Source organism: Haliotis cracherodii, unplaced genomic scaffold (genome assembly GCF_022045235.1).
Source record: "Haliotis cracherodii isolate W230 unplaced genomic scaffold, xgHalCrac1.p SCAF_8, whole genome shotgun sequence".
Taxonomy (NCBI): Eukaryota; Metazoa; Mollusca; class Gastropoda; order Lepetellida; family Haliotidae; genus Haliotis; species Haliotis cracherodii.
In genome coordinates, this window is record NW_027266341.1 from 4,697,170 (window position 1) to 4,841,348 (window position 144,179).

At 40.0% G+C, this 144,179-nt stretch overlaps 2 protein-coding genes across 5 annotated transcripts; both read right to left on the reverse strand.

Moving 5' to 3' along the window:
* Positions 1–4,575: 4,575 nt before the first annotated feature.
* On the reverse strand, positions 4,576–90,818 carry LOC139450159 (glycine receptor subunit alpha-2-like). Of its 4 annotated transcripts, XM_071231831.1 has the most exons (11): positions 90,691–90,818; positions 41,288–41,356; positions 25,763–25,903; positions 23,176–23,246; positions 19,090–19,157; positions 17,715–17,941; positions 10,910–10,992; positions 9,320–9,454; positions 7,118–7,503; positions 6,419–6,615; positions 4,576–6,179 (listed from the first exon to the last, which is right to left on the reverse strand). In XM_071231831.1, the coding sequence occupies exons 3-10, from the start codon at positions 25,861–25,863 to the stop codon at positions 6,460–6,462; spliced, it is 1,227 nt and encodes a 408-aa protein (XP_071087932.1). In that variant the 5' UTR covers positions 25,864–25,903; positions 41,288–41,356; positions 90,691–90,818; the 3' UTR covers positions 4,576–6,179; positions 6,419–6,459. The 4 variants fall into 4 exon arrangements, with proteins under 4 accessions (XP_071087932.1, XP_071087929.1, XP_071087930.1 ...); XM_071231828.1 differs by having other exon boundaries at positions 4,576–6,615; XM_071231829.1 differs by lacking the exon at positions 90,691–90,818 and adding an exon at positions 81,590–81,683 and having other exon boundaries at positions 4,576–6,615.
* Positions 68,890–69,468, reverse strand: LOC139450311 (sericin-2-like). Its single transcript, XM_071231989.1, has one exon. It carries the CDS (start codon positions 69,466–69,468, stop codon positions 68,890–68,892), a length of 579 nt encoding a protein of 192 aa, XP_071088090.1.
* Positions 90,819–144,179: the final 53,361 nt, after the last annotated feature.

Genomic DNA, 144,179 nt, shown 5'->3' on the forward strand with positions numbered 1-144,179 from the left:
ACACATTCTTCTAACTTAAAGGTTCACGACGTTACGTGGTTGTTCTTCTTTATGATCACTTCACTGTGTAGACTTATACCTAGAATGTATTTTCGTTGCTGTGGATCATAACTCAACACATAGCAATGCCTAGTTATCTGTTTCATATGCAAGGTGTGATGTGTATTATCTAAGAAGTTGGTTATACTATTAGAAGCCGTTATGAAACTTCCAAATGTGTTTTTGCGAGCATACTGACAAATTATATTTTATGAATCTCTACAATTGCATGTTTTGGACTAATACGTAAACAACACATACACGGAATCGTAACATGTGGCGGTTTTCAGGAAACGTGTTGTTTGCTCCATCCCATGATTGCCTGGTTTGTTCACCTGCCGTTGTCGCGTGGCAGGAGTACTGCTGTGCAGTGTCAGGCAAAAAACACAAAATGTCATACTTTCTTAAGTAAATTGTGTGAATGGCGAGTACTACCGGTAGATCAGGACATGGATATCCTTTTCGATAACACCTGGTTTCAAAAACACCTGGTTGGATTCATTCATGGCATTCTCACCGCCACGTGCCTTTTGCGTCCAGTGAAATGTGTGTCAGAGGACGATCGAGATTGGTTGTTCTCGGAAAGGGTATGTATGACCTGCACTACCGGTAGCACCTGACACTCACACAATCTGCACAGAAAAGTCCATGTTTGTTTATTGCCTCACGCAGTGCTCCTGCCATACGACGGTGACCCTGTAAAACAATCGAGTCCCGACCAAACAATCAAGTGTTGGACAAAGCAATCCAGTGAGACGATGGCGCATCCACTGAAGGCACGTTATATTCTGTCCGAGAGAGATGGCAACCCATGATCAACTATATAGTAGTAAACACCCATCTTCCCGAGGCAAGAGAGTTAACTGACTTTAAAGTTATGTCCTTTCTATGCCTCTCCTATGGACCATTCAGAATCCACCTCTCGTATCACATGCATTTGTTTCAAACAAAATGACGGCCCCCAGACAAGATGATCTGATCGACAATCAAGATCTATTTTGTGATAAAACGGGTCTTACATCGCGAAGTGCATCAAATCATGTGAGCACATTGATTAAAAACTTGAAAAGATTTGGAAAATATATGTTGACAACGAGTTGGCGGTGCACATGCATTGCAAATCCTGTAATCGACCGATCTCTGCATGACAGTTTACGAACCGGATTTCGATTTCGGCGATTTTGATTGGACTATGCAAAGACTCGTTCATCCAGCCAAAATCTGACTCCAAATACCAGCCTTTTTCGGCAAGGGTGGAAACTGGACTTTTATAGTCAGTTAACTCTCTTGCCTCGGGAAGATGGTAAACACCATGCATTGTTTCCTTTTAATCGAAACTGAACCTTGTTATCGTGTACCTTGACAGCAGGTAAAGGTGAACACATAGACTGACGTTTAGTTGTAGGTGGAATGGAGGCTCCAGATTAAACGTTTTCCCCGACATGTCGGGCTGCTGATGAGGTTATAACCTTTGCGTTGTGAATCATTGTAGATTTATCTGTGATATATATGGATATTATTATTTTAGAAACGATTATATTATACTGTCAGTATGTCTAAATGGTGTCTAAATTGTTGCACTCTTGTGATTCAGCCTTCCCTGTTGGGTCGGGGCAAGCTGTAACGTGACTGGAGACTTGTCTCATGAATGAGATGGTGGTTTTCTGGGTCCTCCTCCAGGAACACACAGACAGGCAATGCCATTGATTTTCCCTTACGGTTGATGGGGTTGCAGTCATTTTCTGGCGTTTTCTATGCATATATTTAGGAATAGCCTACAGATCACCATACATGAGTATTCGCTATACAAATTGTTTGTAGAATTGATAGTGCGTATATACAAAGACACTCGCCACAGCCTTTGGGACTCAGTCTCAAAGCGTATAAGCAAAGGAATATCATAGGTCCTCAGCTACCTATGCTTGGCGTAAGAGGCGACTTAATAGATCGGCCGATCAGGCTCGGTGGCCTGGTTGATTTCCTGTTATCGTAACCCGAAGGCGTGGATCATTGGCCATAATAGCAATTGCTGGTTTGTCTGGTGTAAATTTTATTATTTACAGGCCGCCGTCATGTAGGTGGAATGTGAAGTGTGGCGTGAAACAACAAACTAATAAATAAATACTTCATAAAACCCCATCTTATCCAACCCAATTTAAACACTTCCCTACGTAATCCCACTACGAAAAGAGTGATTGCTCTGTCAGCCTCTGTAAAATCAGATCGCTTCCTTGGTCTAGTGGATAGAGCGTAAGCAGGGGGAGCGGAAGGTCGGGGGTTGATCCCCGGCCGGGTCGTATGAAAAGACTCCACAAGATGGTATTTTTAGTTACCCTGCTTAGCGCCTGGCATAAAACAAGGACCATTCGGAACGGAATCTTTATAATGTGTCAGACACACACACACACACACACACACACGCACGCACGCACGCACGCACGCACGCACGCACGCACGCACGCACGCGCACACACACACACACACACACGCACACACACACACACACACACACACACACACACACACACACACACACACACACGTCCCATTTCACGTCCCCTCACCTGTACTATCACATATGGATGTGAATGACAGGCCGCAATCAGCAACGTAAACTCCTTTCTGGGCAGCAGCAACGTCCACTACACTGAGGAGTCGACTCCGCTGAGGGAAGACGGGAAATTTACGGTCACCTTTAGGCGTTCTCGTTTAACACCCACGCATTTTACCGCTAGTTTGTCTTTTAAGTCCAATGGAATTTGTTCCGATGGTTCATCTAGAATTAAATACATGGCTATTAAATACACTATACTTATTTACTCTGTAGCATAATTTATTTGTGTCGCCCCCAATGTGACCATAGCCTGTTCGAGGATTTCTTCAATGTCTTCGCCCATGACTCCATCACACATGTGACTCACTAATTTGTCTGTAAAATTTAGTGAAAAAAATGAACATAATTTAACAATAATAACCTCTAACGTACCGTGGGAACCATGCTGCGTCGGAGTGTTACATTTGTAGAGGCTGAAATAAAAGAGCCTCTTTCTGAAGTTCGCTGCTTGAAGAGCTTGGCGCCAGAGTAGTAATTGAAGTCGATTCAGTGATTTGACCATTACGCGTTGAAAAGATCAGACCAAAGAATGCGTTTGTGTTACATTGGTGATTAGGGATATTTATGTTCAAATTACTAAGTAATACATGAGGAAAATATAAAGTACTTCGTCACACCCAACGCGCAATCAATTTGGCGTGACTAAGGGGAAATGAGGCAAAAACGTACTACACATATGCAATTAACACGTGAAAGAAAGTACACCTACTCATGTCAGTTAATCTAAAAATGGTGATATTTACATGAAGCTTAACACATGTATCAAATGTCAACAGTATTTGGTCGTCTCTCCAACAATTAATCCCTTGTTTCTCGACAAAACACATCCCGAAGAATGTTTTATTTAAAACATATCTTATGTGGACAATAGTCTTTGTCTTATTTCGCTGTACTTTATTCCCAGTATATTCACAATATTGACAAAAACTATTGCACTTCTTAATGCATCAACAGTCGCCACGCTTGGTTTGTCCTTACCCTTGGTTATAACAATGAGTGTACATGTATTATAGGTCTTGCCTTGCTTGGCGTCTTACTACTTGTTTTTCCACAAGCAATACAACTATCAAGAACTTCACAGATATGAAAAGTACGCTTGCCTATTTAACACCTCATCACATTTGGTAAGCACGTAGCTCCTTGTTGTTGAACGTTCACCAGTTGGATGAGCTCCTTGTTTCAACACAGTATTACTTACTCTTATTTGGCGAACACCCCAACCAAGCAATGTAAGTGACCATGAGGTCACAGTTTCTCCGACCATCAATTCCTGTTGTCGTTTCTCACTGCCTATAGCCATTGTAGTTTCTGAACTGTGTTACTAGCTGATATTTTGAAACTCCAACATATTTGGATCCTGACATTAACTATTAAATTCACAAAAAAACTGGTCTGTTACAACTGTTACCATGTATATGTACATACCCCGTGAATTGGTCTTCAGTAACCCATGTTTGTTGTCAGAGGCGACAGTGGCGGTCGGGTAGCCTAGTGGTTAAAGCGTTCGTTCGTCACGCCGAAGACCCGGGTTCGATTCCCGACATGGGTACATTGTGTGAAGCCCATGTCTGGTGTCCCCCGCCGTGATATTGCTGGAATATTGCTAAAATCGGCTTTAAACCATACTCATTCAATGTAAGAGACGACTAACGGGATAGGGTGGTCAGACTTGGTTGGTGCATGTCATCATGTCCCCATTGCGTAAATCGATGCTCATGATGTCAATTACTGGATTGTCCAGACTCGATTATTTACATACCGCTGTCACATAGCTGGAATATTGCTGAGTGCAGCGTTAAACACCAAACAAACAAGTAAACAAAACAATATAAACAGATGAAGCCAGAGACGAAGAGTTAGAAGGAATACATATGATTGTAGCAACAAAACCTTTATTACACAAATCAACATGGTATGAGTAATTTATGGATGCGCACGTACGTGTATTTGAAGCATTCTAAAAATATAAATTTGCCATAAATTATACTCTCTCTAGAACGTCAGTGCATATCAGATATCACATTGGTTCAATGATACAATGAGGACATGGGGAACAGAGAAGCGGGATACAAAATGTGACACTGGTGCAAAACGATGACTTTGTCTTCAAAACAACGTTAACACAGTTTATTTTATATGAAAAGACACATTTATGTACATTTTACCGTTCATCTAAAATTACGGTTAATTGACACTCATAGCAATACTTTGTGGTATGTTTCAACTATATAGAATTATTTAAGAACTCGGAGGAACGTCCGTATTATTTCTGATGTCAGTGATTGATATGTGTACGACGACTTTACCCCGAACAATGTCCACTCATGAACGTCTAAAAGTCTTTTTGTCTTATATCACGTTTACGGCCCTGAATATTTATGAATAAATGATAGTGTAGATATATTCATATTATAATATTTATCTTAAACCAAATTATTTAAATTTCGAATACAAATACGACTACAATGTTTTTATTATTCATGGCATATGTTCCTCAGGAAAGGACTGATCTAAGACACATTCGTTTACTATACCTAATACTATACCAGAGAAAGAAGATGACATCAAACAAATTAAACAATATATCACATACATGTATACCAAACAATGTAGGTGAACCCATCGTATCCCGTCGGACAATATAAAAAAACTTATAAAATATTTCGAATTAAAGACTGCCACCAAAAACGGTGTCACCATATGAGAACTATGTACATGATACTAAACAAAGATTAAATTGAGACAATATACCATAATGGTTTAACATTAAGAATTTCAAACAAAGCATGCCACAATGTGTGTCAACGAATTGTGCAGCTACCCTTATTGGCTTTCTGTTCCACGTTAAACGGAATTGTTAATGGGTTGTTTTTTTGGCAATTGAGGTTTCGAGTTGGTAATATAAATGATCATTACTGATCTTAATAAATAAGCTGAAGGGTTTATAAACACGTTGTTCATTTTATAAACATTATTTGTGAAATCATTTTTAGAAAGATAGCTTGAGTTTTTTAAAATAATGATGTCCATTAATAACTGTTTCTATTAAATCTTTCAATTCCCTTTACAAACCTTCACGCCGTGATGTATAAACTGCGAAAAATGTACAATGTACACGGAATGAAATACACAAAGACTAGTACCTTAAATGAAACTCCAACAATTATTGCACTCCATTTGTAGCCTGCTCCAGTGTCTGTGAGACCATTTTGGCAAAGTCATCGTCTTCGATGTTTTGATCCCTCTTGCATGCCAACCTGTCCACGCCGTGCGCTTGTCTTTTGAGTTTCCATCTTCCCAACAGTGCTGGAACCTGTCACCAGCTGCCTCTTCCTTACTTTCATCCATATGCACACATCTCTACAACCGCTTGTCAGCGCAAACACACACCCAACCTCAACGGCACAGAAAGAGTGAAGTTGTGATTCTTCTTGAGCAACAGATGTCTGTCCGTTCTTCTATCAATACTTATATAGGTCTTGTAACACATGCATACGTGTTTCTCGGGTGTTTCTCAGGTGCTACTCTGCGAGAGAAATAACCATTGGCTACAAGATTATATATACTCTCCAAAAGTATCATATCATATCTAGAATGTGTTGGTCATTTGCCTTATTCCTCATTCCGTGAAGAATTCCAAATGCTTTCTTCGTCACCGATACGTCATTCAACCCAGTAGATACATGTGTGAATGTATACTTCCGAATGTTGTTTTTTTTCAGTCCGTATCTTGTTTGACATTGAAACCCTGTCACACAAACTAACCTGCATCTCGACAAAACTTTCCTCTTTAGTGCAATGCCGGTCTACATTTCGACAAAGATGTAGATTAACCAGTACCCCATGTTGAACAGGATGAAGGCTGCTGGGAATGCATAACGAGCCAACCGATCCACATACCGCGCTCCCATCTTGCCGTACATCCGAGTCACATCAGTCTTCTCCGTTGCATCAATTCCGGTCTGTCGGGAAAATACATTCAATGTGTGATTCTAGTTGACACAAAACGTATTTGTTGGATTGAGAGAGAGGGAGAGAGAGAGAGAGAGAGAGAGACAGACAGACAGACAGACAGACAGAGGTTATGGGATGATGTTTCAGAAAAGTAAAAAGATATAAAATATGCCTATGAGCAAGTTCGTGACCTTAGATGAATATTTCATCATATTTTGAACTGCCTGTACAAAGACAGAAAATCAGCCTGGCTCTATTGCTAACGTTGTATTGTTACATCTAATATCAACCATTTGGACATCTGTCTGCCGGATATCTAAACTTCATGTTGTAAGTCGTCCATAATACCCAAGTGTTTATGAGAACAAAGTCTATTTTTCACACTTATAAATATGTCTACAAGATTTTACTATTTCTTAAATTATGTTGCTGTGTGCCATTTAAGGTTCCTCATAAATTTGAATATGGCAAATGAAATATAGCCATTCCCGGCAATATTATGGCACTCACCCCATTTAACGCGATACTCTCATCTGTCTTCGCTGTAGAGAATCCAAAGCACTTCCAAGGTATTCGTCTTCTTGCTAACACGTTGATGTAGGCGAATTCTAATAGGGAAGCGAACACAAAGAAGAGGCAAGTCGACATCCAAACGTCAATGGCCTTCACATACGATACACGGGGCAAGGACGCACGTGCACCGGAACTCTGCGTTGTCATGGTGAGCACAGTCAGGACGCCCAATGAAATTCGCGCAGGGATAGCCTCGATATCGAGCCAGAAGGACACCCAGGAGAGGATGACAATGAGGACACTCGGGACGTACACTTGGATGATGTAAAAGCCGACGTCTCGTTGAAGGATGAAATCTGCTCGAACGCAGGAAAAGCTGCCGGCTGAAAATATATCACCGTTATATTGCCGTGTAGTTTACACAAACTGCGACAGCTGGTAACGCATTAACTGTGATATTATCCTCTGGTCGATTTGGAGGATTAAAGCAAAACTATTAAAATAGTAAACCTGTTTTTAATTCATGTTACATAAACAAAATCATTTTTAAACTGCATGTATGTCAGCTGGTGCATTTGAAACACAAAAGGAAATGTGAAAACACATCAAACAAAGCGCGATGGAAATTCCCGTCAAGGTACTGGTCACGTACTTAAATAATGCTTTTGTGTATGTGATTAAAACATGTATTAGGTACTAGTTTTTATTGATGCCTGAGTGCAGGTTTGTGATAACATCGCATTTACATTGTATTGTATCATGGTACGTAACACACAAAGCATTGGTTTCGCTGATTCAAATCTTCGGGTTGCGATGACAATTCTGTTATGAATTTCATTTGGCTTCGTCCCTGGGGATTAGTCCATTTGCCGCTAAATCCCCTCGGGGAAGAAGCATGGGGAACCTGTTATCTAGCCATTCGGCCGAAGGATCCCCCAGAGGGACAATTATCGGATACCGGGGTTTTGGCAGCATCCTAAACGGGAGACAAATATTGGGTACTGGGGGCCTGTAACAGGGTACTTGGGACCTGTAATGGGGTACTGGGGACCTGTAATGGGGTACTGGGGACCTGTAATGGGGTACTGGGGACCTGTAATGGAGTACTCGGGACCTGTAATGGGGTACTGGGGACCTGCAATGGGTACTCAGGACCTGTAATGGGGACTGGAGACCTGTAATGGGGTACTGGGGACCTGTAATGGGTTCTCGGGGCCTGTAATTGGGTACTAGGGACCTGCAATGGGTACTCAGGACCTGTAATGGGGACTGGAGACCTGTAATGGGGTACTGGGGACCTGTAATGGGTACTGGGGACCTGTACTGGGTACTCGGGACCTGTAATGGGCACCGAGGACCAGTAATGGGTACTGAGGACCTGTAATGGGTCCTGGGGACCTGTAATGGGTACTGGGGACCTGTAATGGGTACTGGGGACGGGTCCTGGGGACCTGTAATGGGTACTGGGGACCTGTAATGGGTTCTCGGGACCTGTAATTGGGTACTAGGGACCTGCAATGGGTACTGGAGACCTGTAATGGGGTACTGGGGACCTGTAATGGGGACTGGGGACCTGTACTGGGTACTCGGGACCTGTAACGGGCTACTGGGGACCTGTAATGGGCACCGAGGACCTGTAATGGGTAGTGGGGACCTGTAATGGGTCATGGGGACCTGTAATGGGTACTGGGGACCTGTAATGGGTACTGGGGACCTGTAATGGGTACTCGGGACCTGTAACGGGCTACTGGGGACCTGTAATGGGTACTGGAGACCTGTAATGGGGTACTGGGGACCTGTAATGGGTACTGGGGACCTGTAATGGGGGATGGAGACCTGTAATGGGGTACTGTGGATCTGTAATGGACTACTGGGGATCTGTAATGGGTACTCGGGACCTGTAATAGGTACTGGGGATCTGTAATGGGGGAACTGGGGACCTGTAATGGGTACTCAAGACCTGAAATAGGTACTGGGGATCTGTAATGGGGTCCCCGGGACCTGTAATGGGGTACTGGGGACCTGTAATGGGGTACTGGGGACCTGTAATGGGTACTTAGGGCCTGTAATGATGTAATAGAGGTCCTGCAATGGGTACTCGGGTCCTGTAATTGGGTACTGGAGACCTGTATTATGTCGGACACATCATGGACCATCATGGACCTGAACATCACGGGTGGTGTCGGTGTGAGTACTTACTTTCTTTATACGTCTTGGTGCAGTTTCCCAGGATATGTTCTTGTAGAGTGTATTGTGGCAATTCCAGATTGTCATTGAAGTCAACTGGTTTGTGCTGAACCCAGTCGTACACTATATTCTCCATGGTATAGCCATCTGCAAAGAACAATGCTTCCATATCACCGCATCCAAGCTACCCAAACAGGGATGATTATGGGGCTGACCATGCATTGACTCTACAGAACCCAGTTGTAAACGTGTCAAACCAACAGGACAGATTACCCATTGCCATTACGACGGGTAGCATTTCAAGACCCTCAGTCAAAGATAAAATTTTATTGGAAACAATGATTAACTTTAACCCATACTGCATTATATTTACAGTGCAATACAGTGACAATATTATATTTCCGATCCGACTTTACTGATATATATCAGACTGAGTGCTAACTTTACCATGATAGACAGTAAGGAACTCAATATAAAGTGTCATCCTTATCGTGCACTTTTCAACCCCTTTTTGAAACTTCATAGTCCGACAACTGTACTCCATCAACATCCAAATCAGGGTTTCTAATTAAAATGTGCCCCAAAGTTAATGAAATGATATGTTATATGTATTCATGAGAAATAAGTAATCTGGCTGCACATCAGCAGCTACTGAAAGTGGCTATTTGCCTGACTCCTCATCACTAAATAACTATCACGTCAAGTGACAGTGTTGGCAAGGCGTCCAGGATAGCGTGTCAATAGGACTTTCAATAGTTGATTTGGAATAGGTACATTTCCTTCCCCGGAACCACGGGCGTGTCATCATGGATGGGACTAATCTAAATCCTATCCACGGCTAAAAATTTCCATCACTCGCACTTTCATGGCACTTGTCAAGCTTCAGAAGAGAACAGAGACGCGGAACATTGATTCAGGCTGAGATTACATAGTGTATAATGTGGGGAGTGAAATCTAATAATTACAAATATCCATAATTGTATGAATAAATAAATTGATTAGTTCAGAAGGGCTTTCAGAAGGGATCCTTAAAAATACCTAATGGATAACAAATCATAGTCTGTTATTTGATGCCAATGGACGTGTCGAAAGGAACCAATAAATGACACTATATGTTAATGGTGGGCAAAGTTTCAAGCTTAACGTGGATTTCAGTAGGGATGAGGTTTTGGAAGAAACCCTTTTGAATAGTTTTGAATAGCGAATGTGACAACTTTATTTGTTTTCTTTAAATCACTTGTATGAAAAAGGGTGAATTTGCTCATATGTTTTAGTCCGTAATCAGTGCTTGTTAGGTTTTCAGATACATCTCGTTTCCTCGAAGCCTCTGAAACTAACCAGGGCTAGGATTATCCTGTGTAGTTATTGGAAAGAAAAATGCTCAAGTTCTCTGTCATTTGAACCCGAAAATTCAAAGTTGGTAATTAATGTGGGCCAAAACGTATCTTTATCAGACCTTTTCATAACCAAGACTAACAAAGTACCCAAAGACTAACAAAGAAAACCCTCTCCGAGCCCTCTACCCTGCGTTATTAGGACAATAGACTAATGACGAATTCAGTTTGAGATCACGAGAACACATGTATACATATCTGTACGTACAGCTGGCAATGAGGATAGGACACTTCTGTACATCCAAGGGGTATTTTTCCAGTCGCATATGACAGCTCAGTGTTATTGACAATCTGCAAGGGAAGTGAAAGGGTTATGGGAGAGTAAATGTTAAACACAACAAAATAATAAATAAAAAGCGACAAACACCTTTCCACAATCTTAAGAAGTCTCACGATTCTGAATATGTCCTAGGCACGTGTTTATGAATCACTGTCAAATAGCGATGATACCAGGTGTTCGTAAAAGGGATAATGTACTTGGAAACACTAAAGTGTTTGTCGCACTGATTGTTTGGTTTTAGATATTTAACACAACACTCACCAATATTTCAGCTATCTGGCTGTGGCATGTAAAAAATATAGTCTGAGCCAGACAAACCAGTGATTTATCAGTACAACGCCGATGGCCTACGATGAAATGTCACGTGACAATTCGCTTCATATAATCGCCTTCTATGTCAAGCTTAGGTTGAGAGAGTCTCACTTTAAGTCGGACTTTCCAATTTGTAAATAATATACTGAAACTAATAAACTGTTGTATGAACGTGTATGATAATATACAATGTTATGGCGCCATATTTGTGAGTCATCCGCAATTCATATTCTTTTAATAAGCGGAAGTATAACTCATATGTGACTTATCTTCATATCATTTGTGTTGAAATATTACCTCATTACTGTCAATGTACATACTGGGATTCGTGCAATGCATATCTTCAAATCTTGTTTGTGACGGTTATATGGAATTGGAAACTGTATATATCTTTCCTGGGTTTTACGTTTCAAAGTACGGATATATATTTATACAAGTACGTCGTCAGATTTTCGCGAATGTGTATGTGGTATCTTCATTATTTGATAGTGATTCATAAACACATGCTTATGTTATAGTCGGAACTGTAAATTGAACATGTTTCTTATGATTATGGAATTAATGGTTTTGTCGCTTTTATTTATATGAAACGTTTCTCCTCTAACGAGTTCTGTGTCTTAGGTCATTGAGTGAGTGAGTGAGTGATTGAGTGAGTATGGTTTTACGCCGCTTTTAGCAATATTCCAGCAATATCACGGCGGGGGACACCAGAAATGGGCTTCACACATTGTACCCATGTCGGGATTCGAACCCGGGTCTTCGGCGTGACGAGCGAACGCTTTAACCACTAGGCAACCCGACCACCCCCTGAGGTCATTGAAGGAAAATATTACGCTGCTGTATAAATAGCTATAATTCCTCATCTCAATGACATTAATTGGTTTTACTTTCAACTAACAATAAATATTTGTTGAGAATATACGGTAATGACATAGTTTGAGGTGCTTCTGTCTATAATTTACAGTGACGCTTTAGTAATACTATGCTACCCACTCCACTCTCTTTAAAGCACGGAAATAACCATTATTACATAATTTTCATATCGGCATCTTTGGGTCAGGTTTTCTGGCAGATTTTTAAAAATCATATTACATCGATTTTACTTCTACGTTAAGATAAATATCATGAGAATATAATCTGCTCATTGTCAGTGACGATCAGTTTCGATATAAATTGATTGAAACTTAATCCTTTGCAAAATAGAGCAATTATATTTTAAATTGTAAATGTTACTTTATAGCTATTTGCGCTTTGCGGTAATAACGGAATAAAGAAACGGAAAATTGCCATCTAAAGTGTATCATTACAGCTTGTTATTCTCTTTCAGAATATAAAGCGACACTTTGGGAATTAGTCTGAGCTTAAGTTGAGCTGGTAAAGGTATAATCACCTATATATTTGTGATATGGTATCAGCTTGTGATACAATGAAATATGAGTGTGTACTATTCTATTCCTATTAACGTCAAATAACAAATCCGTTCCGATACTTATACAATGGTAGAATTTTAGGAATGTATCCAATTTGTATTCAGATAGTTATCGTGTTGGTAGCACAGTGGCCTACATTGTTGAACCTTGACACATTACCAGTCAATGAAATGGACTTACGTAAAACACGGTCAGCGGTGGTTCAGTGGGAGCCGTTCCGTCAAGCAGGTTCTCGGACTGGACAGATAGTTAATGAAAAGTGATACTTTGTGTCCTAGTCTTACCCGTCCGGTGGAGGAAGTTGGAGGGGGTGAATTGGGATGTACCCATCAGTTGCTGCACCGGTAGTTCAGCAACGTGAAGACAGTGCTCAACAAACTGAACCAGGCGTGGAATCGAAACTGGATCTTTGACATGACACGACAACTCTTTAAACAGTCATTATATTCACCTTAAGGAAGTTTTATGTTTGTGCCGAACTTCATTCTAATCATGTTGACCCATCTTATTTTAAATTAAGGTGAGGTGAAACATTGTGTTCAAGATTTTATATATATTTATTTATTTATTTTGTGTGTGTGTGTGCGTGCGTGCGTGCGTGCGTGCGTGCGTGCGTGCGTGCGTGCGTGTGTGCGCGCGTGTGCGAGTCCAGATAATGCCGGCTCTACAGTGCTCGCCCACTGAGATACCATGCCGCAGTTTAACATGAACACCCTACTTAGACACTGTATACTGACTTCGGGAAAGCCAGTCCTTGTTTTAGCCCCTTAATGCCGATAACGAAGGATAACAACACCATCTTTTGAAGTCTTTTGGTATGACGCGGTCGGGGATCGAACTCCCGACCTTCGGCTCCCCGGTAAGACGCTCTATCCTCTAGACCACTGAGAGTCTTAAAGTGAACAGCTATATTAATTGTTCTAGTGCTTTGCTTAAAACATTTGACTGATGCGAATGTTAAATATGTCTTATATAATATCATCATGAGCAAACATCCCACCAGTCCCTGTGTTTCTGCGACCCATTGAAGCCTGAAGTCCACATATGATGGACGACTGAATCATTCGACACGTTGCCGAACAGCCACAAGCTAATTGAGGACATAAAGCATTTTAATGTCCCTTACAGTGAACTGGTTGAAACGATGGAACAAAGCGACAATTAGCGCAAAAGACAGAGGCACTCTACCATCGCCACACAAGGACATACGCTATTACCGTCATTAAATGTTTTTATTTATTTGATTGTGAATCGTTTTCATTTCAAGTTATGTTTCACTGAAATACAACCTCATAAAAGTGCTCTAAATCCATCTAACTTTTCTCATAAAATGTATGATCGGCTATTACATCGAAAAATATGAAAACAACAGTTCACCCTACGGAAGAAAAGCTGCACCTCGTGTTAGAGTTGATATGGTGTGTAGACAATATGATGATTGTTCCGTATTCTAATCTGATTCAGTGATTGCTCTCAGGGTTTGACGCATGATAGATAAGCAGGAAAGGAATCAGCGCCAGAATTTACAGAGCTGTGGATTTGTGCTCACGCCATGAAAGAAACAGCCATATGAATATAAGTTTAAAACTCGCGAGTAGTTTTAAGGTTATTATATCCTCGACACTGTACGTTACACCAATACCACACGTGTGGGAACAGGGGGTTGGGAGCAGTAAATTCATTTTGCTGAGTTGCCTCCCTTATGTGTGCTAGAAGTTTGTGATCGTGGGTTCGAATTCCAGATTCACCCTGATTATGTTTTAGGTTTGTCAGCACAATTCCCGTACTCCCGGGTTTCAACAAAGTGGTAAACGTCTGAGATTGGTATCACTTCGGACTTTCCTCCCAAGTCAAACTGACACGCCGCGATGTAACTGAAATACAGTTCAAAGCTGCGTTAAGCAGCGCGAGGAGAGCGTATGGGTTACTCCGTCAGCAATATTTACACTATATCAGAGGGTATCATGACACCCAATCAGACACGCCAGACACTGTCACCAGCCGAATTGCCTGAGCAACTGCTCTAACGATATGCATGGAGTATTGTGGACCTTTGTCTCAAACTTGGATATATAGAGCGGCTTAGCCCCCATAACATCAAATATTACAGAAGAGGGTTATGCGGTATATTTTGTATCTCTTAGTTGAGTTTTAATGTGATATAATATCCGTATTTATTTGGCGATGTCCTCTTTATGAGACACAGGGAACAAAGTCTTGTATATTTGTAAATAATTAGGGTGCAAGTTATGATGCCAGGGGAATCTGTTAAAATTTCACTGATCTCGACCACTGTCTAAACAGGACTAAACTTTCGGCCCATCACCCTTCCAGTTTAGACCGACACACACACACACACACACACACACACACACACACACACACACACACACACACACACACACACACACACACGCACACACACACACACACACGCACACACGCGTAAACACACACACGCGTAAACACACACACACACACACACACGCGTAAACACACATACAAAAACATATACAGTAGAACATAGATATGGCGAACAATAATGTACAAACACACACACACACACACACACACACACACACACACACACACACACACACACACACACACACACACACACACACACACAAAACTACAATACAACTTGTCAAGGTCTTGGTAATGCCTACATGTACGTCCGCTGGTGGCAGCGCGATTATCGGGAATGTTACGGTGATGTCTTGCGGCTGGGATGGGTCTTTAACTCTGCCGCCATAGTGAGACAAAAAGATCTAGAGAAAGTAATGGGATTGACCTTCGGGAATATCGTTTTTCGTGGTCTGACATCCACCTTTCACGTGAGATTTGATACACACGAACTCCAAAATGAAGAAATTAGAGCTCTTTTACCAAAAACGTGAAACAATCCTTTTGGCAAAGCATGCAAAAGAATTATTAGTCACGAGTTCCTGTAATTTAGACACAATTGCTCCCCTGACGTTCCCCGGGGACCAATGCAGCGATTTTTTCTACTCAGCTGGTTTGACAGCACAATGAGATATCGTATATTGCAATCTGCTAACCACCTCCTAGGGGTATTTATGAAAATAAAAAGAAGCGTATTTGCGATCGCAGTCTTCCAGATTTTTGCACATATGTCAAATTCTAACAACATCCCAGTGCATTCACACAATAACAGGTTGCATAAGACCCTGTCTGTGTTGTACATCTAAAATAGGTCTGATGAATGGCACGACACGTACAGATTGTATGTGCGTTGTACAAATTCTGTAGGGCCGGTAAGTTGTACTGTTTTTCTCACTCTTGTGAATAGAGACAACTCTAAGCCGCCATCATTGTGTATGTAGATAGTAATTGTTTCTTTGGATCGTCATTGTGTTCCATGAGCAGCTAAGTAATAATTTTAGCAGTCGGCCAGACAATGCTGTTCCTTAACCCAAACTGATTGCGGTAACGGTTGGTCACCTTTCAGCATATAGCCACCATGTGTCTAACGTCCCAACTACGTACTTCAGAGTGAGTGAGTTTGGTTTAACGCCGCTTTTAACAGTATTCCAGTTATATCACGGCGTGTCAGCTTAATGTGGGAGGAAAGCCCGAAGTGATGCAGGTCTCAGACGTTTATCACCTCGGTGAAACCCACGAGCACGGGTATGGTGCTGACAAACCTAGAAACATAATTGGGGCGAACCGAGATTCATAGGTTTCATAGGTTTCTGGCGTGTCCAAGGGACGCAACTCTGCACAGCGGGTCGCGGCGCCTTAGACGACTGGGCCACCCGTGCCCCCACTTCAGAATGAAATGACTGGACATGCACGTGTATAATCCAGCACAAACCAGATGTACAGTGCATAATGTGGGTTACGTGTAAAGCAGGAGGGTATGTTGTTCTATCTACCCTGGTGAACAAAGAGCTGTTCATCCTTATCGACACAGTTCCCTCGTGCACAGTACGAGTCCAAACCTCACCTTGGCATAAGTGGTTACAGGATAGGTATGAGTGAGGTTTTTTTAAACAATACAGGGGCTACACGTTTTAAGCTTCCTCGTCATTTAGCCCATGGGCTTAAAAACACAAATATTGATTCATCTCCCTCACCGAATGTTCTTCAACGTTTGTTGAAGTACGCGTCTAGATGGCCAGATTGCACAAAGGTTACAACCTAAACACTCTTAAAGGTTTCCACTGTTACACGCTACATGGGACCCCCGACCTTTTGATAGTCCCCGTGGTCGAGTGGTACAGCGTCCGCCCAGAGAGCGGAGGGCGTGGGGTTCGATCCCCTGCCGCGTCATTCCATAAGTCTTTAAAAAATGGTACTTGTTGTTACCCTGCCTGGCTCTCGACATTAAAGGGCTTAGCAAGCACTGGTCAGCTGGGAGTCAGTATACTGTGGGGTATCCATGTTAAACTGCGACATGGTATCTCAGAGGCTTAGCACAATAATATCGGCATTAGTACAAGTAGCCACACACACACACACACACACACACATACACACACACACACTTCAATTTCAATTTCAATTTTAAACGTGTCCTTGACTCATGCTTTTCAAGTTGATAAAGAAAATAATGTCGTTTGTCAGAGAGTTGCTCTCTCCTTCCATGTGTAAGTATTGTTTCATTACACTTATGACATTCGTCTTCCTTTTAGGACTTTGTCTTCTTTCATTCTTAAGCCCTGCGCATAAATTTAGCTAAATTGTTACTCAATTTAAATAAGTCCGTAATTAAGACAAAGCCTAAACACGTGCAGTGCCGCTATGTCAGTTATATCATGGCGTTTCAGCTTTATTTGGGAAGAAAGAGCACGGGTTTGATACTGCCAAACATGGAGAAATAGTCAGGCGGATCTCGGATTGGAACAAAGGTCAAAGGTTCCTGAAACATGACAAATTGCGACTGCATACATGATACAGTCCTGCATGTATTGGGCCTGACAAATAAGGACGGTCGCCTAAAACATAACTGTGCTGTGTTCACCTACCGCATACTGTAATAGATCGTGCCATTCCGGTAAAGGTGCATCAGCCTGTTTGGCACAGTGACGTCATGGAAGGCTCCTTTCTTCTCGTTCCTGAAGAACGTATCCGGCACCCACACTCTCTGCATAATCTTTGTATCCAACTCTAACCAATCCGTCTTCGAGAAGTTATTATACTGCAATCTCGGGTCCACCCATCTCTGCCTCAGATATACGTTGAGAGAATAATCCTGGAAATTATTTGTGAAAAATGAATGCTTAAAATGATATGACCACTAAATATTCTCCCCAGACGTCCCCCCTTCCTGATCAAAGAGAGTGTTAATGTGATGGAGTGCATGGCACTGATGATGAACCAGTTGTAGTTGCTTTACAGTACATCTGTGCACCTGACAAAACGCTAAGCACCCCCCATTCTATAGATTCAAAAACAAACAAAATTCCATGTACGTTCGAAAATAACTTCATCATTATGGCATTGATCTTAATTTACAAGATATCGCAGGTACTTGTTGGAATGGGTATTATATAGAGAATCTCATCCGCGTGTCCTTTGATATAAAATATATCAACAGACGTCGATTAAATACTTCGAGTGTTTATATATTTGATATCAGAAGAGACAAGGGTGGGGTTTTATTTATCATCCAAAATCATTATTACATGTTTTTAGTTTGTAAACATTAACAACCAGTGTCTTGGGTGTAAAAGGTACATTTAACCAACTTCAGGAAGAGAGTATTAGTGATGTCATTTGACAGAGACGTTGTGTAACGATGACGTCACAATGGTATGGAAAGTATTGTGCTGCAACTTCATTACAGCGATATGTCCTGTCACCCAAACGATGTCTCCTGTGGAAGCCCATTTGGGCGCAGCATTTATCTCCAGGTGGTCGCAAGAACTTCGTCATAACATAAGATTGCAAGAATCCGAGGAAGTAATGGACCGTTAACTCGTTGTCACGGAGCAGTCTCAAAACATGTTACCAGATATGTCACTGTTTCGGTAGTTCAAAGGTCACTATGTACACGAAAACATTTGTGTCTGTCAGAGTTAATGTTTGGTACGGTTAGCGTAGACTAGCATATAGCTTATGAATTCTTATATTACACAATACCCTTCTTGACTCTCAAAATTCTTTTTTAAAAATTCCCTATGCTGATTTCATTCTGTGGAATAGTGCTAGTTAGAGCTGGGTAGACTTGCTTTTGAAAAAGATTGTTTTATTTTTCATGAAATCTATATTACACTGTCATGGTGCAGGACTACGGTTTGTGTTGTATGGTTTGTTGATGAGGAAATGTATAGCACATTTGTATTTGCATAACGTTTCCCGTATGTATATATGCCTTGGCTTTAAGCATAGCGATCCTACCATGGACTGCTCGTTGACGGAGTCGATACTCAGCACATACACCTGGACCCCCACTGTTGTCGGATGATCTGGAAAGATATGGAACAGGAGAAATGGTCAGCTTCAGGTGTTGCTCTATGTTGTTTAATCAATACTGCAATCAAATGTATGATAATAGAATCGGGACCAGACACACCAGTGAAAGACGGTATGAGCAACGATCCACGCCATCGTGAAACGACGACAGGTAATCAACCAAGCCACGGAGTCACCGAGCCCGATCACCCGATCACCCGATCAATTAAGTCACGTCTTTCTACCAGCAAAAGTTGAAGCATAGCATATATATATGCCTGTATATTCTAACCGATCACAGGGGGAGTTCAACGTAAACGGCTACCTTTCAATTAGTATGTGCAGTTATGCCTCAAGCGACATTGTCTAACAACTTTAACAATAACAAAGTAGAAGCAAATGTAAATAGAAAACACTGACAAGATAAAATCAAAGGTGAGAATTCTGTCTATCTTTGTCGAAGTCACCCATTGTCAGACAGTGTCGGCGATCCGACGGGATGGCAAGTGATGCCTGGATTCGCCTGAATGGATACTAGCGTATTGAAGGTACTTATACATAAACTGCCGGGTAGAAGAAAATGTAAACTTGAAAATAGGAATTGATCAATGTCAAGATCACAGATAATCTTGGATATTTTAATTATAGGTTAGTACTTCAGATAGATGTATTACGGTATGGTTACATTAGTATATTAAGCTTAGCGGGTTGTTTTTAGATATTGTCAGGTAATACTATGGGAACAGGTTAGGGTCAGGGAAGCGTGACTGGGTACGGCTGATAGCTGGGGAGTTAATTGGTGTAACAATAGGGAGATAGGGAGGTCAGGGGTAGCTTGGGCTTTGGGGTCAGTTTAAATAGCGGGGCAGGGTAATAATTTGTACAGTCAGCCAGAATCAGCATGGTCATGTAAGGCATGGACTAATATTGTGGGAGACTTCTACTCTGGTTGGCGTAAGTTTTTACATTTATTGTTTCATGTTGAATTGTATTTTAGAGGATAGAATTTTGAGTTATGTATTTTTTCCAAACGTAATTATATACACATATTGATGGTAATAGCGTAAAGCCACTGTAACAAATAACCACAACATGATCAAAGTATAAACAGTTCAACTCAGTAATATGTAAATCGGAGTATTGGTGCATGGCTGTATGTATTGTGAGGTAGTGACACATACCTCAGTGACTGTAATTGCGTATATTACATTGTAGTGTCCCGGAACTGGCCGGTTAACCTTAGAGTGCGTAGGAGGGAAGAACCTCCGATATTACGTAGGAGGAAGTAACAACCTCCAACATCACGTAAGGAGAGAAGTTCTCCGACCCAACGTAAGGAGAGAAGTATCTTCGTCTCCGTGGCACATCGTAGGATGAACACAGCCGTGGCATCCATGTAAACAGGCACCCCTAACTCCGTGGGGACAACATCGCCTGGGTGGAAAGATCACCATTCGTTATTACGAGGAAGAATTCTCGTATGAACTGCTCAATAACATCAGAGATTCTAAAGTTCTGTATAGAACTGTTGTGACAGTGACAGTGGAGTGGCCTTGTATCTTTTGGTTGTTTTTTTTTGTGGTTGTGTGTTGTTGTTGTATATATATATACACACACAAAGTTTTACTGTGTATTAGTTGTGTTATTCTTAGAACATTTGTATTAGTGTTAGTATTTGTTGAAGTAGACTATTAGTATTAGGATAGTGTATCGTGATAGTTGTATTGTTAGTAGTAGATATTTGTATTATTAGTAGTAGACATTTGTACTGTTAGTATTAAGATATTAGTATTAGTAGTAGGTGGTAGTATTGTTATTGGTAGGAGAAGCTAGTTTAGTTAGTTGTGTTAGTTAATTTGGTATTAGTTTGAATTTAGATATTGTTATTGGGATTTAAAATTACTTTAAGGGAGGGAATAAATCTGTATTACAACTTCATTTGTGTTTGTGGTTGATTCAATACGTGACATTTTGGTGGCAGCGGTGGGATATTTAATTATTGTCACTATTGAATTAACTCAGACCATCATTCTATGAGAGATTAGGAGTTACTTCCTTGATGGTTTATCCTTGTAGTATTTGTTTGGCCAGAGGTGTGATAGGACCTCCGGCACCACTTCTACATCCTTGAGTGTTCGAGTTAGAATCAAGGTTGGTAGGGTGTATTTCATTTATTGGTCAGATTAGGCTATTGTTTGGAATTTTATATTTTTGGGTTCCATTCTATGCAGGAATGTACTTTTGTATAGTCTAAGTTCCTATTGGTAGCATTCATTATTCACAGTTGTCCAAGACTAAGCCTGCTGGGTTTAACTGTACTTGTACTTCATACTATCACCATACAGCTAGATATGGATCTTGAAAAGATTATCAAATTGGGTCAGAGTTTAGGGTATGAGCAAAATGATTTGAGGACGTTTGTAAAAGAACAAACTGAGTTAGAGAGAGAGAAAGAGAAGGAAAAGTTGGAAAGAGAGGAAAGAGCAAGGGTAGGAGAAGCTAGTTTAGTTAGTTGTGTTAGTTAATTTGGTATTAGTTTGAATTTAGATATTGTTATTGGGATTTAAAATTACTTTAAGGGAGGGAATAAATCTGTATTACAACTTCATTTGTGTTTGTGGTTGATTCAATACGTGACAATCAAAACGTGTATCAAAACGTTACTAGCAGTTGTCGAAACACTGCAAACTTAAGGTACAAAAACACAACTATGATAACCGTATCAACAACATCACCATCGAATAACCGCATCTTCTTTGTTTCAGTTTCAGCCCCCACCTAACATAGGTGTACATGTTCATTTAACCGTCAGTTTAGTCTTGAATTATGTTATTCAAACATATGACGACCTAATGTTTAAGTTATTTTTTAAAAACCTATCCAGTTTATATACAGATGAAGTGTTATTCATCTAAAATGCACAATGTTATATCTCTCAGTAGTGCATTGATACAATATCGATGTATATAAATACCAAGTGTATACGGTCTAAGGGCTCGAGTTAAAAGCTCCAACTCAACTGTACAAGGTTCATATTACAGTGACTGTCGATGGTTCCAGTGTGCGTGACCGACCAGTGTAAATCAATTTTGCCTTTTTGTTTCAGTAAACGTCATAATTTCTACACATATTAGTAAGGTATTAAATTACTAACATAATCAAAGGGTGAAGCGTTCGTTCGTGACGTACGTAAAGCTGCACCATCTTCTGGCATTCCCCCTCGTCATAACGCTTGCCATATTGCTAAAGGTGGCTTAAAACCCCACTCATCCACAAAAAAATCAATAATTTCTGAATTATCTAAGATATTTCACTCATCTCTTGCTCATCACAATATGTCATTCCACCACAGTGAGTTGTACAATATCACATGGACTGCCATGTCCTCGTTTAGGTACTTCAATGACACGTAACAATTGACATTCTAAAATTTACAGCCACTGCAATCTTTGAAGCTTTCTCACATTGTGTGATATACAACGAGTATGTATACCTAGTGGTCAGAACTTTTATTAACGGTGGCCAATATGACACACCATTATGAGATACCGATAAAAAAAAACATAGAGTGAATTGGCCTGTTAATCATGAGGATACACTCGTCGTTCTTTCGTTCATAACCTTTTCATAATGTTACTCAGTACGGGAGAATGTCTCATCCTTTTAGCTTGTCACAGAACCAGCAGCAGATGCCACCAACAGCATCCGTGATGAAGAATGATTAGCACCCTAACCTACATGTAGCAGTGGGGTAGCCCATTGGTACATGCGTTTGTTCCCTTCCGAAGAGCCTGGTTCGATTCCATGCATGGTTACAATGTTTGATCGTGACTCCCATGTCGCTAGTGTGAATATTGCTGAAAGCGGCGTGAACCTAAACCCATTCACTCCCTCTACCACCGTCGTTCCAACCATCATATTGTATATTAGGGCAAAATTTAATCAATTAAATCCCTGCACAACAAGCTTGAAATGAATCCTTAAAGACTTGTGAAATAATTCGTATCGGTGATGAATGCTATCATAACCTACCTTCTTCATAATCAGGAGATATCCGAGCGTTGTAGGTTGAGTTTATCAGCAACATATCAAGGATATCTTGTCTGAAACAAAAACAACACAAAAGTTCACCTCCACCCGTTTCTTCCTACTGGTTTTAATTAGTTCTACTCCCTACGGTGCCACGAATGTTACAGAAATGGAATATTTGTTATTGGAGATCTTCCATGTGATTACTTTGTTGAGTGATTTGACAACCTGACACACATGTTACTAAAACATACAGATCGATAGTGTTAATATGATAGCGCCTTCGCTTCCTCGCGCCATAAACATCAGTTTCAAGGTCTGCGGTAGAAAATATAATATTTGATATTTTCACAAATAATATTTGGATGGAATGCTATATAGCAAAGGCATCTTTCTATGCTTGGGTGAAATTAACGTGCTTGGATTGCATTGTCGTTAGCTCTGGGATAACAACCAATACAAGATTGTTCAGATAATGGTCTCATTTGGGAATTACTTGTAAACATTGCTAATATGTGAGACTGCGGGCCGCTCTTAAGGTTTTGACATTTATTCGTTTACCATCAGCGTTAATTCACATTAACGTCACACGACACGTCATTTTAACTATGTTGTTCTAAGTTTTCTGCTCGTGCGGATGAACGTTTGCACGAAACAAATTAAAGTTAGAATACATTGATTTTTATGACATAAATATTTACAAGAAATCTCTTTCCAAAGTCAAAAGAAATCTATGCTAAAAACCATGGAGTCCATCGTACGAGACCGACTACAATCCGACATAATCATATGCAACCAACAATGTCGGATTAACGGGACTTGACTGTATATAAGTACGTGAGTGAGTGTGGTTTTACGCCGCTATTAGCAATATTCCAGTAATATCACGGTGGGGACACCGGAAAATGGGCTTCACACATTGTACCCATGTTGGGAATCAAACCCGGGTCTTCGACGCGGCGACATAACAGCCAAAGGGCATCTCGGAACACAGGGTAGTCTCAAAAATGATTCTGTAATTACTCTCAACTGAAATAATAATTTGACTAACAGTTGCGTGATCTAAATCATTTCTTTACCAATAGGAAGCTTTATTTCCGGTCTCAACTTTGTCAGTGCAGCCCTGCGACCTGCCATAATCATAAACCTGCACTACCAAGGTTATCAAATTGTATGTGAATTTCATCATGTACTGTATTGTATTGATAGATTGAGCGCGTTCTGTTTATTTTATTATGTGCATTTGAAATTAGCTGACTAGCAATACCAAGCACATCACTAACATTGCTTTGAGAATAGTTTACAGTTTACAATTGTATATTCCGTTTAATAACTACTGCAGAAAGATACGCTTCTGATTTCGACTTTACATTTGACATAATTTTATTACAGAAATGGCAGATTTCACGTGCGAATATAGGGGTGTTCAGTTTACAGTGCAGACCCTCTTTTAACAACAAGCATCAAAACAATTACATGATTTGTTAAACAACTTTATCTATATCCATCATGGCAAGGTCTGAAAATATGGTGACGAGTTGGTATTGACAAATAAATAATTTTCATGCCATTTAAGACGAATTGTTGCTTTGTGGTTTATATCTATTTTTATTTCATCGGTAAGATTTTTCAACAAATCTATTTAAATGTTCCATGATGTACATACAGGAATATGTCAGTTGACACACACACAGTTCATATTTTAAAGAATCCCTCCAGTCCCACATTAGCATCCCCAGAAACTCTAGTCTATAATTGCGACTAGAGAATAAAAAAAACTCTGGCAAAATTGGTATCTCTTTATGTAAATGAACACTTTCTAGACCTTCAATCTGAATTTACTTTTTGCAGGCATGCATTTTAACAAGGCATTACCGTTATAATTACTCGATGAGAAAGGCCATAAAAGCCTTTTCACACAGATATACTGAGATGACGATTATGTTGGCTGTGATATCAAATATATCTTTAAAGACTAACTTCAAAGAGCATTTCAATGATAAAATGTAAAATGGGTTCTGCCAAGAGTAAACACATTCAATCTAACCTAAAAGACGAGATGTTACAATACACATGAACTATATTTGAAAGTAAGCCGTCACTATTTTCAATCCTAAGCGCACGCTTGACATTCTCTAGTTGTGAGGGGTAAGTTAAAGCATGTGGATTATTTTAATACGATATTTGCACAAAGTTGTTTGATCAGGGTTACAACATTCAAGGCATCAGTAAAGCTTTCTAAACGTTTTATGGTGGAGGCATCAGTGACATAAATGATGTCTGAATCAATGCGAATATTTTGACCATATGATCCCGAGGTTTTTTTCAGGTGAGCAGGTGACTTGCCTTTGCATGTATTTGTGATGGGCGCAACCTTTTAGGCAGGATACGCTCATCTGGATTTATCCCTATTTGACAGTGATTCGTGAGCACATGCTTATGGTATCGTCGGAATCGTACCATGGACACAACGCACAGTACATAACATGATCTAATGCCTACAGGTCCGTTTATCTGGAATTTCGGATAAATCGATAGATAACGAGATTGCACTGCGCATCCTGTATCCACACAACATATTTACACTCACCTTGACATTCCATTCAAACTTTTCTTCGAAGAAACCCATCTAGGACAAAGAAGCAATGATATTGTGGCAAGCACCGCCACTGTCATGGATGGAGCTGACATCGTTGTTGGCGACGAAGCTTCAATCGAGGCTGCAGCGGACCTGAAATGTACTGTTGTTATTATACCGCAAGTATACACTTGTCAATAAAAATACTGCGCGCTGTCAGATTTCTATATACATGTATCACGAACATATGAAACACGTGTTGCAGCGGGAGAGTCCATTGCTTGACTAAAAGCATTGTTCCTAAAAGCCCGTGTTTTTTAAAGTGATAATTATATTGTAATATTTGATTTATGTATGTCCATATGTCGGTTCACAGGCAATAAGTGTTTTCTTTGGATTGGGTTTGTGAGTTTTAAAGGTTGTTTGTACTGACTATTGACCGGCGGGTAGGCACAAATACTGACAGGTGTACTGCCACGGGTACTGAAAAGTGTACTGACAGGTGTACTGACAAGTGTACTGACAGGTGTATAGACAAGTCTACTGATACGGGTACTGACAGGTGTATTGACAAGTGTACTGACAAGTCTACTGATACGTGTACTGACAGGTGTATAGACAAGTCTACTGATAAGGGTACTCACAGGTGTACTGACAAGTGTACTGACGAGTGTCCCGAAAAGTGTACTGACAAGTGTACTGACAGATGCATTGACATGTGTACTGACAGATGTACTGACAGGTGTACTGACGAGTTTACTGACAGGTGTACTGACATGTTGACTCAAACGTGTACTGACAAGCATACTGACTAACGTTCTAACAGGTGTACTGATAAGTGTATTTACGAGTGTACTCGCAGGTGTACTGACAGGTGTACTGACAAGTGTATGGACAAGTGTACTGCCACGTACGTGTTTAAACATTCAATAGTTTTCATTTCGTGAGAGAAATAAAATAATATTCATCTCAGATATTTGGAGCGACATCAAAACAAGTTACGAACAAGTTTCATTATAGCCGGGCATAAGTTCCCAAGAATCTGGTTTGCTCGCGACTTGGTGACATTTCAAATGCGAATTTGGTATGATTCGTATTTACAAAATTGTATTGTAAAACGGAACAGTTTCACTAAATTAAAGCCTTTACATAAACATAACAGCATTAAAAGCGTAAAGAAACATGTCGATAATTATAAGAAGTTTCTACTGATAGGAGAGTCGATTATATAGTCGATTCCGACTATATCAAAATCATGAGTTTATGAATCTCTATGAAACAGATGGCACCAAGTAACATGGAGGCACATGTAACAAACACATGCAAGGGCAAATCAATTGTTCTCTGAACAAAAACAGATTTTATAACCTGTCTACCACGACTATCGTAAACTTTATCCACCGGCAATCTATACTGTTCTCATATTCGGTTCACATCTTAAATTGTCCGAAAATCGACCACCATGGTTAGTGTGACCTTGAGTCCTCTCGTTCAACTTGTACCCGGGATTCATTAGTTCATGACGTACTTGTACAGTTGTGTACAGTTGTGGAAACATGCAATCCTTAATGGTTGAATAAACGTAATCATTAGAATCATGAGACCCAATCAACGTTACGCATCGCAGATTCATTTCAAATGGCACAGAAGAAATGATTGATTGATAAGTGCAGGTGTCATGGCCTGTGTAATCCATGCACGTGGTGAGGTGAGGTGAAATGGGGTTTAACGTCGCGTCCAAGATTATTGCACTTACATAGCGACGTGCATGTACGTGTGTGTGTTTGTGTGGCTGCTTGTACTAGTCCGGACTGATGCCGATTTATAGTGCTAGCTCACTGAGATACCATGCCGCAGTTTAACATGAATACCCCACTCAGACACAGTTTACTGACTCCGAGCCGACCAGTCCTTGTTTTAGCCCCTTAATGCCGAGCGCCAGCCAGGGTAACAACAAGTACCATCTTTTAACGTCTTTTGGTATGACGCGGCCGGGGATCGAACCCCGGACCTTCCGCTCTCCAGGCGGACGATCTACCACTAGACCACGGAGGCGGTCGTCCAAGCACGTGGATACTAAAAGAAACACTAACACAATATCGCCGCCATTCAAGTATAGCTTTGCCTGATACACCACTGTATCCTTGGTTGATACATGATTGGCTAATAGATCCTTGGTTGATACATCCAGAGTTGATAAAATCCTTGTTTGATACATCCGTAGTTGATAAAACATAGTTTCATACAGCATTGGCTGATGCATATAGGTTATCACGTTTGTGTGTTTGGAGATGGTAAATATCCTGCATTAGGAATAAACATTGTATTTAGCGAGCCTTGGCTAATTTACCATCCCCAAAGACACAAGCATGATGACTTCTTTATCATATAATGTCATTCTTTAATTCTGTGGTTGAAAATCGCTTTCCCTTTCTTACAAACATTACCGAAACAATGCGAGTATTCCTGGAATGCGCGCATTGATATTTATTACGTCACAGTGTGATGTGTCAGTCGGACAGTGACAGTAGTCAATATAGTTCCACTAAAATCTGTTTCTTATGCAGTGGCGAAGCAACATATACGCAAAACAACAATTGTTTTTACTTGCCTTTCGCGGCAATCCATCGGTCTGTCCGCCAGAGTAATTGCCCTTTGTCAAAGGGAAGCTACTCTAACCCTAGTCCATGAGACGTCACGGCCACGTTCAGACGTTGTTGACAGTTGGTCTGTCCTGTCATAACGTTACGTGCATTCGGAAGTACACACAGCGACAAAAGGAAACAAGGTAACAATTCAAACATATTTCGGCCAAATCCAACTATTTTAATTTGTGGAAAAGGTTTCAATCCGCAGAGGTCGACAAGCACAGATGTGGCTACTGATCCCGCTTGTCTAGGCCTAGTGCCCTCGCAAAATTGTTTCGAAATTGATATCTCCAAAGTTGCCAAAACTTATAAAATGCCTTAGCTACGTCACAGTTAGACACTGATTTTCAGTATATTAGACTGAGTGTTCTTTTGATAACGATATCAATTTTTCCTTTAGTTTATCTAGATTCCCGATGATTAATTCTGACTCGATCGCCAAATGACAAGGGCAACGCCATGTTTTTTTATAAACACCGAAAGTAGTCCCTTCTTGACCTTTGATATTTGCATCGGTTATTCTCTTTCCGCATATGACCCCAACGGATATCGTTTTTATCCGTTGGCTTTATCCTGCCGAGAAACCTACCCATTATATGAAAAATCTTTGTATGAAACAGCATTGGTTGATACATCATTGGCTGATACAGGATTGGCTGATAAAATCCTTGGCTGATAAAATCCTTGGTTGATATATCATTGGTTGATACACCACTGGCCAATAAATCCTCGGTTAATAAATCCTTACTTGATAAAATCCTTGGTTTGTAAAGCCTTTAAAGCGTTTATCTTTGCATGGTACATTCTTGGTTAATACAAATATTTGTATGGTTGATACAACATTGGCTGATAAAATCCTTGATCGTTGATACAGCATAGGTTAATAAATCATACATCATTGGTGGATACATCTTTATATCATACAGTATGGGTTGATACATCATTTGTTGATTTATCTTTGGTTGATACAGCATTAGTTGATACTGTACTGTTATCAGCTTAATACTTAAACGGTGGTTTGCATACTTTTAAGATTGTCAAATGATATATTGTTTTGGTATGTTGCATGCTTATTAAATCGAATGAATAATGCATTTTAACCGTAGCGAGACAATAAATCGATTTGTCACAAAATGAGACAAGATACTACATTCAGCAAATAAATGTCTCATGTAGAGTAACAAGGACATATATACAGCGCTTGACGCGTACAAACGCTATGACAATGTTTTGGTTTATGCATAACGCTTAGGCGTATTTTCAGACGGTGTTTGAACGTCGGGAGATTTTGTGAGTTCCAGCGCAAGAGAGACCCATGTTTATGCGGCTTGCAAATGACAATGAACCAAACATTTTCTGTTTCCATGTGGTTTCAACTAGCTGTTGTTAGCAAGCACGGAACGACTTAGCTGGACTGTAAAGTCCTCTATGAATCATTTTTTTCGAAGACATGCTTTTCCTGAAAACCTGGTGTCACAATGATTTTCAGATTTTTGTCGGATAATCTCTGGCGTTGAAGTTATTTGCAAAGTAAGTTATATGTAAACTAATCGTTGCTTGTTTAGACCATATCATTATTGCAAAACACGTCGCGTGTGTAGCATACGTTGATTTACATGCTTTGGGATTAGTGCACGATACATCAATACGTACATGTTGTACACCATCGTAAACACATTGACAGACGCTAGTGTATTGTACTTTCTGTACACCATCGTAGACACATTGACTGACGCTAGTGTATTGTACTTTCTGTACACCATCGTAGACACATTGACAGTCGCTAGTGTATTGTACTTTCTGTACACCATCGTAGACACATTGACAGACGCTAGTGTATTGTACATGCTGTACACCATCGTAGACACATTGACAGGCGCTAGTGTATTGTACTTTCTGTACACCAACGAAGACACATTGATAGTCGCTACTGTATTGTACATGGTATACACCATCGTAGACACATTGACAGGCGCTAGTGTATTGTACATGCTGTACACCATCGTAGACACATTGACAGACGCTAGTGTATTGTACATGCTATACACTATCGTAGACACATTGACCGACGCTAATGTATTGATGCCAAGGCTGTTTGTTGGTATGACGGTGAGGTATGCAATGGTAAACGTCAGGTGATACTGTTTTAATCTGATTCTGTTCATGTAGTTTATTTGTAGTCTTTTTTATGCATGTTGCAGACGAAACGATGAATTCGAGATGCTACCAACTTATTATTTATGAAACGAAATGCTAGTGACTATTGTTTTTGTCCAGTGTTACGCATATGTAGATGCAGTGTGGGGTATACCGATCGTGCAGTGAAGCACGATATGTGCATCTACCACGTTTATGTCCCGTGTACATCTATAAAGATATGCGGTGCATTTGTCCAATATCGATGCCTTTATATTTCAAACTCCACATGTTACAAAAAATAGAATGTAACATGAGTGTTTCATGAGAGAGGGCATCAAGTAAATCTACCCTTTTTGTCAAAAGTGAAAAATCAATACTTGTTTATATGCGTCACTTACAAGCGAATCGAAAACAATTCTTTTTATTAATGTTTATTTTTTAGATATTTATCTTAACCAAACTTTCAGGATTGAAGAATGTTTGTACAGAAGTATTGGTACAGATGTGCCGTAGCATCAAACATTGCTAAGTTACTGACGTTTACACCAACTAGGACGTGAAGTGGGACTAATTGTACGATCCGAATTGAACGTTTTCATCAGAAGGTATATCCTGAAAGATTACTTCCAAGAAAATCGAAAGTTAATTAAAAGTTGAACACGAGAAGCTATCACAAAATATCAAGATGCCTCCAGTCGAAGTGCACCTTTTCATAAATGTGTGTTCTCAATTTGCCCTATCTAAGAAAATATCGTGTTGCTCTCACCTCATTCACAAGCATGAATCTTGTCTCTACATGGACACGAGAGAGGCTGATTTTCAAACCTTTAATCTCACGGTCTTGTCTACCACGATTCCATCAACAGCAATGACTCGGAATATAGGATGTAAGCCAATCACGACTGCCCCTCAATGGAACAATCCCATCTCTGAAAATCCACGCATAGTAAAGTCTTTCTGATGGTCATGAACCGTCTTATTTGGGCAGAATAAACTTTTGTTTGGAAGCGTCTTTATATACACATTTTCTCCATCTGAACGTGATTGGGCGCGACTCAATAGCTGGGTACAGACTTGGTGCTTGCACGTGCCGTATTTTTTCAATCATGTTATTAATTCCAGTGGCCGCCTGGGTAACCAAGGACAGACCCTCAGACCGCCTTGGTAACATCCAGAACAAGATGGCACAATACACTCATCTCCATTCCCTGATATATACCTTTGAGTTTAATGAAATTGGTAGAAGTTAAAAAGTAGTGGGACTGACTGAAGAAGATTACGAAGGCCTGACCTTGAAATGTTCTATGGTGATGTTCTGTGGCTACCGTTGACTCCGTATCACGTGCTCTCGGAACAGCAAAATCAATGCTGAATATTAAATCATTTCAACTTTCTGTACAAGTAGACGTTCATATTGCTGAGTTTTATAATTAAAACCATGGCAATAAGAAAGAAAAGCATTCAATATCAGAAAAACTTATAGAAACCTACAGATATGAATCGTGTCTGTAAGAAGAGGGGTGGGGCATCACGTGTCGTTAAAAGCTTCTACATACAAGTAGAAATATCACGAACATGGACGTAAAAAAACATTAAACCCACATGGTCGTATTGTGGAGAACATGGAGGCAACGAGTCCTATTAATAGTCTCGAAGACCTAAAGTAACACGTGTCTGACACTGGAATTTCCTTTCTGCACACGTCACCAGTCCGAGTGTCTGACAAAAGAAAAGTGTATTGTACATGCTATACACCATCGTAGACACATTGACCGCTAGTGTATTGTACATGCTATACACCATCGTAGACACATTGACCGCTAGTGTATGTTATATGCTGTACACCATCGTAGACACATTGACCGCTAATGTATTGTACATGCTATACACCAACGTAGACACATTGACAGGCGCTAGTGTATTGTACATGCTATACACCATCGTAGACACATTGACCGCTAGTGTATTGTACATGGTATACACCATCGTAGACACATTGACCGCTAGTGTATTGTGCCCTTTGTTTTTGTTACCCAAAGTCGACTACTCATAAAACGACTGCTCGACGACTACCTGAAAGTTGAGGGAACTTTGGCTCGACAGTCAACATACATTTCTCGACAGTCAACGTACATGGCTCGGCGGTAAAGTCATGGAATTGAATTTGGTCATCTCAGCCACATAGTACCTGTGCTCTAGATAAACTTTTTTTTTTGATGATGTTTGGCATTTTTATGTTTTTGTATATAATTGGAAGTTCTGTCACTTTTTCATCTCCATCTCCAGCAGTACTGACCTCTATAGATCAATCACTGTGCCTTAAACTGGTTCTACCCAAATGGACGCAACGAAAAATAATCAGTTATAAAAAAATTCTCAGTCGCTTTTCCAAAGCAACAGATGTTGGTATCGTTTAACGGGGTTTGGTTTCCCATAACGAGAGATATCTCCCTTGGTAATTGTATGAGAGTCGATCAAAGTATTGAAATGACCAAACAAAACTACGAAAGAAATATCGATCGTTAATCATTGGCAGCTAAATCTTGATCTTGAAACGAACGAATTTAACATCATATAATTAAAATTAAACGGCAAAGTGTGTTCATTTTATGTTGATACACAACCTGATATAGACATTACTCTCGCGGACTTTGCAATAATATTGCTGGGAAGTAACACTGGCTACGATTTCATGAGTATATAACATTCTGGTTGCTGAAATTTATGTCTGTATTTCAAACATAAAAAAACCCAGTAAACTTCACTTTGATCCATTTTTACAATTATTAGGAATACTATACTAGTGGAAGAAAATGTAGCCTGAGAAAATAGCAGTAAAGTTTGAGACAAAAATGGCCAGGACCATATTTTTACGATTGTAATACATAACTATATTTGACATGAATTACCTCGTTCCTTTACATTCTGTAATGAAATGGAAATTACATTGTATGTCACTGATGTATACTGTATACACTTAGTAGGATTAATAAAAAGAATAAAAGATATGAAAAGACGGATTTGTTTTCCAGGTAGAGTCATTGTCCTGTTGTAGTTAGATTCAAGCTACTGCAACTGTCCTCGTCGTGTTTTGTTTTGACTTCTATATCATGGAACGGTATGTCCCAAACGGTGTAGGTGTTGTTGAACAGAACACTGGATACAATACAATGTTTACTCAGTTAATTGTGTTTTGCAAGATACTGTTAATTAAGGTCTTACTGCTGATGTGCGAAGAGACAATTCAAATTTGACGTGTATGGGTCACGTGTTACTACCAGACTTTTGATATGGCTCGTTGACTACTTGTAACTGTTCGGTTATACTACGTGCACACATTGAACTGCGTTCATCTGACCAGGTGACGGATCATGATAATCTCCCACGGGTTTACACCCACTGCCTACAGACTGTTAATATGGCTCGTTGACTACCTGTAAGTGTTCAGTTACACCACGTGCACACATTGAACTGCGCTCATCTGTCCAGCTGACGGATCATGCTAATCTCCCACGAGTTTACACCCACTGCCTGTTGAAGATGACACTGTACCAGGTGACCCTGCTGTCTGTGTGTGCATGTACATATCTGAGCCGAGCCGCTGCACCAGTAAGTATCACTGCAACTCATCCGTTGAAACTCCAATTGTTTCAGTGGCTATCTAAGTACTTTGTAATCAATCTACAAGCGCGCGTTCACCGTTTGCTGTTCGACAGGTACTGTCACGTCTGAAACGTCTGTATAGATAAACAATGCACCTTAAGACAGACAATTAAATCATAAGCGTATATACATTGCCATCTGGTGTGAATGCAAGGTACATTAATATCATGTAATATGAACGAATATGTACAGAGAATAAGGGTGAATGCTTTTGTATACCTCTTGGCGCAATGCTTCCTAACATCATCCATCAGAGGATCCCGGGCATTTGGCGTGAAGAGCGAACGCTAGAACCACAGGGCCATCACGCCGCCTCAGTGTACAGAGAAGAGGGCATTGGAACTGTGGCAATGTGTTGAGAATCGAGAAGCTGTTTGCAGCATGTTGCTATGGCACGGGGGCACGGGTGGCCCAGTCGTCTAAGGCGCCGCGATTCGCTGTGCAGAGATGCGTCCCCTGGACAAGCCAGAAACTTATGATTGTGGGTTCGAATCCCGGTTCGCCCCGAATTTGTTTCTAGGTTTGTCAGCACCATACCCGTGCTCGTGGGTTTCACCGAAGTGGTAAATGTCTGAGACCTGCATTACTTCGGGCTTTCCTCCCACATTAAGCTGACACGCCGTGATATAACTGAAACACTGTTAAAAGCGGCGTTAAACCCAACTCACTCACTCACTTATATGTTCCAGTAACATGTGTCTGTGTTCGGAATTCATTTTTTTTTGGTGAAAATACTCGCATGTGAACTACTGATAAAAACACGCAATTAAATAATATTTCCCAGCGACCTGTTCGCAAATACGACGTTTTGAGCTTTCAAGTTGATATTCGAGTCCATTAATTATTTATATTACATTGAATTCATATTGCAAGTAACAATATAGATCAATAGCATTGGGTATTCCGACTTCTACAAGTCACTGTAAAATAACACAGTGGTAGTCTGTCTCTGCGGTACGGCTGAGCGTCCAGCAGGAACCGTTGTCAAGGTCAAAGTCACAGTACTAAACCACATGTACGTTCAAGTTTTCTTAGTTTTAAACTATACCTGACGCCAGGGGATAAAATCTTAAACTTCTAATACGTATTTTTTCTTTTGGTTTGAGTTCAACATTATTGATTGGGGCTGCTTCTCATGGTTACGTTTGAAAATGGCCAGTATTAAAAGTCATATTATCGACCCGTTCACTGTGTGTATAGTTCTCATGTACTAGTATTCTTGACAGTAATTGTGTGTTGACAACATGTGGATAAAACATCATGTCAATGTCAGTGTGTTCATATTTCATCATATGAATACAAATAAACAGACGTACATTTTTATGGATAACGTCGTCTAGTTTATTGCATGTAGCGATGTTTCGATGTAGATACTTACACCGTTGTCCCGTTGGAGTGATAAGGGTGTCAGGATCTACATCGAAACGTAGCCAAATGCAATAAACCAGAAACTGTTAACAATACATTTTTACGTTTCCTTAATTACTCACCAACTTCTATCATGACTATTTATGTATTTTGATCAATTTCTAACGTTTAACTTTACCCAATGACCACAAGGTTACGACAAAGTTAAACACTGGAAAAAACTCATGTCGTGCCGGACCGCCTCAGTGGTCTAATGGTAGAGCTTCCGCCTGGAGAGCGGAAGGTCCGGGGTTCGATCCCCTGCTGCGTCATATATCAACGTCTCATTCTGACTGGCTCAGACCAGTTCAATTATTTTCAATGTACCCCACTTACATGTAAGATACATTTTGTGTGTTCCTCGCTCGAATTGCCGAGCTGTTGGCCTTACATCTGCGAAATATGAACAGCAATTCAGTTTCTCGAATCAATTATGTAAGACTCCGAATATTTACAATATTTTCTGTCGTCTGCTATAAATGCCTAACTGTGGTATTCGTACCGATTCGTACCAAAGCTTGCATGCATAAGGCGTGTCTGCAATATAGATAGGTGTGCCGTAACATAAATTCGTTGTCCACGTACCGGTTCCCCGGGGTCAGGGAACTAAACTGACATAGAGGGTACATCAACACATGTTCCCCTCGAGACCCGTGGACAACGTACAATGTTCACCGTTGAGGCACCTCCGCGAAGTGAACACGAAACATATCTTAAAGCAAAAAGCCCATCAACCCCGATAATCATGTTGATGAATGCATAAGTGAAAGGTTTCCCGAGAGTTCATGACACGTCTCTACTGCTGCTGTATACTGAGATTCCCTGTGTGGAGCTTGTGCCACATATCACTACTGCTGGAGTCACCACAACCATGTGATCAATAATGGGATAATGTCACCATATTAGTGAGTGAGTGAGTGATTACCATTCCGAGAGCCACAGTGAGTGAGTGAGTGTATTTGAGCGATCCATTTATATAATTTTCATCACTCTTTTGCCTTTTACGCCAAATGGAATCTATTCCAGCAGAAACTCGAGACTGATCATTCTCTGTGTATTTCCATGAAGGTCATCGTTTCACGTATCCTTTACCAATCCTCCAACAGTGATGATAACAAGAGGGGCGACACTAAGTATGGGCTCTACATGTAGCAGAGATTTCTTATGAATATGGAAAATGTTTACTCGAATATACCTATGAGGCAATATTATTCTATTCCTGCAGACATTACGTTCGTTACGGCGGGGACAGATGAAATATAACCGAGGTTTACGTGAACACTGCATTTAGCAGTATTTCAACATTATGACGGCAGGAGACACAAAATGGTTAAAGCTCGGACTCGCCACCCGAAGACGCGGGTCCGATTCCCCACATGGTTCCAATGTGTAAGCCCCAATATTATTCAATCTGCCTTTGCCGTCAGTGTGACAAGCGGCCTTTGTTCAGTAGGTACGTGCACCAAGAGTTTACAATGCATAGATATGCATCCAGTTCATTAAAATATGTAATCCGTGTGTAGTTCTGTATTAAGGTGATAATTATGCTTCTGTTCACAGTGATAAGTATTACAAGTGTATGACATGCGCGTTTGCCAATACTGTTGCATTTCAACATGATCCAGGCGTTAACTGAAAGGATGTCCACACGTGTCTTCAGACATAGGTTGATTAAATTCTCCCTTAGCACATGCCAAAAGTGTAAGAAAACATAACAGTAGCACCTCGGTTTACTATAACAGTGAGTGAGTGAGTGAGTGAGTGAGTGAGTGAGTGAGTTTGGTATGAGTTTGAATATTATATCAGGGCGTTTCACCTTAACCTTTTGAGACACTTTTTGTTTCACGTCCTGTCACCTCAGCGTGTGCAAGCGTTGCTGGAGATAGGAAAGGGAAACAAAAAGACACGTGGGTGCGTGTATTGCAACGTTTGGCCATTATCCCCAATAACCATATTACTGGGACACCGTATACAGCGGAAGAGCAACGGAATTTGAGTGAGTGAGTGAATTTGATTTACGCCGCCTTGTGCAACATTCCAGTTATATCACGGCGTGTCAGCTTAATGAGAGGGAAGAAAGCAAGACATGATGCAGGTCGCAGAATGTACCACTTTAGTGAAACCCACAGCTACATCAGGTGAGGTGAAGCGGAGGTAACGTCGTGTTCAAGAATATTGCACTTGGAATCTCTATCAACACGTAACGATAATGTACTGTAACAGCTTTCAGTGCTCAGTGTGCAAGTGTCAGTTCCATGCTAGTGGTTCCATAATCTCTGTAAGGGATCTCCACATTATCAGCACTTGCATAACAGCGGTGCGGGTTTAATGTGATAACACTTCCATACATCATCTCTTTACCAATGTCGGTCTTAGTTTCATTTTAAGCTGATGTTAAAACGGGACAAAACAAGTTTCCTTACTTCGCCTACTCATCAATTATATATTTAGATCACCTTATGGCAATAGGTGCATGTTGCACAACGTTACAGCATGCGCGTCTCTCTATGTGCACCGCTATAGTCTGCTGAAATAGCTGATCTAAACAGCTGAGGGAAAATATCGATGAATTTGTGAAGATGGTATTATTAAAATGAAAACCATACCTACTTGTAGAAACGATGCTTGAGTAAATTACGAAAATATATCGAAACAGATACTACTAACACGGGTTAGAATTGGTATTATAATCATGGCTGCGACACTAATAGAGGACTTCACAGATTGTACCCATCACAGGAGTAAAGCCAGGCCTTCTCAATAACCACTTGCCAGCCTATTGTCTAATGATTTCGAGAAACTCCATTTAAGCCAATGTCCTTGTATGTCTGTGTAAGGTTTGTTTGTTGTTAAACGCCGCACTCAGCAATATTCCAGCTACATGACGGTGGTCTGTTAAAAAATCTGGAGCATACAATCCAGTGATTGACAACATGAGCATCGGTCCCGCAATAGGGATACAATGACATACATCAACCAAGTCAGCGAGCCTGACCACCCGATCCCGTTAGTCGCCTATTACGACAAGCATGGGTTGTTGAAGACCTATTCTACCCCGGATCATCACCCGTCTGTCCGTGTAGGAGCAACGATTATATATGTAGAAAGGTTCATAGGATACCGCATCATATTACATCCACACTGCGATGCTTCTGTATTCTCAAAGTCCGGACGATTCAAGTAAGTAAAAGCGACAAAACCCTGTCCAGAATCATGTCCATTGCACGATTTCAACCTTATCATAAAAACGTGTTTATGAATCACTATCAACAGTGATGATACCAGGTGTTCACGAAAAGGTGGGCGTATCCTGCCTCACCGTTGGCACCCTTCATAAACACATGCACAGGTAAGTCAACTGTTCGCTTGAAAAAAACACGGGAACATACGGCACAAGTCAAACTAGGGATTTGTATCGGACATCAGTTTGGTTATTAAGGTCATTAAGATTTAATATCATTAAGGAACGCTCCACACATGTAAGTAAACTTTCGATCTTATTTCACGGCGTGTCAGCTGGATCTGGGAGGAACGGGATGTAGGTCTTAGAGTCTATATCATCTATAACGTTGGTGAAACACTAGAATCATAATCAGCAAGAATGTAGGATTCTGTATACATGATGCGATAATTATAGGATTTTGGCTCACCAAAGGGACGCAACTCGTCACAGCGACTGATCCACCAGTCATCTATCTCAAGGTCATAATCAGTGATTTGTTCAGCAGACTTTGCTAATCTGGACCATTTTAACCGGGCACCGTACGGATTAACAAGGTTTCACTATATGCTGTTGTGTTTCCTCGTCTACATCTGGGGGTGACGTATGTACGTTATGGCTACAGGCTGGATCATGCATGGATATATGATACATTGTAAGCCATAAGTATAATCGCACCATCGCTACGACTTACCGGCGTCAGTTGTCCTTAAATAGGCCCCAAACATGAATGATTAACTCAGTCTCCTTCAAGTACCAAAGTCCACAAAAATAACTCCCTTTTATAATGAAGTAGCCCAATATTTTGGATTAGTCACAAATGTTCTCTCCATCCGGCCATATTTTAACACAAGCTGCCGCTAGGTGCATTTAAAAATCGATTTCGACTTGAGAAAGACAGAATCCTCACATCAGCAGGAGCGGCATCGCTGTGAATGGATTGTCTGTAAATCCCTTGGGAATTTGCTTTTCACACGTGCAGGCACTGCAAGGAGTTCAGCCAGCAAAATGTACACAATCACGGAAACTTATGCCCGGTCACTGTTTGGAACTATTAATGTCAATAACAACCTTACCATACGCAAACACTGAGCATGCACAGTCACTTTCTAATTGAAAAGTATAGTTTCAGAGAATGACGGCAGCGGTATGGTGTACAAATAGTCAGATCGTTGCTACCGTACATATGTTATCCAACAATTGTTACACGGACGAATTCCGTAACGAGGCCACGATCTTCAGAGCCATGCTACATTAACCATTGTCTTGATCGTGACCCTCCCAGAGGGTTGATAATCAATTAGAGCGCAGTATCCATCTGAAATACCTATCCCAGTATCCCATGCTTGTCATATTAACCGACAAGCATGGATTGTGTGGACGGTCCCTTAACTGATTGCGCGTTATCATACATGTATGATTTTGGGAATTATTGCATAGAAAATTCATTGTAACTAACTTATAGTAGCAGTTCTGGTAGATGTTTATGTAAATGAATGCGTTAACATGATAATATATACTGTGTTTACATTTTAGCTTCCCTGTAATCTTTTTGATATTTATGCGAGTGGATATTGTGAAAGCGACGCTGGACAAAATTCAACCACGACCTTGACCTTTGTCTGGACCAGGCACACCAGCGTCAGAGTGCTTAGACACAACCCACACCATCCGGTCACGAGGTTAAAATAGCAAATATAGCACGCACGTGGCAGTATACATCTCTCATAACTACCCCCGTGGCAGTTTCGCGGAAAAACAGGTCCCTAACTGCCAATTCCCACTGAAATGATCGGGTGGACAGAGATATGGCTGATATTACGCTATCGGCCAAACACCAACCACCCAATTCTTCTTCAAGGGGTGAGGGGGAAGGCGGGGAGAGAGACAAACATGAGTTGCGGAAGACCAATTCTCAACGGGATCTTCACGTATAGCAGTAATCTATAATGATTCAACAGCATATTTACGTGTGATATTCCCTATTAATCTCTCAGCTCTTGATATAGAAGACCTTCTCTCTTAACCAAAGCTAATAAAAACGTAAAGATATGAAGAGTTAAGCACATCTTATTGATTTTAGGAAACTCTCCATAAAAATCACATTTCTTACACTTTTGTCAAACATATATCGCATGCACATACGCACACACGCACACACGCACACACGCACAAACACACACGCACTTAGTATTCACTGAATATAAGGTGCAGGTGCCCATTGCTATATACAATGCAATGCAACTACACCAAGCTACGTCCAGACACACAATACACCTCGGTGACCTGATTCTACCTAGCTACCAGACAAGGATAGAGATATCTGTGGCTGTTTCCTGTTCTCTCATCAACACTGGGTCGATTAACAGCGACAGCCAAGAGAAAGACACTACAGCTTTACATCTAAAGAAAGCAAACCCCAAATAGAGCCATTTACATAGAATCTGAAAGGTTGCCTACCTCAGCCAAACACGACCAGACCCTCACAGCTTGTATCCAAGACTTGGTATCTGGATGAGCTGAGTAACACTGCAATACAAAATTCAAACAGTTTACTTCTCGTGAAACTACTCCAGTCAGTCAGTTCCGGAAGAAAAATCAATGCGAGGGCTACAGTGGTTCTGTCGATCTGAAGCCACTGAAGATGGTCATATCCAATACACACTTTAATTTGTTAGCCTCGTTAATAAGAATTTGAGCGCCGGATTGTATTAACAATTCATCAAGCAGGAATGAGGTTTAATTGACCAACAGCTAACGGTGATCGGTCAAGTGGGATCTCTCCTGTGGAGGAGAGTCTCTCTGTTGTATGCAGCGAGTGCTGATATCCTAGATTTTTCATTATCCTGCTATGCAGATGGAGTATATGTGTCCCAAAGTATGAACAGCACTCAGTGACACAGCTGTTATGGACTGGATGTACGATACTATATAATAACGTCATTGCAAGAATCAATATAGACATATTTCTCACACACAGTTGAATGTATAGAGCAAGTATATATACACACAGCTGTACCATCATCTGGGGCTAAGATCGGCAGCACCAAAGTATATATCATTTTATGACTCAAGTGAGTGAATGAGTGAGTGAGTATGGTTTTACGCCGCTTTTAGCAATATTCCAGCAATATCACGACGAGGGACACCAGATAGCTTTCACACATTGTACCCTTCGGGATTGAACCCGGGTCTTCGGCGTGACGAGAGAAAGCTTTATCCACTAGGATACCCAACTGCCCCATTTATGACTCAAGACAATATAGGAAAACATCCCTGTATAAAATACCTTGCGTGAACACATTCAATAACGTGACAGATGTTATGCAGACCCGAGGTTAAGTCTATCGGTGTGTCTCCTGCTACAGCTATCACCACAAATAGCACATACAACAGATGTGGGACAGAAAACGTTATTACATTCCGACTCAAGGACCGATGGTTATTTGAGTGAGTTAGGTTTAACGCCGCTTTTAACAGTATTTCAGTTATATCACGGCACGACTATGGTGCTAACAAACCTAGAAACATAATCGGGCCGAACCGGGATTCGAACCCACAATTATAGGTTTCTTGCGTGCCTAAGGGACGCAACTCTGCACAGCGAATTGCGGCGCCTAAGACGACTGGGCCATCCGTGCCCCCGATGGTTATTTGAAAAGGTGTAACTGGTATATAATGTACACTGCTGTACCTTTTCGCTGATGGGAACTTGTACAACTTGAACCTATTTAAGAATTATTTATTTAAGAACCTATTTATGTATCTCCAGAGATACAGCTAACACTACGAGAAGCGAAGCAGCAAAGCCTTTGTCAGCGAAGCGACAACAACACATGTTTGTTATGGTCAAAGATGTGGATCTGTCTTTCTCCTGTGACTCCCCTGATGCGGTCCATGATAGGTTATTAATTCGGCTATGTCCTGTGGTCACTGACATGTTCCATTGTGAGTTGAGCCGTGATAAGGACATATCGCTATGAATTAAGCGCTTGGCTTATTGCATCAATGGGTGTTTACTGTAACGCCGTGAACCTGATTTCCCGTGATAAAATGGTGGGGAACGCGTTCTGGGTTCAGGATGTGGACGTCATGTCCAGTTCACCCGTCCCGAATGTGTGCACGTGTGTCGGAGAGAGTAATTTGTAATACGAGTGTTGTCTCACGATACATAACCTGTAGTCGATATTGTGGGGTGTGTGTGTGTGTGGGGGGGGGGGGGGGGGGGGGGGGGGGGTCATCTTCCGTCAGTTTGACCTTCCAGATCGGTCAACGATAAAACAGTTTTCCACTTTTAAAAACTGCTGTGGATAGTATATAGCCATATATAATTCCTATCATAAAGAGCTGGTTGTTTCCGAATACTATAATGATCGTCACAACCTAACCAATACCTGCCACTAATCAGATCATATATAAATATAATGAGCTGAAGATTATTGCACTTATATAGCGACATGCGGGCACGTGTGTGTTGCTGCTTGTACTAGTCCGGACTGATGCCGATTTATAGTGCCAGCACACTGAGATACCATGCCGCAGTTTAACATGAATACCCCACTCAGACACAGTATACTTGAGCCGACCAGTCCTTGTTAAGCCCATTAATGCCGAGCGCCAGACAGGGTAACAACAAGTACCATCGTTTAACGTCTTTTGGTCCAGGGAACGAACCCCGGACCTTCCGCTCTCCGGGCGGACGCTCTACCACTAGACCGCTGAGGCGGTCTTATATAAATATACGTCTTGCTGTAGATAACACAATCTTACAACGTTCTACTATATCAACATGTATAATTATCATGCTAAATATCCCTCCCCTATTCTCAAGGAATAGAAAAAGAAAAGATAAGCGTATCCTGTCGGAATGGTGGTACCCGTCACAAACACATGCAAAGGTAAGTCAAGTGTACAGATGTCCAGAGATCATTTAGATGTCCGCCAGATGTCCGCCAGATGTCAGCTAGATGTCAGTCAGATGTCTGTTAGGTGTCTGTTTGGTGTAAGTCAGATGTCCGTCCTAGCAAGGGCAAGTTCAAATCGTTTTATGTGGTTAACTTTGTAATTATTGATTACCTTGTTTACTCAGACACTGTCGTAATTTCTAACATAGCACCAATCACAGCATATACACTTCGAGAAGGAGTGATCCCCAGACGATAGAGAATTTTACCTGAGATTCTCTGACCTGAATAAAACACCTTTATATACAGCGATAAACCTAATTCAACGGTAACATGAAACGCGCAATATCAGTCGAGCTATATCCTTAACCACCAGTGAAGTTATGGCAACCCAGCTGTTTTGACCTGCTTCTGCCAAATGCATGATGCACTACATCGTGATGCATGTGATTATGTGCAATTAAAACGCAATTCGTCATTCGCAGACGAAAACAGCTTGTTGTGAGAAGATATTGGCGTGAAGACGTTATTTGTCCATCAGCTGCACCTTGTTATGTTGAATGTGTTGTGTGTTACAGTCGCGTCTCATTATTCAATGTTCTCGATTGAGGATGACCCGTCGCATGCGTAATGTACACTGTCATGGTTTATGTGACGTGTAAGTAGATTGACACTGGTTGATATGTATTTCTGTCAGGACAACATATCGTTGTCCAACATCATTTTCGTCTGGCTGCTTCTAACCGATTCGTTAACGGATTTGCCACAGCGTAATGTTTACGTTTCATAAATAAAAATCAGAGGATGTTCCAAGAACATTTTGAATCCATCAACTCATTAATGAATCAGTCCGTGTTTTCCTGACACGTCGAGTCTGATGGTTTTCATTTACACGCAGACTGGGGTCGGCAGCTGTTAAACAACTTGTCGAGTATTTTTCTCAATGTAACTATTTACATATCGACCAGTTGGACGATATTTCAATGTCTGTTTTACAGTGGAACCATATTGAATATTACTTATGCCTCAGGATGTCACGGATGGTCTATTGGTCAATTTGATGTACTGTTACAGAATTACTGTTGGGGATAAATCACTCACTCACTTATAGAGAGATTCCGATATGTCTATAGTATAGTGTTTGAAAGGCAATATGATGTTTAGATGTTTTGTCAAGATATTGATACATTACAATGACTTACACATTATTTCGAACCTATCGTAAGTAAAATTGATGGCTATATAACAAATGCAAACTAAACTTAATTTGGAAAACAATGAAACTATCAACATGTTAAAATATTCATGAATCACACAACCATGTGGGCTTCATGGCAACACATACAGCTTGTAACGCTATTATTGTTGCGATGATTGCTGGTTGTGACGTGTGGAGATGCGTATCCTATCTATTAAAATCACCTTCTACCTTTATAGGACATTGAACCAACATTTAAAACCTATGCTTAAGTCTATAATAGAACATACATTATTGAAACGTTAAAATTCAGTCCTTTGCTTCAGGGAAGACGGTGCGGGAGACTGAAGCATTAAGACACCCGTGGGGTTTACAAAAGTGTTAATGACATCGCTTGGAACCTTTTAAATAATTAAGGGACCCTTCGTGCCATGTCGTCTTTGAATCTAGGGAGGACGTAGAGAAGACGGACGTGGCTTTGATCTAAGCACTGATGACAACCGCGTTAATTAATCTGTCATATCCTGTGCGTAATAATACGCCCCCACCATACCCTGTACAACTCCAGTACTGCTGAAGCATGAGTTGTGTGGATATAGCGTCAGGCGATAATGATACGCCCCAACCATACCCTGTACAACTCCAGGACTGCAGATGCATGAGTTGTGTGGATATAGCATCAGGCGATAATGATACGCCCCCCACCATACCCTGTACAACTCCAGGACTGCAGATGCATGAGTTGTGTGGATATAGCGTCAGGCGATAATGATTTAAAGGATATTTCTATAATATGTTCCACATGAACGCGTTATGTGCGCTCATGCATGAGATACGTCATGTCAGTGTGTTGTTGTTGTTAGTTTTTGTGTGTGTTTGTATGTGTGCGTATGTGTGTATGTGTATATGTGTGTATCTGTGTGTTTGTGTGTATGTGTATCTGTGTGTGTTTGTGTGTATATGTATGTGTATATGTGTGTGTGTGTGTATGTGTATATATATATATATGTGTGTGTGTGAGTGTGTGCGTGCGTGTGCGTGCGTGCGTGCGTGCGTGCGTGCGTGCGTGCGTGCGTGCGTGCGTGTGTGTGTGTGTGTGTGTGTGTTTGTGCTATGGGCCCATAATACAACAATGTTAACACATTATCTGGCCTACGGTCAGATAAGTGATGACACCAATCACACAGGTCTCCGTACGCGCGTCCGACCGATGCCAAACTTAGAATTAGCGTCTGCAGATGCATGAATCTCATTTACACAAGGTGTATCTGAACTATCTGAATCAAGAACGGACATGATCAAGACATTACGACAGATATATATCCATTGCCCCGGCATTACATTTAAAGCATTTCACACATGAAATTTCGTAGCAGTTACGTATAAGAACTCTTCATGACATCGGATTTGTTTCTGTATCTTTCATTGGCATTTTAGAAGATGTAGTATCAATGAAGACAGAGCTGAGTTAGTTTTAAGCAGGGTTTCTGTACCGACAAGTTTCATTGAGCGAATAGCGATTTTGAAATCCATAAGATTTGTTTATGTTACGTATATGAAATTGTCATTGATCGGAAATAACTAAACCTCACATGTATTCAACAAAGTCCAATTGTTAAATCAAAGCTATTGCAATTACTTACACATTTCTCCTGATATGTTCTGGAAGACTGTCTTACATTAATAGAGCACATATTTCCTCGATCTCCTTCTGTGGGAGTTGCTGTCATATGTTTTATCTAAATTTAAACACAGCACCACTATATTCAGAATGTGTTATCCTGGGGCGATGTGTTTGCCATGAAGCCTATTTTATTCACATGAAACCTACATCATTGTCTTAGCCTCGCATAATTGAATACCACAAGGTCCTGAGAATATAGTACAACATACAATTAGAGTCAAGGTGCCACCTTCAATATACTGTCTGCAGTAGCATTGTCCGTTTCGATAAATTTCCCCGAGGAGTCTTTGTCCAGCATCAAGACTAAGGTCATGACACAACGCTGACCTATCTCAGTTTCTTCATAGCTGTCCTCATACTGAATATCATAAACTGTATGCATTTCTCATCAATCGCTTTTCTATGAATAAACATATTCATTGTTCTCTGGGGAGCAACTAAAACAATATTGTGAGATAGATGACTGTAAGACGCTAAGTAGGAAACAACGTTCAGTGACCCAGCCGATTGTATCATGGTGGCACGTGATCCTATGCATGACGCAAAGGTAAATGAAGCTGGTGGCGGAGTGTAGACACATGGGTGACCGTGCTCGGAAAGCCATCTGATTGGATACATTTGCCTGTTTATCCAATAGCGATTAAGTAGATGGTATTATAAATACACAGTAGGCAGTTCAGGTTGTATTCTCGACAGGAGAATGCAAATGGAATTAATCCCGATCTATTAATGCCATGCGCTTTAAGTTTGCCCTTCGTACTGTTGACGTTATACATATGACCTAAGCTTCTTCTTATTATCATTATAATTATTATTAGTATTACTATTATCATTATACAGATTAAAATAAACAATAGCAGCAAAGAGGGTTTGAGTTATCCTAGCACAGGCTGGTTAGGCTCATCATCAGCTCAGGGCCCTTGCACCCTCTACACGCACCCCAGACAGCGTATGGGACTTCTCCCAAAAAGTGCTGCCTTGTCGAACCTACGCATACCTTTTCGGAGAATGTGAAGACTCCCCAACACTGCAACCTATTACATTACCCAGATTGTCAGAAGGGCTGTATTCCTGGCAGCAAACCCGGGTACTCTCCCAATGTCATCCGATTTGGAGGTACCAAGCCTAAGGCACCGAGAACAATGGGGAGTCGGACAACTTGGTAATTGGGATGCAAGTTTGACATTTTGAAAGCGAGGTCTGCATATTTGCAATGTTTTTTTCCTGAATCTTGTCAATTACATTAGTGTCAAAAGGGACTTTAAAAAAAGTAATGATATAAATGATTTCATTGGATTTATCAAAAAGGACAAGATCAGGATCATTGGTCTGAGATAACGGAGACTGTATACGGGCCTATTCCAAAGAATTTTGTATTTATCGTTTTCCATGACGCCCTCTACATATTGTGGATCGTACCATGGGTGGACCTCTGTGTCAAAACCACAATCATGGCGAATAAAATGATCAAGCCACTGGATCATGCCGTTTAAGATACAGTGTTTGTGCCAGAGCTGGGCATCCACTAAAAATGTGTTGGACTGTCTCAATAAATTCATTGTATAATAATATTGTATATCATATTTACATTTTGATGCAAAATGACACATTGACGGTTTTGAGTGGGAAGTGACTGTTCCTGAACAGCAAACAGCCTTCTGGATCAATTTCTAGGCCAGCCGACTTCATCCAAGCGAAGGACTCAGGGTTGCTGATAAACTTGATGCAGTGGTCAATCCGACAGCCTCTCCTTGAAAAACTGAGTATGTGCCGATCTGATATGGCACTTCACTTTGTTGACAGTCATTTACGTACCGTCCAGCAGTGCAGAACCATCAACAAAATCAACATTGACATTGCCAGTATGTCCCTCATCCTCAGCTTGTTTACGACGGCGTGGGTCAATGCATCAATCACTGGTTTGTCTAGTCCAAATTCGGATATTTACAGGTTCTTGTGCGTCATTTAACAACAAACAAACTACGAGCTGAACCAGGCGGTCTGTAGAATGTTCACTGAAGTCACTGTTCCCTTCATGTCGGTCACTGTTCCACATGCTTCAGTCTTCGGTGTCTTCATTTCACATGTTTAGCTACAACCGAGCTCTGTAATTTCTATGGATATTTAAAAAGAGCGTCATACGATTCTTGCTCAAAGGTTATTTGATCACAGAGTTATAACATTCAAGGCCTCATTAAAGTTTCCCAAATTTTTTATGATGGTCATGTGGAGAAAATTTACAAATTTGACACACCAGTGTCCGATGCAATTCCTTATTGTTTTTAGCGCCACCGGTGGGGCAGGATACGCTCACCTTTCATCGAACACCTGGTATCATCACTATTTAATAGGGATAAATTAGACACAAATAATGGATAACAACATCTTAATTTGACTGTAACACCGTTTCGGTATAACAAGTAATGGTAATATTGCTTGACAACGGTGTGATGATCTATACCGAAAAGCTTATCAAACAATTTAATTGATAGCAACACTTAGACACATGCTCATGATATAGTCGGAATTACATAATCAACTCTGCTTTTAGCAGTTATTTCTTATGAATGTGGAAAGGATTTTGTCGCTGTCATAGCATATAGGTTTTCTGATCGCGATAAAGTGTTGTGTTATAACACCAGCAGAGCCGGGTTACAATTCTTTTCCCAGCGGTCGGCCATCATTCAATAAAGAATATTTCGTACGGATGATAGGTGAAAACGGGAATGCTGAAGTTATTTTCTGATCCTCAGTTTCTGTAAATTAACGTTAATTACCTTTTCTATGTGAGCTCTTCATCCATTAACTCACGATCCCAAATAATTATATTCTAAATGACTATAATATTGTGAAAGGTCTTGATGTAATGAGTAACCACGGCTTTTCTAAACAGCAGTACTTTCAACCACACAACACATCTGAAATGGGAGCTAAAAGGAAAGTAAATTAGAATAGAATGGATATTCAACAGAGAAACATATTCAACAAACCCGTGAACAATGAATAATGTATTTGTACGTACGTTTTTAGATTCTATTAGCAAGCTCTCGTCTTTCTGATAATCAGAGCTCAACAAAGCAAGCTCGGCCACAAACGTTGCGAATACAACCGATCTTAAAAGCATATGAATAAATAAATTAATATAACTGAACTCTGTGACAAATATCTGAACCTATAAAAGATTCGAAAAAATAGCAGAAATAGATTAACAAAACACCACAACAAAGTTGAGGATAATATCACGGATCGACCTTCATGAACTTATTATCCGGAGTGTGTGCAATACAATTACGTTTTTCCACAGGACTGTTCGTATGAACTCCTTGCTCGAAGTAGAGCTCGCTCGCTTTACCGACATTCTTTGTTTCTTTAAAGAGACGCGGATAACGCGTTTATATGTTTCGGAGTTGCACATGCAATTCCCTGTTTTGCACTGAAGTTAAATTTCCGATGCCAAGAACCATCCGGCCGTCTTTGGGGAGATTGAACCAAGTAGCTGATTCCAAGGAACGAGGCTGCTCTGAACACATTGCCGTCAAATTAGAAATGGGGTTTCTTCAAACTTTCCTCTAGTAAACATTGTTGCACATCAATGCACCGCTGTAGATTAATGTCATTTTTTCAACATGAAAACAGTCAGTCTTAGAGACTCCTTGTTATATTCAAATATATTCATGTGAAAAGCAGGATCAGTCGTCGAAGCGGGTGATCCGCAGCCACTAGACATACAGCTGCCTCGATGTGCGCACGCCCTTTGCCACCTTTCCTCGAATCTACCCTGGTCACGGTCAAGTGACCACTCCGGTCCATCACTTTATTTCCGGCACCGCTCGGGAATGTCCGGTGGTCGTCGTCGCACAGTCTCATTGCATTCTATGTTAGAGATTTAGTGACCTGTTTCATTCTCTTGTGATTCAATGGCACATTCATACCATGTATTCATTTGATGTTTGTTATCTCCTATATGTTCAAGTATTGAAAATGTTTTTGTGACTGATTTTCAAACATTAGGGGACTTGATATGTACACACAGATATTTCTCATGTATTTTTTGCCTCATCAATAATTGTACATAGCTTGTTGTAAATATCTAATAATACCCTTGATTGGCTTATGTTCAGCTGTTTTATTTTGGTACTTACATTTTCAGTATAGATATAGTAGCTACTTTGTTATTCGTATTTTCACCATGTTTAGAAACACTGGTAGACTATGCGCCACAGACAATATATTCCACGGTTGTTCAGGAGAGAATGTTCGCCATGAGGTCAGCGCGCAGTATATATAAAAAACTTCGTCAGATCTTGTGTCTTTACCCCCAGGACTCGTTAGGCTGTTTTAAGGGTAGGTTTGCTAGGGGGTGGTCATATAAAGCTCAGGTTTCGTAAGTAAGTGAATATGGGGCACCTTTTTGGGGAATTTTAGCATTTTTTGCTCAGTCAAAGTGACTGAATCTTTAGTCTGTTAGACTAGTTTGATATTCAGACGTACTCGTCTATTTTATAGTCCAGGTGACTTAGTTTAGGGATAGCCTTATGTGTTTATTATTTAACCCAGCCAAGGTTATTCACTCTTTAGAGTGTTGTGTTAATAACTCAAGTGTTAATTGGTCGCAACCGCCTTCATTGGCTGTAGAGCTATGTTTCTTGTCTGTGTCATGCCAAAGTGTTATTTTAGCCACTCTCATTTTATTTCTGCAATACAGTTGCTTAGCCAAGCCGCTCGTGTGTTTGCGCTGATTTAATTAATCAGTAGCCTTTGTCATCGCACACGGTTTATTTGATCCTGTATTTTTGTTATCTATTGGTAAATTAACCTGTTAATAATAATTCTGTGAATCTGTTCCCGCGCTTTGATTATCACTTTAATATGCTTAATAGATCCCCTGATCATTGGAGCACAGCTCCGTGACACCCTTCAAACATCTGATGTAACATAGTGTGGCGGCTTATTGTTCGACTGCGGAGGTCGTGGAGGAGTACCACAACTGTAGGACAAGGAACAAACCATGATCAAGGCGAAGCTTGTATTTAGTTCTATGACCAGATGGTCCTGGCAGTGGTGAAGTGGTGAAGATAGTTCTCATGTTAAGTCATTTTAATTCAGTTTTACGCTTTGTTCTGTTCTTCCATTATGCTTTAAGGTTAGCATTCAAAACACATAATGTGTATTTATCTACGTGAACATGCCTTACAATCCGCCATTCACCAAGTTTCATCGTAAAATTTCCTTTGTGACGGGTGACACAGGTTGGGCAGGATAACCGCACTGTTTCGCGAACACCCGGTATCATCACTATTTGATAAAAACATTTGCAAACTTGTCCAGGGTCTTCCATTACATTTCTCTGCCATTATGAATCAGTCTGTTATAGGAAAGCTACCACCGGACCTGTATTTCATGTTTAATCTCACTATTATTCAGGGGAGGTATCCAGAACAATTGTATAATATCATCATTGTCCATATAAATACATCACCAAACCCATTGTCTCTGCAACTGTATAAGAAACAGGCGGATTGTCCTTTACATTTCGAACTGGTATTTCTATGTTCCCAGGTTGATGAAAAACAGAGATATGGAATCAGACACTTTCTGTTAGCTATCAATCATGATATATCTTATGGATACAATAAACTATATGACGAGATTAATAGATAGTTCATCATAATATTTCACTTCTAATAAGCCTCTGTGCTGATTATGTCAGGTTAAAGACAAAGAAACTACATTTGGTGACGAGGGACTACAATCTTAAACAGAGAATAGACGTGAATCATCAGACAAATAGATATTGTCAAACTCGGTAACCAGACTACACTATCACGTGGTGACCCTATGAGGTTGAGGTTGAGGTTGAAGTGCCATGTAACTACGGTTTTCATCCGCTGTAAACACATTCAAATCTTGACAAACGATAAATTACCATTATAAACATCAATTTCAAAGTAGGCAAATGTCTTTGCTACAATGAGACCATTCAAAAACATACTTGACAATACATCACTTACTTCAGTTTAAGTTTGGGATATCGTCTGTTTATTAGCTATTACTGTCTTCCAAATTTAACTTTTATCTAGCGTTTTTGATAAAGTAGTCACAAACTATTAAGATCTGCAAAGTTGCTATATTGAGTTTACTTTGAACGTTCATTCATTCATATCTTGTGACAAGATAATGAACAATCAATACGGATGAGACAAATTTTGAAAAGCAAATTGTTTGAGTAATGACACGGGATGTTCGTGAAAAGGGTATGGATGTCCTGCAAACCCGCCCTAATGTTCATTACAAAATGTAGGTGTTGGTTTGTTCCCTAACGCCGCACCTAGCAATACACCTGCCATTTAAATGTAGACAAAGGGGGCAGTACAACTGGACCCCATGGGGATGCCTACTTCGTGCTGAAATGTCATGTTCCCACATTTCACATAGCCCAGCATTATACAAATTGTTTGTCAGAAAACTTCTGATGGCATTTACTTTTATTTTTGACAAATTGCCCTGAATCTTGGAATATGGAGATAACTTATCTGTAGTCACCAAGTTTAGTGACACAAATTTCCCACGGATGACAGAATGTTCTAAAGTTTTCCTTTATGTTTGACGTGTGGGATAGCGGTTTGTCTTTATTTGGTTCTTTTCTTAAACGGAAAAGAAATCAAGCATTAATTCCACTTTTCTCAAATGTTTTCTGAGCATATATAGTACGTTTTACTGGTCTGTATTTCGAATTACCTTTAACACAGGGATTTGGTGATACCTTTGCAATATATCTCTCTTTGTGCATTTTTGATGGGACTTTGGAATCCAGTACAAAAGAGGAATGGACATAGCTTCAGGTTTCAGAGTCAAGCCAAACGATGTTGGACTCTTACAAAATTTGGGGAGAGTGCTTCTTCAGTTAACACACTGGTCCTATGCGTTTAATATATCGGTGGGAACAACTTCACATTTTCATGTGGGTAGCCAGATTTTGGATGACAGCTGACTGGGACAGAATAAAGATATCCTCACTGGTTGATAGTGATTCATAACACAGGGTCCTAATATAGTCGGAATCGTACAACCGACAATTCTTGTAGCTTATGACCATGGAAAGGTTTTTTATTCCGATTCTGTTTCCTCATTCATTCACACCAACACTACACACTGATCCTACTCTAAGTCTGAGAGACATTCAACAGGTTCATCTTCATATCTTCTTCATAATTATTTGATTAATTATCAATACGTTGTGACCAGAACTGATAATAGGCTGTTCGCGATGTGTTAGCCATAGATAGTCCACAAAAATGGAGTTATTGTCTACAATTGAGTGATGTGTAGTCAGGTTGTGAGCAGTGAGAGTCGTGACAGACACAAGAAGTGGAATTAACATCGACAACAAGTTCTACAACACGTTCCTATAATTTAACAACTTATGAAATGGTGTTTGTTTTAGGGAACGAAAATATTGATGGTTCATGAAATTTGAGTGAGTGAGTGAGTGAGTATGGTTTTACGCCGCTTTTAGCAATATTCCAGCAATATCACGGCGGGGGACACCAGAAATGGGCTTCACACATCGTACCCATGTCGGGTCTTCGGCGTGACGAGCGAACGCTTTGACCACTAGGCTACCCGACTGCCCCTCACGAAATTTGAAATACTGTGGAACATAATGGGAAACCGATTACAAGTTCAGGGACATGCGGTCCTTTTCTGATTTAGTGGACTTCCGGTTTGGCCAAACGTTTCAAAACAACATCAAGAACTATACTCTCTGTGACGACATTCTCCAAGAGTATTACTTAATTTGACAATTGCATCTTTAGACGAACTGAGATAGAACATGCAACTGGTTTGGGGTTCATCCAAGGTCTTTTCACTCGTGCTGAAATTGTGACGCCGTAAGTTTCGAAAGATTTTGCCACGACAAAGAAAAATATTTTTCGATATAGATCTGATGAAAGGGGCAGATGGCAGGAATTATATCTTCCCACCACTTTCCACTTCACGTGTATCTGCCTAGATACACTACATTTCAAAACTAACTTCTTTTCAACATGATCCAAATACAGTAAATAGCAACACCGGTCGATATCAGTAACCAATACGATCGCGATCCTATCGGAGGTGGACTTTTAGAGACCCGTAAGCCATCCCCGTATGGACGGGGTCGCGATCTTTAGGGATATTACATTGCACTATTTCAATGACTTTGGTGAGATGACGTGAAACGGGGTTTGAGGTCGCGTCCAAGATTATTGCACTTATATAGTGATGTGCATGCACGTGTGTGTGGCGGCTTGTACTAGGACGAACTGATGACGATTGATAGTGCCAGCCAACTGAGATACCATGCCGTAGTTTAACACAGACACAGTATACTGACTCCGAGCCGACCAGTCCTTGTTTTATCCCCCAAATGCCGAGCCCCAGACAGGTTAACAACAAGTAACATCTTTGAACATCTTTTGGTATGACGCGGCCGAGTTCGAAACCCGGACCTTCCGCTCTCCGGGCTGACGCTCTACCACTAGACCACGGAGGCGGCCGAATGACTTTGGTGAGGAGCGTGTCTCTTTAACGTTTATTCCTAGTTCATCGAATTAGTTGTTGACATTTTACTTATTTTGTAGACTACTGAATGGTCCCGAAGTGAGTTGTATCGAAAGGTGACTATGCTACTGTCTGACGTCAAATTCATGCAAATTGTACCACAACTTGTTTGTCAGTATGCCTTGCATTTTTGTTGGTTCGAGCTGAAATACAATATCTGCCTATTCTTGGTTAGATATTGAACGTGCGAGATGAAATGGAGCTCGATATTGATCTAAGCGAGCGATGATGTACATGTACATGTGCAACTGGCTGTCATGATATTACGTTGAATGAGTGATACTCTTATGAACAGCGAACATAAGAGATACAATTGTTTTGTTCAAATCACAAGTTTCAGTGTTGGCTTCAGCCGATTGAAGCAAGGGAACATACAGCTAACATGTGTGAAAAAAGCATTAAATTCCACTAAACTAACGCACATGCTATCGTTTTGAGGGATTCTCATTGTTGCCATTTTCCACACACAATATATGATCATGAATGCTTCCCTTCTTCAAAACTATTCCGACGTCCTGGGACACCTCAGTTGCAGGAGAGTTCTTTCGTCACGCCGATCCCCGGAACGATAGTTAGTTTTAACAGTTTAAATTCACAAAAGTGATTGGATTCGGAACACTAACTTAAAATACCCTCTTCGATACCAGATACGATTCCAACCATGTGAAACTCATTGTGATCGTCCAAAACAGTTAATGTTTGGATATATTGCTGACATGTCGTAAAACGTCACGCCCTCATTGACTCACTCACTCCAACGACATTCGATTAATAGATATTTTATCTAAACCTTAAAAGGTTAACGTTTCGAAACTGGACATTTTCTTTAATACCGTTAATGGGTTGTTCGTCTTTTCTGTGGAATCGTTTAATCGGTTGCTCCTTTGTAAACACGCATGATCATTTGTCCTGTCCTTCGTTTCTGGTAAATTACTTCATTATTGTTGCAAGATTACCTTTGTCAGAAGACGAAGTTGAAAGAAAGACAATTTCCTGGAAACCAATGGAATGTTGATTAGAGGTAGCACCGATTCTTTATGAAATGTTAATTAAACCTGACACTGTAATGCGAGGACGCTTGATAAGACGATCACCCAAGTAATGAGAGCAAGGACCAATATCGCCTCCGGGAATAAACCCTGACCTCGAAATTAAACTTTAATTTGATCATTTAGAAAAGACTTGCTGAATGATTATGGTCATGCGAAAAGACACAAGAACCATGTGAATAAAGACAAGTTAACATTGGCTGTTAACATTTAAAAGAGTATATTCCATACAACCCTTTGCTGTCGAGAAGATTTCCTCTACTATCTTAAGACTTGTGGCGATGCGTTGTACATGTTATGTGCAGGACACTTCATTGCTCAGGCAGTTCATAAGGCTACTAAACTCCTTTTTCTACAGAGCACATGTCCTTATATCGTGTCCAATGTCAATAGACGCCATTAAAGGTCTGTACACAGTGATATATGACATGCAAATGCGAGTGATGTGCCCATTCTTGGTTTTAACCGATAGTGTGTGCGATTTCTTGTTTATTGCAAAACATCATAATGAATAAATTTCAACCTGATCAACTCCCATTATCGACAATCGAATTATAAACAGTTTTCTCTTATTGTTTTTTTAACATCAATCTTGTTATGTACATGAAAAGACATTGTGTCCGTGTTTGATGTTCTAACGCTTCTTGAGGTGCATACGTAGAAGCGAAAAAACCCTTTTATAATCGTAACAAATATCTGCTAAAAGTAGAGTCCCTTTTCCGAATTCGACTGTAGCGTAAGTATATATGTATCACAACAATTTAGTGATGGTACCATGTGTTCGCGAAAAGGTGAACGTATTCTTCCCCACCAGTGGCATCCGTCACAAACACATGAACAAGCATGGGCTTTAAATAATGAAGTTATCAGACATCAGATTCATCACACAAACACATGAACAAGCATGGGCTTTAAATAATGAAGTTATCAGACATCAGATTCATCACACAAACACATTTCCTGCAACGAACATCCTGAAGCTCCATGGGATACCTGGTTAGAATAGTTTCCCAGCAACCTATGCTTGTCTTTACAGGCCATGGATTGGATGGTGGTGTTTTATTGTACCCCGACGACGGGTTGTGTGGTCCAGACGCGGTTATGTACAGATCACCGTCATATACCTCGACTAATGTTGAGTGCGCCGTATAAACAACAAACAAACATCATCAAAATCAAAGTGGCACACTCCGTTGATACAACAGAATGAACCATTGGAAGCTAGGACAACGTAAGCAAACCTCTTTAATAGTGGAATGGATTTCACATTCATACGTTCAAAACAAAAAAAATATGTTCTAAATTCAACATTCTTCTTAATATAATTCAAGAATTCACAAACAGGAAATCAAATTGAGGTTCCTATTAAACAGAATAACACTTCTTTTCCAACCTTTATCGCCGAAATACCCTCAAAGCGAGCATTATAGGGTAACGTAATCGGGGAAAATTGATTAGAATCTATAAAGAATGCACCGAATGGTGGTTCCTACTGGTTCCTTGATACCCATTGGGCCTCTGTGTAGCTCCGTGTCCGGGATCTCCTCAAGCTGGGCATTTTCAAAAAGTAAAGCAATTGATCTTAAGGAGTACACGTCTCGTGCTAGCGCCACCTTCCAGCTGGTAGAACAAAACCTATTAATCTCCGTTTGGCTGAGCGTGTTTGACACGCAAACGTGTAGTCTTATTGCTGTATTCGTCACGAAGCCCGTTTCACTGCAAGTACGACAACCATCAAAGGACAATGATGTACAAATATCTCATTTGTTTTTTCTGACGCAATACATGAGAACGAAATAATGTCTTGAGTGTACCACGATAACATTCGAATGAGGAATTAGTTCAGCTCTCATCAATAGCTGTAGTAATAATGGTTGTAATAACAAGTTGTCCCTCTCGAGAAAATGCAATTTGGTTTATAATAATTGCATTAATTATATCATTCGTCAGGTTCTAGCCGGTCAAGTGCATTGATTTAGTGCAAACCATGGTAACAACTTAATGTTTAAGTCTTTTTTTATTTGATCACATTTGTCTGTTCTTTATCATTCTCAGACTTAATCATATATGGCTTTCTAGGCTCGAGATAAGAGATAACTATAGAGGACTCCTGAAACATAACATAATAACCATGAACTGTGGAAGGATAACTGTCTGTAAACATAGGAGCAGTGTCAAGGCAAGTACAATTTGTTTGTTGCTTGTTTGTTGACACTATGAGCATCGATCTACGCATCTGGGATACTATGTCATGCAGCAACCCAGTCAGCGAGTCTTAGTCGCCTCTTACGATAAGCATGTGTTGTTGAAGAACAAGTCTTACCCGAATCTTAAAGTGGGCTCAAGTATTAGTTATAATTTTTCAGAGTCGTGACTAAATCACGAAAAGTAAACATGCCAAGATCACAAAAGGTCATTGCAAGCACATTCAAGTCACATCTTGCTCCTTGAAGCTACGGTCAGTCACGAATGGATGTATTTCAGTCAGTAAAGAAACCCCAGCGTGCCTTCTGCCCATGCTGGCTTACATTGTTTTCTGTCGCAGTTAATTGAACAAACCTTTATAAAGAATTTCACATTTTCAGCTGTAAATAATAAGCTAGCTATTTGGCCATATTTATTTGACGGGGGCTATACTGTCTAGGTGGTATCGCTCCAGGAATATGCACACCATCGTATACTTTGCTAAATGCAGTATCAGCATATAACACCTTTCTTTCCAGGGTGCCAACACGCATATTTATATTTACATTTGTGACAGAAATGGTGTGTTTATTTGTTGCCTTAGCAAATCTAGTTTGGACAAATCATGATCATATCTACGCGCGTATACACTTAATTTGAACAACGATAATACCAGAAGAACACTGACTAACATATAAATGTTACTGTGTGACGATGGTGGACATTTAACACTTTGTTATATATCATTGACTATTGATGTAGATGTGACCGTGCTAGCAGAGTGGCCTGAGAGGAACACTAACAATCTTCTTTGTACCTCAGATCGTGTGTGTCATCGTACCCTAATCAACCGCTTGTATGAGGTCTAGAACTTTTGAACGCGTTTCTACTTACATGTACTCATTCACAATGCCGTGTAGCGCTGACGCTAAACCCCTCTTGTACTCTTGCCCAAGACCTTTTTACACTTGCTCCCGACGGGATAACGCTGAGCTATTGCTGATTACGAGAGGAAGCCCGCTCCCACACACGGCCAATGTTTAAGAATGACCGGACCTAAACGTGGGTACAGTAAAGTCTCCGAAATAGAAGATGTAATAGGTGTTTTAACACTTTACATCGAACATGTGTTGGTGCCAGGGGGTTGGTGGACAATTCGAGTGTGTGAGGGATGTTATCGGTTGATGAGCGCACAGCGAGATGGGCTGTAATCCATGACATTACTATCGGCAGGAAATGCCTTGAGATGGTCTGTTCAGTGTGATGCCAGACTGGGGTTCAGTATGCTAATATTAGCCCAGTTTACCACAACCTTGATGTTTGAATTTGTTGCTATAAATGGATTTCATTTCATTTGACCGATACAGAATATGAGTATATCTATTAAATTTATTAATATTTCTACTTCAAATAGCGTAAAGCAACACGTCAAATTGTAGTTACATGTTACACCACAGCCTAGCGTCCTAAGACAAAACGGTTATTGTTATCTGTTGTTATATAACCTTGATATAATTAAATTTTGTATTTAAAAAATCATATATGGGCGACATACATGCACATTGATATCGTTGTTGTATTGATATAACTATTGAGATTCTGTAAAGGGATAAAACGAAGTTGATATAACAAGTTAACCGTTATTCCGTCACAAATGTATTTCAACTCTTTAATTTAATTTGATTTGACATGGGGTTTTACGTGTTCACGATTACCCACTATAGCGACGTGCGTTTGTACGTTCGTGCGTTTATGTCTATTTATTGCCAGGGGCTACACTGTCATGGTGGTATCGCTACAGGTATGCCAGTATATGCACACAATCGTATACTTTGCTAAATGCACGTGTCTACGATTACTGCACTATAACGACTTGCGTTTGAACGTTCGTGCGCTTATGCGTTTGTGGGTATATATACACTAATAGTAGTATACTCCAGAACATGATAATTATACATCTGTGTTTCATGATACACAGTTTTATCAACATTAGTTTAAGACTACCTTGGCAATCAGGTTTCAAATCTTACATGTGCCTTGCATAATATGTTAACCACGTGTGAAGTGGATGGTTTATATATTTCAAGAGTATTTGAAATTTACTACATTTCCTATTTTGAAATGGGAATTCCAACTCACAATATGTTCATCATGTCGTCAGTTGTTATGCTATGATTAACGTCAGCAGTTGTTAAAATTAGCCAGATTCTGTACTTCAAAATTTATGTAGTGTAAACATTGCTCAAATTTATTTAACGAGTATTTGTTTGAATTTGACAAATCAAATTTACACAAACACATTTTGGTCCCAAGAGGCTGTACACGTATTTTGTTCCAGGTCCTGCCAGAGATCCTCTGACGTCCGTACATGTATTTTGTACCAAACCTTGCCAGAGATCATCTGACGTCCGTACATTTATTATGTACCAGGTCTTGCCAGAGATCATCTGACGTCCGTACACTTATTATGTACCAGGCCTTGCCAGAGATCATCTGACGTCCGTACACTTATTATGTACCAGGCCTTGCCAGAGATCATCTGACGTCCGTACACTTAGTATGTACCAGGTCTTGCCAGATATCCTCTGACGTCCGTACACGTATTTTGTACCAAGTTTTGTCAGAGATTCCTGACGTCCGTATACGTGTTTAGTACCAAATCTTGCCAGAGATTCCTCTGACGTCCGTGCCAGGGTAATAAATAATGGTGCTGTCCTTCCATTGGTCACTTTCTACCGAGGTCTCACACTACTGCTGACCCGGACCGCTCACTTGCGCTGGCCATGGGGGAAACTTAGTAAGTTCCTTGGTTCTTCTTACTTACATCTGGCGTTAAACATTATAACACTACACTGTGTGTGGCTATTTATACTGAGGTGTGGGTCAGTTAGTTTCTTTAGTATTTTTGTTGGTAGGTTGGTACTTATATAATGGCCATCATGGTCTGAACTCACCGTCACTGTTACTTCAGTTTGTATTTCTGTTATTATCTACTGTAGGCAGTTATTGAATGCACGTGGCTTGGCGTCTTGACTTCTATTCTAACTTGTTGCGAGTGGCTCAATGGAGCCTGAGATACCCCTGGACGTAGCTAGGGTGATACACCCTACAGTACTCGCACCTGGTGAGTTCTTTGGGCTCGCGAGATTCACGTGATCGCTGTTTTGAATCTCTGATCTGATTATTGGTTTATATGTGTGCGTTTCGCCAACATGGTAAACGTATTGACCTGCATCACCTTCAGAGTAGCTCTCACATCCGCAATCACGACGTACAATGCTGTTCAATACGGCGTTAAAACAACTCACGTCTTCATCGTTTCCGTGTTGATATTTCTTCGATGCCAAAATCCGTTATATTCAAAGAAAGGGTAATTGTAAAAATCGAGATAGTTAAAACAAATTCAGTTATGATGAGTTATTAAGTGCATGCAATAATCTAAGAAAATGGAATACAAATTTACTAGAGACGTTATATCCTTTCACGTATTATTCAAGTCCAGCATAGTCACTATCAACAATGTAGAGATCGATGTCACCGCATCATGTGCAGATGTAACGTGTTCTTATACCACGTGTAACTATAATCAGTTTCATCTTTGGAGTGTTTTTCGAACTTACAATCATTATTCACAGGTTCTGTCTAATTACCGATCGTGTAAATTTTTTCATGTTTATCATTTGCTTACCAATTCCCAATTGTACTTTAGATCTGAAATTTGCATGTGTTGATCTGAATAATTCATTTCCCAAATAAGAAACTGCATTCATCAAAGCCGATGGCAAACCGGGGTTCATTAACCTGAGGTCACGAGAAAGTATTTTCGTGCTGGAAAGCCGCACGCAAACATGTTGTAGCGGTACATTGCAGTAAGAAGCAGGATCAGCCAAACTTAAAAAAACGCATTTGGTTGGCATCGTTAAACATCCACATTCAATTGTCCGTGTCGAACTGACCAGGTTCTCGGACAGGGTTAACTTATGGAAATCTGCAAATACAACGTTTCACTTGAGTCTCTGGTACATGTACCAAGCAAGTGGTCAACCAAGAGTGAGTGAGTGAGTTTGGTTTACCGCCGCTTTTAACAGTATTCCAGTTATATCACGGCGTGTCAGCTTAATGTGGGAGGAAAGCCCGAAGTGATGCAGGTCTCAGACGTTTACCACTTCGGTGAAACCCACGAGCACGGGTATGGTGCTGACAAACCTAGAAACATAATCGGGGTGAACCGGGATTCGAACCCACAATCATAGGTTTCTAGCATGCACAATGGACGCAACTCTGCACAGCGAATCGCGGCGCCTTAGACGACTGGGCCACCCGTGCCCCCAGTCAACTAGGAAGGACGTTATATAGATAAAAATGTGTGGAGGATACGTGGCTGGTCCAGTCGTCTAAAGATCCACAATTGGCTGATTAGAGTTGCTTGTTTGCCAGAAACTGATCGTGGGTTTGAATTCCAGGTTCATCAACATGGTAGACGCCTAAGACCTGTCCTTACATCAAACAAACAGGCCATGATTTAATAACTGCTAAACCCATCTCACTCACTCACCCTTATGACAGATGTTGATCACGTGCTTATCTTCATTTATTTATAAACCAGTTTTGAAGCAATGAATTCGAAGTTGATTTGTTGAGTTTATTTTTGTGTTTATTGCCAAAAACAAAGTGACTGCAGACGAAAATATCTTATACCGAAAATGCTTACTGAGAATTCAACCGGCAGTAAAATTATGCGTTTGAGATTGATTTATTGTGACGAACCGCCAGTTCTGAAAGAAAGATTTTGCACTTCTTTTAAAACCATAAAACAGACGTGTAGTTTTGAAGATGTGATACATAGAGAATAGCATCAACACACGTTAAACCAACCAGACACTGAGGTAATCTGAACATTAACATCTTCAAAAAGTAGTTCTCCATCTTTAACGGCCACGTGGATTGACGTATGTCAAATGAAATCTGTTTCGGCGGATAATCTACACTGGATATTCTCTTGCATTGGCAATTGCATATTTACACCATACGCTCTATAATATCCATGCCAAGTTTCAAGAAAGGGTGCCCGCGAGAAAAGTCGTCCCCCTGGTTGCACTCTATGTAGACTGAAATTTAGTCCCAGAAATAAGGTATATTATTTTAAAATATATATCTACAAAGTGAAAAAAACAAATAAAATCCAAATGTAGCCCAGAAGAATTCCAGGAGCTAAAACAACCAAGACTTGCCAAATCATTCTGGACTTGAGTTGGAACCTTTTTTTATTTTTTTCCTTGGAATCTGGGAGGGGACTACACTCAATGGTCTGTTATTCTTTCCAGACAAAAAAGGAAAGTGAGACATACATTGTTTCCTGTTTCTGTGGCAGTAACTAAGCCAACACGACACGGCGGGGATGCCAGACATCATTACGGACTAACCACGACTAAACAGCCCGGCGATAAATCACCTCTATTTCAATAGTAGTGAAACCAGGAAGTCGGTACCGATCTCCTTCAACCAGACACTGCACAACTGTTCACAGTTAGAAACATACATGTGAATGTGCCGGGATGGTTCTGGTGAACAGGACTACATAATTAGTCTCTATTTGAGGTTCCGATCTCTGAATGCATATTCTGTTGGTCGTCCCCATGGGTCGTTGGCTTTACCAGAGTGGTCCTTCATCATCAACCTGCATCACTCTAGACTTTCCTCACATATGCGTCTGATATGACTCAAATCAGCTCAGCCTCTACCCATAGAAAGCGTTAATAATAAGGTTCAGGCTATACCTTTAAGACGTTATTGTGATTTTCGGGTTAATAAAAATTAATGATTGATCACATTAATCAAATAACCATACTGGTTTTTTGGCGAGATCGCATACGCTGATATTTCTCGAACCAAAATGTACTTCTCTCTCGTAATGATGCAAAATATTCAACAGACACCTAACCCAAACGATGAATCAAAGGTCGGTATCATTAAAATCAAGCAACTCGATCCCCAGAGACAGACCTGAACGTCGTTAATAATCTCCGTAAAAGAGATTACGCCTGCAAAAACAAAAGTCATAAACAACAAAAAGTAAACAAAACCTTAAAAACAAGAGACAAGCCAGCTATGTTCCTATCGACCAGCAGTTTCTTTGTTAATGAAGCATGGTTCTTGATAGAAGGCAGAACGTTTTTGTGTCATTTTTTGTTTTAATTCCAATCATCTCAGCGTGTGCAAAGGTTACTGAAGATAAGTAAGGGCGATATAATATAGACCTTTTATTCCGAAGGTTGGTGCGTATACTGCAATGTGTGAACGTTATCCACAATAACCATATTGCATGGAACTAAAGTGAGAGAGTTTGTTTTGACGACGTATTAAAAAGTATTCCAGATATATCGTGACGTTTCAGCTTAATGTGTTTGGAAAGCCCGAAGTTATGCAGGCATTGGACGCTTAGCACTGATTTGAAACCAACGAGGGCAGCATGGTGCTAACAAACCTCGAGCCATAATCGGGGATAACCGGGATTCGAACCCTATATCATACACACATGATGTGGGAAGTAATTCTGCAGACGAATTGCGGAGCCACCTATCACCAATGCCCCGAATGGAACTTATAGAACGCTTTAACATGTGTAATAAGTGTTGTGAAACCTTCGTTGTTGGTTTATAACATCTAAATAGAACGAAAGCACTGCCGGTGTTTAGAGTCACTGATAAAGGTCAGAAGGTTTGACTATATGATAAAATCTATTTTAGGTTATTCCACATCTATGTCCAGTGTCCATACAGTCCAATACAATATGCTCTTTGTTTACTTAAAAGTGCAGGGTTCGATTCCCCAAATAGAAATAACATGTGAAGCCCGTGTTGCTCTTGTCTGCATGACAGTAGTGATGTTTGAGCTATCATGTAAACAGTGACACATTCGATAAATATATTTATCACCACCCTTGCACACCGCTCTTCGTAAATAAACAGATGGCCCAAGAGATAATCATAGTTTACTTTAAGACCAATGTCCCAGTAACAAGAATCAATTGCCATTCGTCCTGGCACTACACCAAGCATGAAACCACAAACCGTATTCCACCAACTGGTTATTATCACTAGTTAATTTGGATGATGCTGTAGTTATGGGACAATCGTTACAGCGACTCGGACTCTAGGGGCCCCCTATCGGTACGTACTACCATCTGAATTTAAGCAAAGATTAATAACAGACATTATTGTCGGAGTGAACAGCTTACCAACGTCGGGCTATTTCATTTGTGCATTTCAGAAGAAAGTTATTTCACCAGACACACCAGACAATTGACCCTTTTTCGTGGCAGCAGTTTAACAGCAATTTGGATTGATGTCTGAAGAATAACAATATTGTATAAGAAGGATTGCTACAGCTACCTCGCATTTGAAAGCCTTAAATATCAACTCACATTACACTTCAGTGTGTTAACAAGGTGTCTGTTTCGCCGACAGGGATGTAACAGTACTTTGCCTTGCGTTGGTGTAACACATTTCACAATCAATAAACTAGCTAACATGAATATACGTTTTATGGACTGGAGGCCACCAACGTAAAAAGACTATCTTGTCTGAAGATGCCGTGTTTGTTATTGGCATTTTTTGTAGTTTTTCTTTTGACGCTACTGGAAGATGGTATAGTATGTGGCGAGTGCTTGACACCACGAATATCGATTTAAGCTGCGACATTCCGGTTTCGGATTATTGTGGTTTACGCAGCAACAATAAAATGAACGCCAGGAGGCTGGAGGATATGGTTTCAGAGTTTCGACTTAGATGTTTTTTGACAGTATAAGTGAAACAGTTCACTTACATTTGCGGCAAAGACTTATAGTGATACAGTAAAGGTTAAATACACCATTAATTAATAAAGGCATGTTTGCAGTAGGGAAAGAGCACATGCAAAAAGGTAGTTTCTTATATTTCTTACTTATAAGATTTGGTAATTATTGGAAATCATGTGAATAACGTTTCTAGTTATATATGAAACTGAGATTTCTGCCAGATGTTCCTTCCGTTTGGATGTTGATTTGTAATGTTTGTCAAAACTCAATTTTAGGAGGTTCCTTATTGGTAATCATCAACTCATTTTTAGCTTAAGGTTGAATGTTGACTTTGATGAACGGTAGAAACTGTCAAGATTGTGGTTACTAATGATTATTGACTCTATTGTACCACATATTCCGTTGAGGTTTCTTTTTCATATGAACACATGACTTGCATTTGCATGTGTTTGTGAGGACGCCACCGGTATAGCAGAATACGCTCAGCTGTTCGACAACACCTGGAATCATACCTCATAAAAACATGTTAATGTTATAGTCGGGCTCGTACAAAGGACGAGCAGACAGTTTCATGATTATGGTAATGGTTCTGTCGCTGTTTGGTTCAAACAAGGACTATTGGGTAATCATTATTCAACCAAGATCTGTCTTGTAATGTGCATAACCAATGCATAGTCATAAGTTGGTTCTTTAATAGTGTATCTGTCTTTATATCAACAAACCATACCCATATGTGATAACGATAACCAATTCAGTCCTTCAAATATTCTATGAACATGTCATGTAGTACGTTCTGATACTAGTGGTTGTAGAGATTTTGTTGGCTCCTGGTACAGTTCTGAATGGCTCCTCCTAATTGTCTATTCCCTTTATGGGAAATTCTATATTCATGGTTACTTTACGTTACCACACCTACGTTACGCAGCACAACAATTACACGGTAATGAACCCAAATCACGTTCTCTATGTTAGTAAATTCATTACACAGCCATTATAGTAAACTGACAGTGACGAAGAATAGTTGAAATAAGAATGTTACGTTATAGCGAACGTCATGTCCGTACCAGAACAAGAGGTATATATTTATTTGACCACCATGCCAATATTCGATCAGGCAGTGCTTCGTGACATAACAGACGTTAAGAGTTAACCAATAAGTCTCGACTTTCCCCTGGAAGTAGATTGGTGACAGCGAGACGATGCCCTGAGATGAAATCTGTTCTAATTAAACTATATATACTCAAGACATGACACAACGCAATCACAAACCTCACAATATATATCCACAGCCAGCGTGGAGTAGTGGGAGAGTGTCTGCCCGGAATGCGGTAGGATTTTGCTTTCATCCCCTGACCTTAAAAATCATACAAAGTGACGTTAAGAATGGCACTTGCTGTTGCCCTGTCCGGCGCTGTGTGGGATTGAAGTCAGACCTGGCACACTTCAAGTCAATATTATGTATCTGATTGGGGAAGCTATTACTGCATGTTATCTCAGAGGGCCAGCACAATAAAACCCGACATACGCCTCGCCTACTACAAACAGGACACGCACGTTCATGCACGTCGCCATAAAAGTGCAATTATCCTGAACGCGACCTAAAACCTCTGTTAACCTGCCATTTACCTGTGTATCCACTGCAAATGCGCAGCTTATTCAGACAAAACCTGGAGGTCCCGGTAAATGTTCTGAGTGTATATTTACCATTGTAAATCTGAAATGCTATCTGTTTTTCTTGTTTAATTTTCAGCGGAAAACGGGATTTGTCTGGCATCAGACATGTATGTCATATTGGATTACGGTCAGTGTCTGTCTACAAACACATGCCTCGTTAATATTTGAAAACAGGTCAATTTCTCCGTCTAATAGCATGGACGCCAGACAAAAACACATTATTACATACACACTGGTCATTAAGGTTGTGAAAAGGAGGCTCATCACAGATTTTGGTACGATTACATCTAAATGGCCTAACACTGTGACAAAGTTTTGAAATTTTTAATGATTACAGTTGGCATTATTATCGATGTTTGAAAGAGACAGTGTTGCCTGTCTTATCAACTGTGTACCACGGTCCTTGAGAAACGTAATAGTATCATACTCTATTTCAACCACAAGATGACGTGATGTCAAAGCGGGGTTAAGTCCAACTATCTCACTCTCAGTTTACCCCATTTTATGTGATTTGAAGTAGAACAGCCATTTAACTTTTGCACAAAGATGTAGTCGCACTACAATGAAATTTACATGAGCTTCAGTCTTTGCGATAATCTCTGGGGTATCTTCAACAGTTGTTTTAAATATTAACTGTGAACTCAGCCTATTTTATAGCTCCAGCTTCAATTATACCTTCTGACTTTGCTATAGCTTCAGCTTAACTGTTCTATAGCCTATTCTATAGCTTCAGCCTCTATTATAACTTCAGACTTTGCTATAGCTTCAGTTTTACTGTAAACCCATCCCATAATATAGCTCCAGCCTCTATAATAACTTCAGACTTTACTATAGTTTCAGCTTTACTGTAAGCTCAACTTATTCTATAGCTCCAGCCTCTATTATAACTTCAGACTTTGCTATAGTTTCAGCTTTACTGTAAACTCAACTCATTCAATAGCTCCAGCCTCTATTATAACTTCGGACGTTGCTACAGCTTCAGCTTTACTGTAAACTCAGCCCACCCAAAAACGTCCGCCCATAAACCTTTGGCACGTTGATTGGCACTGGCACTATTCGTGCTGGCACTGGCACTATTCGTGTTGGCACTGGCACTATTCGTGCTGGCACTGGCACAATTCGTGCTGGCACTGGCACTATTCGTGCTGGCACTGGCACTATTCGTGCTGGTGCTGGCACTGGCACTATTCTTGCTGGCAATGGCACTATTCGTGCTGGCACTGGCACTATTCGTGCTGGCACTGGCACTATTCGTGCTGGCACTGGCACCAGTCGTGCTGGTGCTGGCACTGGCACTATTCGTGCTGGCACTGGCACCATTCGTGCTGGCACTGGCACTATTCGTGCTGGCACTGGCACTATTCGTGCTGGTGCTGGCACTATTCTTGCTGGCAATGGCACTATTCGTGCTGGCACTGGCACTATTCGTGCTGGCACTGGCACTATTCGTGCTGGCACTGGCACCATTCGTGCTGGTGCTGGCACTGGCACTATTCGTGCTGGCACTGGCACCATTCGTGCTGGCACTGCGGAATTGGGTCACTGTCATCGTGCATCTATTTCCATCTTCGATTCCTTAAGTAATTGATACTCTGCCATGCTCACTCACATACGACGACAGTTAAATGTTCATGTCGGGTGGTGATGACACATTATCTATTCATGTGTTGGTAAGCATATGCACCACCCAGCAGTAATTGGTGGCATACTGTGTGTTCCATAACGTTAGTGTTCAGTTTGGACAATGCTTAATAGAGCAGATACTAGTAAATTATGACATACATTAAATGTTAAACTATAAGCAACAAAATTGTCATCAAAATATAACAATATTGCGTTATGGTCACTACAGACTGACCCGACGAACAAACCACGAAAATAGGGGAGATAACTGCATGCTAAGGAGCAATAAAGCCTTGAAGCGTGATATGTCAGAATAAAGTTCAATCTGTTTATTTATTCATACACGAGATCGAAGTAAACATCCAGGTCACTGACTTCGTTTTACTAGCATGACCTTGTTTATCCACGATACGATCTTGGCACATCGATCACATACGGAACAAAGAATATTTAAGCAAATAGAACAACTTTACATTGCTCAATATCTTTTAGAAATAACTTATAAAGAATAATGTCATTGATAACATTGATTTCTGAGTGGCAAGAAATAATTGAGATGCTAAATCATTACAAACAACCCTCGAAGTGTAAAATAACTCTTATGGTAACTTGTTGCTTTAAGACTAATATTAAGTATAGCAATGGGTTAAAATGCAGAAAATGAATCCTTTGTTTTCAATATACAAAAAAACAAACGTTAGCAAATTACTACCGGCTTTCTAATAAGATGCTGTTGAAGGCATCTAGACCTTCTTCATTGATAACAACCCCCCATCCCTTCTTCAGTCTTGACCCGAAGTAGCTTATTCTATAGCTCCAGCCTCTATAATAACTTCAGACTTTACTATAGTTTCAGCTTTACTGTAAACTCAACTTATTCTATAGCGCCAGCCTCTATTATAACTTCAGACGTTGCTACAGCTTCAGCTTTACTGTAAACTCAACCCACCCAAAAACGTCCGCCCATAAGCCTTTGAGCACGTTGATTGGCACTGGCACTATTCGTGCTGGCACTGGCACTATTCGTGTTGGCACTGGCACTATTCGTGCTGGCACTGGCACTATTCGTGCTGGCATTGACACAATTCGTGCTAGCACTGGCACTATTCCTGCTGGCACTGGCACTATTCCTGCTGGCACTGGCACTATTCCTGCTGGCACTGGCACCATTCGTGCTGGCACTGCGGAATTACTCAATTACTGCTGGGTGGTGCATATGCTTACCAACACATGAATAGATAATGTGTCATCACCACCCGAAATGAACATTTAACTGTCGTCGTATGTGAGTGAGCATGGTAGAGTATCAATTACTGTAATTAATTGTAGTAATTTACCTAGCCAATTTGTTGAGTCCAACGATATCCCTTAATTGGTCAGCGTCAATTTATTTTTCAAATCACTCATTCCAACTATGTTGAACGAACCTACTGAAGAAATAGCTAAACAAGTATGATGGTGCAGTTTATATACTATTGTTGTCACAGTGTAGACTGCACATAACAAAACAGCTGAGGACCTCAAATCAACCGGTTTGATGACTACATCCAGATGTTCATCCAGAGTGTATGTTTTCAAGAAGAATGGATAAACGGGTTCGCAATTCACAGAAACACTGAGTAATACATTTTACACACGCGGCTCCCAAGCGCGGCTCCGAGGTTTCGGAAAAGGGCGAGCACTTAAAGTACAATAATGCCGAAATACATACTTGGGAAACAAAACTGCGTTTCTTGAAGATTTTTTTAAATGTTAAGGTCCGTACCCCACAACCTCCCATCCCCACCCAATTCGCATCCCTGCTCCGAAATGTAAACGATCCAAAATGAGTGGATGACACAACCACTGTTCCCTGGTTACAAAGTTGTGAAAAGAAACACAAACATTGACAGACAGCACAGGAGTTGAAATATGAAATTTAAATTGAATGTTTAAAAGTTTGTTACTCCTGCTGTGTTCATTTTCAACCCAATTAAACACCAGTAAACTCAAAGTCGTTAGAAGACTACTGGCGTTTCGAGATTAGTGTTTCCAAACCGTCACGCCACGATGAACAAGGCCATGGTTGCAATTACCTTTGAGTGTATTTGGAATCGTCGTACCTGCATGTATTTTCGCGTTTAATGGAAAACTGTCATTATTTGCTTTCTTGCGTAGCGTTTCTCCATCTGCAGAGAAATTCCGAACGTTACAGAACAAGATATCACATCACAGAGAAAAAATTGAAACAGTCAAGATGCTTCAGCAAGCTTTCAATGTTAAGTGAAAATTGGGTAATAATGACTTCCACGTTCAATCACTTGTTCCCAGTGGTAAGAAAAAACAACCCAATAGTCACCAGCACTTCTCAACATTAACATTAAATGGCGCCACGGGTTCCCAAACTGATTCCAAAAGCAATGAAATTGATTTCCTTTGCGTCGTCAATAACAGATGCATTTTCTTCAGACTATTGTATAATATTCAGAAGATTGACCCACTGTGTTTCAGTGTAGAGCTAGGTCATCTGTATAATTAAATGCTCAGAATTGAGTTGTTAACTTGAAGTACTTAATCTAGAGTGGTTAAATCTACAGGTAACATGCATGTACACGCAACACTTCATTGAAAACAAAGTGGATTTAATTTATCTCTTTCTTCCATGACAAGATTCAACTCTTTCGTGCTAGCAAAGGAATTGGTTTATTCCACAGGTTATTTGAACAGGATGCATTTTTATCGATCTTAATTGATGATAGCTTTTCAAGAAAGTTTGGTGTTGTATTTGATCAAACGCTGTCTGCTTACATCCCCGTACTTTACTCACATATATGTCAGGCGTAGAGCGCGGGCAGAAGGGCCAATCTGAATTTGATTTCGAAAAATACTGAAAATTAAGCCATGATGAGTTCATTGCAAAGCAAACAATGTGACGTCACGACTGGATATAGAAAATGCAAAGCTGTCTGTAGTCCCTTGTAGTAGTAGATGCACTTAAGAAAGTAGTTTCCTATACATGTACAAAGTAACATTCGCGGTGATATGGATATTTGATCCACTTCTTCAATCTGAGCTGGTTAGTGTGATTTGAAACATCTGATTAACGTATTTTTCAAAATTCATGCTAGAATAATGATTATTTGTTAGTTTGGTCGGTAAACCCTGACACAGATTTTTCGACCAACATATAGTTCCTTAGTGTGCCACATGACAGTGCGAACCAATCAAAGACCGCACGCCAAGCATGCTCACAGAACATTTGGCCTCAGACACACGACATCGCAATATAAAAAAATTATAATACAAACTAATCCATTGTAGCTTAAAAGATTTACGCATGCTAAATTACGTTTCTGAAACGAGTTTAGCCCTTTATGAATCATGAGTCATTGTATCCCTTGTCGAATCATTCCCGACTGTTAATAATCTCAATTATCGGAAGTTTGCCCCTGAATTATTAAAACTTAATTAACCTGTTTTTCAATTACTTATACATTGTTTAAGATTACATATTAGAATGTTGTTACATTGAATCAATTTTCGAAACTTTTATTCGTTTGCATTAAACAAATCACAAATTGTCTTTTTATTTACTTTCAGGGGGTTTATTCTAGTGTTCTTTATAATCCTCGTAAATTTTGTACCAGTATGAAAATTAATTATTTTTTAATGTCTAAACGAATTATTTCCAAAAACGGGTACCCGTTTTCACATAAACGATATTATTATGATAAGATTGCAATACATTTCTGTGGAGATATTCTCTCGGAAACGAAATGAAAATTGGTTTAAAGTCGCGTATGTAATTGGACAAGACAATGTAACATGATGGCTAACTGCTTCGTGATTGGCCCCAGGGTTCGACAAGTAATCTAGTTTACAGAACATGGGAACAGAGAGGAGAAATTAACATTTCATTAGCAAAAAGTGATTCTTCAACAGAGGCCTCTTGTGAAGAAAGTGACGCACGTTGTGTGGATAGTATAACCTTGGCAAAGTGAGTACAGAAGAACCTGCTGATGTGGAAATGAATCCTTTACACGCAGACTGGTTTTTGCAATTACGGACTGTTTGATGAGACTATGGACTAAAAGTGAACATCAACTGTGTTCCTAATTCCTGGGGTGCTCGCGGCATATCAATAATAGAATACATGTAATAGTAGCATAGTACAAGTATTAGTGCCAGGTTCCTGTGATGACCAGTGCACAGTGGGTGACTACTTCAATTTGTCTTCCCTTCACTAATTCGTTAGCAGCGCTGACCAAGCCGGGCTAACCTTACACTGAAAACGCATGGGGAAGACTTGTAGACAGTGAGCCAGTGCAGCCTCCACCTTTGGGGTACGTCCGCACTTGTATATTGATTGTACCTATATTGTTTCTTTAATCCATGCTACATCAATTGTCATATCCTGAAGTATACGCCTCATGATTAAGGTGAATGTATGCGATATGTGAAGGTCTTATCACAGCAAGCATACAGGCCAGTCATGGTGGTACAGTGTAATCTTGAAGGAGTGTATGTGTGGTTGGGAGGAGGGTCCCTTATGTGTTATCAACACCCCCACATCACACTAATTCTGAATCTAAAAAATTATATCACGTGTTTCAGTGTAGATACTAAGAATGGTGTCAAGCAAACGCTTTATCATCTTGCTTGATAACGGTGTTCCAGTAAAGTACGGTTATAACGACTACTAATTTTAGTTCGTTAAAACCGTAGTTCGTTACAAGAATATATACAGCATAACTAAAGCAAGTAGTCTGGACCAAAAAAGTAAGTTCGTCATATCCGTCAGTTCGTTATAAGCGTGTTCATTATAACCGTAGTTTACTGTAGTTTCTACACCGAAACGTCGCATTCGTTGTAATAAAGGATAGTGCATGGTGTTTACTTTCGTTAACTTCAATCGTGTTAGTTCCTGCCTGAACAAAAGTTGCTATTTCAGACCAACAATCACTACAAAATATTTGGTAATGTCAGACATTCGGTTGTAAAAGACAAACTTTAAATGATGCGGAAACAGCGAACAGCTTGGTTCCATCTCTACGTGTCACAAGTTGTCAGAGCGCACATTGGGCCGGGAATCAGCGTACGAATCGTCAGTTTCGACAGTCTGGACTGTCGTTTATATCATTTCAAAAAGATATTTCCGTGGGAAGAAAAGATTACGCATTACTAACTAAATTTGTTGGTTTCTCCCTTAACACGTCGGATGAAGGTCAAGACTGCGGGAGCAATCGACGTATCGTTTGCGTGATGTGTGAGAAGAACATTCTGCTATGTCGTCACGCTGTAAACGTAACGATGAACTATGCCCAGTGGTTGTGTGTGTATAGTATTTAGTGGATGCCAACATTGGGATTCTCACATAGTAACTTTGTGGCGAGTCAAACCCTCCGTGTCTTGGGCGTGACAAGCAAACGCTTTAACCACATGGCTACCCTTTACTATGCAAATGTATGACGTATAGATATGTTTTGTAAAAGAAAAATACCAATCAATTTCAAAATAATCATTAAAGATTTACGATGAAAATAGATAACAAGTTTTGTATATGGCTCATATATGAACTTGGAAAGACTGCCAATTAGTCAAGTGTATACAATAAAGATAAATGTGATCAATTTAGTGGACATAAATTGAATACTGAAATACATCACTGGAGTAAATTTGCTTTGTACACGTTTTCAAAATGCATTACAATATAAACTTTCAAACTTAAAAAATGACCATTTACTGAAATCGAATTGATGTTAGACATTTGAACTGAAGTAGAATGATTTAAAGAGCCTGACTTTTCCCCATGACAACCAGCAAATCCGTTGGACACTCACATGACAGTGCATGGCTGTATTGACTTTTCTCTGATAATTTAGTCTTCACATTGCGTGAGCATGAACGAAGTGTGTATTGAATCATTGCCACATGCCGTGAATGTATTCCTAGGCATATACTGTGCACACATTAGAAGCACTGATATAAATGGTTCAGGCGTAAAACACTGGTACACTCTCTGTGTAGTTGAGTCCAAGACATGTACTGTATTCATTCAGTCAGATTTGACATACACTCTACGTGTATTTTAATCATATACATGCATTCATATTGGAATCATCGAGATATATTGTACACGCATTAAAGCATCGACATGTAATGTGTGTGTATTTGAATCATGAACATTAATTTTTGTTTAAGAAGTGGATGACTCTGTATTTGCTTCACAAGGACGCTTTGAAAGAAATATAATTCGCATATATAATTTTTGTGCCATTATTCTTGAGACAGGTACTTTGATACGTTGCTCGGTAAAGGTATACATGGTAAGATGAGTACACGATTAAGAGGCATAAAAATGAAGAAGAAGAAATCAGCGACACCAAGCCCTTGGACGATTGCAAGTTGGACAAACCGCCCGGCAAGTAGTCAATACATTTCAAGTTCACATAAGGACCATATACAGGCTCCAGCAACGGTACCAGACCACCAACATTACAGATGACTGACCACATAGTGGAACACCAAGGGTCACCACCCGACGTCAGAATCGTCAAATTGTGCAACAGCATCTTCAAGATCGCTTTGTTACTGCTGCGGAAACTGCTCGACAGACCATGGAGACACACCAGCGACACATATGTGCGGACATCGTGCGTCGACGATTGACGATCAGACACCTCCACTGTCTCAGGCCACACCGAGGACCCATTCTGACACCATGTCATCGCTGGGATCGTCTTCAGTGGGCAACACAGCACCAACATTGGCGCCAGCAGCAGTGGAGAAGAGTCCTCTTCTCAGACGAGGGCCGTTACTGTATATCATCAGCAGATAAAAGAGAGAGAGTCTGGCGACGCCGTGGAAAACGTTATTCAGATGTTTGTGTTGAATTGGTCTTGTACAGAGGGTCGGCTCTGTGGTCTTCCAGAACATCGGTCCATGGAGAGGCAACGGTGTCAAAGTAGCTCTGTACATTGATCAAGTCTTGAGACCCCACGACATACCTCATTTGGCACGTCGCCGCAACCAAGAGTTTCAGCATGATAACGGCCGTGCCCACACTGCGAGAGCAACAAGAGAATTTCTCTAGCTTAATGGCATGAGAACAATGCAGTGGCCTGTCCTCAGGCCCGATTTAAATCCCATTGAGCACCTGTGGGACGATATTCAAAGACGGCTGAATGACGTCCGACCAAGACCGACAACTGCAGCTGAACTGCGTCAGGCGTTCCTCAAAGTGTGGGCTCAAGTGCCTATGGCCTTCATCAACCGCCTCATCCATTCCATGTATCGACGTTGCACGGCAGTCATCAATGCACATGGCGGACACACGAGATACTGACTTGTGATGCCATTTTCTCACAGACTAGTGTTGTTTCACTTTAAGAACATTTGACACTTTAATTTCAACCTTGATGATCAGTTTTGCCAAGTTTCATCTTTTTAATATGCCTCAAAGTATGTTTAAAGTGTTTGGACAAATAAGGTTTCTCATATATCTATCCATGGTGACGTTTCTTTTGCGGTTCTGTATATTTGCTTATACAAAGTGTGTAGATAGTTTTGTAAATTTAGAGAAAATATAAATATTCGATATAAATATTGTCAAAGTGGGAAGTATTTGTAAATACTATCAATACAAAATTTGTTGATTTCGGGAAAAGGTGGACAGATAATTATTTATGAGAAATGATTATTCGGTCAAGAAAGTAGTATTAGTCTCTAAATATCTTGGTTTAACAATTTCATGTCGAAACATATTTACAAATATGTGAAGTACTTTCAAGGCAAGCAGATAAAGAAGTGTATTCAGCTGAATAGTTTATTAACAAATTTAGAAATATACCTGCTAAATAACTGTTTAAGAAAGCCAATACTGATGTATTATAGAATACCACAAAATCCATAAAACATCTGTAAATTTGGACTGGTAACCATATAAGGAATTTTAGCATAACGCGGGAGGTACCCAATAATATGATACTCTGGCCGATGTTACATGCTTCTCATTGATTTGCATCTGCGTGGACATCCCAGGATGTTGGAACTATAATTATGTTCTTCAAAATGTTTACGCAACGATGTAAAAATACAACGTATGTATAACAAAGACTGGTCAACTGATAGCAGATGTTGAGAATCGCTACCTGCCTTTTCCATGTTTAAGATGGATGAAATACCAGAGGTGTATTTAACTAGTCATTCTGTACGCAGATATTGAACAATGTTCAGATGTGGAATACATACCCTCAATATACAGTTATACAGACATTCCAATGAGCATAGTTTAATATTGAAGTGTCTTTACTGCAGATAATACCAGGGAAATAAATACCGTTTGTTGTTTATATGTCCATCATATAAAGATATAAATCAAATACCTACCTGACGTAGCCAACACAAAGAAAAATGTGTTCAATTAATGGGCGGCAATAATAGCCACATTCTTCTCAGACTTGCATTTTTGTGAAAGAAAATGATAAATTGAATATTAATATAATTCGAAATGCAATATACAAACGTTCCTCCACGATATATGTCCCTCAAATAAAATGTCATTATCCTCATGACCGAAAAACATCAGTCTGTTTGTTTGTCATTCTCAGTGCCTTGGAGACAACAAATGATGCACCTTTGAATATCAAAGTTCGTTTGTCTCAGTAGAATGCCCTAATAAGTTCCAGATGAATACCATTGGTAACATTATCAAATATATGGCTGACCAGACTGTGTGATATGTTGTGGGTACTACTTAGAACCAAACTAAATTACTCGAGGGGGTACGTCTCAGGCACCGTAATTCATTTGTCAGCGTTTCGTGATCGTCGGACCGAATTCCAGATGCTCCTGATTATGTTTTTATGTCAGATGGCACCATTATACCTATGCCCGTCCAGCCTGCTTCCTCCCACGTCAATCTGACACGCCTTGATATATAAAATACCGTTCAAAATAACTCACTTTTTCCATCTACAGCTGTCTCAAGACAACAACAGACAAATTCCTCTCAGACTTTTTATGACCCAACATGTGTAATCTTCCCCGTTCAGTATAAGGGAGAAGGGGTGGGGGAGTTTCCATTATTTTGCAGATGCAAAATCAGATATGTCAATAATCTTGAACGCGACGTTAACTCTGATTTCGCCTAGCTCACCTCTGACTCCTCCCAGTTAAAACAAATATATTTAACTACAAATTGACAACAAAGGTAGATTCCCTTGAACTGAATGAATTCATTGTTTAAATACTTCATTTGCACATTCGTTTGAAACTAAACCCCACGAGTAGTGCATAATCCGAGAAGCTCCACTTTCCCATCTCTACTTGAGATTCCCCGTTGACTCAAATTAGATACACAAAAGGAGAGTAATCTTATCAATGCCGTCAATGCCGGGATTCTCCGTCAAACTCCGAGGTATTCAACGTAAGCCTTGGCATACAAATAAATCGGGAATTTAAACTATGAAAGGCCGTTAATCGAAGGTTTCAGTGACAGGATTTGTGAAGAGGACTTTTATTGGGCACGAACATTGCTGAAACAATCTTTCAGCGGAAATTGGCATCTAACCAGGGAGTTAACATCAAACAGTACTCACTTGTAAGGGTCGTTTGAACGTTTCTCGACAACGTTTCATTGATACCAAGCACAGTAACAATAAATACAACGGTTATTAGGACCAACTTCTTCTATGTGTTAGTGTCAGTGGAAGATCCAGAGAAAACTTACTTTCTCTACCCTTGAGCATGTTTGATTTCGAAGTAATTGCTCACGTAATTCAAAACAACAAATTATGACAAAAATATCCACGCTGACACGAAAGGCATTGACAGGATTCAATGGTAATGTATTTCTGGTACGAGTTCTTCAACACATTTGCATATAGATCAATGGAACTCTAGTTTCTGAAACCATGGCTCTTTCATCATTGACTGTGCATAAACTAACTGAATTATTATTTGAACACCACTTCGCAATATTCTTTTCTCCTTTTATTCACCTTCGTGATAGAATAATTTCACACAAAACGTGTGACGCCGTACGGAAGGAAGGAAGGAAGGCGTACGGAAGGCTAACAAATGTAATCTTCTGCCCTGGCGTCATGTTTTGTTTATTTGTTTGCTTGTTTGTTGTTTAACGCCGTACTCAGCAATATTCTAGCTGAATGACGGCGGACTGTAAATAATCCAGTCTTGACCAGACAATCCAGCTACTGGTAACATGGGCATCGATCTACGCAATTGGGATACGATGACATGCGTCAACCAAATCAGCGATCCCGTTAGTCGCCTCTTACAACAAATACGGTTTGCTGAAGACCAATTGTAACCCGGATCTTGACGGAGCGAAATGGAAGAAAACATATGGAATCAGCATTTTTTATAGTATATTTACTGACATCAAGGCTAATAATTAATCGTTTCTGAACACGACATTTGTGATTTCTTTATTTTGTTGCTCCTTTCCTGATCAGGTCTATGCTTGTTCAATATTGCCGATATTCATGTGATTGATAAATTAGCACATGTTGGTGCAAAATGAATTGTATACTTGCCCCGGGATTGTATTTCATAACCTGAGTGTTCTTATAGCTAATCATAGAGGTTTTAAAAGTCCTTTAGTTACGGTTTTCAACACAATTGTTGTTCAAACATTAGATGCTGAGGCTCTTTGAAGGTTGGTCATGATTTAAATAGGTTAGTCCCTTGTCCGCGCTGACTCAAACTAACCATTTCAACGATTAGACTCCAGGCCCTCGTGTTCTAACTTATATCCTGTTGCTATTTTCGTAATTTATCAGTTACCTTATCCATGTACAGCATTTTGCAAGGCTGACACTCTTGTTTCACGGTGAACACATGGGAGACGGTAAGACGTCTTGTTACGCTTTAACACAAATGTCATACTTAAATTTCTAAAGCAGTAAGGGACAACATTGGGCGGTGGGTGGCCTGGTGGTTAAAGCGTTAGTACGTTACCCCGAAGACCGGGTTTGAATCCCCACGTGAAAACAATATATGAGTGAAAATATATCCATTTCGTCAAAACATTTCCCTGGGTAGTAGTCCCCTGTGGTGGTGTTGATAAGGTTGTTTCAGTTCGGTTGAATGTTTCTAAAAACAATAATACGTTTGATACTTGACGTTGGGACCATAACATAACAACCCACAAAACAGTCCTCTCTTCACCCCTTTGTGGTTAACGGCCAGACCATTTTATTATGGAATACATGGATTACTAGGATTCACTAGAATTAATAAATAGGAAAATGGAAATAACACAAGGAAATCATCACTATAAAGCAATACTCTGACTAACAAGACAACATTGCAGTTACGGGTGTTGACAATTTACCATAACACATATGTCTGACTGCCTTACTCCTGGTCCTGTTATATACATATTGAAGGTCATGTATGAAGATTATATGTATGAACGCCAGTGTTGTTTATGGAAACAATCGCGTATCAAAAGTACATTTTGTTTTTCTTTGTTATGTTCTTTGTGAAGAAATAATTGACACAAAAAGGTACAGCTCTGTGGATAATTATACATTTTTCGAAACATTTCATCACACGAATATTGATTGCCATTCATGTCACATCCAGGACATTGGCGGACCACCACAGACTGCCACTGACGTTACTTATTATATCTGTCAACTGTTCTGGGTTTTTTAATAAGTGCATTCGTCAATACAGCAAATAATTATTACAGAATTACATGTAATTCAAGATAATATTTATTAACTTCATACATATAAATAACATCTGTCACCAAGAGGCTTCATATACATTTACGATGCAGGTCCAGATGGTGGCAGTATAGTTTCCATGTTCCGCGTGTATCGTCAGTCTAGCTCTAAACGTTGTTATTAGTTACAATATCAAACATTGTCTTATGGAAACAGTTTATTGCTACTTTCCTGATACATAATTATATATGGAACAAAGGATGGGGCATCTTCCAATTAAATTTACAAGAGGTGCCAATACACATCAGCTTTGCCCCCTTTAAAACTGACGAGAAGAAAGAGGAGAGGAGGAGGTGCGGAATAAATGCTTACCCTTTTCGCGAGCATCTGGTGTTACAAGCGCCGTCAATATAATTCGTTTATGATTCCAGTTTTCAGAACATTGTTTTTTATAACTGAATTGACTGACAACTGATTTTCCGTCGTACTATCACTGACATCCCGCACGATGACACCGAGGCTGTGACGTCACCAACTCACGTTAGATTCTCTGTTATTATGTTAGCTGAGAAATACTTCCGGTTTAGCTTTTTTAACCAATCAGAAACCGTATCCAATCAAATGCATGTAAACTGTACAACAGCCAGTGGGCTTAGCATCTCCATCTCCGTTTCAAATAGCGCAAATAATGCCTGATGGCATGAACGGTCCACTGAACATTTCCCGGCTTCAGTCATAAGAAGGATACCTTGTTGAATTGTCAGATGTGAGAAGAATGCCTTATTGGATTCTGGTTCAACAGGATTTTACCATCCGGGCGAGTGATTACATTTGGCGATAACATCCTCTAATCCATGTAAACTGAATCCGGATTCCATTTCCCGGTAATTCAATGACATCGGAACCGTCACAAGATTCAAAAGGTTCGACGTGATTTTATTATAACTGTGTCTTTACCACAATACGTTTTTCTTTTTACGCCGTTAAGGTATCTTCAATTTGAATGCCCACATGTAGTTCTGAACTACAGCAGCCCACTGGTAGACTTACCGAGTAATTTCCCTTGGGTGCAATATACGCCTTCTGTCGAGGTTATGCTTAAGAATGAGTGGACTGAGATCGTTTAAACATCCACTGAGACCAACGGCTGCATACATGTAGAATATGGTTTCAAACGACCTCTTATGGAGCAATACTAGTTGTTCTATCAACCATACTGATGCCACGTAAATGGCTTTTTTGGAATTGGAAATATGTGGTTAGGCAAAATAAGATTTTGAGATTCAACAAACTGTATTCATGCTACCAAAACAATGGCACAATGGGTGATGCCTACCATCGATAGTTCAAACTTGCAACAACACATAAAAACTGCATCAAATCACCTTCGTCGTCGCAGATAACCCCAGGGATAAAATATTATTCCTCATCCCTATCATTCATTCTTTTGCCTCCCCAACAAAAACCCGCCCATCCCCATCCACCACTATCCTATTTCATTTTGATGATACCTATGAACATGAGTCTGGCTTTTCGCTGCTTTTAGTAATATTCCAGATGCATACATTGTACGGGGGAGTCAAACCGGGCCATATGTGTCACGAACTTATGCAATAAATAGTGGGCTACGCACCGCCCAGAAATATCTTAGAACTGGTCTAAATACTATCTGAACCCGAAAACTGAAAATGACCTGTCCCATGACTCGAATATTGTAGACACAAAGCTGGAATAATGTTGCGGGCAGCGTTACACAACAATCAAAGCAACATAGCAGAAAACCAACCTTTGAAACTGTGAAGCCTTGGTGTCACGGGACTCGATGTCTAGGGACTAACTATTCGTAAGGAGCATTCAGCATCCCTGGCACTCATGAGAAAGTGGTTCCGTTTTTCGTTACTCAAATCTCAGCCTGAAGCGCGCACCACTACTATGAAGGGTACGAAACGACAGCCAAGCTCATTGAAGCATCGAATGCAACAGACATAATTACCGAGAGACCACTTGACGTGTGATAAACAAGCGGTATCATGGCACAAGGAGCATGAATGTCGATGTCATTACCTGGACTGGCGTCGGCAATAGCCTATGTCCTGGCTTACACTTAGATTTCCATCATTCTGTAACGGCAAATTGTGATGTAAATACTGATCAATACCACTAACATTGTCCCCTTCAACCCATTAGGAAATATGTCCTTCTTGTCGTGCTCTCATCCCACTTCCTTTACACAGAAATGCTCTTTAAAGAAAACATATTTCGTGATATGTTTGTAAAGACGCTACAATGACGATAATTGCACCCAGTGCTCTTGGATGATTGTTCTGTATTATGTGAACAATAAAATTAGATGACATAAACTTGTAACGGAATCTGTCCGTGTCCAAACCCTTTCACGTATTGATGTTGAATGGGAAATGAAACTTATATGCAAATATATGCACCATTAAATCTTGTTGTTTCTGAAAGCAACAAAGAGAAAATAAGATTGGGATACAATTTGGTGTATCTGTGTCCATGTTTCGCTAAATGTAAGCTGTAAGTCCGGGCGAAATAATCGAACTAAATCATCTAAAGTAAGCGAGATTCTGCTACTAGACACATAGTTGTATTGGTTTGTAGTGTGGATGTTATGTGCCAAATCACCAGTGACATCTTCGCTGTGATGGTACAAGTCCATAGACGTGTTTACATGTCGGCATTCAAGTGTAGCAACATGTATGTAGGAGCGTTTTTATGTTTATGTTTTGTATTCGTGTCTCTCTTCGCCTGACTGACGTTTCAAGAAGATGGAAAATAACACATTGTCATCACAAATTCAAACCCAAATACCTCTAGCATGTTGATTTAGAAACAAATGTTGAAGTTAAGGGTGCCCACGGTAGATTAAAACACAATTTGGGACCGCCTCCGTGGTTTAGTGGTAGAGCGAGAACAAGAACTGGTCGGCCCGGAGTCAGTATACTGTGTCTGAGTGGGGTATTCATGTTAAACTGCGGCATGGTAGCTCAGTGGGCTAGCACTATAAATCGGCATCACCCCGGACTAGTACAAGCAGCCACACACACACACACGTACATGAACGTCGCTAGATAAGTTCAAAAATCTTGGACGCGACGTTAAAACCAATTTCACCTAACCTGTATATACATGTATATATGACACTCGGAGACACTCGGGCGACGTTCTCTATGTATGGACTGCCTAATCTGTATTTTGTGCATGGGCATTAACATTTCTTCCTTGTTAACCTGTTTGTAAAATTAAATTTGCCCTAATCTAGATCTCTATCAATAACATCAAACTAGCGGAGTACGTATCGATAGCTTATCCATTAGACAAATCAAATAATCTAGGGCTTCAGTTTCGCATAAAAGTTTTAAACTTTGCACAGAAAAACTACATTGCAGGAACATTGCGTTTATGTTTCCAATACCATCTGTTTCCTTCTATCAAGCAATAATTCCCAAGCACTTGTCCTCACAGAGTACACTTCACACAAGTGCCAATTTGGCCAATTTAGCCAAGAGACCTGTCACAGTTTCAGTATGACCTCATTCCCAAATTCCCCCGAAGGATAATATAATTATCCTTGCCATTGACAGCTGTCGAATTCAATTCTTGTGTAAGTGTATATGACTTCTTCCTTCAATGGATCACAGGTGTTACCGAAGGGACAGGACATGCTCACCTGAGAGTGAGAGAGTTGAATCTAACGCCACTTTCAACATCATACCACTGATTTCACGGTGTGTCAACTTCATGTCGGAGGAAATCTTGAAGTAATATCTTTGTAGGAGACATCTCCAGATTGTTTGTTTGTTGTTCTCCGCCGCACTCAGCTTTATTCCAGTTGTGTGACGGCGGTCTGTAAATAATCGAGTCTGTACCAGATAATGCAGTGATTGGTATCATGAGCATCGATCCATGCAATTGGGATACGATGACATGCATCAACCATCTGAGCGAGCGATCCCGTTAGTCGGCTCTTACAACAAATATAATCGCCTTTTACGGCATATTCGAACCCAGATCGTAATGGTCAGGCAGAAGCATGGTCGAGGATTTGTTTAAAAATAAAAGGTCACGAGGTGTAATGTCATTCATACGTAGCTTCGCTACCGGACCAATCCGAATGCAGGATTCTGAAATGGCAAGGAATAATTTGTATATCTCCTTTCGTCGGAGCTCATGTCGAGGTACAACACGCAACGCAGTCGATGTTCCAGTAACTCCAGTAAAAAAATGATTGCACTTAATTTCCCTTACTGATGGAACGTCCGTCCGACCCAGTTACGACTGTAAGGTCACGCGTTGGTACAGTTCCATAGCATACATAAACCACAACACAAGGCCTTCGAGAACTGTGGACGTCTATTAGCATCGTTATTGTCAATAAGTCCATGTTTGGTGCAAGATGACTATACTGAACATGAACAGATAGCTGGTAGAGGTTTTCTCCTGGTGCTATAATTTATTCATACATTGCCAACCAAGCATTGCCAGAGACACCTGAACACTATATTGTGTTCCAATGAGGCGTGACCAGTCTGCTGGGGGATTTATCTGTTCTAATGTTGTTAAGCGGAGGTAAGTGCACATAATTAATGCATAATAAACTATATGTTTTTTACTTATTAAATAGTGAGTAAGTGAGTGAGTTAATATTTAACGTCACATCGGCAGTATTTCAGCCATATCGTGACAAGAAGTTATACATTAATGATACATATATTTAGACTATATAAAAACCTGTCAACGATGGACAGTACAATAACTAGAAAATCACAGATTTGTTTTAAAACTAGTTTCTTAATAATAGTTTATGAAAAGTAGGAACATATATATTCCCGAGATGCATAAGTCTTATGTCTTTTCTCGCATGATACCCAGAGTGTGGTCCAAATAGTGAATATGGGTGAGTGAGTGAATTTAATTTAACACCGTTTTGAACAATATTTGATTTTACCATAGGTCGTCAGTTTCATTTAATGTTGGGAACAATTCGAAAGGATTCTTAGACGTTTACCAATTTGTGAAACTCGGGTATGGTGCTGAGAAACAAGGAATCATAATTAGGGCGAATCCGGGATTCGAACCAATAATCATTGGATTCTGAGACAGCGATTTAAGACAGTCGACAGTTTTGGTGAATATTTCTTATGAATTCGAAAAAGGTTTTGTTAAACTAAACAACGGTAAAAAGTTCAATGCTGATAGCAAAGCAATTACGATAAGTTAATTAATTACACGCGTGAATCTATATTACCAGAATGGTGGTAGTAGTAGCAGTTGAATTGCTCTTTGTTAATTACTGATGATTTGGTGTACCGAGAGTTTGTATTGGAATTGAACACTAACCATTATTTCACTTATATCACGAGGGCTTGAGAGGAAAGTCAGAGAGTCCCTATGATGTTTACCACTTATCAAATGAGCAGCATGGACGGAATCGCCACACTGGACGCTACAGCAATAGTCCGCATTGGTAGATCCGCGTCATTGTGATAAGCACCATGGGAAAGTATGTGTGCTTTATCGGATAATAAGTACCACGATTAATATATAGCCAGAGCTGATTTATTGTCGCAACGACCAACCTACAGCAACCTGAAAAGAGATCGAAACGTCGTACTGTTGTCCCAGTTTCCAGAATAAGTTTGCAGGGAAATCACAAAAGGCATTAACGTACAAAGTAAATACTTAACAGACTGGGACGGGGCACCATGCTTGGAATGTTTCTGTAATTAACCTTATTTCATCGTGAATGGCCTGCGGCAAACAGTCAATCAAATCCAGTAACCTTTTATTAGCTATTTTTGACAATTATTTTGTTTATTTCGTGCCATGTCATCTACACAATCAAGCTAAGTCTATGCTTAATTTACATAACTTTCAATGAAGGAAACGCGGCTTTGCACAATAGCTTACCTGACTGCATTCTAAATATACGTAAAACCAACAGCTGAAGAAGGAAACCCGGCATCTCCAAATGCGTAAATCCGTCGAGAATCAAACTGTGAACTTTCCCTTCATGTCGAGCAGGAGCTCCAGCCACTGGTGTCTACGTTTTACAACCTTCGAGACACAGTCGGACATGCTCTTTCTACAAAGACTTCATACGACTCTTGGGGACCTTTCCAAATTTGAAACATCAGAGAAAAAACTGATGTCTGTTGCAATTCCCATTTCCATGTGATCAATGTACTTGCCATTGTGTTTGAGCCAGGTGCAACCGGTGGGGCAGTATACGCTCCCTTTTTCGCCAGCACCTGGCACCTGATTGATAAATACATTCGTATGATATGGTCGGAATCGTGCAAAGACTCTATTGCCGGCATAGACTTCTTATGTTTATGGAAAGGGTTCTTTTCGCTTTTCTTTACATTAACTAGCTGATATACACCTAGTACAAGAGGATAATTGGAGATCAGATGCCTACACCTTTGAAATACTTGGTCTATATAGAAAAGTTGAGTCTCAATAACAGGTCGTTGGATTCTTGTGAGATTATTGATTAAACCATTTTTTAAAGATGGAGAGAGGAAATTGCATAGATCATATATTGATATGCCAACCATTTGATTGTTATCAACTATCAGAGCAAACCTAACCAAATGTTGAATTCAACAATAGTCTGGATAAACCATAAGTACAGCTTTTGATTACAGTTGAAGAAATGTCAGGAAACACACCAACATGTAAGACTATGAGAAGATGTCTTTACTGATGATGGTTTGTGATGGATATACTATATTGAAGATGACTATTCACAAGCCATTTCATTGACAGTTTGAAGCTGAAACGGAAACTATCACGAAAAATCGAAGAAATCTAAATTGAAAAACATGAAAGTGCATCTAATGTATTAAATGGCATGACCATATCATCCTACACAAAAGGTCTTTTCGACTCGCTCGGTCTTCGTTTCGCTATACATTGTAAATTTTAAGTCTCCCAACTGTTGATTATGTCCAGCAGTTGATAATTAACACAATACACTGCTTCTTAAAACTATGGAAATGGTTTGTCGCCTTTATTTCATATTCAGTGTTACACAAGTCACATGTTTATTAAAAACATTTTATATGTCAACAATTAACAAGTATAACGAATGGCAAGTGTGGGTTCGAATCCCGGACGGGACTCAACCCAAAAAAGTACGAGAATCTGTACTTTACTAAGAAAGTGTTATCCCAAATATAACATTCGTTACATTTGACCACTTTCTAAATGATATTGTGCAGTCAATTAACAAGTAGATATGAATACTGGGCACATACACCCTGATTAGGTTCAGAGTGTATGGCCTGCACACATTGCGAATATCTGTGCAAATACACCACACACGTTGCACTCTAGCAACCATAATTGCTTACGTTTTAAATACATATCCACTTCACCTATTTTAAGTCAATGCGATCTCAGAAACATGTACTTTCTTGAACTTGCAGGATTTGGACTTCTGACACGAGGAAATACATGTAGGTGCGGCTAGAATGAGCGACAGATTGGTTTACATTTGTTAACAAATCAGCTTCATTCGAAACTCATGTTTGATAATAGGAGTGAGTGAGTGAGTGTGTTCCAGTTATATCACAGCGTGTCGGCTTCATGTGTGAGGAAAGCCCGAAATGATGCAGGTATCAGACGTTTACCACTTCGGTGAAACCCACGAGCACGGGTATGGTGCTGACAAACCTAGATATATCTATACAAACCTGTACGTATCTGGCAACAACTGCTGAAAGTGTTTGCTGTTTAATGACGAACTTCATATACCCTTATCATACCTACTCCTGTGTCCCCATCACGCTTTGTCTTCCATGTATGAAGACTATACCTAGTCCTGCGCCATGACTGAGGAATGTATGCATTTTATGAAAACAAAACCAATTTAGATTTATACAAAAGCAAGTCTTCATCAGCATCAGGAAAATTAATTGTTTTAATTTTAGGGGAGAGCAATGCATTGCGTTATAAAAGACTTCACAGACCATATGTTATACTGAGATTGCACCTTGAAATGTAAGTTGTTACTTGTAAGAAAATAGTAATTTAACTTCGTCGTGCCGTTTCAAAATCAAGCCTTTATATTCTTCGTACCATTGAAAGAAAAAATATCAATATTTACATGTCTAATTCACGGGAACTTTTACATAAACTGGAAAGTCTCCTTAATATTCTGCCACGATTTAAAGAAAATATTACTTTCGTTTCGTGTGCATCCGCAACTGCATTCCCAACAAATCCAGCAAAGGTTAAATTCATGTTATATGAGCAAGAAATTTGCAGAGGCCACGTCGTCTGAGAGTGTATACCGTATGTAACTAATGCAACTGCAACTGTCCCTCTGATTGGCGCTACCGTGGATTACTCAGTGTCGTGATTATCGATTCCAGCCTTCATCGTGAAGACAATGCTCCATAATTACATACGAACATTTGTCATAAACTATAGAAGACGTCCGTCAATAATCAATGCAGTGTTGTAAATTTCCTAATTGTATAGGGGGAGGTAGAAGGCACATAATTAGGGGAACTAACGCAAGTACTTCAGGAATATCAATATAGGCTCCGATGGTGATGTTTCCTTATAAATTTGTAATGCCATTATGCAGGCTTTCTTTGGCAGACCTTTGTGAACAACAGGTAGCTGAGACGAATGTATGGTTATACTTCTGTGAAATAATTCACGATTCATCAATAACGGAAGTCTGCGTATACATTGTTATCTATGTCAAATGTTTTTGAAATGTATGGAGCTATCGATAGTGAAACCTCATGTCGGTATGGTATGTACCAACGACGAGTTCGCATGTCGTCATTAACCATATGAAAATACACGATTAGATGTATTGAAACGTCGCACGTGAACTTGGAAATCAGTGTGTAAACATTGTTGCCTGTTACTAGAACATTCTCACGAATAGAAGGGCTGATGTTGTTTTTGTATTACACTGTAGATTTAACATGGTGTGTTCGTTTGTAATGTCGATGCTGCCATGTGTATATTCTAACAGGAGTTGTAGCCTGAAACTAGCCTTAACATGTACTTATCGAAAGAAAAAACGAACATGGCCAATGTCCAAATGGTAACCTAGCTGGAGTTACCTTGTGTCAACATAACAAAGGCCACGTGTACATCCAACATACCCATCTCAAGCCTACCTGACGAGAATCACAATGACATCCACTCACATCATTAAACACCACTAACTGCCTCGCCACAGCAGCAACAAAACAACAGCCCCCGTCCCCCCGATCCAGCCCAAAGTGTACCAATCCCCAACACTCAACGCTACTCACTCCAGAAACGTCCACTGTATCCAGGATCACAACACTCAGACAAACCAACACCACGGCATATATAGGTCATAGCAATGACAGGCAGGCGTAATATCTATTACGGCAGTGTGGGGGATAACAGGAGTCAAAACAATTAACGCTAAATAAGCTAATAGATAAGCTTACCTTGTTGCATCCAGCGTCTATAGTATGAGGTCTATGGTTAACCACTGTTCGCTACTGCTACAGCCGCCTGGCAGATATATTGATCGCTAACTCAGTAGAAGAATGTTTCCCTATGAGGACGGAGAAGGCTGACTCGCACGATCAGCAGTCAAACCGGCCTATGGAGAATTGGAGCTGGGGCTTTTCACTTCATGGGCAGATGCAGCCTATTCGTCGCATCTCGTGACATAGTGGTTTATTTGCTCCTAATAAGATGTGGATTTGGCAGAAGAATAAGAACTGGCGACCAACCGAGGCATTTATTTTACCGTAACTGAATCATATGTGCATTAGAGCTGAAAGTAGCCTATTGCTGACCACGGAAGGATCTAATGGGATGGCGTTTTCAGGAGTATCTTTTACGATTTCACTTTTGAACCGTGTCAGAGAGAAAGCTACATGTGTTAAGACTCTTTGGAGTGAAAGTCGATGTCGTCAAGCAAAAATCAATAGGATTTTGAATAGATAAATACTATGCTAAGGGAATATTTCTGTTTCAAAGAGTGCAGTGTGCATCGGAGCGCAAATTCTTTAGAGACTTTCAGATGTATCGACTTCGTCAACACAATTTCCGTTAAATTTGAATTTGTGATGACTTTGAACTCCATCCTAGAACGAGGAAGATTGAATAAGATTACTCGGTGAACTTGGGCGTGGTAGTGCACATCTATATCTAACAGCAAGGGTCACTGCACTGATGGGAAGCTGGAGAATATTATCAGCACAGAAACACGTGTGCGGTTTGTTTGTTGTTTTACGCCGCACTCAGCAATATTCCAGCTATATGACGGCGGTCTGTAAATAATCGAGTCTGGACCTGACAATCCAGTGATTAACATTATGAGCATCGATCCACGCAATTGGGACCGATGACATGCATCAACCAAGTCAGCGAGCCAGACTACCCGATCCCGTCAGTCGCCTTTCAGAACAAGCATAGTCGCCTTTTACGGCAAGCATGGGTTGCTGAAGACCTGTTCTACCCCGAATCTTCACGGGTCACACGTGTGCGGTAATGTATATGTAATATCGTTATTGCTGAATTATTATTTACAGATTAAGAAAAAATAACGCAGCAAAGAGGGTTTGGCACAGTGACATCATCAACTGCGGGTCCTTGTCCCCTTCACACGCAGGCCTCAAAGGCACCGAGAACAACGTTGGGTCGGACAATTGGTACTTGGGATATAAGCTTAACATTTCGAAAGCGAGGTCTGCACATTTGTCATGTTTCTCCTGGATCTTGTCAATCACATTAATGTCAATAGGGACAGAATTCAATGATGTAAAATAATTCATTGGATTTATGAAAAAGGACAAGATCAGGTTTGTTGGGCTGGATAGGTCTGACGGTGTTTAAGGGCGTATTCCAAAGAATTTGGTTTTTATCATATTTAATGAAACGCTCTACGTATTCCGGGTCGTACCATAGATGATCACTGTCTCAAAACCACCAGCATAGCGAGGACGGTAATAATAGGATCGAGCCACTCCATCATGTCGCTTAAGAGACTGTGTTTGTGCCAAAGCTAGGCAACTACTGACAAGGTGTTGAACAGTCTCATAAAATTCGTTGAATTATTTTTCATATTTACATTCTGATGCAAAATCACACATTGATGGGTTGGGGTGGTAAGTGACTGGTCCTGAGCAGCAACCAGAAAGCCTTCTATTTTACTTTTCAGGTCAGGCGACTTCATCCTAGCGAAAGACTCTGCAAGGCTGCTTATCTTCTCAACTCTCTACTCAATTACACGATGCAGTGGTCGTTCCAAAAGCCTCTCCCTGGAAAACTGAGTCTGAGGCGATTTGATATGGCACTTCGCTTGGTTGACACTCGTTTCTGTTTCGTCCAGTTATACAAAACCATCAACAAAATCAACATTGACGTTGAGATTATGGCCTACACCCTTGTTTCGTTTAAGAAAATTGTGGAATGCCTTGTTTTCATAAGTCATGACATGTTTCACAAAAGGATCATCAGACACATAAATGTGTGCAAAGGTGCATATTATTATTATTATTATTATTATTATTATTATTATTATTATTATATCGTTGTTGTAGTTGTTGTCATTATCATTATATCATACTCAAGCACACACCTTGTTTGCTGTTAGCCCTTATATTATTATACTAAATTATTTTCCATAAACATACTCTTTTACTACTTTAAATTACTTTAAATAAGTCAAACATGACGAGATTAGATACATAGATTTTATCACGCGAGTGTGTTTGGGGATGGTAAATATCCCGCATTGGGAATAAACGCTTCCAAAAAAGAAACGCATAGATGTTTTGAGAATTCCAATTAGATTTGTTTTTCCCAGCAATCGTCATAAAGATAATTCTTATGTTTGATTCCCGTTAATCATGTCATGTTTTTTTGTGCATTGCGCGCAAACACATCTCAAAATGTTTTTTTTGTAAACGTTTATCCAAGGATGCACGGAAATTGCTTTCTGAAAAGGTTTTCAACACAATGCACGTGTAAAGTGTTGGAAACAAGAGTAGAGACACTGTTTATAAAAGACCATACAAAATTCATCAGGACATTACGAATTTTCTGACGTGAACGGAGATCGAAAAATGCCAATATAAACTGCAGCTGTCCGAAATCTCGCCATTGGACGTTTGGAAGCACGGGAGTCCCAGTCTGCCGTTGCAAGACACTTCACCAAGGCAACATATCTCGACTATGGGATCGATACACCCGCACTAATTCGGCTTAAGAGCATCCCAGAAGTGGAAGACCAAGACTGACCACCCCTACTCAAGATCGGTACATCCGGTTGCATCACCTTCGGAATCGATTTGCTTCAGCAACGGACACTGCAGGACAAGTACCTGGTATGCGAAGAATTTCCGACCAAACCATCAGAAATCGTCTGAGGGAAGTGGGAATTCGAGCGAGACGACCAAATGTTGGACCTGTCTTGCGACGTCTACACCGTCAACGACGTGTCCGGTGGTGCAACAGAGTACAACGGAGTTTTTTTGTTGTTTTTTTACAACAGAGTGCGTGGGATCTCAGGAACTGGCAACGCGTTTGGTTCAGCGATGAGTCACATTTTCTTCTTCAACGACGGGATGGAAGTCAACGTGTATACCGACGTCGACATGAACGTTTTGCGCCGAACTGCTTTCGACAGGTGGACCGATTTGGTTGAGGGAGTGTCGAGATGTGGGGAGCTATATCCTACACGGGTAGATCACAGTAAGTTGTTGTCCAGGGCAATCTTAACCGATACATAGACCAAATTCTGCGTCCTCCCCTCCTCCCAACTTTGCACCGCCAGAGGGAGCTGTTCCAACATGACAACGCTCGGCCCCACACAGCACGTGCAACAGTTAATTTTCTTGTTAATGCGAGCATCAATGTCCTTCCATAGGCGTCCAAATCGCTTTATCTCAACCCGATTGAACATTTGTGGGACGAACTTGATCGACGCGTCTGTCAACGTCCCCACACACTTGCACAACTCGCCAACGTCTTACAGGAGGAATGGCGAAGAATTCCCCACGAAAAAATCCGAAAAGGAGGTGTCGAGCAGTGACGGCTGCAAGAGGTGGTGTGACCAGGTACTGACCATGACGCCCCCTTGTGGCTACACATGTGCAATGACTTAACTGAATTAATGCTGACAATGACGACAATGCTTTTGTCGATCACTGTGTCTAATTTCATTGATTGTGTTCACGCATATTCACATCCGCTTAATAACTATCCTTATTTTTTAACTATGCGTTTCTTTTTTTTAAGAGAGTACATAGTGTTTATTCCTAATACAGGATATTTACCATCCCAAAACACACAAGCGTGATAACCTCTTTATCATATCATGCCATTCTTTAATTCTGTGCTTAAAAATCGCTTCCCCTCTCTTTCATAAACATTATCGAAACATTGCGAGTTTTCCGAATGCGCGCATTAATATTTATTACGTCAAAGGGTAAGTGATGTGTCATTCGGACTGTGACAGTAGTATAGTTCCAACTGAAATCTGTTTCTTATACAGTGGCGAAGCAACATATACGCAAAACAACACTTGATTTTACTTGCCTTTCGCGGCAATCCATCGGTCTGTCTGCTAGAGTAACTGCCCTTTGTCAAAGGGAAGCTATTCTAACCCTCGTCCATGAGACGTCACGGTCACGTTCAGACGTTGTTGACAGTCGGCCTGTCCTGTCATAACGTTAAGAAGTGCAGTCAGATGTACACACAGCGTAAAAACGAATCAAGGTAACAATTCAAACATATTTCGGCTAAATCCAACAATTTTAATTTGTGGAAAAGGTTTCAAGCCGCAGAGGTGTACATGCACAGATATGGCAACTGATCCCGCCTGGCAAGGCCTAGTGCCCTCGCAAAATTGTTTCGAAATTTATATCTCCAAAGTAGCCCAAACTTATAAAATGCCTTAGCTACGTCACAGTTAGACTCTGATTTTCAGTATATCAATGATAGCAATTATCCCTGTAGATCATCCAGATTCCCGATGGTTAATTCTGACTCGATCGCCGAATGACGAGGGCGACGTCATGTTTGTTTATAAACATTGAAAGTAGTCCTACTTGACCTTTGATATTTGCATCTCTATCCGCATATGACCCCAAGAGATATCGTTTTTATGCGGTGGCTTTATCCTGCCGAGAAACCTACCCATTATATGATAATCTAAAATACCTTCAAAGACGTGAAGGTTCACCCGAACGAACTGTTTTCCAATGGTTTAGGTGAGCAGCCACAAGCTCGTTTGCGCCTCACAAAACACCACGAGACGATCCTCTGAATAAATAAACTTGAGAAATGGCTCTGGGGTTCAGTCTCCCTCAACGAGGACCTAGCATATTCAAATTGAGGTGATCGCGATCAACAAATATGAACACAATTACTACCAGAGCGATGCTCTAGAGAAAACTAAAGAGGCCACTATGTACGTGTTTCTGTGGATTTCGTTACTTATTTCACCATGCGGAAACATAAACACACTTAAATATACGTTCACTGTTGGTGAGGATCTGTTTCCAAATGCAATATGTAAACAGTCAATGCTAACATTTTATTTTGGTTTCATTGAAAAAGTGTATGGAACGTATTTTCACAAAATATATTTACCCAACAGAGTGAGTGAGTGAATGAGCGGTGAGGAGGGTGTTGAGTGAGTGAGTGTAGAGTGGGTGGATGATGGAGTATGCACAATAGTAAGACACGATACAGATCCAGTGGATCCTGCACCATTCACAACAGGGGCGATCCGTGCTTCATCAACAAGGGACACGTCCTGAGGTGAAGTGCGTGTCACAGAACAATATAGAAATCCTTCCTCGATCCTATACACTTATATCTTACGGGGATTAAAGGGCACATTGTCCGAGTATGCCCATCTTCCTGAGGCAAGAGAGTTAACTGACCCTTAAAGTCCAGTTTCCACCCTTGCCAAACTAGGCTGGAGTTCCTTGGCCCGATCGTAGTGCCACCAGTGGCTATTACGAGTTATGCCTCTCCAATGGATCAGATTCCACCCCTCGTATCTCTTGCATTTGCTTCAAACACAATGGCGGCGCCCAGTCACATGAACACCTTGGTTAGAAACATGAACAGATTTGGAAAATATCTGTTGAAACTAAGTTGTCGGTGCAAATGCTTTGCAAATATTGGAATCTACCGAATCTGCATGACAGTTTACGAACCGGATTTCGATTTCATTGCGCAATTTTGATTGGACTTTGCATAGACTCTTTAATCCAGCCAAACTGTAACTCCACAGTACCAGCCTAGTTCGACAAGGGTGGAAACTGGACTTTTATAGTCATTTAACTCCCTTGCCTCGGGAAGATGAAGTATCCCATGCTTCCAGTATGATTTCACTAATGGATCGGATTGTCACAATGTGTGACAGATTGTGTGTCAACGTAACCCTACGGCGTGGGTCATGCCCATGTAATTGACCACTCGTTTCCCTGGCCACTCGTTACACACCGGCACTCACGATACTAGAAGAATAGTCCTGGAAAGTAACTCACTCACTCAATCTGGTTGTACATCTCCGCACCTCACTGCAGCTGTACACCACCATGTATCAATATCAATTTGGTTGAGATACATTAGCGCGTTGTCAATATTCCCCATTTCCTTGGTAATAATAAGTAACAGACTCACTGGAGTGTTATTAGAAGAGCACAGGATGCAATATACGTGTTACTGCCGTAGTGAATGTCTATTACGGGACGTGATCATGTACCGACATCCACGTGCATCAGCTACGTCCTGGACACAAATGACATAAGCAAAGGCTGATGACATTGTTTTTGACAGTCGATTCATCAAAAGCCCTAGGGGTCCTAATTAATGCCTTTTGTGGCATGCAACATGCAAGGTTTGAAATGACTCAAGATCAACGGAATCCTTTTCATTACAAACGGGAAATGGAACTGCTGGAGGTAATAAAAAAGTAAATCGATATTGCTTAAGGAGGCATCACTCTGCGTCAACATATTGGCATTGTTTCAGGGTTTGGGGACATGTTGCTGATTTAAACAAATTGTCATCTTAAATTAAAGTGGAGAAAATCCTTAAACGTAAGATAATATAGTTTATCGCAGCGGAGGACACCAGAATGGGCTTCACAAATTGTTCCCATGAGGGAAAATCGAACCCGGGTCCTCGGCGTTAACGACTGGACCACCCCACCACACGCCTTGGTTATGCTTTAGTAAGTTTTACTAGGAAACAACTCACGTGTGCACATGTGTGCTGAAGGTGATAAGACATTGTGGAACACCATGATCTGGTCCTTCAAGCGATCGTAGTGTTTTTGCTACCATCGTTCAATGCTTGGGATCGAGAATTGGTTTATTACGGGAGGAGATAATTGGTTGTTACGGATGGAAATAATTTGTTGTTATGGAAGGAGATAATTGTTGTTAATGAAGGAGATAATTGTTTGTTACGGAAAGAGGTAATTGTTGTAACGGGATGAGACAATTGGTTGTTATTGAAAGATATAATTGGTTGTTACGGAAGGAGATAAAGTGTTTAGCTAAACAAAGAATACACGAAACAAAATGCTGCCTTGTGTGTTTACATCGATGTCACTTGAAGAACTCTAATCATACTCATGGTCAGGTTTGTTGTACGGATAGTGTTCTATCCAAAATTGAACCCGAAGTGGGATCATTCACCTCAGATTCAGATATCAGTTATGATTATGTAATAGGACGAAGAATATCTTTTTTTGTGTGTTTTGTAGATCTTAACCGACCATGACGAAGCATCTCAAAGATATATGACAACTATTCAAAACCGAAATCTTGTAGACACCAAACAAAGGCATTGCATCTTTTTAAGTACTGATTCTTTTCAGTCTTTCTGGTTGCTACCTCTACTAATAAATGAATGTAAGATGCTTACAGTCAGTCAATCCCCTCACAATAGTTGTATCAGTTGTCTCGTTAACCTTAGCTGTTGATAAAATAGAGCAATACTTATATCAGTTCACGAAAAAATAGCTTATAAGCTTCTTAGAAAGACTGCAGATGTAGGCTTATGTACGTTTGGGAATAGTCGTTGCGTATGTACTGTCATTAAATGGGCTTGGTTGTAACCCTTGAAATATAGTGTCTGACTCAGCTCGACAGGGGGGCTCTGGGCAGAAAAGCAGTAGGGGGTTGTTCCAGTGATATCTTGACCGAGTGGTTACAGTGTCGGACCTGGACTGTGTCACCGTATCCCAAACACGTTGACCACATTGATACACATTGCTATACGCGTTGATATACATTTGTACATGGATCTGGCCTTGACTCTTTACATTTTGTTAGTTTGTTGTTTAACGCCGCACTCAGCAGTATTCCAGCTATATTACGGCGGTCTGTAAATAATCGAGTCTGGACCAGACAATCAAGTGATTGACATCATGAGCATCGATCCACACAATTGGAATCGATGACATGGATCATCATCAGCGAGCCTGACCACCCGAGCCCGTTAGTCGTCGCTTACGTCTTTACAGACGGCACTGATGTGATATGCATTTGTACATGGATCTGGTCTTGTCTCTTTACAGACTGCAGTGATGTGAAATGCATTTGTAAATGGATCTGGCCTTGTCTCCTTGCAGACTGCAGTGATGTGATATGCATTTGTAAATGGATCTGGTCTTGGCTCTTTACAGACTGCAGTGATGTGATATGCATTTGAACATGGATCTAGTCTTGGCTCTCTAAAGACTGCAGTGATGTGATATGCATTTGTACATGGATCTGGTCTTGGCTCTTTACAGACCGCAGTGATGTAATCAAACATCACTGACTCACTCACTAACACCGCTATCGGAATATTTCAGCTGCTTGTAACCAAATCTAGACTGGATCAGGTTGAACACCAGATGACAAGGTGAACAATGGACACATGCCGTCGGGGCATTATGACACTAGTTGACAGTGCGAACAAGGATTTGTGGGCTGTAGGATTTGCTGTTTGGTGTTGTGCACCAGTCCTTAATTGAAATCTAAAAACTCGAAAGCAATCATCTCCATGCGTCTACAACCACACCAGCCAAAATTGCATGAATGTTTTACAAGATCGGAATTGGAACCACGTCCTATTTTTGGCGATTGTATATATAACAATTATTTAAATTGAAAATAAACCAAGTCTTTGGGCAGGTGTTTGTGCTGAAGACCGGGAATTTGGAACAGTGAATTACACATAAAATGGCAACAGTGGTGATTGAATAGATCTGTGGCCAAGGATGCTGGCAAGCTCCACAATATAAAAGAATTTGCTAGACGTCGATTTCCTTCCTGCAGATTACAGATCCCCTGAGAGAGCGATCTTTTTCTTGTTGTGCCCGCTCTTCTCACAGCTTGGGAAAAGGGGGACAACTATGTGAACAAGTTTGGTGTTCACAACAGAAGTGGATCAACGCGAGAATATAATCACATTGAGAAAGAATTGAGAAAAAAGGGCGTCAAAATATGGAGAGAACTTCTTTAATATTTATATCGCTGCTATAGAATTTATGATTCACGCGTGGCCTGATTTGGAATTGACTGTATACATACAGGATATAATCATAGATAAATGATTAATCGTTGGTTCATGAATAAGGACAAGTTATAATTACGTCAATCGGTAGAAAATAAATGAAACTTCGCGTACCCGCACACGACACATCCTACCATCGGGAAATGAGGAAGCATAGTGAATAATCATCATTAATTTATAGTACGTATTCGATGTTGCAGTTTTAATTGTACTCAACCTAACAACAGGATTTCGCCTTTATAATGAATTAAAATCAGTCAATGCGCCAATTCTTGTTATTAATCATTTTCGTCTCGTGATTATTTTTTCAATTTTTTTTTGGGGGGGGGGTATATGACTCTTGCTCAGAAGTTGTTTGATCAAGGTTACAGTGAGTGAGTGAGTTGGGGTTATCGCCGCTTTTAGCAGTATTCCAGTTATATCACAGCGTGTCAGCTTAATGAGGAAAGCCCGAAGTGATGCAGGTGTCAGACGTTTACCACTTCGCTGAAACTCACGAGCACTGGTATGGTGGTGACAAACCAGGTAGCATATTTGGGGCGTACCGGGATTCAAACTCACAATCATAGGTTTCTGGCGTGCACAAGGGACGCAACTCTGCACAGCGAATCGCGGTGCCTTAGACGAATTGGCCACCCGTGCCCCCGATCAAGGTTACAACATTTAAGGCCTCAGTAAAGCTTTTAAAAACGTTTTATGCTCGACATTGATAGCATCAGTGACAAAACTGATGTCCAATGCAATTCCCTATTTTGACTTGTACCATATGTTCCCGTGTTTTTTCAGATGAACAAATGGCTTGCCTTTGCATATGTTTGTGACGGTGTCACCGATGGGGTAGGATACGCTCACCTGTTCGCGAAAACCTGTTATCATCGCTATTTCATAGACACATGCCAGCGATATAGTCGGAATCGTTCTATCGACTCTGCTTTATGTAGAGATTGCTATTGGATAAGGAACTGTTTTTGTCACTTTAATCAGCTTTATTGAATATTGTGTTTGGAGGCAATATTGAAACCCAAGTGAGGTATCAAGCACATGTCCTGTTTTCGTCCAAATGTCATCACAAACGCATGTAATTTCTGTTTCTAACTGCCTGAAACAATTTCGATGCGACGTTAACCTTTAACTCACTCACGGTCCCACCCCTGTTTTGCCCGAATAGTGAATGATAAATGCTCAGGTAAAATCTAAACAATACGTTGCACACTTCCCCAGCGTGATATAACACAACAAGCACGATTTATTCTGTTCTAAGTTACTTCATAAGAACTGTAGTCATTATGCACTCTTTAAATCCTGCATTACACGAGCAGATTAATGCCAACATTACAATATATAATACAGCTGCTTTGCATAAAGGGGAACACCAATCTGTTACTCCATTCGATCGATTGGTATTTCCAGCATGTAACGTGATAATGGAGAATATTTACATCACAAATGTATTCCAATTGTGCCACTTGATTTTATAAAGAAAGTTTTTTGACAGCATCAGATTCATCCGTATTTACAACACACTGTGTTTTTTCTAAACACCCTCATAAATGGCCGTCATGATATGATCAATCATTTGTTTGGTTCAATCGTTTGTTTGTGGCGGCACCAAGCAATTTCCAGCTGATCGAGTCTGGATCAGACAAACCAGTTATTGATATTACGAGTAACATCCCAAGCCCTCGGCATACGATGACATGCAGTTAAGTAAGTCATCGAGACTGATCACCCAGTTCATTAGGTCGCCTCATATGGCAAGCATGGGTTACTGTTGACCTATTATACCCCGGAATTCCACGGGGCTGCTCACCGTGACACCATGGGCTGTGACGCGATGGCCTACAAATGCATACAGATAGCCAGCAGAAAGTCTTCTTTTTCACGGGGATGACTTCATCTCAGCCTAACCACGACCATGAATGGCGGATATCTCTACATGTCTGGTTTGCATGAGTTATTTACACATAAAGTTGTTTTGGAACATTTCTAATAGGAGTCTTTTCTTTGAACAACACCTAGCATTCAGCATTCAGCGAACAGGTGAGGTGGTGAAATGGGGTTAACGTTGCGTTCAATATTACTGCACGTATATAGCGACGTACATGCACGTGTGTGTGTGTGTGTGGGGGGGGGGGGGGGGGTGTCTTTCTAGCTGCTTTTACTGGTACAGACTAATGCCGATATTATAGTCCTAGCCAAATTAGATACCATGCTGGAGTTTAACATGTCACAGACACAAAAGTCGGACACAGTTTACTGACTCCGAGCCGATCTGTCCTTGTTTCAGTCCGAGCGCCAGGCAGGGTAACAACACGTACCATCTTTTAAGGTCTTTTGGCATGACGCGGCCAAGGCTCTCGGGGCTTACGCTGTACCACTAGACCATGGAGGCGGTCCTAATATACGGATGAATCTTGTTGATCCAAAGTAATCATGCCTCATATCAATAATCAACATATATGTATGCAGATCAATGAAAGGGCATGCTTCGTATACATTTCAACACAAGGTTCAGGATTTCACGGATTTCAAATCACAATAGCTACATCTATTGTAGCTATTTTACATTTTATACTAATGATGTGCATATTTGTAAGTTAATACAAAATTCAAAGTCTGTGTGGTGATGAATTGTTGCAGAAAACGTTAATGAAACAGTTTTAGGAACCACAGGGAGCCTGGCATTTGTAACTGCCATCTTTGTGACGTCTTTTATTGACGTGCTGTGTAGCATTCATTTCCCACTTTACGTTAAGTTTGTGTTTTATTTGCGTAGGCGTTTAATTTTGTAATGGTAGAATGGAGGAGACAATTTATATTGTGTTTTGAATGTTCATGTATCTGAATAGTAGTATTTACCCTCGTTTCATCGAACATTTAGAACGATGATTGCTGTGGTACATGTATTTAATTACCACCTCATGTTTTGTAGCAAGAACACTGTTACCCCACCGTGAACACTAACCCAGCTGAGCTAACACCACGACTCTAGCATCATCACGTATTTCTTGGTTTTATTTCCTTTTTTAGGTAATCGCATGAACATGATCCAGGCTATCGTGTTACATTGACACACAATCTGTCACACACTGTGGCTATCCGATCTTCATTAGTGGACTCTTGCTGCAAGGATACTGGGAACACACTTTGCCCTTTAATCCCCTTGGGGTTTGTAAAATATAAGCGTATATGATCGAGAAAGGATTCCTACTGTATTCTGTGATACATACTGCGCCTCAGGACGTCCATCTTGTTGAGGAAGCCATGGATCGCCCAGTGGTGTAAATGGTACAGAAACCGCTGGATTTAGCTCTTGGGAAAAGGTAAACGTCTTGATATTATTCATACACTGTTTAATTATAATCTACAAAAACCTTTTCCATATTCATAAGAAATCACTGCCAAAGTCAATTATACGATTCCGACTACATCACGAGCAGGTGAGCATCAACAACTTGTCAGCAGGATGAAGACAAAGCGTAGAAATAGCACGCTTGATTAAAAGTTGTGATATGTGAAGACCAAATGCTGGAAACATAGAAAGAAAATATGATTCTATCATTGTACTAAGCACATACATTAGATGTTAAGTTTAACAAAACAATCTCCACAAGAATGAATGACAAGAGAGATGATCAAAGGTTAACTTTCCGTTCACGTCGAGCATTATGCCTTTGGTGTTACATTTCACAATTGTGAGGTACGAGTACAATCGAGCATGCTCTTTGTACCAAGATTTCAAAGAACTCTTGCTCAGAAATTGGTTGATCAAGATTACAAAATTCAAGGCCTCGGTAAAGCTTTCAGAAAGATTTATGGTAGACACGTGGAGGACTTTTCAAAATTAAACGCATCAGTGACAAAAATGATGTCCGATGTAATTCCCTATTTTGACTTGTACCATATGTTCCCGTGTTTTTTCAATTGACTTGCCTCTGCTTGTGTTTGCGATGGGTGCGACGGGTGGGACAGGACTCTCTCCCCTTTTTGCGAACACCTGGTGTCATCACCATTTGATAGTGATTCATAAACACATGCTCATAATAAAGTCGGAATGGTACAATCCACTCGCTTTTTGTAATATGTAATTTCTTTATGTAGATCACATGTACGGATATTGATAGTTCACACAATATTTCTAAGGAATTCTCAAAACCATTTCCTTCACTTAAAGATTCAAGGATGTGCCTAGTGCAAAAGGCTTTATACGTCCAATGTCTACGAAGTTGCGCATTTGACACGCGTCAAAAAGCAGCAGTAAGTTGTCCAAATCACGGTAAACAATCTTTCTCATTGGTTATTACCCCATGTTCGTAAATACAAGTTACTCCTATAAATAGCTTAGTGGAGGCATTGAAACATGCCACCTACATAAACAAACTGTAACACTTAATAGCTTTTTGTTAATGAAGCACAGGTTATCCAATCACTGTCAGACCAGGTGTTCCAACGCCATTCCCCCTACGACAATGACTTCTTACCAAAAGATGATACTTTGTAATGTTGAATGCCTTCTATACATAAAAGCCTCTTATGTCGAGTGTCTGATGCACGACGTGCAATGTCTGCATCTTCCTTTCACGTTTGATTGAATAAATATTACTGTAACATCATCCCACCTGTTCCTATCAGGAGGTGTGTTTACATTAAAACGTCATGTTGTTTTGTCATGACCAACTATGTAGCATCAGATTTGGACACACAATCTGCTTCAATCTGCTAACTATTCTAAACATTATCTAGATCTCCTCGGCACTCTATAATCTAGATGAGGTGACGTGAGGTGAAATGGGGTTTAACGTCGCGTCCAAGATTATTGCACTTATATAGCGACGTGCATGCCCGTGTGTGTGTGGCTTCTTGTACTAGTCCGGGCTGATGCCGATTTATAGTGCTAGCCCACTGAGATACCTTGCCTCAGTTTAACATGAATACCCCACTCAGACACAGCATACTGACTCCAAGTCAACCAGTCCTTGTTTTAGCCCCTTAATGCCGAGCGCCAGACAGGGTAACAACAAGTACCATCTTTTAACGTCTTTTGGTATGACGCGGCAGGGGATCGAACCCCGGACCTTCCGCTCTCCGGGCGGACGCTCTACCACTAGACTACGGAGTCGGTCCTATTATCTAGATTGTCTGTAGTCAAATTAAGTCAAAGACGTTTATTGTATCAAAGGCCATCGGCCCATATACAAGTTCAGATAAATACAGTGGCTGAGAATTTACAGATTGGGAGATACAAAAATTATAAAAATATAACATTCATTTAACAATCGGTGATAATCATGAGGACTTTCTAGGGTAAGGTAATTAAAATTCTGAATTTCCGCTCAACATGTTATTTCGTAGTTCCATCCCATGTTTTACAAATAAAGACAGTTTAAACATTACATTGGCATCATTCGATGACAAAATAGAAACAAACGCTATTCTACTCGTCTTAGATAAGAAATATTCTGGTATATATTTAGTACGTAATTCTGCATAATAAGGACATGCAAAGGTAAAATGTATTTCGTCTTCAATAGCAGAGTTACAGAATGGACAAATTCTTTGTATTCTTTCAAGTGATATATTCCGTCCATAATTAATCATAAGTTTTGACAAGCCAAGTCTGTATTTAATATATACATTTCTTAGGTGACTATTTGTTAAAACTGATAGATATTTTTCTGGCTCTGGTAAAGTCTGAAATGTTCTGTACAAATCATAATGTGAACTGTTTTCCAAGTTGCGTTGCCACCCTTAATAGAACATATTTATTGCTATTTTACGAAAATCATTTAGAAATATATGTTGATCACCAACAGATTGGTTAGGCCATATATACCCATACCCATGTGAGAATAATAGTGTCCTAATATGCGATACCCATGTAACCTTACCGATGCTATCTAAATGAAAGAGAATGTTATAAGTTTTTTTCGGAAGCCGATGTTCTGGCATACGGATGATATTAAACCAATATTTTAAACACTTTATTTGCGAATTAATGTAAAGTGGGTATCTTCCACATTCTCCATATATCATTTTATTTGGTGTTGCTATTCCAACGCGAAGAAATCTTGTACATGCCATTAGGTGAATTCTTTCTAAACATTCATATCTTCGGTAACCCCTCACTTCAGATCCATACAATAAAATTGGCTGTATTTGAGTATCAAATAATTTGGCCACATTTAGTGTTGAATTAAACATTCTGCCGAAATACTTATAACCATTAACTACATTAATTTGTTGTCCATTTAAGTACCATCTTTCGCTAAAATTTAAAGGACCCCCTTTTCTGAATACTATAATTTCTGTCTTATCTAAATTTACAGATAAATTCCATTCCTTAGTATATTTATCTAATACATTCAACTGATTCTGTAGACCAATAACAGTGTCAGATAGTAAAATAACATCATCGGCAAAAGCGAGCATAAGAAGTTCAAGGATGTCAGGATACATCTGTATACCATGCTTACCGTTACTTGAGATTTCATAATATAATTCGCTAATGAAAAACAAAAATAACAGAGGACTCAATATACATCCCTGACGTAAAACAGATGGGCAATCGATAACATCAGTAACACCATAATCACTACGTACACATGACTTGATATTTGAATACATTGTATGTAGTATATTAAACATCTTCCCTTGTAGTCCAGCTTTTCTTAAACAACACCATAAGTTATAACGATCAACTGTATCAAATGCCTTTTTAAAATCAATAAAAGCAACGTAAACCTTGTGTTTACGACGTGTTAGACATTTTTGAATTGCAGCATATAATGTAAAAATATGATCTATGGTTGAATAATTGTTTTCTAAAACCAGCTTGAACTTCCGGTATCTTATCTCTCATATTCGCCCAGTTAGTAAGCCTGTTATTCAAAACAGTTGTCAGGGTTCTCGGATCGCCTTTTTATGTAGAGGGACTATTTCTGAACAAGACCAACTGCTTGGAAATATTTGATTATCAAAGAGTTTGTTGAAACATTTATGAAGAAATGGCATTATATCCAATTGTCTGTAGTGTATTAAACATGTTCTGAGGTAAGGTGAGGTAAAATGGGGTTTAACATCGCATCCAAGATAATTGCACTTATATAGCGACGTGCATGCAGGTGTGGATGGGTGTTTGTGGTTGCTTGTACTAGGATTATATAGTGCTAGTCCACCTTAAATACCCAACTCAGATACAGTATACTGACTCCGAACCGACCAGTCCTTGTTGAATCGCCTTAATGCCGAACGCCAGACAGGGTAACAACAAGCACCATATTTTAACGTCCTTTGGTATGACACGGCCGGGGGTCGAACCCCCGATCTTCCGCTTTCCGGGCGGACGCTCTACCACCTGACCACGGAGGCGTTCAAAAACATATACTCAGATTATTTTCTCAAATATACGTAGTAGGTTATTATTGAATGTGATATTGGAGTGCGGAATGACCGATGGTGAAAATGTTTGCCAGTTCCAAATAGAAGCAAACAAACCTTTCCATAATCATAAGAAATTTCCGTTTAAATTACACGTTCACTGGGTGACCTGTCTGTGTGTGAATGTAAATTAAAGCGACAAAATATATTTCCATAATCCTAAAAATAATCTGCTAAAAGCAAAGTCCTTTGTACGATTCCTACTTTATTAGTATCATGTCTTATTAAACACTTACAAATAATGATAATGCCAAAAGGTGAGCGTATTCTGCTCCATAAGTGTCACCCGTCACACACACATGCATAGTCAAGTCGTTATAAAATGTAGGCACCAAAGGCTGGACCTGCTGGAATAGTGCTCGGCATAAAGGAAAAGTTGACTGCTGAAAAGTCATCCCTCTTGTTATACTGTCTTGCGAATAGGTTTTTGTGTCTCTGAATTTTTATGCACAGATCAAAATATGAAACAAATGATGCTATATCACTGGCCTGTTTTATACCTAGTTCATGTGGGGTCAGTAGAAAGGAATTAGCCATTTGATGGTTATTGAAAGAGAACAAATCACAGATAGACCTGAAGCCTAAGTTATGAACTAAGCGGCAAAAGAAAGTATAGGTTGTTGATTTGTAATATTCCTTAAAACAGAGATAACTATTGTAAAGTAGGTATTGGGAATATGACTGCCCAGGAACAGGTACCAAAAATACCTTACTCGAACGCGCCACCTTTGATGGCGCTCGTGCGGTGACAAAAAAAAAAAGGTGAAACAGGTTTCCCGCCTATGGCATAAACTGCACGTGCATGTTAGCAGTATAAATGCGTTCGTCTGCAGGGTGTAACCACACGCGATGAAAGCACATAAAAGAAATGCCACGACTGTGAGACAGAGCCATCTGTATGGCCGAAATGGGGGCAACACAGGTCCAAATTGCCAGAAGGTTTGGTTGTACACCATTCACAGTATCCAGGCTGAGTCAACGGTACAGGCAGACAGGGAGGACATAGGACAGGCCTAGAACCGGACGACCCCGAGTGACAACACCACTGGAAGACGGTCAGATACGGCTCATTCACCTGCGAAACAGATTCGTAACGGCGACGGGACATCCCATTAGCCAACGTCCAGTACTTCGTCGACTTCGTGCTGCTGGAATTCGACCGTATCGTCCTTTCCGAGGAATGGTATTGACTGCTCAACATCGACGCCTGAGACCGCGATGGGCGAGGCTGGTTCGATGCTGGCAATTGAGAAATTGGCGTCGAGTGCTGTTTACTGATGAAAGTCGGTTCAACTTGTTTCGAAATGACGGCAGAGAACGAGTTTATCGACGCAGAGGGGAACGTTCGGCTCCGGCGTGTATTCGAGAGGTCCATCCATTCGACGAGGGAGGGGGATTTGGTGATTGTACAGAGAAACCTGAACGCTGTGCAGTACAGAGACCAAGTGTTGCAGCCAGTTGTGCTTCCGTTCTTACAAAACCAACAGCAGGGGACGTTGTTTCACAACGACAATGCCAGGCGCCATACTGCAAGACTGACTCGAAACTTTCAAAACCAGCACAACGTTGACGTTTTGCCCTGGCCTGCCTACTCACCCGAATGAATCCTATTGAACATCTGTGGGACCACCTTGACAGACAGATTAGAGCACGCCATCAGCCTCCGGTCAACAGACAAGAATTGCACCAGGCCCTGAGAGACGAGTGGCAACGGATTCCAGTCCACGTCATCAGAAGACTGACGTCATCGATGAGGCAGCGAATCACAGCATGCATTGAGACAGCTGGAGGTCATACACGCTAATGAACTTGTAGTGTGTCTGACAATTTTTTGGTGACATATCCGACAACTTTTGAAAATGAAATTTCTTACCCCAGCATTGTTCCATGAGCTTACATTACCTGTGATTGCACAATTTAATTTAAACTGTGGTTGATCAATCATTTGTTACCCCTCCCTAGATCATATTATAATTCACAACAAAACCTCTTCGTGTTATTTTTTTATTGATCATGGAACTCGGCCTATACTTTCTTTTGCCGCCCAGTTTACTTCCTGGCCAAATTACCTTGTTTTGATTTTGCCAGTCCCAAAAGAAATGTCGATAGATATGCATAAAGAAACAGATCAGTAAGAAGGGGAGCACAATTACTGCCATAGGATGCCTACTTCTTGCCTTCACTTCCGTTGTAATTCCCACACGCCTCCCATATGACTTGTAAGTTTCTGCTTTAGAAACAGTAAAAACGTCGAGCTACACTGAGAGCGGCCGTTGCGTACACTACCCATCACACGCGGGTGTAAATGTGCAAGAAATTCATCAACTCAGTTGTGGGAACAAGAGCCGTCTCTATACTAGGGGCTGTCCATCTGCTGATTGAATTATTTAACAGCACCAAGACCTTCTTACACCGTTTTTTCACATATTCAACTCATATATCATTGTTATATAGCGACTATTCTATCATTAAAGGAAGTACTCGGTCTTCCACTACATTCACAGATCAAGGAGCATACCAATACGTCATTGTCCTACTACCGGGAGCTGTTTAAGTGGATTGGTTTGATTACATCTTGTGTTCGAACCTGTCGTGCAGACAAAATAGGGCAGCAATCTGTCCTGTGATACTGAGTAATGTACGGTTAAACGAGCACTCACCATCTGAAAGATTCATGATGGTGCTAAGCATGATAAGCCATAATTGAAGATAATTGGGAGGTAGAGACAAGTGGAGCAGACTGGGAACCTGCTCCCTGATGTTAAACATCAATCGATAGTCTTGGAAGAAATGATACAATGTTGAATTGATGTGGTGTTCCTAATGGCTTATCTGGCCATGAAAGGGTCATAATAATGATTATATCATAGATAAGGTTGAACAGAACAAGAAGTTTATCATCAGAATAGATTGCTTCATGATAGAATGCTGATGTAGAATGCTGAGGGTAAAGGATACAAATCAGTACATCAGACGAAAAAGTGATTTTCTGATGGCTTTTGGCTTCAATAATTGTTCTTAGATTCCAGGCGCATTTTATATTCATGAACTGTAATGCTGCCTTGTCATATAATGCGGTATTTGTATTCTTAAAAGAGGAGTTATATATATTTCATGTGTGCTTACGTACGTTTGTTTTCTGTGGATGGGTGGGTGGGTAGGTGGGGGATATGTGTGTATTGGTGGGGATGTGTGGGTGGAGGGGTGTGGGAATGCGTACATGTGAGTGGGTGTGTTGGTGTGTGTCTGTGTATTGTATGGCTCATTCTCTCTTAATATGCCAATAAACGCATTTTTGTTAATGTACGAAAACAAGCAAGGTAAGTTAGGTAGACAATCACAATTAATACTTCCCACTGATGTATGTTAAAGCACTAAACGCATTCTGGACTGAGCACATTTGTTGACATAATTTGTAAAAAAAAGTCCTTATTTTAATTCCCTGGCATTCGGCATGGAAGTATACTCTCGAAGAAAGTATGGAATATTTGAAAATCATAGACGATCGCAGGAGTACGTCAACTGATGGTTTTGGATAGATAAGTAAAGGGAAGGACTAGCTGTAAATTGACAATCAACAGAACATGTGTGCGGGGTATTGTGAGGGGGCAAACACCCAAGAAAGACAAACAACCAAACAACAAATAGTTGATAAAAAAGGGTTGATTATACAGCATGGTTCGAATCAATCTCCCTATGACAATTTGAGTCTTGTCCACTCCTTTTGTATCGCCTGACCCTGTTCGGCTGACATAGTGGGCGGCCTTTGACATTGGCCTACACGTCTCCCGACCAGCATGTGGACCAGCATGGCGCAAACAGTTCAACTATTGCCGCCAGTAAGTTGTCTCTGTAGTACTGTCTAGTGACCCTTCCATGGACAAATGCGGTGGCCTTCTGGCAATCATAATGACCCTGCCCAAAATCTACACAGACCCAGCCTCCAGATCTGTCATGTTGCTTTTCGTGGACGTTCACATGACGTTAGGATATATCCAAACACGTCCACGCCTATACAGAAGGTCCAGCGCGAATCTGGTCTCATCTGAAAACATTACACCAGAGCGTCGGCGATTTCCCCAATTTCTACGCTCTGGACACCATTAATTGGCGTCTGGCCAGCATATGTCGATTTATTAACGGTTCTACAACACGTGGTCGACGATCCTACAGCCGATTTGTGGTCTGGTCAGTAACTTTAACTCTGGTGGCCTGGCTCAAGTGAACAGATATTTGATTGAATGTTTTGGCTCGATGTCGTAAAGCCCGGTGTCTCATTAATTACTCCTGGACTTGTGTTGTTGACCTACAATGTAGCTCACCGGGTACGAATCGGATTATTAACGTTTTGTGTCTGCAGAAACCTATTCCAAAGTCTGCAAATCGCAGACTGAGACACGTTGAACATACTGGCTACCTCTCGTTGTGTCAATAGCCCTTCGGCGTTCACCACGTTGTAGACGACGCATTCTCAATCTGATCAAAAACTACAGCATTAGGGATCGACTATTTGATATCCTAAGGAGTGGCCTTATATCGAGATGAGATATTGCTTTAGCTTCAGCTGTAAAACCTGGTCTGAAGAATGATATTTTTTCAAAACTTTTCAGGGACAATCTATTTTATTCCTTAACACCCCAGATCCCCTGCATATCAAATGGCTGGTCCATTAAAGCAAGCGTTGAGAGTTACATATTACGGTTAAAAATCATCAATAATAATGGCTCTAAGCGATTTGGCGACCTATCACTGAAGTGACAAAATGAAGAATGATCCCTACCCACGTGCACGGAGGACTTGCATAGTTCACGTGAAATGTTTCGGGTGTGTTGGGGTTTTGTGTTTTTGAAGTCCTTCAATTTACTTATGGGGATGATCGGCACATGAAGTGAAGAGAGGATCAATATCGTATTTCTAGGTTGGCAGAGCATCGGTTCAAATGTCAACTCAATTCTATTTCTTTTCGCACCCCTTAAAAGAATACTTAATACTATTGACAAAGAAGATATATCAGCTTTTTTTCTCTTCTCAATCAGTACTTAACACGAAGGAAAGCTATGCTATTTCGCTTTGTCCGTCATTCTTTGAACTATTACCTTCAGATCCTTGCACTTAAACCGAACAAAACCTTGCGTTTACGAAGGCTTCTCGAATCACTAAAATGATAAATGGCTGCTAAAGTACGACATTCAAAAATTAGCATCAGTCACAGCCATTTAACTTATTGAAACATATACTAGTATATGCATCAGTTGTTTTTTAACTGCATGAAGCAGTCTCAATCTAACTGTTTGTTAACAGGACCAAATATAATAAAAAAATTATGTCAAGTAAATCTGAGTAGGTGAATATAAGGTTATGGGTCTTTTTGCAATCAACAAGTAATACCAATGCAAAGGTGCAAACCATATATATGTCTGTTTGTAAACACTTGCCTTGCCTTCCTGTGTTTGAGGATAGGGCATTTAGGCAAGAAGTATGCATTTCCATGGACACGAATGCCTCCTTGTTGATCTGTTTCTTTATAATGGGGATTTCATCAAAGATTGGCACAAACAAAACAACGGAATTTGGCCAAGAGGTTTGACTTGAGCTTCAGGTATATCTTTAATCTGATATCGTTTTAAAAAAAGTAATAAAGCCTATGCCCTCCCACTGATTTATCCATATAAAGGATACCAGTTAACCGTTTCATATTTGGTTCTGTGCAAATGTCACCACGAGATTCTTGAAGAGAGGGATGACTTCAACTTCCCGATAGTCCACTTTCCCTTAATGTCGAGGATTATTCCAGCAGCTCCAGCCTTTGGTGTGTACAGTTCACAATTTTGATACAAATGAGTATGCACAGTCTACGAATATGTCAAAGAGCGTCTTGCTCAAACTTTCTTTGATCAGGTTTACAACACTCATATTCAAATTTGACGCATCAATTACCAATTTTTTTGTCCGTTGCAATTCCCTATTTTGACATTACCATATGTAACCGTATTGTTCAGGTGAACTCTTGACTTGCCTTTGCTTGCAGTTGTCACGGGTGACAAGTATGATGCAGGATACGCTCACCTTTCAGCATCATGACTATTATTATGTTATTCATAAACCCGTTTTTCGGATATAGTCGGAATAGCACAATGTACTTTGCATTTGGCAGACATTTTTTTATGATTATAGAAATGGTTTTGTCGTATTTATTTACAATCACACAGAAACAGGTCACCCATTGAACACTTAACCGAGATTTCTAATATGATTGTGGAAAGGTTGTTTTGTTTCTATCAGGAATTGGCAAACACTTTTACCATTGGCTACTCCTCATTCCAAAATTAAAATAGATAATAATTTTTATCATATAATGGGTAGGTTTCTCGGCAGGATAAAGCCAACGCATAAAAACGATATCTCTTGGGGTCATATGCGGATAGAGATGCAAATATCGAAGGTCAAAAGGACTACTTTCAATGTTTATAAACAAACATGGCGTCGCCCTCGTCATTCGGCGATCGAGTCAGAATTAACCATCGGGAATCTGGATAAACTACAGGGATAATTGCTATCATTATCAAAATAACAGTCTAATATACTGAAAATCAGTGTCTAACTGTGATGTAGCTAAGGCATTTTATAAGTTTTGGCAACTTTGGAGATATAAATTTCGAAACAATTTTGCGAGGACACCAGGCCTAGACAAGCGGGATCAGTAGCCATATCTGTGCATGTACACCTCTGCGGCTTGAAACCTTTTCCACAAATTAAAATAGTTGGATTTGGCCGAAATATGTTTGAATTGTTACCTTGCTTCGTTTTGTCGCTGTGTGTACATCCGACTACATTTCTAAACGTTATGACAGGACAGACCGAGTGTCAGCAACGTCTGACCGTGGCCGTGACGTCTCATAGACTATGGTTAGAGTAGCTTCCCTTTGACAAAGGGCAGTTACTCTAGCGGACAGACTCGCAATGTTTCGGTAAAGTTTCGGTAAAGTTTGTAAGAGAGGGAAAGCGATTTTAAAGCACAGAATTAAAGAATGACATTATATAATAAAGACGTTATCACGCTTGTGTTTTGGTGATGGTAAATATCCTGTATTAGGAATAAACACTATGTATTTAAAAAACTCTTATGTCGCCAAGGCTCGCTAAATACAATGTTTATTCCTAATGCAGTATATTTACCATCCCCAAAAGGTTATCGCGTGATAACCTCTATAGATCGTATATTTGAGAGAAAACATCTCAGAATGCACGTACCCTCTGTCACGACAGACAATCTAGAATATAACGTGCCGAGGGAATAAAGTTTAGAGTAGTTAGCAGCTTGAAGCAGATTGTTTTTTCATATCTGATGCAATATAGTCACAGACAAAACAACAAGTCCTGGTAGGAACAGGTGGGATGATGTTACAGTAATTCAATCAAACGTGTAAGGATGATATGCAGAAACTGGCATGCAATAGACACACGACATTTGAGTTTTTTATGTGTAGAAGGCATTCAACATTAAAAAGTCCTATTTTGGTTAAACGTCATTTCCCCATGTGCGCTGGCGTTGGATCATCTGGTTCTTGCGACACCAATTTGATAGTGATTGGATAGCCTGTGTTATTACAAACTATTTAAGTGTAACAGTTTGTTTATGTAGGTGGCATGTTTCAATGCCACCACTGACTATTTATAGGAGTAACTTGTATTTACGAACGTGTGGATGTAACCAATCAGAAAGATTGTTTACCTTGAATTAATTGGACGGCCTAATCTGAATTATTTTAGATCGTATACAGAGCAATTACATTTGTGATGGCTGCACATGCCATGTCCGTCACAAAATAATATCAACACCTTAGATTGTATTCTTGAATATGGAAACAGAACCTCAAAACAAGAAACAGAACCTTAATCCAAGAATTCCTTAATACCAGTAAGTAGTTACTTCATTAACAACTTTACAATTGTTTTTAAGGATCAATCATTTTAAAACGTTATCAGAAGCTGTTCGTAAAGCGCTTTAACACTTCACAAATAAGTCTCTTCTGTGGATAATTAGTGAATCACAACAGCTAATGAAATCTCTATTTTCTCGGTAAAAAGTTAGAAGCATTGATTTGATCGACATTTCACGACATTTATTAAGATGTATGGAATTCAATTAGATTGCTTCTGTATTTTTATTAAATAAAGATTGTTTTTGTATGACACATGATTCAGGGCAGGTATAGTCGACGTCAAATATATTTCTTTATGTTGCGTAAAGACTCATTACCCAAATCAGTGAATAGCGTTAATTGACGTCGTGATATGTATAAATATTGAACTGAATTTAACTTCAGTTAAGTTTCAAATGATACATATAGTTTGTTTCCCTTTTCTGTTCTTTGATTTACATCGTTGACACGGGAAAGGTGTCGTTGGAAACCGAAAACATTATAATTAGCACCAAGTACATATCTTTCAATATTGTTTAAATATTTTGCCATATCAAAATTTTCTTGATAGACGTGAGTTAAACACTTACAATACCTTACGAATGTTCGTATTAATGGGTCGCTGGGGGATTCCCAGGCCGCATAAAAGTCGCTCAAGATGGTTCTTATTGTTACCCTGCCTGGTGCTAATCATTAAGGAGAGAAAACAAGGATTTGTAAGCTCGGAGTCCTCATAATGCGTCTGAGTGTAGTACCAATCTTAAGCTGCGGCGGATCCAGGCGCCAATCAGAGGCGTCATATGAACAAGGCGCTACTTACCATTGCCATTGGTTGGAGGTCAGATATTGAAATGTTCTTGTTTGGGTTAGAGCGAAGTGTGTTAATCACTTACATTATACTGCTCTAGTATATACTCATTCTGTGACTTGTATTGGATTAGATATGGATAATACGTTCATGACTTAGTGTACATTGGCTTACTATAATTGTATACTTACATTACCCAAGGCTTTCTCTAGCGTTGACGGTTACATTTACATCACAACATTTAGCTATACATTACACTACAATATCTCTCCTATGAAGAAAGGCACAGGATTCGCTCAATAAACCAAATACTACGCCAACGTCGGGACGCTATTGATGGTGTAATCGACACCACTGCAGCCGCTGTAGTCGACAACGTAGGCCTTCTTGCTCGGACAGGTTGTGGACAGGCTGTGCAGCTATAATAAACAGTCTCGGTTAGCCGAAAAAACAGATTACAGTGGTCATGGCGGTGACAATTATATGAATTGATCACAGAAAATCAGTGATGACACCAGGTGTTCACGAAAAGGGTAAGCATCTCTTGCCCTACCGGAAGCATACACACAATTTGCATAAATAAGGCATTTGTTAGTTGGCTGACGCCGCATAAAAATACTCGTACATCTATCAGACTATCAAGTGATGGACCAGACATCCTGTCACAGCGCATTCACCGTTTTTGTTGAAATTAAAACGATAACTAAATTGTGTCTGTTGTGTAGAAATGCAGATTCTTGTACAATACATAAAAATACAATAAAAATCAATACAATACTTTACATCGCACTCGGCATTACACAATAAACATGTACTCAGCGAAACGTTTTATTCAATAATATAATAGTCAACAACATGTGTTATCTTATACCTATTACCTTTTTGTAAGAATCCATTGCACTTTGGTTCACATTACCTTACAACATATTGCAGTTTGCTTTCGCTATTTTACTTAACCATTTTACACAATTATCACAATTTCTGTTTTATAACTTTGATAACAATACATTTTTACCTTGATTTACATGTATTTACAATACATTGCACATTGCTTAATTTGATAACACAGTTTGTCGATCTTTACTTTTCATTACCGTACATTGCATGAACCTCATCTCATTTGTTCCAAGTGTTCCTGCAGGTAAACATGTCAACAATGTAGATTTAATCACGGTATGACTGTTGATACACGTGTGGCTTGTTTTGTTATACAGCGTATGCATTCTGACCCATGTGATCAATCTAGTACAGTTCATTTTTCATTCTACTCTTTCTTACAGATCGATGTTGGCGACAAAACAACGAATCAGCTACAATAAACACACGTACATTTACAGTAGTACCTTATAGACCTCGATTTTACATGATATCCTACAAAGGTCCGTATTTGACATGAAATGTTTTGTTGTCTGTAAAACGTGTGTGGCAACTGTACCCAAAACAAGACAATTCAAACATGAACTATCCAGGAGGAAATACATTCGTGTTTTCGAGGATATATATAGTTTTCCAGTATCATCAGATGTATTGCGCAAATAAGTTAGGAAGCGTATAATTAACCGACAAAGTCAGGAAGGATTAATCAATGTGCGTTGGATCGACAAGGAATTCCAGAGTATAAGACTCATGCGTTTTGTCATGGAACATCACTAAGACATAACGTGCGGAGTTAAGTATGGATGGGGTTGTAGCTTCATTCACTTAGCAATAACACGTCAATCCATGATGCAGTGTATAGTTAATCAATGAGACAAAGATGAATGACACATTCATGCAAAGACCCATGTTAATACATGTACCTCAGCTGCATGCAAGGTGGCACACAATGGTTGATTTAATGTGAATTTATATAGGGAAGACTGCGTGAAACGTAAACCACAAAACATCAGGAAATGTCAACATACATGGCCTTCCATATGCAGTGTTGCCACAGTAATGTCAACGACGGCTTTCAGAGGATATATTAACTTCTACTTATAAGCTCGCCCACTCACCCCTCCCCTCACGCGTGGCATTAACGCCCTACACATAACAGGCACTGGTCACGTGTGTAATGTGAATGTGATGGCTTAACGGTGGCCTGTGGGTAATCTGGACCAGTAAATCTAGTGGTTGATATTATGAGCACCGATCACTTTAATCTACCACCCGATCTATTAAAACGCCTCTTATGTCATCCTAGTTGTTTAGGGTGGGTAGGGTAGCCTAGTGGTTAAAGTGTTCGCTCGTCACGCCAGTATTTGACTCCCCACATTGGTACAATGTGTAAAGCCTATTGCCGGTATCCCCTTCCGTGATATTGCTGCAATATTGCTAAACTGTGGCGTAAAACGATACTCACTCACTCACTAGGTACATACTTAAACCCAGAACCCTCACGTAACAGAAGTAGTAGCAGCAACTGTGCCCAAACAGTGCCATGTTCTCATTATGGAAACAACTGCGAAAGCCTTTGACATATATGGAGTGTTGGACGTTGTCCAGACCACTACTTCCCAATGTTCAATTCAACTAATACCACAATGACTATCCTGCAAGTGTTAATGAGATTCCAGATGTGGTCTCCATTTTCATCTGCGTCGGCGGCCTGACCTTGGGAATAATTACATTACCTGAGATTGATCAGCAGCTGGCTGTCATGTACCCCTAGGATTATTTGTACACAATGTTATTATTCTAGAAGTAACATATTCTGCTCCTGACATTCGTTAGAACCAACTTATTTCTGTTTGTGTACAAAAGAATTAAAAACACTCTCCAAGAGTTTGTATAATACATTCTGGTAGCTATATCAGATATTCGTTAATTAGAACTTGGATATACTATACCATGCGTCACCTACAAAGTATTATCACACTTCCATGTCAGAATGATGAGATCTGATTGATCCACGTGATCTTGATAAAATAATATGTATCCCGCCTTGGGGGGAAATAAAATTTTCAGCGGTTGACAAAAACCCTTATACCCCGCCATGGCTAAGTTAGGCTGTATGAGGATTTCAGAGAGGCAGGATAAATCCCTTTTACCACGCTTCGATGCCAAAAGACGGAGGCTCGTTGTATGAAGCCTATCGCGGGAGGCATAAAACCCTATGTACTATGTACCCATGTAGCTACAACATATACAGTAAATATCCATAAGCCAACGACTTCCAACGATTAACTGATGTAACGATCCCATTTTCGTATACTGATGTCTTTAGGTTAAATGACAACACCTGAAAAGTGCCTTTTTTGTCGATAGGATATGCACAATATCATGGAATGAGCGAAACTTTTTATAATTCTTATGTAAGTATTCACATATGGTTATGAGAATGTGAACAAAGCTTATAACAAGAATGCATGTATAGGTAATGCGAAACTATGTTAATAATACGACTTCTTATGTTTTCTGCAAACATTTTTTCCAAAACATTTAAACACTAGTAAATATTTGACCGAAGTTGATTTTCCCAGGTGATTAATTAACGACAGCACCAGCACCTGGTACACATACATCGTGTGTCAAGGACTTCCTCTAATATTTCATATCAATATTACAAATTAACCGTACAGTTTACCGTTTATGTTATCAGTTGGCCAAAAAGGTCCTCATCGTCTATTACTTCAGTTGGTTTCATTAATAGTAAAACATTGGCATGTACCGCGCCTTGTCCGTTATCGTGTTATCCTGACAAGGGAAGACGACGATACATCCAGACGGAAAGGAAATCGGAGATACCAGTATTGCAGGTATTTGTGCTTTAGATCAGTATATGTTTCCGTGTTACTGATAAAATAATATGTCTCCCTCCTTGGAGGGAAATAAATTTTTCAGCGGGTGACAAAAACCCTTATACCCAACCCGCCATGGCTAAGTTAGGCTGCATGAGGATTTCAGAGAGGCAGGATAAACCCCTTTTACCACGCTTCTATGCCAAAAGACGGAGGCTCGTGGTAAAAAGCCTATCGCGGGAGGCATAAAACCCTATGTACCCATGTACCCATGCAGCTACAACGTATACAGTAAATATCCATAAGCCAACGACTTCCAACAATTAACTGATGTAACGTTTCCATTTTCGTATACTGATGTCTTAAGGTTAAATGACAACACCTGAAAAGTGGTATTTGTGCTTTAGATCAGTATATGTTTCCCTGTTACTCTCGGAGAGCAATTAATAATGTATTTCTACAAAGATGTAATCACCACATACACGTTTTTCTTAGAAAGATAAGGCGGAGCAAGAAAAGCCACCGTTTCTTGGCCTGATCAGCTGATTGTGAGCTTATGCAAGTAGGTCTTGTGTCAGGTGTCATTATCTCGCCGCTTCCCCAAATTACTGGGGGGAGAACTGTAGTGTCTGATTTTCCTGACCTGTTTCCCGACAGCCCACAGCTCCTTTAAATATTTGCAAACAAATTTTACAGCCTAGGCCACATCAAGATGATGCAGCGTATAGGAACTTAGATATTGTTTTCAAAGATGTTGGTTATATGCTATAGCTGTTAAAAGTGTCACGTACATTGTATCAGTATCTATTTGATAATAAAAACAAATCGTCAAGATTTCGATGTTCCTCTCATGATCTCCTTATCAAGGGTAGGCGATAAACTAAAGTTCCGAGATAAATTATATAGTTTCGTGATATCCCACTCCTATAAAAACTAAGCAATCCTTGCAAAGCTTTCGTTTTACACCGAACGTCACCATGATGACATCATGTCGCTCATTTTGACGTAAAAGATTACGTCACAGTCGTATATAGAAAACGCCAAAATTCAAGCTTTCTGTCCTCCCAAATACTTAAAATACATTCTCTTTGCATTTTCTACCGTGTTTTCTGAACGAAATGTATTGCCACACATCCTTTGAATATTGTAGTAACCACAACTTTTGTTACCCATAATTGTAGATATACTTATTTAAATATGCCTACTGATAATTACTGAAAAAAAACTATTCCATGAATACTGGCTTCCGTGGTGATGCGGCCGTCAAATCGGCTGTTCCAATCAGGGAATTCGACAACCCCTGATTGACCAGTCAGAATCAAGTAGTTTCCAAATTCGTGGTAGGATAAATATGAAAGAACGTTTAAGGGCCTAATTAGGTATGATCTCGCCAAGCCCCACACAAACAGTTAATAAATATTCTATTTTTTTGTATGTTTTTATTGTATTCTATTTAATTTAAGTTTTTTATTCATTTGTTATTTATTTTCATGTCATAGGGAGGAAGTAAGTCTGTTGCAGTTCACATCCGCTTTTCAAAACAGTTAGAATACTTTATTCAAATCGTTTTAAAAGAAAAACGTTTCCTTGAAAGAGATGTTCAATATGCAAGTTAGCATCCTGCTTACAAGATTAGGCAAGATCTTATTTCCTCGAAGACAACAACGAGCTCAAATTGTCGGACAAGGATTCGACATTCGAAAACGATCATTACACGTTCACAAAACAAATTCAATCTCCTGAAATTCACAAATTTTATTATCAGGCCCATTACAGGACAAAGTCTCATTAGGCCTTTGGTAGGTTCGGTGGTTTCACATCTACAGCTGTGTGTTGCCAGATGAATACCAGCACCAACTATGCATCATCGTTAGGCTACTTTCCCCTCACTTAAAGCTGACACACTACATACCTGGAATGCATGAGACACTGCGTGGAGCCCCACACATTAACTCATTGTTTCGTCGAGTGATGCAGACTGGTATGTCCTGTCGTCTTCTTGAGTTTCAGAAATTGCTAGCAAGCATTGATATATCTTCCTGGAAAAAGTCACCTTTGTAACTAAAATCTCCAAAGATTATTTAGGCTCTCTTCGTACATGTGAGGAAAAGGGTTAACGTTGTCTTGTACAAATAATGCAGAACAAGTGGAGGGACCAGAAACAGGCTTCACAAATTGTATCAATCTGTGGAATTTGACCATATGGTTACCCGTCTGACTCTTCACAAAGTAGTCATCTATCTACTATTAACTGAGATATAGTTACTAAGAAATATGCTTCAAACTAGGAAGCCAGCCGTTTCAAACATTTAATCAGCATAATCATGCTAGGTTCATATAAGCGCTCGATATAGTAATAAGTACATATGTTACATGTGCTGCACATATTTATCTAAAAAAGGAATTATAATGCGTCTTTGAGCAAACCAAACAGTCCAGAGCATTTCAACTGCTCTTATCTTAATCCACTCCTATTTCTATTATCAGCAGCATATACATATATGATGCATGCATGTGTATTTACATATACATGTGTAGATGGATAGGCACAGGTGCATTTATACACCGGGCGCTCATTACTACAAGAACTATTGACAGCATGAACTGTGCACATCTGGCAGTGGCAGGAACTCTCTTCGTCGACATGTATGTCACTTACATATAAAGATGTGGAAACATGTGCCGCCACCTGAACCCAACACACGTCATCTACTACGAACAGAAAGTGCCCACAGTGACATTGGAAATTAACTATTACATGTATAATGATGCCATTCTCCTTCAGGGTCATATTTTATGTGATGTTACCGTACGTTTGATGTAGAAATGTTAATGGTTCTGTCTAAATAACACTTGGGCGATATAAATGATTAAATACCATTTTGCTTCACGACACTGGTGAAGCGGGTAATGAAAATAAACATTTCATTATGGCATCTGTAAGAAACACAAGACAATGATGTCCAATTATTTCTTAATTATTTGAATTAAAGCTAAACAAATTCTGTAGATTGCTAAGGGGGTCCATCTTCAGCTTAATATACAAGAATTTCCTTGGAGTTATTTTTTTAAAAGTGTAATTAAACCAAATATCTAATTAGAATACAATATACATAACCTCTTTAAGTGAAAGAGATCGGAGTTATAATAACATAACATTATCCTTTGAATGTAATGATCAGTCGTGTAATACAACCCGTGTGCCGGAAATAATTTGATAGAGCCATGATAAAACTACATAGTTCTTTCATTGGTGATGTCATTTAACCAACATGATTGATCAAACCAGCACCGACTAACCCACACGTTAATAATAACTTCAATAAAAAAAGCCATTAACCAATCTTTTTTCTTAATCAGTACAATAACATCGGCAATGGCTGTGATGGAAATAAGGATTTTTCCTTTTTGTGTTTGATGTTGTATATGCATTTGTATTTGTATTTGTATTTGAAAAGTATTATTCAGTACTACTCAAATGTAACGTTAAAAGAGATATTACCTTTTTAAACCACACAACGACATTCTCGTGTGTTAGAATCATAAAGCATGAGACTCCAATGGCTGTAGGTCATTTCACAGTCTGACTTCAGCCATGTGTGTGTGTTGGTAGTTAAATACTGATACTGAGAACAATCAAGAGTGATAAGCTAGTCTTACTCAAGGTCAATAATCACATATTCCCTCATAATCAAAGAGAAAGATAGTATATATAGACCTGGAAAAAGTTAAGCAAGGACGTCTAAGGATGTTCTGAGTGCGTCCCTCAGTCGTAACACAATCAAATATAACCATGGGTTCGAAATTCAGATTCTTCCTTGTTACGATTCTTGTTGTTTCAGCATCCCAGCGATGTTACATTAAAGCCCGGGCTACACCAAAGCCCACGGGCTTCGGGTTTTCCTGCCACCTCGATCTGTTGCTTTGATGTTATTGAAATTATCGCCAACGCGTAAAAAATCATTTTTTAAACTCACCCACACTTTCAATCACTCACCAATATGTCATTAATACATTAATGGTTAATCTACAGATGTGACAGGTATACTTTGTGCATATTTTACACATGCAAAATGCTTCAGCTATAAGGCCTACTGACAGCTGTTTTGCCACATGCCAGAAACACCAAAATAATGTATTTGACAATGATTCATTACGTTCGCGAAACATAAGTCCGTGAATGTAACATTGAAAGACGTTCGACATCAAAGTATACAGTCAGAAATGTGACAGTTGTAAGGCTTTGTCATAAATCTGTTTTTACGAACATCTAGTATATACGTATAAACGTTTGTGGGTGGAGCTTTTGTTTACAGCAGGGCGTGTCAAAGATGCCATGAAGTCAACCATACGATTACAATAAACTTGGGTTCATCAACCACGAAATCATATATCCTTTACATGGGCGTCACTGAATATAAGAGACAAAAGATACGTGAGAAAAAGAGCGTCAAGATAAATATGCAACTGTACGCAGTTCTTTGGTCACAGCTGTGTGCTGGAAGGAGAAAGGTGACGTGCCCTACCTTGAAGTATCACGCCTCAGAGACGAGCAATGGGTGTGAATGTATTTAGCTGTGTTAGACATAGATACCTGGTATTCTAGTACTTAGACACAGTACCTCGAGTACAAGCATTGTTGCTTTAATTAACATTCACTCAGAAACGTGTCAGCCCGTGAACATTTAATTTAAACGACTCATGGTTTAATTGTCGTTTATATTGGGGTTTTATATACGGAATTTGAGTATCGTATCGTTAACGGTAATGGAATTGATTTCATTTACCTCTTAATCTTTATGGTGACTCTCTTTCTGGGTCATGTGAAGGGCGAAGTCGTGTTTAACTTTTATATTACTATTCAACTGTGAAACCATGAACAAAGTACTCATTCGCATTTGCAATTTTCAAGTGATTCATTCTGACATTCTTCCTGAAACGCTTGACATAATTTCTGTCGGTGGCAATGTTTGACGTTGACGTAAACGTCTGTCTAGCACATGAAAATGATATGAAAACCATATGCATGTCCCACTGAAATGTTACAGTGACCAATGCAGAGACAGTCCCATATCGAAAGAGAAGGACCCGGTTGTAGCGACCCTGCCCTCTTGTGATGATGCTGGGTCTCCCTGATCTTACACGTGGTACCATGTTGCCGACGTCGTGCTCAAAGTCGGAAAATTGTGTTCTGGGTATTCACTGACGAACTACGATAATTCACTCCTTTTTGTATCATTTCCAAAGAATTTAGGACAAATTTAAGGCTACTTTGTATGGCGTCTGGAAGGGAGCCATGTTCACACGATGCCCGACACATGTAACATTATACCACATAATGATAGTGGTGGCTGTAATCATCACTGCAGGCTGTACAGTGAGCCGGCTCTTCAACTCAGTACATAATTGTCCAGCAGATTGTTATGTATTGTTAGCGTGCATGTTTTGTATTTTTTCTATTATTTCAAAGAATTTAATCAACCATCAATGCAAATTAGTACTTTAGAACAACAAATAATGGAATTCCTGCAATTGGTTTGGTTTTACTATTTACGTAAAAATTGTATTACAAATTGTATGTGCAGAGGAAACACGCCAGACAATTCACTTCATTAGAAGTCATTATTACAGATGACTTGTTATCGCAATTAACTGTCGACAATTTGACTAGCTGACTTTTGACTATTAACAAGCTTGACTGCTTTTGAAGATTTGTTACTTCGGTGTCTTACCCAGTTCATGTAGAGTTGCCGGAAGGAGTGGGCGTCGTGAGAGTGCGGTCTGCAGCTCGTTCCACACATGTTCGATACTATACTGAATCGCAAAAGAAACGTCACCCCAAGTACCATTGCATGAAAAGTTGCCATTTAAACATCCGGGTAATTTTTGTCAAAGTTTCTAAGATTTAACATAACCATGTCCGGAAAAATGAAATTTGATGATAAAAAAACAAAGCAGACAATAAAACCGATCGCCCAAACGCACCATGGTAACCCGATGCACGGGTATATGTCATATGTAATAATGCCCCGTTTAATGAAGACTCTCATTCTGACATTGACATTCTGACATTCTGAGTCGTAATTCTGCAAGACATGATATGATGTAATCGAGCAAAGCCTGGAACACGTAGGTGACAGCCTTCTGTTCCCTGGAGTATCCTAGTGATTTATCGGCCAAGTCCCTTGAGGTTCGATTCAGTAATTTACCAATATCGGGTTCTTAAAATATCTATTAAATGTCGCCACGGCACGTCGTAAAAGCATGATTAGATCACAAATAGGGACGGATTTATGCCACACAGGTGACAGGATAGGTGATTAATGTGGTGAGAGGAAACTGTTTAGCAGTGGAACGTGAATGAATACAATTATACGCCATTGGAGCCCATGAGTGGACAATAAAACGTAAATGATATTCCCATACAAATTTGCTTGTCTGGTTTTCCATATGTTCGAGCTAACAAACTGACGCACATGTATGACATATCCTGAAAAATATAAAGTCATATATCGTTCTTGTATATATATTGCAAAACAATGGTTAGGAAGAAGGTAAGATACCTTATCATAGATGTTGCATAGGAAGCATGTTCATGAATCTTTTACTAGGTAGGTGGGTGGAGATCGGCATCGTTGACCGACAGCTGGGTACACGAGGCGATGCATCTGTGACCAGCAGCTAGAACAATGGTGCATCGCTCACCGGCAGTAAGATATTGAGATTACTACACGAGTGTCTGTCAGATACCATTGATTTTACAATGAGTTGTTTCAAAACGTATCGAACGAGCGAAACCAGTTAGATACGCTTTGTAACAACGAGTTGTAAGATAAATGGTATCTGACACGCACGAGTGCAGTAATCTGTTTCTTACACACCCTAAAATCGCACCTTTGTAGTATCGAACCGCATTTTGTCTATTCATGATTGCAGTAGCGCATTAATACATACCATCAATGTCATCAGTGATCATCCTATGTACTGGGGGCGGTCGGGTAGCCTAGTGGTTAAAGCGTTCGCTCGTCACGCCGAATACCTGGGTTCGATTCCCGACATGGGTACAATGTGTAAAGCCCATTTCTGGTGTCCCCCGCCGTGATATTGCTGGATTATTGCTAAAAGCGGCGTAAAACCATACTCACTCACTCCTATGTACTGCTTACTACTCATAGATAATATGACCCTCCACAAAAAGGTTCAATCATGTCTGTGCATTATCAAGGCGATGATGATAATTCAAAGACCACGCGGATGCCGAGTTAAAAGTTTACACCTCAAAAGAAATTACCAAATATGTACAACGATGTTTACTTCCGCATGACATCACTACTAGATTTCTAAACACACAGTAAATAACGCCGTGAATTTGGCGAGATTTACAATGTACCTAATTTTCAGAAGTCACTTTAAGTAATTTTGCTTTGCCCAAAATGACAGTAAATGATTAACAGAAGGGGGAAATTCAAACTGTGAAGTGTATTAGTTTGCATATTGTATTTTTGATTTTATTCGACTTCGAACTGATTCTTGAAGGGGAGGGACATACATATATGTATCGCTGTGGCATCCACACTCGGAAAAAAACATAACGGAAACGTAACTGATAATGATAACAAACACACTCGCAGACGAGGACGAGTTTGTTTATTTATATTATTAATTACACGGCCCTGTGGTTCCATAGAAAAGGAGGTGAACATTCGACTGAAGCACGAGCAAATTATGAATGACTTACACTCAGGAAAGTAGTCCGTCATCATCTGACCTCAGGTCATCACCATTGAGTAGCCAATCACGGGCCCGGAATTCGATCTCACACATATGTTTGATACCATTTATCTCAAATGGGTTTCTCACCCACAGTTGTGTAAAGAAGATGATGCATCTGGAACAACTACCATGTGTTTAAACTCATGAGAATTTTTTGTGATAGGGCCTCCTGACCGAGTGCAGAATTAGATCGACTGGAAGTGCTCATAAAATCACAAAACGCAGCATTCCCTTTGGGTAATAGATAAATTGACAACCATGTCAGTCTTCCTTATCCTTCTCACAAGGCTTCTTATCTATAGAAGCATAAGTACAAGTAAAATATATATGTGTGTGTATGTGTGTCCAAACACTCTTCCATAGATTGCATGCATATGAAGCGATCAATGCTCGGAGTCACAACATAATGTGTACACACTTTTATTTGTCAAGTGATTACAGAACATGGCATTTGTTTGTCGTTCCAAAACTGTCTCCCGAAAAAAGACACCTATTCCAGAACGCTGCCCTTCTGTTTTATGTAAGCATCCGTGGTGCCTGGAGACAAATAAGGCGCCTTGGACGATGACAAGAACACTGGCTGCATCGTCATCAAGCAGAACAAACAAAAAGTAATTGTTCTGTAGTTTGTAGCAAGACACTTGTAATGTAAGAGGTTATTTTAGCTCCATAGGGTCTGGATCCTGCGATACCAATTTGTGAGTAATTGGTTCACACCTTTGGTAGAATCGGTTGAGGCTGACTAGAGTGTCGGAGTACTTGGATTTATGTAGCATGTTTCCATCCCTCAGCAATTCTGTGAAGAATGTAATTGTCGGCAGGCCATTGATGACAACCCCCACATAGTGGAGTGGGCAACACAGCTGCAGAATAATTTACACATATCTATGCAATGTCTTGGCGTCACCCATGGTAATAGATGATAAGCAACAGCAGAGGAAAAATGGCTGGCACATCAACGGATGGCAATACTGAGAGAGTAGAATGGATGTTGACCAATACTTGTATGTGTATGCATGGACCCGATATGCAAAAGAATCCACATTAAATATTTATTTATGAATTTGTTAAATTTAGAAAACACATCGTTGCCATATGATGACCAAAAACAACAAAACATGTATCGTAGGCACTTTGGCATGGTTTATGTTTATAAATGTTTTATATATTCCCTGAGTTAAGGAAGTTAAATATATCTATCTAAATTTAGATAAATTGATGTTATCTTATTTGTTTTGACTTCACTGCGAATATTTAAGCATACGTATTTGATTTATTTAACTCAGGGAATATCATAAACATTTGTAAACTTCCTGTTAAAACCTATACCAAAATGTCTTTATAATTAACAAAGGACATGTTGAGGTTTTATCAAGTATAAAGAGATATAATACTGTATTTATCTGAAAATAGAATGTATACCTTACTCGAATGGACTAATACCTTATCCCGTAGGAACTACCGGTAAAATGTCCCAATGACACTATGGCTTTCAGAGTATGATCGCGAAAAACATACTTCTTGCAGCACATAAATACTAAGTAAATAGAACAGTTATGTTATGTGGTCAAAGAATATCTAAATATTTTGGCAATATCATGACTATATTAACGTTGTCAGGTCAATGTGCGTGTACAATAAGAAACACATTATAGCACATTATTTGACAAGAAAATATAAATATCTATTTCGGTACGTCGTCAAGTTGTCTCATCACTCATGACAGTTTTTCATGGGCAGTTCAAACACCGGTATGTATTAGTATAAATTCAATAAATCGTTATATGTGTACGTTAAAACTATCATATGTTTTGAGTGAAAGGGTCACCCCCGACTGCACTGCACGCTTTCTGGGGAGTTGCTGAAGTTGACTGCGGGCGAAACTAGAAGACACTTGTAGATACTTGCTTCCCTTTGTTTGTTTGTTGTTTATATTTCCGCACTCAGCAATATTCCAGCTATATGGCGGCGATCTGTAAATAATCGAATCTGGACCAGACAATCCAGAAATTGACATCATGAACATCAATCCACGCAATCGGGATACGATGACATGCATCAACCAAGTTAGCGAGCCTGATCACCCGATCCCGTAAGTCGCCTTTTACGACAAACACTGTCGCCTTTTACGGTAAGCATTGGTTGCTGAAGACCTATTCGCTACTCTTTACTGTGTACTAGGAAATTGCGACGTTGCGACCCTCGCATGCCACTCACCGGTGGTGAGATACTCATTGACATAATGCATGTAATACCACCTGTGCTACCCGTAACAAATACATCAACATTGAATAATATTTTCATTTTTAATTTGTTTCATTTTTATCCACCATCAAACGTGGGTTTACTTAATTTGCCTGGCAGTAATGATAGTGTGTTGATTTCTTATCCATTGTAATACAAATGTAACTATGGGTCGATGGCCTACACTTACGAAATAAACCGAATTGAATTGATTTCTTATCATTATGGAAATGGGTTTGCCACTTTGAACACCTTCAGAGTGAGTGAGTGAGTTTGGTTTTACGCCACTTTTAGCAATATTCCAGCAATATCACGGCGGGGACACCAGAAATGGGCTTCACACATTGTACCCATGTCGGGATTCGAACCCGGGTCTTCGGCTCGAAGAGCGAACGCTTTAACCACTAGGCTACCCGACCGCCCCTGAACACCTTCAGACCATTAGGCGGAACATTACCTTCATTATCGTCGTAACAACCCTTGAAGGGGACATACATGTACCACGTTATCATTTCTTCTCGTTTTCAGGAAGCTTTTGGTAAAAGCTGATTGACATCCTACCATATCACTCACTATTTCGCCAGAAACATGACAGTCACAACTACATGCACTTGTTTGTAAAGCATATATGATGTTCAGTCAAATAGCTTACCAGACGTTATCAGCATGGATTCCCTGAACAAGCTTGCCAGCAGAACAGCTGTGAAGAACAGTGCGTATATTTGGCCCACATTTATCATGTTTAGACTAAACATAAATTGTACTCATATCGACTGAATGTGTTCGCTTGAATGATATAGGTATTTGGAGTTTACCCAAACTGTCCATTAATCAAGTAATTATTAAGTGCCTCCTTGAGATGCTATATACTGGAATATTATTGTTTGCGGCTATAACAAAACAGTTATAAAACCAGTGCTAAGCGCAAATTATTTCATGCTGAATGTGATGGCATGCGTGTAAAACTCCGAATATTAATGTCGTTTTACTACCCGTTGATCGAAGTTTATTTCATCAAAGACAAAATTTATGAGGACTTTATTCTTCGATGATAGTGATCAAATGTTTCTTTGATGTAATCAAACCGCTATAACCAGAGCAGTGACTCTATTGGACCACGGATCCACGACAAATAACAATAACAGATAGCACATTCTATTTAACACCCGGCAATGTTACAAAAGTCACAGAAACACAGAATGAAACCTATTATACTGTTATATAACTAACTACATCAATGCATTTTGGTTTTTGAACTTTCAATATTTATATTTACAATATTTATCATCTTTGGACAAATATATTTTACTTATTCCCTGGATTTGTATGTATCAGCAATGAGTTTCTCTGGGAACCGTGTGCCGCAACGTGTTCTGCGCATATGACTGATACCATTCCTACACTTTGACATAAATTGAAAAATCACACACCCGGTGGGGAACCAAGTTACTATTCGTCTTGAATACTTCACTGATTTAACAAGACAGACGCATGACTTAATTCAACAATCTGGGTTTCACATGTTTGATCATCACGGAGACGTCCAGCTATTCAATTTACCTTATAGTCAATGACTGTATCCTTGTTATCCAGACAACGACACATCTGTTCGTGCTTGACAGATTGTGCTGCTCACCGTCTCTCCCCAGTTATCCACGACCTTTCTGCCTGATCAAAACAACGTCAAAGTTTCCGGACAATCATAGTAACTTAATAACACCCTTGTCGAGAAGGGCATGATGGTCGGTTTCACGAACACCTGGGCACTGTTAGAGTCGTGGATGGAGGCTTGTCAAAGTTCTGCTCTCTCTTTTAATGGTAGGGCCTTGACAGTATCAATTTCTTCAGCAATGGATAAGACATTTGTAGTTTGATAGATAGTGAAACTCTGGACAATTCATTTTGTGGTTTTGAAGTTGTGTCACGACACATCTTTTATTTGATTCCAAGAGAAGATGAACATGTTCATCTCACATGACGTTTAGTGACCGTTAAGAATCACCCTAAACTTACATAGTGTTCAGTAACAAGCAATTCTAGTTTGTTTTGATTAAACTAATGTTAACTGTGAACAATTTAGGTAATTCCAGGCTGTCATAGTATGTTAAAAACTATTTTTCATGCATAAAACAGATTTCTTCATCCCTTGTTGGTCTTGAATTCAAACAAGTACATCGTGGATAATTATATGAAATTTCCAAAGCAAATTGAGCGAAGATACACGCTCAGTACACAGCCTGCTGTAATCATCTCTAAATTTATAGCACTGTTTATTGGATGGTATCCATTCTTAGTGATTTCTTGTACATGTGCGTGTTGTTAAGTATGGGTTTAGTTGTTTCGTTCGCATACTCGAAACCAAAGTTAATAAAGCACAAATTAATCATCTTCACGGAGTATCCTGGCATAAAATAAATAGCAAAGTACAGCAACCGTCCTGAAGGAGCAGTTCGGGTTGAAATAGAAATCTTAAAATAGTTGACCAATCAAACGGTATCACATCAAACTGTCAAGGGAAGTAATCCTCCAAGGCATCTATCGTAGTCTAACCGCGATAAAGGCTCATACCTTCCCATTAAACCTAATACCTATCACTAGCTGTGCACATAGGCCCCTGGTGACCGAATATGGCCGTATGCTCATTCACAACTGCGTTCATTCAACAAGTGTTGTCATCACTGATACGTTACCATTGCAAATAAGAGGCCACCGGACACAATTTTAGACACAACATACGATTTTAAAGGTATGTTTTGTTAGCCCTAACTAGAGTTCGAACTGATTCTATATTCACCTTCTGATTCACATATCATTGGTTAGCGAGGCAGGCTTTCATTACGGAAAGAAGGTCACCCAAAGCCCCTCCCTGTGATGGCTGTGAGGCTACTAACGGTACATATCCCCTTGTTTTGAATATACATTTAACCATAAAGGTCGTGGTACATAAAATTATTTTATGTTTCGTGCAATCAGGATGTCCACAGTTGACATGGTACCTGTTCTTCATAAATGTTCCCTTGAGGATTCCTGATCCCGCGAGGCCCCAGCATCCACCCCATGATAGTCAGTGGTGACATCGTCTTCCAGGGACGATGTTCATGCTATCAGACACTGGTTCTGATCATTTACCGACCAAAGCTGAAACACTGCGTTAAGAAATTTTCAATATACATGTAAGTCAATTTCGTTGTTCAATTGATGAATGCAACGTTGATCAAATTTGTGATAGCACTAATCATCTTTCCTAATTCATTACCCTCGATACGGTAATTCACTTTCGGTTCTGAACGGAAACTCAATTCCTAATTGAATATCTTACCCGTTTCAGCAATCATTAATCCACATCTGGCGGATTCATTAAAACCATGCATCACTGCAATACAGCACTGATCCTCATATTGTGAGGTTCTCGGCGATCATTAATAGTGTTGTTATAATCAAATGTCCAGTGCAATGAACTCACTTAATACCCACTCTGTCATTCCACTCAGTGTACATATAAAGATCATAACTTGTTACTATCTCCAAACTAAGAACTTAGAACTTGTTATCTTCTGTTATGGTTCTTTAATAACCCAATGTTTAAAGCATTATTTGCATACATGATTTCAATTAGAGAAATTATTGGAGCGTACATTCACCACGTTTTAAATTATTACTTGTAACGATATCGTTATATATGCTTCCATGAATCTCATTGAGAAGATGACTACTTGAATAAAGTGCACTGCACTCGCCGATCAACTTCCAACCTTTAGTCGACTTGACAGTAGCCGGCGCAATGGACGGAAACAGTACTGTCGTGTAACTGGAGAACCAAATGAACTTCAGGTCAAGGAACAAGAACCTTCAGTCAGTTCCTGTGCATTGTGTGACTGTACATGCTTCCAGGAGTTAACGTTCCTCTGTTTGTCTGACACTCACATGTGAGTGAGAGAGTTTGGTTTTACGCCGCTTTTAGCCATATTCCAGCAATATCACGGCGGGGGACACCAGAAATGGGCTTCACATATTGTAGCCATGTCGGGAATCGAACCCGGGACTTCGGCGTGACGAGCGAACGCTTTAACCACTAGGCTACCCGACCGCCCCAATATTAATAGACAATGAAAACAAAAATAAATTAATTTTGCAAAGGGGCATCACAAATGTAACTTCACGATCTAAGCGTGAGTGGGTGAGTTTGGTTTTACGCGGCTTTTAGCAATATTCAAGCAATATCACGGCCGGGGACACCAGAAATTGGCCTTACATATTGTACCCATTCCGGAAATCGAACCCGGGACTTCGACGTGACGAGCGAAAGCTTTAACCACAAGGCTCACCGACCTCCCTCACGATCTAAGAACCACATCTAAATTCTAGTCAGATATCATAAAAGGTGTATTTCGAAAAATATATAGAGGTTATCACATGAGCGTATTTGGGGATGGTAAATATCCTGCATTAGGAATAAACATTGTATTTAGCGAGCCTTGGCGAGCTAAATACATAGCGTTTATTCCTAATACAGGATATTTACCATCCCCAAACACACAAGCGTGATAACTTCTTTATCATATAATGTCATTCTTTAATTCTGTGCTTTAAAATCGCTTTCCCTCTCTCACAAACATTACCGAAACATTGCGAGGTTTCCTGGAATGCGCGCATTATTTTTTTTTACGTCACAGGGTCAGTGATGTGTCTGTCGGACAGTGACAGTAGCCAATATAGTTCCAACTGAAATCTGTTTCTTATACAGTAAAACAACATATACGCAAAACAACAAATGTTTTTAATTGCCTTTTGCGGTAATCCATCGGTCTGTCCGCTAGAGTAACTGCCCTTTGTCAAAGGGAAGCTACTCTAACCCCAGTCTATGAGACGTCACGGCCACGGTCAGACCTTGTTGACAGTCTGTCTGTCCTGTCTTAACGTTTAGAAGTGTAGTCAGATGTACACACAGCGACAAAACCAAACAAGGTAACAATTGAAACATATTTCGGCCAAAACCAACTATTTTAATTTGTGGAGAAGGTTTCAAGCTGCACATGCAACGTGTCCATGTCCCGAAGTCGACCTTGATCGATCGCTACACTTCCTTTAATGCTACAGAACGAGTCCGCTACAAACTCGCATCGTGTTCTGAATGACTCGGTCTTTTAATTTGGATAATTGCATTTTCTCATTGCGCCGAAAGCGTCGGTGGTTGGATCCCATTTCGGCTTACCACCGTAATGTGCCAGTAAGGTGTGTCTTATTTAGGCCAGCATTCATACGCGTTAAGTCCGACATTCATGTTTCATGTACTGTTATTTTCTGATTAGATTGCAACGGGTCGGGCTGGATTGTCGATGTGTCTTGGCTTGGTGTGTATTTGTTCAACAAAGAAAAGAAACACCCGGTGTCTTAGAATACAGAAGATTGCCGCGTGGCAATGTCTTGGCCTCTGTTCTCCAGTGGTGGTCAGCCAATATGAACACGGTAGGATATGGGCAAGATTTGGGGGATTTCCGTGTAGAATACTCGTATAATATAAAAACCGATATAGTCACCAATTCCGGTACTTTTATCCATAAAAATATTATTTAGAGCTTTAGATCTCGGAACGTTGAGTAATTGCATTGGTATCTGGCAAATATCATTCATGGTGGTTATTCGTGCGGAATTCAAATGGGAATGAGTATCATAAACATTTGCATCACAAATTAAAAAAATATCAATGTCATCTATATTCACCATACTTTTTTGTAGCACAAAAGAACAAACACTTTGTGAAAGGTTTCACTGATTAATCGATACATAATTACAATGATGTCACCTCTACCATCACAAATTCATGATAAGTAATTAGCACACTTACAATATTGGCAACAGATGTTTGTGACACGGCCCTGTCCCATGAATAGCGTCCATCGTGTGAAGGTCGAGGTCTCTTTCGATTGTCCCTACAGTACATCAAAGTCCTGAAAATAGTGTGTCTTATGTGGATGACGACCTTTCGCAAAGCGTGGCAAACATGTGGACTTAATTTGCAGAGGTGTCCTTTGCCGTAGAACAAGGCAGTTCTCGCACCAGCTGAAGGTCAGACCTTGTAATGGCACACTACACTACACTACGTGTACAAATAACGGACACTGCAAATGAAATGTTCAGAAGCGTTGACGATCATTGCACACATTTATTGCACGCAGGAAATTGACAGCGAAACACACTGAAGAAGAAATCCATGACGCGAGGCAGGGTCTATGTTATAACTTTGAGTTACACATGTAGAGTCAGCTGCAATCAGGTGCTGCAATACGATGTTTCACGTGACGATGTAATCCGGAAAATGTCATTCCCGGACTCTCACGGGTTGTGTTAAAACAACTGATGAACAAATATGGTTTGAATATTAACTGCAAATGCACTATTTTCATATGTTTCCATCGATTCTTTTCAAAATAAGAGTCACAAATAGAGTACAGCACTTGGTACGACTGCTGATATTGCTTAAAACAAATATCAGGGGAGAGAAACTTGGTTTTAGAGAATGCGAGAATGCCTGTCGTGATCAAAACTACTGATTATTTTCTATAATAGATGGTAGATGTAGCCAGACGTTATAATGCCCTTAAATAACCTTCTAATAAAGCTATGTGCTTGGTGAATTTAAATATGAACAGGAGTAAGTGTAAGTGACAACCCAAAATACTTGCGAACAAATTTGAATTTTGAAGATTGAAGGTGACTCTTTGTGCAGGTATATCCACAATCGAATGACCCTGAGGGGTCCGCAATAGGATAAATATCCTTCAACCTTGTGAATGTGGTGAATGGATCTGGTGGACAGACTCGGTGTATTTGTTGATTTCGTGCCATAGCACCAGGACTGCTTGGCAAGCTGCTCATGATATAAATCACTGGTTTGCTTGGTTCAGACTCAATTTGTTTAAAAACTCTACACAATCTACCAAGTATTATTCTGATATCATTCTTTGTCACAGCATGAAAACAAATCAAGTTTATACCAGATGTATGTCTCTACACATGTATGTAAATAGTCACAGTGATTAATGTCAGTACATCGTCGTCATGTAAGAAGTTCTGTATGACGCTGCTTTGATCAACAATTCAGTTAGTTCCCGGCGTGTCAGCCTTCGGGGCCACGACATGAGGAGCGTGCGATGTATATCACTAGGCTACACCACCGCTAAGTCAAGCCTAAAAGCATAATCAGAGTAAATCGGGGATATCAACGAAAGGAACACAGAACAGTAATAACCTCTTTAGCATATAATGTCATTTCAACATAATTGAATTTCATAAGTATTTTCATTCACTGAAATAAATGAGACAAAACCCTTTCATATTCATAAAAAAATATCTACTGAAAGCACATTCGAGTGTGCGAATCCGACTGTATCACGAGAAGAACTTTTAGAAACAAAGTCTGGATTCAATTAACCGTTGTCTGGATCATGGCTCTCATTAGTTTCTTGTACATCGTCAAATGATTTTGGTTTCAGAAGCATCACACAAAAAAACATCGGAAACTCTCATCTAAACATCAGGCATCAGAGTACTGAATGCGGAACCCTAGCATCGATGTATGGAACTCAGTGACAGATGCCTCCTTGGCATCTCAGATTGTGAGTGAGTGAGTGAGTCGGGTTTAACGCCGCTTCTAACAGGATTCCAGTTATATCGCGGCGTGTCAGCTTAATGTCAGAGGAAAGCTCGAAGTGATGCAGGTATCAGACGTTTACCACTTCGGTGAAACCCACGAGCGCGGGTATGGTGCTGACAAACCTAGAAACATAATCGGGGCGAACAGGGATTCGAACCCACAATCCCCCCCCCCCCCCCCCCCCCCCCCCCCCTCCTAGATTGTGATACGGTTACTTTAAAGAACATTGCGGCCACAACACGACTTTCCAGGGAATATTTATATTTCCTTTTATGCCTCCTGATATATCATCTGTGACAGATCTCTCTAGCCTCTGCAACAAGACCCACGTTTGACAAAAACACAAAAACTAATGAAATATGTATATATGATAAACAAAGTTGCTGTTTCAAACAATAATAAATATTTAACGAACCTGTGATAGGAAATTAGTCCTGATTTTTCGTATGACCGGGTACTCAAATGAAATTATTTCGATAGAATGTTACGGATGATACATGGTGCTGTTATATTCCAACAAAAATGAATGATGGAGTATGACAAAAATACAAAACACAACGCAGTTACAGAGGAATACGTAGAAAGAGCTGTCAAAAACACGGCTGATTCTTCAGTGTGTCAAATGATATTGGAAAACATAACCAACACCAATCCATCTAGTGGCAAAACATGGAAATTGTTTACTCACATACTTTATACTCTTTTGGCAAGACATGTCCTATAAAAAAAACATCCTAGGAAGATGAAATACTATAATAATTCGAATCGTGATTACAATCGCCCACCTAACCTAAGCTAAATGATATTAAAACATGCATTTAGACAAGAAGTACCCATCACAAAGGGCACCAATTGTGCCTCCCTACTTACTGGTCTGTTCCTTCAGTATACCGTCAGATGTTTATGTTTAGCGTTGTGTCATTCAAACTGGACTAAAATCAACATATATTGACAGATATACATGTATATTGAGATACATGAATATTGTGTAATCGAGGATATTATAATGCTGAAATATTGCACACAGGGACGTAAAATCTTACTGATTAAAATGAGCTTTCCTACGTTCTTCTGTTCCACTGGGACCTTTGAGCAAATTACTCTCAGAACATGCACGTCATAATTACATAACGCCGTGTTCAACGGCCTACTTATGCACACAGTTTCTACTCACGAAGCCCTGCTGACAATTCAAAGCAAACTGGAGAGTGCTACCTGACAAATCCTCTTGGATAATAGCCAATACATCTTTATAACCACGAAACATCTGCCACAGTAGAGAACAATAATTTTCATGCTGAAATGAAACAGTTGAGGATGTCGGCAGAACATGGCATGATGTTGTCGTTTAGTGTTGGATGGCTCTGCCTTCAACGTTTCAACAGTTGATTGATCGCAGCCTCTCTGATTCAAAACAAATCTGGTAGCGTTTCATCCTGTTTTCCTTGTCTGATGACTTGGGGACAAACAATTTAATCTTTGACGTCAGTGGCACTTAATTCTTCACTCAAATGAAATTATTAATATTTGATTTTTCTGAACGAAACATACACTTTGTTCTTATACTTTGCACTAGTTCGTATAACGTTTCTTTTAAAGCTGTCCAACATTTCAAAATATCTGAATGCAAAGAGATATAAGATATATAGAGATACTGATAAGCACCAATATTTGGATTTTGGATCATGTCACCCGTATCATACAAAACGTAATATCCCTTACTGTCTCGCAAGACGTATTTGTTCGTTTGTTTCCGGGAATGATGTTAAAACAACCCGCCCTGCTGAACTTAAGAGTTTCCTACTGCATCAAAATTATCCCGCAAAGCTAATTGAAGATAGCATACAGAAGGCGCTAAGTACTGAGCAACTAAAACTGAGAGAAAAGTCAGAAGAAAACCATATGGGGAATAATTTAACTCTATTACTCTAGAGAGAGAGAGGAAAATCAAGGAATAGTTCTAACTCTCAGGCACAATATAATAATAATTGATTACGTGGAGTAAGATTGAATACAGTTATATTGGCTATTGAATCCATGCTTGTGGAATCCTAGCTCATTCTTCCTGCAATATGTGTAACAGCTGTTGAAGCGTCTGACGTGGCGGTTGTGGTTGGCGTACGTGACTGTCAAGGTCATCCCACAAATGTTCTATGGGGCTAAGATCTGGCGATTTGGAAAGCGGTGAGAGAACTGTAATGTGTCAACAGTCGCACATGCAGTATGCGGCCAGGCATTATCTTGCTGGAACAGTACCGAATTGCACGTGGATATTGCAAAGGATCTTTCGCCATGACATGTTCATGCAAATTGACAGTACCTCTTTCCGAAATGCATTTTATCTAAAATATGACAAGCTGAATCCTTTCCATGTACATAAAAGAGAATTTTTGAAAAGAATCATTGAAATTGCCTCTTTCCAACACACCAATTCGATTCCTTTTTGGGAGAGTACGTTTGTTACATTTCTCACTACCGGAGACAATTTTTAAGAATGTTCCAGGGTAGCTGTGTACCGTTTTCAACAAGTTCTTTATGAAGTGTTTGTACATATACATTTATCTTTTGCTTTTCAAAGATGCAATATGTAATCACTGTCTATTATGATTGAATAATTTAATAAATCTGTGCATGGACTATGCTTAAACTGTCAAGTGTAAAGCGCATTCTACAGTACTTGGAAACGCCACATTGATGAAGAACGAACATGTCAATACAAAAAGCATGCTGATTCTTCGTGATAAGTGCTCCCCATCAGCAGTAGCACGAACGCTAATGAACGTCAGCCTCATCCTCTCTTGCAGTCGTTGGGTAAGGTATTATCAGAAGTCAGAGTAACGTGATTGCAACTATCCATAGTATACCCCAGAATCTTTTATTGTCAGAAATATTTAAGTTGAGTGACTTCCCATACCAATGTAATAGTGTTACCGTTGAAACCGTGCTGATAACGAATATAAAAATGAAAGAATTGCACCCTTTTTAACAGTGTCGAAGTCGATTAATTGCCATATCCATTTTGTTGGTTGAACATTTGAATATATTTTTTCAACCTTTGCCGAGATAGAAAGCTCCAGTCTATCAGGTCTTGCCTTGCTTTTGTTCTCCAGAGACTTCACGGGGTTTACACGCACACTTGAGAACGTAATCTCGACAGAAGAAACGTCTTGAGTAATCAGTAAACAGATAGCCCTTCTCCCGTCACGTTGTTTTTTGTGTGTGTGTGTGAATTGAAATAATTGGATGCTCTCGAGGTCATGTCACGGGATGGAAACCAGCTTCATGTGTATATCCTAACACTTGTGTATTTGTGTATTGATCATTGGAAGAATTCATATTGGTATTCATAGTTTATTTCCCTCTAGGACGCCCTATACAACTGCCTAAAAGTTCATTCCCCTAACACGCGTTGAGAACCCGTGTAACACGCATGTGACACGGGTGCTCAACGGGTTGCACACGGGGTGAGCACACGTTGCACACGGGTGTGCAACGGGTGTGCAGCGCGTGTGCAACCCGTTGCACACGCGTGTGCCACGCGTGTAACACGGGACCGGGTTCCAGTTGAAATTGACAAATTTATCAAATGAATAGTGAGATAAAACAAAACAGTGAAATGTGAAATTTGAGTTAATGAGCGGCCATTGAGCTGTGTTCACCAGACCGTAAATACAAGGTCGGTCCGTCTTAATTAGTGTTCGGTTGCTAGACTTTTATGGCATGAACCATTCCACTAGGGTCCAGTCTAGCCATTGTGGCTAGCCGACAGTAGAACAGTAGTGAATTTAGATGCGAGTTTATTGCTAGGGGAACCCCCGTGTTGACACGATTGTCGCGGGTTGGTAAATGTTCGCCATTAATAAAATGATTGTTTGTAGATTGCGAACATATTCATTTGCCCACACGAGTCATTCCATTTGATTGCAAATATAACGTTTTTCGTTCGCCAAATGTATGCTTTAGACAGTACAATTATGATATAGCCGTCACCACTACTAATGTCTCATTATTTCACGTAGGAATATGTCCCATTTCCCCACATCCCACTTTCTGTTTTGTATTTTGAAAGAATAAATAAAAGAAGGTTTTGTGTGGGACACTTTTATACTAATTATAAGAGGATGTTGTAAATGAATATGAACAGCCATGCTGTCTGACTGTTGATAGAATTTGAGATCTTCACAATCACCGGGTGTGACCATGAAGACAGAATCTCGTTAGGGTTTGTGATTTTTACATGTGCCCAATGACCATAGTGAGTATTGCTGTGGATACCAAACGTAACAGTTTATTATTAGAGGTTGTGACTACCTATACCACGTAGATAGGATATCTTTAGGATTTTAATCCTTCTTTGAGAGGCATTAAGCTATTAGAGTCAGCTGCAATCACGTGCTCCAATACGATGTGTCACGTGACGATGTAATCCGGAAAATGTCATTCCCGGACTCTCACGGGTTGTGTTTTCTAGCTTGACAACAACACATTTCACGTTAAAACAACTGATAAACAAATATGGTTTGGATATTAACTGCAAATGCACTATTTTCATATGTTTCCATCGATTCTTTTCAAAATAAGAGTCACAAATAGAGTACAGCACTTGGTACGACTGCTGATATTGCTTAAAACAAATATCAGGGGAGAGAAACTTGGTTTCAGAGAATGCGAGAATGCCTGTCGTGAACAAAACTACTGATTACTTTCTATAATAGATGGTAGATGTAGCCAGACGTTATAATGCCCTTAAATAACCTTCTAATAAAGCTATGTGCTTGGTGAATTTAAATATGAACAGGGGTAAGTGTAAGTGACAACCCAAAATACTTGCTAACAAATTTGAATATTGAAGATTGACTTGACTCTATATGCAGGTATATCCACAATCGAATGACCCTGAGGGGTTCGCAATAGGAAAAATATCCTTCAACCTTGTGAATGTGGTGAATGGATCTGGTGGACAGACTCGGTGTATTTGTTGATTTCGTGCCATAGCACCAGGACTGCTTGGCAAGCTGCTCATGATATTAATCACTGGTTTGCTTGGTTCAGACTCAATTTGTTTAAAACCTCTACACAATCTACCAAGTATTATTCTGATATCATACTTTGTCACAGCATGAAAACAAATCAAATTTATACCAGATGTATGTCTCTACACATGTATGTAAATAGTCACAGTGATTAATGTCAGTACATCGTCGTCATGTACGAAGTTCTGTATGACGCTGCTTTGATCAACAATTCAGTTAGTTCCCGGCGTGTCAGACTTCGGGGCCACGACATGAGGAGCGTGCGCTGTATACCACTAGGCTACACCACCGCTAAGTCAAGCCTAAAAGCATAATCAGAGTAAATCGGGCATATCAACGAAAGGAAACACAGAACAGTAATAACCTCTTTAGCATATAATGTCATTTCAACATAATCGAATTTCATAAGTATTTTCATTCACTGAAATAAATGAGACAAAACCCTTTCATATTCTTAAAAAAATATCTACTGAAAGCACATTCGAGTGTGCGAATCCGACTGTAGCACGAGAAGAACTTTTAGAAACAAAGTCTGGATTCAATTAACCGTTGTCTGGATCATGGCTCTCATTAGTTTCTTGTACATCGTCAAATGATTTTGGTTTCAGAAGCATCACAAAAAAAACACATCGGAAACTCCCATCTAAACATCAGGCATCAGAGTACTGAATGCGGAACCCTAGCATCGATGTATGGAACTCAGTGACAGATGCCTCCTTGGCATCTCAGATTGTGAGTGAGTGAGTGAGTCGGGTTTAACGCCGCTTTTCACAGGATTCCAGTTATATCGCGGCGGTCAGCTTAATGTGGGAGGAAAGCTCGAAGTGATGCAGGTATCAGACGTTTACCACTTCGGTGAAACCCACGAGCGCGGGTATGGTGCTGACAAACCTAGAAACATAATCGGGGCGAACAGGGATTCGAACCCACAATCATAGGTTTCTGGCGTGCCCAAGGGACGCAACTCTGCACAGCGAATCGCGGCGCCTTAGACGACTGGGCCACCGTGACACCCCCCCCCCCCCCCCCCCCCCCCTCCTAGATTGTGATACGGTTACTTTGAAGAACATTGCGGCCACAACACGACTTTCCAGGGAATATTTATATTTCCTTTTATGCCTCCTGATATATCATCTGTGACAGATCTCTCTAGCCTCTGCAACAAGACCCGAGTTTGACAAAAACACAAAAACTAATGAAATATGTATATATGATAAACAAAGTTGCTGTTTCAAACAATAATAAATATTTAACGAACCTGTGATAGGAAATTAGTCCTGATTTTTCGTATGACCGGGTACTCAAATGAAATTATTTCGATAGAATGTTACGGATGATACATGGTGCTGTTATATTCCAACAAAAATGAATGATGGAGTATGACAAAAATACAAAACACAACGCAGTTACAGAGGAATACGTAGAAAGAGCTGTCAAAAACACGGCTGATTCTTCAGTGTGTCAAATGAAATTGGAAAACATAACCAACACCAATCCATCTAGTGGCAAAACATGGAAATTGTTTACTCACATACTTTATACTCTTTTGGCAAGACGGTTCCTATAAAAAAACATCCTAGGAAGATGAAATACTATAATAATTCGAATCGTGATTACAATCGCCCACCTAACCTAAGCTAAATGATATTAAAACATGCATTTAGACAAGAAGTACCCATCACAAAGGGCACCAATTGTGCCTCCCTACTTACTGGTCTGTTCCTTCAGTATACCGTCAGATGTTTATGTTTAGCGTTGTGTCATTCAAACTGGACTAAAATCAACATATATTGACAGATATACAT

Bases quoted from the DNA above. Each gene is read 5' to 3' on its own strand.
- LOC139450159 (XM_071231830.1), bottom strand. From the start codon at position 25,863: ATGTCAGCTCCATCCATGACAGTGGCGGTGCTTGCCACAATATCATTG. The intron at 17,942-19,089 runs GTAGGATCGCTA...AATAATTTCCAG, and splicing joins CCGTCAACGAGCAGTCCATG to GATTATTCTCTCAACGTATA. The intron at 10,993-17,714 runs GTAGGTGAACAC...CTTCCCTTGCAG, and splicing joins ACGATCTATTACAGTATGCG to ATTGTCAATAACACTGAGCT.
- LOC139450311 (XM_071231989.1), bottom strand. From the start codon at position 69,468: ATGACAGTGACCCAATTCCGCAGTGCCAGCACGAATGGTGCCAGTGCC.